The sequence below is a fragment of the Erinaceus europaeus genome, chromosome 18 (genome assembly GCF_950295315.1).
Source record: "Erinaceus europaeus chromosome 18, mEriEur2.1, whole genome shotgun sequence".
Taxonomy (NCBI): domain Eukaryota; kingdom Metazoa; phylum Chordata; class Mammalia; order Eulipotyphla; family Erinaceidae; genus Erinaceus; species Erinaceus europaeus.
This window is the reverse complement of record NC_080179.1, coordinates 17,363,061-17,507,239: the sequence shown is the minus strand read 5'-3', so window position 1 is coordinate 17,507,239 and position 144,179 is coordinate 17,363,061. Positions and strand designations below refer to the sequence as shown.

General features: G+C 41.9%; 2 protein-coding genes, 2 long non-coding RNA genes and 2 other non-coding genes across 12 annotated transcripts; 3 read left to right on the top strand and 3 right to left on the bottom strand.

Annotated features, from left to right (window-relative positions):
- The first annotated feature begins 45,939 nt into the window (after window positions 1-45,939).
- Window positions 45,940-59,282, top strand: LOC132534315 (uncharacterized). The gene is made up of 3 exons (XR_009546038.1): window positions 45,940-46,459; window positions 56,402-56,449; window positions 59,048-59,282. It is a non-coding gene; the product is annotated as an uncharacterized LOC132534315 (long non-coding RNA).
- Window positions 59,283-70,048: 10,766 nt separating this feature from the next.
- Window positions 70,049-71,183, bottom strand: LOC132534314 (uncharacterized). The gene is made up of 2 exons (XR_009546037.1): window positions 70,933-71,183; window positions 70,049-70,678 (listed from the first exon to the last, which is right to left on the bottom strand). It is a non-coding gene; the product is annotated as an uncharacterized LOC132534314 (long non-coding RNA).
- Window positions 71,184-78,003: 6,820 nt separating this feature from the next.
- On the top strand, window positions 78,004-84,136 carry LOC103117208 (large ribosomal subunit protein uL16-like). Its single transcript, XM_060178286.1, has 2 exons — window positions 78,004-78,015; window positions 83,735-84,136. The coding sequence occupies exons 1-2, from the start codon at window positions 78,004-78,006 to the stop codon at window positions 84,134-84,136; spliced, it is 414 nt and encodes a 137-aa protein (XP_060034269.1).
- On the top strand, window positions 83,628-83,762 carry LOC132534526 (small nucleolar RNA SNORA70). Its single transcript, XR_009546229.1, has one exon. It is a non-coding gene; the product is annotated as a small nucleolar RNA SNORA70 (small nucleolar RNA).
- Window positions 84,137-91,109: 6,973 nt separating the features above from the next.
- On the bottom strand, window positions 91,110-135,848 carry SP3 (Sp3 transcription factor). Of its 7 annotated transcripts, none has more exons than XM_060177695.1 (7): window positions 135,710-135,848; window positions 135,001-135,152; window positions 134,369-134,515; window positions 123,586-124,939; window positions 100,219-100,411; window positions 94,145-94,341; window positions 91,110-92,848 (listed from the first exon to the last, which is right to left on the bottom strand). In XM_060177695.1, the coding sequence occupies exons 1-7, from the start codon at window positions 135,714-135,716 to the stop codon at window positions 92,532-92,534; spliced, it is 2,367 nt and encodes a 788-aa protein (XP_060033678.1). In that variant the 5' UTR covers window positions 135,717-135,848; the 3' UTR covers window positions 91,110-92,531. The 7 variants fall into 7 exon arrangements, with proteins under 7 accessions (XP_060033678.1, XP_060033680.1, XP_060033682.1 ...); XM_060177697.1 differs by having other exon boundaries at window positions 134,375-134,515; XM_060177699.1 differs by lacking the exon at window positions 135,710-135,848 and adding an exon at window positions 135,464-135,597.
- Window positions 128,891-129,005, bottom strand: LOC132534482 (U5 spliceosomal RNA). The gene has a single exon (XR_009546192.1). It is a non-coding gene; the product is annotated as a U5 spliceosomal RNA (small nuclear RNA).
- Window positions 135,849-144,179: the final 8,331 nt, after the last annotated feature.

The following is a 144,179-nucleotide window of genomic DNA, read 5'->3' as shown; positions in this document are numbered from 1 at the left end:
ATAGCTTGAAGGAATCCAGCCTGTGATTCTAATAAGAATCAGTAATAACCTTATCAGAAAAATGATATGCTAACTAATATTTCTTCTGCTTTCACTTGTAACCTTAAGGGACATTTCTGTGTTTACACTCACTGAAGGAAAAGCAATACCTAAGAGTTTTCTTCTTAGTGAATATAAAAAGCATGCAAAATTGTTACATATGTTTACAGAGATGTTGCAGTATTATGGGTATGTGTGGAAAGGAGAAATGCAAGTTGAGCAAGTCAGATAATCACTGAGCATGCCCAACTTTTAGCAGAATGGAGGCATTGTTCAAGAACGTGGTGGGCCCTGATTGACTGATCTGTGTGTAACCTCCTTTGACTGTGTAAACAGGATCAAATAAGTGATTTCATTATTCGTAAATAAGTGATTAGAGGTTGTTGTACAGCCTGCACTTATATTGAATCAACTCATTTGAAAGAAAAAACTCTTCAGCTTAGCTTTCTCTGGCCCTTAGAAAGTTTCTTTGACCCCAATTCTGTAATATGGCAAATGAAGAAATTCAGAGGACTGGCAGGTGAACCTGCCTTAAAATGCTCAAAGCATTTGACCTTGTTAAAAAAAAAAAAAAAAAAAGATAGGGAGTCGTGTGTTAGCGCAGCGGGTTAAGTGCACGTGGCACAAAGCATGAGGACCAACATAAGAATCCTGGTTCAAGCCCCGGCTCCCCACCTGCAGGGAGTCACTTCACAAGCAGTGAAGCAAGTCTGCAGGTGTCTATCTTTCTCTCCCCCCTCTGCCTTCTCCTCCTCTCTCCACTTCTCTGTGTCCTATCCAACAACAATAACATGAATAACTACAACAATAAAACAACAAGAGCAACAAAAGGGAATAAATAAAAACATTTTAAAAAACGAAAAACAACAATAAAAAACAGAAATGGTTTTGTGAACAATAAGCCTGGAATATTGTTTTCTATCACATATCTACTCCAAAGTAGAAAATAATTCCTTACAATAATAACAATATTTTAGACACATTAAAATCTTGACCAGAACTGTCAGTTATGGTGGGTATCAGAAAGGAATGGGGGTAGGTGGTAGATGGGGCAAGTTGTACACACACACACATACATATAGCTGTGAAACTATACTCCTGACATCTTACAAGTTTGTAACTTGATGCTGAATCAACACTAATGTTAAAATTTGATGATAGGTATGCCTATTGGGCATCCGTGGGCTCGTCTTTGCCCCCACATTTAGCAAAGAAGAGAGTAAACCCAAAGTCGATAAAAGAGGAGAGGGCCTTTGCTAAGGTCAAGGCTACTACCAATCATCATTGACAGATGTGTGCAACCAAACTGGTCTCTATGAGAGGCAGTAGGATGCATTTTTTAAAATACTTTTTATTTATTTATGAGAAACATAGGAGGAGAGAGAAAGAGCCAGACATCACTCTGGTACGTGTTCTGCCGGGGATTGAACTCAGGACCTCATGCTTGAGAGTCCAATACTTTATCCACTGCGCCAGCTCCTGGACCACAGTGGGATGCATTTTAACTATCCAGCTGGTGTACAGGCTAAACGGGTCCCTCAAATACAACAGGTCTAATTTATCAACATACTTTAATTAGAACTTGAAATAAAGTCAAATTGGTTCAGACTGCTCTCCTATGATTTTTTTTCCTTCTTGCCAACATCAGTCAGAGAAAATGGTCCAGATTTACCTCAGGGAGAATTTCTCTTTTAGGATTGTGTGTCAAAATTCCAGAAATGTCAGGATCTTTCAAACACTGCAGATATTGCACTTCCTGGGGAATAGCTGGAAGTTCCAAACATTCACAACCTGCCTGATTTTAACCCTTCACATTGAGATGCTGATGTTTTGCTATGAATCTAGAGAGATTTCCACCCACACCCACCGTCTCACACTCCATGAGCAATATTTACCACCCCTATGGTAAATAGCAGCCGTTAGCCTTTGAGCTGCTCTGTGAAAAGTGTGAGGGGTCTGTGGAGGTGGGGGGAGGTGGGGAGTAAGGAGAACTGAAATTCAACTGCCAACTGCTATAGCAGAAAAGATTTATCCCTTGGAAAATGCAGGCTATCACTGTAGAGATCCACCCCTAATGGCTTTCAGCTCTGCAGGAATTGTCAGGGAGACTGAAGCAGGTGCTTGTCATGCAGAGACCATCTCCTCGGCATGCTCACAGGGGCTGGGAGGACTCACTCTAAAAGTTATTGGTTTCCACATTCCGTTTCTCCAGGAGCCATCATAACGAATATGCAGCCAAACATCCAAAAAACTTGGTCTTGCCCACTAATGAGCGATTCACAAAGTGGGCCAGATGAGCCTCACAGTCAACTTGCAAGGAAAACGCACACATCGCTCCTCGGAAGAGAGGTGGTCAGCACAAAATGCTGCGGATTGTTCCCTAGTCTCACACTGGCGTTCTCTAAATCCCTCCCTCTCTTACTCGTTATCGGCACCACACAATTTAGCACGTGACTAGGTACTGTCTTGTATTGTTCTTTAATTATTTCTCCACCCAGATAAGAGATGGAGTTTCACTAAGATGAGTCCCACCCCACCCCCGCCTTTAACAGCATTTCTATAATTGTCACCAATTCCCCTAAACCACTGTCTAGTAATTTTTCTCTTATCATAGCATGTACTTCAAATCTACCTGTACTGAGGGAAACAAAAATATTGACCCACCCCCTCCCCTGCCACCAAGAAAAAAATCCAACAGGAAAATGAGGATTGAGGAGATAGCATAATGGTCATGCAAAAAGCTTTCATTCCTAAAGCTTCCAGGTCCCAGGTTTAGTCCCTCACACCACCATAACCCAGAGCTGAGCAGTTCACTGGCCTCTTTGTTTCTCTGTATGTATCTTTCTCTTTGTATTTCTCTCATTGAAGTAAAATTAATTTCAAAATTTTTTTTATTATCTTTATTTATTGGATAGAGACAGCCAGAAATTGAGAGGGAAGGAGATGATAGAGAGGAAGAAAAACAGAGACACCAGCAACACTGCTTCACCACTAGCAAAGCTTTCTTCCTGCATATTGTTAACATGTGCACTCAACCAGGTGTGCCACCACCCAGCCCCTTAAAAATTGTTAAGGAAAACAAGATGTACTTGCATACATAATGCACACCAAACAATGTTCTTTTTTATTTTTTTATTGTTGTAATTATTGTTGTTGTTATTGATGTCGTCGTTGTTGGATAGGACAGAGTGAAATGGAGAGAGGAGGGGAAGACAGAGAGGAGGAGAGAAAGATAAATACCTGCAGACCTGCTTCACCGCCTGTGAAGAGACTCCTCTGCAGGTGGGGAGCCAGGGGCTCAAACCGGGATCCTTACACAGGTCCTTGTGCTTTGTGCCATATGCTGCACAAAGCTGCATCACTGCCCGATTCCCCACCACACAATGTTCTATGTGAGTGAATATGCCACTAAATGGAAGAAATGCAACAAAAATTTATTTCAAGGACTAGGTGGTAGTGTATTTGGTTGAGCAAACACACTATAATGCACGAAGATCCAAACATTCAAGCTCCTCGTTCCCACCTGCAGGGTAAAAGCTTCATAAGTGGTGAGAACAGTGCTGAGGTAGGTCTCTCTCTCTCTCTCTCTCTCTCTCTGTCTTTCTCCCTCTCTCTCATTTTTACGGGGGTGAGGTTTAACAGTTTGCATTGTAGTGTGTGCGGTTTACACTGTAGTCATTGGCACATGGATACAACTTCTCACCTCCCTGTGAAAGTTCTCTGCAGAACATTCTCACCCAGAGCCTAGGCTGTTTTTCATCATTATGCACCAGGATCCCAGTGGAAAGATGAAACTTTCTAAACTAAGGTGAATGGAAATGTACATCAAAGCGCTGATCCAAGTTACCTTGGAATCAAAGACAGAATCATCTTGTCCGCACGCCTTACTCCCGAAACAAGTTGCTTGAACTGTAATCTATAGAAACTGGGACTTGTCTTTTAGAAGGACTATTATACAAGTTTTTTCTTTCTTTCTTTCTTTTTGTTTTTTCATCATGTCAAGCAAACAGCCATCTCAAATATTTTTGGAAAGCCAGATTATCTTTCTAGACAGTTCTGGAAGGGAAGAAACGCTCTTGCTGTGAATTCTTTTTGAATACACAGTGTGGACCTGACTTCAGGAATTCTCTCATTCTTCCCCAGACAAGAGTTTTCACAGGGCAGCTATAGTGAGCGAGCAGGTGCCCTGAACCTCCAGGCAAGGTTTGCTAGGGGGAGGAGACCCCAGAGCATCTCTTGGGGCCATTTCAGACTCTGACTGATGAGCTTTTGTGAAGTTCAATGCAAGTTTAAAAAGGGAGAAACGGTTTCCTCAAAACTTTTATGAAATGACTAGAAAAGATAAGCCCCAGTGCTACATGGCTACTCTGACCCTCCTTGGTGCTTTCTGTAGTCACAAAGGATTTAAAGACAAGCAGGCAGGCCTCCAGAATAATGCCCATGTCCCCTACCATTGAGCAGAATGTAACGTTTCCACATCACAGACGAGCTTTATACCATTTTTAAAACTCTTCAAAGAAAGGGAATTCTTCAGCCCCCTCTGCTTCACGGGTTCTCCCTGGATGCACTGGGAAATGATTCTGCATGCTGGCTGGTTCACACTTCCACAGACATGCCCGTGTTCCTCTGTCCCACTGACCCTACCCAGTCCCTTACCCTGGCAGAGTGGGGACAGTGCAGAATGGGAATGCAAGATCCTTTGTTTAAAAAATTAAATTCAAATAAAAACAAAAAGAATCTTAACAGCCAAAGACATTTGAAAGTGCATTTCAGGGTGGGGGAGATAGCATAATGGTTATGCAAACAGACTGTCATGCCTGAGGCTCCAAGGTCATACCAGGTTCAATCCCCCCCCCCCCCCCCCCCCCCGCACCACCATTAGCCAGAGCTGAGAAGTGCTCTGGTTAAAAAAAAAAAAGAAGAAGAAAGAGAAGAAAAGAAAAAAGAAAGTCCATTTCAGGGCCAGGCAGTGGTGCACTGGGTTAAGCCCTCACATTACAGGCAATACCCCTAGTCCCCACCTGGAGGGGAAAAGCTTCACAAATGGGGAAGCAGCGCTGCAGGTGTCTCTCTGTCTCTCTTTCTCTCTATCTCCCCCTCTCCTCTCAATTTCTCTCTTTTTATAAAGGGGCACTAACTCCATGATTTAATGTCCTCCCAAATGATCCATCTGCAAACACCTCACATTAGTATTTGGGGGAGACAAAAACAGGCAACCCACAGAAGAAATGCATGTTGTTATTCTCACTATATTTATGTACATGTCTGAAATTCTCACAGTGAAAAGTTTTTAAAAGTGAAAAAAAATACTATATTAGTTGTTTTTTTGGTTTTTTTTTTTTGGTTTTTTTTTTTACTTTTCTAAAAGCTTTCTCCTAATATCTATTTAGGACATATGATAAAACAGTGTGACAGTGTGTAAAGTTTCTTAAAAACAAGTAATATAGGGAGTCAGGAGGCAGCGCAGTGGGTTAAGTGCACATGGCACGAAGCACAAGGACCGCAGTAAGGATCCTGTTTCGAGCCCCCGGCTCCCCACCTGCAGGGGAGTTGCTTCACAAGCGGTGAAGCAGGTCTGCAGGTGTCTATCTTTCTCTCCCTCTCTCTGTCTTCCCCTCATCTCTCCATTTCTCTCTGTCTTATCTAACAACAATGACAATGACAGCAATAATAACTATAACAATAAAACAACGGCAACAAAAAGGAATACATAAATAAATAAATATTTTAAAAAGTAATATATTTTATTCCTCTAGTTTCTTTTTTTTTGTGATATGTGTTCCCATTTAAAATACTGAAGTTACAATTAAACTCTTTCAACAGATTCAGTCAATGAAAAGTATGTGTCAGGGATAGATAGACATGCCAGAAATAATTCACATGGTTTGCATGCAAGATCTCCCAAGTTTAATATCTGGCACTACCATATGCCAGAGCTGAGAAGTGTTCTAGAGGCTCCCTCTCTCTCTCTCTCTCTCTTTCTCTCATACACACACACACACACACACACACACACAGACACACACACAACTCCTTTTTCCTTTCCCTCTTTCTCCCCCTCAGATAAACAAATAAATCTGGAAGAAAGAAAGAGAGGCCAGGCAGAGGCGCACCTGGTGAAGCACACACATCACAGCGTACAAGGACTCGGTTTCAAGTCCCTTGGTTCCCACCTGCAGGGGGAAGGCTTCACATGTGTTGAAGCACGGTTGCAGCTGTCTCTCTGTCTCTTTCCCACTTATCTCCCCCTCACTTCACAATTTATCTCTGCCGAGGAAATGAACAAAACACTCACCACAGAGGAGATCCAAAAGGCTAACAAACATATGAAAAACTGCTCTAGGTCACTGATTGTCAGAGAAATGCAAATTAAGACAACACTAAGATACCACCTCACTCCTGTAAGAATGGCATACATCAAAAAGGACAGCAGCAACAAATGCTGGAGAGGATGTGGGGACAGAGGAACCCTTTTACATTGCTGGTGGGAATGTAAATTGGTACAGCCTCTGTGGAGAGCAGTCTGGAAAACCCTCAGAAGGCTAGACATGGACCTTCCATATGACCCAATAATTCCTCTCCTGGGGTTATACCCCAAGGACTCCATAACACCCAACCAAAAAGAGGTGTGTACTCCTATGTTCATAGCAGCACAATTCATAATAGCTAAAACCTGGAAGCAACCCAGGTGCCCAACACCAGATGAGTGGCTGAGAAAGCTGTGGTATATATACACAATGGAATACTATGCAGCTATCAAGAACAATGAACCCACCTTCTCTGACCCATCTTGGACAGAGCTAGAAGGAATTATGTTAAGTGAACTGAGTCAGAAAGTTAAAGATGAGTATGGGATGATCCCACTCATCAACAGAAGCTGACTTAGAAGATCTGAAAGGGAAACTAAAAGCAGGACCTGATCAAATTGTAAGTAGGGCACCAAAGAAAAAACCCAGTGGTGAGGGGTAGACATGTAGCTTTCTGGGCCAGTGGGGGGTGGGAATGGGCGGGAGGGATGGGTCACGGTCCTTTGGTGATGGGAATGGTGTTTATGTACACTCCTAGCAAAATGTAGACATATAAATCAGTAGTTAATTAATATGAGAGGGGGAAATCAATTGTATGTCTCAAAGGTTCTCAGGAGACAAACTGAATCTTTTTAATAGATAGGCTACGTATTTGATATGCGGACTCTCTCAAAAGCCTAGACCAAGTAGATTGGAGGCTTCCAATAGCACAGCTATGTACAAGATACTGGGTACTGTACAGCAAACCATAACAAAGGGACTTTTCAAAGTTAACCCAATTAACAAATAATGTGATGATAATATTAACTATTGATTGTCTTTTTGAACCCTAAGACAGCAGGAACCTCACATCTTCACTATAGAGCCCCTACTTCCCCCAGTCCTGGCACCCATGGATAGGGCTCACTTTCCCGTATGCTTCTCCCAATCCATACCAAATAATATTGCATCCGCCGATCACAACCTAACCAAAGCAACGATTGCCATCTCAACATGCTTCACCTCAGAGTGTATCCAGAGACTTCACGTGTGGAATGACAACCCTTCAGCTTCATTGCTCGGGTGAGACCTTTCCTTTTATAGTACACTCTAATTTCATCTCGGGTGGTTCACTTTCTAACAAAGTCCCATAGCCTAGACGTACACCAGTTTCTGTGAGAGAGAGCGTATGCGCACACGTGTCCATAAACTACTGCAGAATATATACCTGAAAGCAGGATTACACTGGAGTTTGCAGTGAGTACCTCCCCAACACTTCCTCTCCACTATTCCAATCTTGGGATCCATGTTTGCTCAACAAATTGTTTGGCTTTGTATGTTAACTCTCTTTTCAATCACCAGGTTCCAGATGCCACCAGGATGCTGGCTAGGCTTCCCTGGATTGAAGACCCCACCAATGTGTCCTGGAGCTCAGCTTCCCCAGAGACACACCTTACTAGGGAAAGAGAGAGGCAGACTGGGAGTATGGACCGACCAGTCAACGCCCATGTTCAGCGGGGAAGCAGTTACAGAAGCCAGACCCTCTACCTTCTGCAACCCTCAACGACCCTGGGTCCATGCTCCCAGAGGGCTAGAGAATGGGAAGGCTATCATGGGAGAGGGTGGGTTATGGGGATTGGGTGGTGGGAATTGTGTGGAGTTGTACCCCTCCTACCTTATGCTTTTGTTCACTAATCCTTTCTTAAATTAAAAATTTAAATAAAAAAAAAATAAATAAAAAACAATTTATCTCTGCCTCTATCCAATAATAAATAAACTGATTTTAAAAAGAAGGAAAAAAGAAAAGAAAGAAAATTGTGCCTTAATTGGAGACACCCATTTAAAATGCCGTCTCAATACAGAAGAATCCACAAGAACTTCCACAGTACTAAGTTGTACCTGACCTTCTGGTCCCTGGCATGGGCGTCCCTACAAGATGATGATGAGGCTCCTGCTTTGAGTGGGGTGTTGTGCCTGTTTATTTACCACATGCCCTGACCACTGCCTCCATGAGCAGAGCCAGGCCTGGGAATTTCAGGGACTTGTTCAGACAAGAGGCAGGCTTTCTGCCTCCAGTGCCCCTGCTTCTTCTTGTTCCCACACTGCCTGTCTAACAACGCTGGAAATCTCAAACCAAAAAGAAAACAAATATTATATCAGACTCTTGAAATTCATCAAAATGGAGTTTCTCCTATATGCTCCCTACACAATAAAGCTAGACTCAGAGAAACACTCCCACATTCTGTTGTGCAGCCAAACCACCTCCAGCTTCACAATGGGGCCAGAAATATGACAGGGCCTGGCTGGGTTCCAAGATCATCAGTCCTTCTTGCTCCAATCAAAATTAAAAAAAAAAAAAAAAACTCCCCCACCTCTTCCTCTCCACACTCTCTTCCCCAACTCCTGCTTTCTTGTGGTCTTTCAAAACATTTCCTTATGAACCTGGATAAAACCCGAACAATCAAGGCTATGGAAAACTGAATCATTGTTTCCTGAACAATTTGAAACCTAAAAATAAATGAGTGCCTGTGTGTGCTCCACTGAGTGTTGGATGAGAGCCCAAAACAACTTACTTTTCGCACCTGGCCAGGTTTGCCCATACCTGTACAGGGGAGTCTCCCTTCCCCTGGTAGAAGTCTCACTGGCTCTTGTTCTGTGATTTCAACTTTCCAGTATTTTTAAGGAACTTCCCCCTGGTGCCAAGACACGTCCCTGAGCAATGTATCACAGAGGAGGAGAGAACTGAGTGACCAGCCAAAAAGGACTGAGCATTCAGGAAGCACCGGATGGCCTGTGGGCTTTGCCATTTAGATTGGGGGGGGGGGGGCAGTCTCCTCACAGAATGATCAGCATGCCCATAAAAAGAGCTAGATGACATACACAGCCTCTAGAAGGCCACACAGTGCCATCAGAGAGGACACATACAGGCCAGTCTTTGGGCAATTACAGAGCTCATCATCACTGCTTCTTCAGAGTCAGCCCAATGTGGGGCGGGGGTTGGACTAGGAACCTCCCCTTCCCAGCCAGGTAACCTCAGATAAGTAATTTGACTTCAGGTCTGTTTCCCTGCCTCTGCAGAGAAAGAACCAAACCTGACATGGACAAGTATCATCTACAGACAAGAGCCTCTTCTGAAAGCTTGTTATTTAACCTTCCTAGTGACTATCTATGCAACTATCTCACATTCTCCATTTTCTTTTCTTTCTAAGATTGTAAGTTAATAGGAGTGTATATTAACACCATTCTCACCACCAAAGGTCTGTGTCCCCACCCCAAGCCCCCTATAGTGAAGTTAAAAATCTAGCCTCTCCTCCCACCCAGAGTGTTTTACTTTGATGAGATACTCCAAACTCAGTCAAATTCTACTATGTTTATTATTCTCCATTTTAAGGGACTAAGTAAGTTTCAGAAATTCATGTGACTACTAAGTGGTAAAGCTTGGTCACAAGTCAAGCAGCCAAACTCCAGACCCCCTCATTTAAGATTCAACTCGACTAAGTCCCTTTCAGGGTCATTATACAATGATGATGGCTCCTAAATCCCTCTGAATCCTCCAAAAACATTATTTTCAGCAGGGGGTGTGGGACTGTAGCTGAAGGATCAGCCAGTGGTCATCCAAGATTGTAATGGCAGCAGTAACTTGCCCTGGCTAACCTAGACACAAGCCAAGCTGGGTTAAGAAAAGGAGAGTCACACCAATGTGTCCTGAATTCTCACTTCCCCAGATCCCTACCCCACTTGGGAAAAAGAGAAACAGGCTAGGGGTATGGATCAACCTGCTAATGTCCATGTCCAGTGGAGAAGCAATTACAGAAGCCAGACCTCCCACCTTCTATATCCCATAAACATAAAGACCTTTGGTCCATATTCCCAGAAAGATAAAGAATAGAGAAGGTTCCAATGGAGGGGATAGGACATGGAACTCTGGTGGTGGGAACTGTATGGAATTGAACCCCTGTTGTATTACTCTCTTGTCAATCATTATTAAGCCACTATTTAAAAAAAAAAAGTAAATAAATTGAAGTTAAAAAAAGGAGAGTCAGAAGAAATTCTGTCCACTGACTATGTTGCAAGAAGTCAGTCAGTCTCCTGTTCTTTTTGTGTGATGTGCCTTCATCTGGACCCTCTGAATGACTAGTTCGGTTTCACTGCCAGATCTCTAGCTAAAGACCAACCCTACTCATCATCAGCTAAACCAGGTCCTCCTCTAAAGAGTATGTGCAAATTCCCTATGCTACCTTGCAACTCTTCTATAAACCTGAACTTATTTCCAAAAAAAAAAAAATGTTTTTTAATAATTAAGACTTACTAGCACCATTCTTCTTCAACCCTTCACCCACATTCTTTTCCCCCGTAGCACTTGTGACTACACTATATGAAGTATGTGATTTCTTTGATGTCTATGAGAGCTCTGAGGAGTTCTGGTCAGTTATTTTGTAGAATGCTCTTTTATGTGGATTATGAGAGTTTGAGAGAAAGACCAGAGGTGAAGTACCATTACATCATGTGATGTTAAGGGTATCGACTATCTGTGACTTATTTCTGTTGACATTGACCTTGATCACCTGGCTGAGGTAGCATATCTCAGATTTCTCTATAGGAACTTACTCTTTATTTCCTTTTCACGTTGGTTTCTTTGGAAAGAAGTCACTATGCCCAACCCACCCATAAGGATTAGGGAAGTAAGACTTGCCTTCATGTAAATAATGTATCTACATAAATTATTAGGAATTCTCTGCATGGGACATTTGCTTCTTCTCCATTAACTTTTTTTAAATTTCTTTATTGGGGGATTAATGTTTTACATTCAACAGTAAATACAATAGTTTGTACATACATAACGTTTCCCAGTTTTCCATATAACAGTACAACCCCCACTAGGTCCTCTGTCATCCTTTGTTGGACCTGTATTCTCACCCCCACCCACCCCAGAGTCTTTTACTTTGGAGCAATACGCCAATTCCAGTTCAGGTTCTACTTGTGTTTTCACTCCTAATCTTGTTTTTCAACATCTGCCTGAGAGTGAGATCATCCCATATTCATCCTTCTGTTTCTGACTTATTTCACTCAACATGAATTTTTCAAGTTCCATCCAAGATCGGCTGAAAACAGTGAAGTCACCATTTTTTATAACTGAGTAGTATTCCATTGTATATATAGCACAATTTGCTCAGCTACTCATCTGTTGTTGGACACCTGGGTTGCTTCCAGGTTTTGGCTATTACAAATTGTGCTGCTAAGAACACATGTGTACACAGATCTTTTTGGATGGGTGTGTTGGGTTCCTTAAGATATATCCCCAGGAGAGGAATTGCAGGATCATAGGGCAGGTCCATTTCTAGCCTTCTGAGAGTTCTTCAGACTGCACTCCACAGAGGTTGCACCAGTTTACATTCCCACCAGCAGTGCAGGAGGGTTCCTTTGACCCCATAACCTCTCCAGCATTTGCTGCTGTTACCTTTTCTGATGTATGACATTCTCACAGGAGTGAAGTGGTATCTCACTGTTGTCTTTATTTGCATTTCTCTGACAATCAAAGACTTAGAGCATTTTTTCATATGTTTCTCAGCCTTTTGGATCTCTTCTGTGGTGAATCTTCTGTCCATGTCCCCTCCCCATTTTTGGATGGGGTTATTTGTTTTCTTGTGGTTGAATTTGGCAAGCTCTTTATTTATTTTGGTATTAGCCTCTTGTCTGATGTATGGTATATAAAGACCTTCTCCCATTCTGTGAGGGGTCTCTTGGTTTGGCTAGTGGTTTCTTTTGCTGTACAGAAGCTTTTTAATTTGATGTAGTCCCATAGGTTTATGCTTGCCTTAGTCTTCTTTGTAATTGGATTCTTTTCATTGAAGATGTCTTTAAAATTTATGTGGAAAAGAGTTCTGCCAATATTTTCCTCTAAGTATCTGATAGCTTCTGGTCTAATATCCAAGTCCTTTTTTTGTTTGTTTATTTGTTTTTTCTTTTCGTACAAGGGACCGAACCCAGGGCCTCATACATGCAAAGCATGTTCTACAACCACTGCAACCTATTTCTTTCTGGGTTTTTTTTGCAACCTATTTCTTAAACCATGCCCTTAGAGACCTTTATTTAAAATATGTCCAGAAACAAGTACTTAAAAGGATGAGCCTGTCATTTATTTAAGGAAAGGGATCTACACTCTTTGGCTCCCTGGTGTTCACTTCTATGAGGCCTTTGCTTTGTCTTCCAACTAGAGGTTGCTGTCAGATAGAAGAAGAAACGATAGTACATGGGAAGGGTTAGTAGGAGGGTGCCGACTCAGAAACAGCAACATTAGCTGTGGTCTTCATGCTGGCTGAGTTACTGAAGCAGACGCCTCTACATTTCTGTGCACTGGTTTCATCCATACTCCATGTGGTTCTTTGTAGGGAGAAAAGTTAACGGACATGAATATCTAACATAGTTCCAGACCTAGAGCTATCGCTTAAAAATGGTTAGTCCCCAGATCCCTCTCTCCACCACTGATGGTCATCTCCATCAGGAACAACATCATAAACCCTCTTGTGGGCCTCTTTCCCTCAAAGTAGAACAACCATGGTAGAAAATGCCCCACTCTCTGAAAGGAAGCTGGGTCAACATACTCTGCCAATTGAGGAAGACAGGTCTTGAAATGAATGCAGCCTAGAATGTTCCTAGTTATGACCATGGAATGTGAGCTCAGACCTACAGGAATGCAGAGATCACACAGGTTCCTGTGCTGAATGTGGGCCTCAGATCAGACCTATGGGGTGTACAGTTAACAGTATTTATATACATTTCCCATATTTGGGAGTTACTCTATGCCCAGCTTTCTAGTCCTATTTCCAACTCTGACACCATCTGCCCAGACAATACCTTTAGCCCACCTGCACGCTAGCTGTCAGGCTCAGGCAAAAATTAGTAAAGTCATAGGCTCATTGGTATATAACTAAAGTAGGCTTCCTAGCTTTTTCCAAAATGGAGACCTCAACTCTTATCTGCTATAGTCTAACATTTAGATCCCTGATTATTAAACAAATTTTTTCTGCTTTATATCTTAATGTTTTTCAGCCATCAAGTTGCAAATGCTATCATGACACCAGCCTGACTTCCCTAGGCAGACGACCTCTCCAATGTGTCCTAGAACCCCACCTCTCCAAAGCCCTGCCTCACGAGGGAAAAACAGAAACAGGCTGGGAGTATGGATCAACCTTCCAATGCCCATGTTCAGCAGAGGAGCAATCATAGAAGTAAGACCTTCCACCTTCTACACCCCATAATGAATGATCCCGGATCCATACTTCCAGAGGAATAAAGAATAGGAAATCTTCCAATGGAGAAGATGGGATGAGGAACTCTGGTAGTGGGAATTATGCGGAGTTGTACCCCTCTTATCCAATGAGTCTGTTGATCATTATTAAATCAATAAAATAAAAATAAAAATGGTTAACCCAATAACCAAAAGAATGAGAGCATGTTTATTCTACAGGGGAGCATTTGGAGGAAGAATAACCAGCTTGCTTCAGTCTCTCCAGCCAGCTGGGGCTCCATTAGTTCCAAAACAACAAATGGCTCATGAATTCTAATCCATTCTTGTAGTCTCAGCTTCTCTCCTTCACACTGGGAGGCCAAATTACAGTATTTTATTATTTTGCCTCTTTACTGTGTATTTTATTTATATCTGTTGTGCTGTCTGGTTTTTTTTTCCCCCTTCTTTTTTTTTTCTTTTATTTATTTGTTTGTGTTTTTTTTTTTCAAAAGTCCTATTTGTTCCTACCTGCTATTTGTATTCTTGATAAAACCACCAATAGCTATAGTGTACTTCTCCCAACCTCTGAGAAGTTTTGTGATATGTTCTGGATACACCAAAAGCATCATTAATCTGCATCTGAATGCTGAAATGCCACCTATGATTTCAACCTATATCACTCAGTATGTTTGCAATTTTCCAGAATCAGAGATGCTGCTCATGGTGGCCCCCAATGACTAGCCAACAACTCAATAACAGAACACGTCTGGACAGAATAAAGATGGCTTACATCAGACTTTTAGAGAGACCTGAAAGAAAGAATATCAATGCTCAGTTAATGTGATTTCTGTATAGAGTCTGTGGAAACTGGTACTGGTACTGGTTCTTTCTTTATGATCCAAGATGTTAGAACCGCCTATGTCTTGTTTACTATTAGATTCCCACAAAGTAGCAACAAGTTAGACACATGGCAGTAAGTATCTGTTCAACCAATAAGTGAGTAACTCATTACCTAGTAAAGACAGAATAACTATTCCCCTAATTCCACAAACTGACTCCATTTTCCATATCCCGCCATGTTGATTGTCTTCTAAATGGAGCTAGAGACTGGGGAGGCAGTGCTTCCAATCTGGGCCCTGGAAAGGAAGGGAAGGGAAGAAAACCAAGTTGAACTTGAAAAACAATTTGCTTTATAGAGACTGAAATTATATGTCCCCGCAAAACTCATGCGCTGCAAGCTAACCCCAGTGTTAAGTCAGAAAGCAGAGCCTACGAGAGGTGATTAGGTCACAAGGGTGGGAGTCTCAGGAGTGGGAATAGTGCTTGTGTGAGAGACCTCAGACAGTTACCTCCCTTCTTGCACCATGTGAGAACACAATGAGAAGACAATACCTATAAACCAGAAAGCTGGGTCTCTCCAGGCACCATGATCTTCAACCACCCTGCCTCCTAACACCATGAAAATATGCTTGTCTGTTGTTTAAAGTCCCCAGCCTAGTAGACTCCATTGTAGCAGCATTCATGGACTAAGGCAGATGGCCTTCTACCGCTTTTTCCATTACACTTCTCCAGACCTCTGTACGGTGTATATCCCTCCAGACCATCCCCTGTGCAACACTGACATGTACTGATAGCTCGTCCATGAGGCCTTCCCACACCCACTGATTCGTCTTCCTTTATTCCTCAATAGTAACCTCCCAGGAGGCTCTTCCACATGACAGACACATACTCTTTGAGGAAAACTGTTTTACTTATTTATTTATTTTTAGTTTGATCCCCCAGCTCCCCACCTGTGGGGAGGGGGTCACTTCATGAGAGGTGAAGCAGGTCTGTATGTGTCTGTCTTTCACTCCCCCTCTGTCTTCCCTTCCTCTCTCCTTTTCACTCTGTCCTATCCAACAACAGTGACATCAATAAAAACAACAATGATAACCACAACAACGATAAAACAACAAGGACAACAAAAGGGGAAAAAAATAGCCTCCAGGATCAGTGTATTCATGGTGCTGGCACCGAGCCCCAACAATAATTCTAGAGGCAAAAAATAAATAAATAAATAAATAAGAATAAAAATTAATAAAAATAAATGTCCTAGAAGCCAAGAGCTGTGACTTCTGTTTTATTGTAATTAAAAAAATAAAAAGATAGCGATCATGGGTTTGGTTCAAGCGTTTAAAACAAATGGGGAGTTTATTATATCACGATACAGCGGCATGATACCATATTATTTAGGTACAGCAAAATGGGCAATGGAGCAAATATCGGCTGGTTATTATGGCTGCAGAGGTGTGAGCCTTTTGAGCTAGTTTTAGCAGCACTGAGCTCCTCATGTAAAAGTCCTGGGAGAAGGGGCCATGGTGGCCCTTGGGGACAAGAGCAGGCACAGAGAGCACAGGAAAAAAGAGAGCTGCAGCTGGGCTTGCAGGAACAGAAAGGGACTTCCAGCAGGCTGATGCTTAAGTAAATCCCAATGCACCCACAATACCTTGTGGGTCTGTGTAAATTCTACTACGCTGGTAGGCTGACATCAGCCATATGCTAATTACATTCATCAGCCATATGCTAATTACGTTTGTGTAACTCAGGAAACGTGGGCAAGATGCTCAGAGTCTCTGTTCTGGCACCTCCTCAGGCACCTGAAAAGTTCTTTCTAGATTTGGAAAAGTGGGAAACATTCAAAGCCTAACCACATCATCAGTTCACTAAAAAATTGAAGATCTGGAGAGATAATCCACGGGGTAGGATACCTTCATTGCCATGCTTGTGACGTAGGTTCGAGCCCTGGCTCCATCTGGGAGGTATGATAGCAATGGAGGAAGATTTTTTAGTCTTGTGGTGTCTCCCCCATCTCTGTCTGTCTCTATGTGAATGGGAAAAAAGGGGCCCAGAGTGATGAAGTTGCACATATACAAGGTCTCAGTTTCAAAAAATTAAAATTACAGATGAATAAAGAGTATGATAAAGGAGAATGAGGAGAGAAGCTCAGAGAAAGAGATAAGATGCAACATGATGAAGAACATGAGACAATCAAAATAGAACTAGGTCAATATAAGCTTGGTTGGCAAGAAACTGGAATACTTTAATGATGACTCTCTAGTCACTATCAGGCCACCCCATCAGCTGGGGCCCTAATCGGGGAGATTCCCAAACAGACATGATGGACTGAGACCTCAAATTAATCCCTCTCTCCATTGTTACCGGTCATCTCTAACAGGAACAACAAAATAGACCCCTTTGTGGGCCCCCTTAGGACCTTACCCTCAACTTGGATCAACAATGGTAGAGAATGTTCCATCCTCTGAAGGGAGCATGGACAACATACTCTATGCTACACCTGAGGAAGATGGGTTGATAGGAATGTTCCTACTCATGACCACAGAATGTGAGCTCAGATCTACAGGGATGCAGAGGTCACATAGGCTCCTAAGCTGAATATGGGCCCCAGATCACATCAAATTGATGGGGTTCACAGTCAACAATATTTATACACCTTTCCCATATTAGTGAGCTACTCTCTTCCCTGATCCAGCTTTCTGTTCCTTTTCCAGCCATGACATCATCTCCCCAGACAATAACTTGGATCCACCTGCATATCAGATTTCAGGCTCAGGGGGAAAAAACAAACAAAAACCAAATATGAAAACAACTAGTATAGCCATAGACCCTTTGGAATATAACTACTGAATTGAAATATTGGCCCATTGAATTCAAGATTTAAAAAAATTGTACCTTTATTTATTTATTGGGTAGAGACAGCCAGAAATCGAGAGGGAAGGGGGAGATAGAGAGGAAGAGAGACAGAGAGACACCTGCAGCCCTGCTTCACCACTTGCAAAGCTTTCCCCCTGCAGGTGGGGACCGGGGGCTCGAACTTGGGTCCTTGCACATTGTAACATGTGCACTCAACCAGGTGTGCCACCACCTGGCCCCGAATTCAAGATTTTATCTGACAGGTATTGCCTGTATGTATTCTCATTACATCAGAAATATAATTTGCACATTGATTAATCTTTCTTTGATGGTACCTCTAGTAGGGTTCAAGTTTCACGAGAGTATCATGGCATACTCAGTAGAATGCAAAGGATGAGAATTGTTGTTGTATTTAGAATGTTCAAAGAATGTCAGATCTTGATTCACTGATTCTACTTTCTCTAGATCCTTTCTGGAGGATCATCATGAGCTCCTTGCAGAATCTGTTCTGCCCTGTTTCCTGAAGTAACCAGAAAACATAGCCAACGTCTAGAACTGCATTCTCCCTACTCCTTTTCATTCAGTAGAGTTTAGAATGAATTTGTTTCCTCCATGTTCCAAGATTTAGCAGCTCAGCTACAGTCATTTCAATTACTCTCTCATTTGTCCTTCAGACACATTCACTATCCATCAACCCAGTGGCCCAAGAAAGAACTCTGGGATTTGAGCAACATTTGACTATCCTCTGTTGCATTTGTTCTTAACCTGACTTAAATAAGTCCGGATGCACCCACAATACTTTGTGGGTCTGTGTAAATTCTTCCCTGATCCAGCTTTCTGTTCCTTTTCCAGCCATGACATCATCTCCCCAGGCAATAACTTGGATCCACTTGCATATCAGATTTCAAGCTCAGGCAAAAACAAGCAAAAAACAAACAAACAAACAAAACTAGTATAGCCATGGGCCCTTTGGAATAATTAAAATATGCCTACTAGCTATCTACAAAATGGAGAACCCCCCAACTCTTCATCTGTACTATTCCAGCCTTTAGGTTCATGATTGTTCAACAATTTGTTTGGCTTTGTATGTTAACTCTCATTTCAGCCAACAGGTTCCAGATGCTAGCATGATGCCGACCAGACTTCCCTGAACAGACAACCCCACCAATGTGTCCTGGAGCTCCACTTCCCCAGAGCCCCACCCTACTAGGGAAAGAGAGTAGCAGGCTGGGAGTATGGATTGACCTGTCAACACCCATGTTCAGCAGGGAAGCAATTACAGAAGCCAGACCTTCCACCTTCTGCATCCCACAATGGCCTCCCAGAGGGATAAAGAGTAGGAAAGCTATCAGGGGTGGGGATGGGATATGGAGTTCTGGTGGTGGGAATTATGTGGAGTTGTACCCCTCTTATCCTATGGTTCTGTCAATGTTTCCTTTTTATAAATAAAATAAATTTTTAAAAAATATAAGCTTGGTTAAATTTTGCTGGATAAAAAACCCTAGTGCTGTGAGAGGCTGGGAGGCGGCTCACCTGGTAGAGCTCAAGGACCCAGCTTTGAACTCACAGCCACTATATGGGGGCAACCACAGTGAGGACGCTTCACAGAGGTGGGGCAGTGCTACTTTGTCTCTCCTCTCTCTGTCCCTTTATCCCTTTCTATCACTCTTTCCACCTCTGCCTCTTACCCTCTACCTTGAGAAAAAAAAAAGAGAGAAAGAGTCCACTTTCTGGAATCACGGTGAAATCATACAGGCATGGAGTTTCAGCAATTGCTTTGGTGGCAAAATAAGTAAATAAGGGGCCAGTTGGTGGGGCACCTGGTAAAGCACAAACATTAAAGTGCACAAGGACCTGGGTTCAAGCCCCTGCCACTTACATGGGGGAAGCTTCACAAGTGTAGAGCAGTGCTACAAGTCTCTCTCTCTCTCTCTTCCACTCTTTCTCTCCCTCTCTCTTTCTCTCTCTCCCCATTCACTCTCAATTTTTCTCTATCTCTGTCCAAAAAAATAAATAGATAACCCTAGTGCTGTGATCAGGGAGATAGGAGCTCTCCACAGGTAGGATGCAGAACTTGCACACGAAAGGAACATGGTTCAATACTTGTCACTGCATATGTCTGAGTGGTGTTCTGATATATCTATCATTTTCTCTCCCCCCACCCTCACCCCTCATTACAGTAACAAAGGAATAAAAAAATCAGTGTTGCTGGGAGTCGGGCGGTAGCACAGCGGGTTAAGCGCACGTGGCGCAAAGCGCAAGGACCAGCATAAGGATCCCAGTTCAAGCCCCTGGCTCCCCACCTACAGAGGAGTCACTTCACAAGTGGTGAAGCAGGTCTGTAGGTGTCTATCTTTCTTTCACCCTCTCTGTCTTCCCCTCCTCTCTCCATTTCTCTCTGTCCTATCCAACAACAACAACATCGACAACAATAATAACTACAACAATAAAACAAGGGCAACAAAAGGGAATAAATAAATATTTTTTAAAAAATCGATGCTGCTAAATGATAAGAGGGAAAGTCCTGTGAACAGTCCTCTTCACTCCCTTTCTCATATCTGTCTGTCCACAAACTAAATCTAAAATTCTCTTTAGACAGATCACCTGCAGTCTACCTGGCAGTGACATTGTATTGAATTAAATATTACTGGAAACAATAAACACTCAGCCACCCGTACATTATAGAACCACTGGGTTTTCAAGCTGTGTGAGAATTAAGAGGCCAGCCTCTTCTAAATCTCAAGTCCTATGTCTCCTGTCAAGATATATATGACCCTCTGGACATGATATATATACTATAAACCCATGTAAACTTTTCTGGAAAAGAGATTCGTATATTTCTTAAAGATTCCTGTATTGACAAAAAGTTGCAAGTCACTATTCTGTGCTATGTCTTTGATGTTAAAGATCCAAAAAAAAAAAAAAAAAAAAGACTCCAAAAGCTTAGCATGTGTCCCCAAGGAAACAGAGCCAGGTGGTAAAAGAATCAGAATTATGACCCAATTCTCCTTTTTTTTTTTTTTTTTTTGTTATAAAGAGATCTTCTGTGTGACATTATTTGCAGTAAGGGGATTTGACCTGTGGCCTCTGGGTGCTTAGCTCTGTTACATTTTAAACATCTTCTGCTGCCTGCTTTCCTTCACCCTGATGATGCCCACAGAGATATAATCTTCTCCCTTTCCGTTTTCTATTATCACCTTATCTGGCCTTTGCCCACTCTCTTTTCTGCTGCACATGGCATGTCTCTCAGTGCCCTTTTGTCCTCCCATCCTGGATTTATGAGAAGTATTTATTTCCATGTTTTCTGTATTTGCCTGGATGTATTCTTACAGAGCTGACGGTAGAACTCTTTTCTCTCAGCAGGGAGCGATTGCTCACAGCAATTACGCCTGCTGTCTTCCTTTTCATTCTCCTTCAGCTCTTGATGAAATTGTGTTTCCAGAAACCCTATGAATTCTTTCTCAGGCACTTACATAACTCGGTGTATTCAGCCATTTCTTTTCCAATATATATATATATTTCCTCCTTCCAAATCAATGGTTCAAGAGCCATTCAGATTTGGTTGAGATTTGTCACAAGCTACAGAATGAGTCTCTGAACTCACTAGTTGCTATGTTGTTTGTGAATCTGTTTCATTAATTTGCTATTTCAGGGGCCTTTTTGTTTATTCACTCTTGGAGGGGGCAGGTGGAGCTCAGTCTTAGTAACAAAATTTGTTTGTTTGTTTTGCCACTATAGTTTGTCATTCATATTTCTCAAATAGTGGGTGTACTTTCATTGCACATTATCTCCTTATACCATTACAAAATTTGCCACTTGCCCAAAATCCAATGTGTGTGTTTCTTGAGAATATCTCATGGTGTGAGTGAGGGTAGAAAACATAATGGTTATGCAAATAGACTCTCATCCCTGAGGCTCTAAAGTCCCAGGTTCAATGCCCCACACCACCATAAGCCAGAACTGGTTAAAAAAAAAAAAAATTCTGGGGGCCAGGTGGTGGCACACCTGGTTGAGCACATGTATTACAATGCTCAAGGACCCAAGTTCGAGTACCCAGTCCCCACCTGCAGGGGGAAAGTTTTACAAGTGGTAAAAGCAGGGCTGCAGGTGTCTCTCTGTCTCTATCATTCCCTCTTGATTTCTGGCTGTCTCTATCTATTAAATAAAGATTAAAAAAGATTTAAAAAATTCTGGGAGCTAAAATAAGGGCTTTAATATCTTTCCTATGAATATACCACTTAAAGAGAAGTTCAAGTTTTTCCATCCACTGAAATTGTCCTATCTTCCTTTTAAAATTCCAGTCTTATAGAAGGACACCAGCAAAATAAGGCAGAAAGCATGTCCTTATTACTACCCTGGGTTCAGAGGAGAATAGAGTCATAGAAAGGCTTTGAAGTAAAGTTAAAAAACAAATGCAACAGAGGATAGTCAAATGTTGCTCAAATCCCAGAGTTCTTTCTTGGGCCACTGGGTTGATGGATAGTGAATGTGTCTGAAGGACAAATGAGAGAGTAATTGAAATGACTGTAGCTGAGCTGCTAAATCTTGGAACATGGAGGAAACAAATTCATTCTAAACTCTACTGAATGAAAAGGAGTAGGGAGAATGCAGTTCTAGACGTTGGCTATGTTTTCTGGTTACTTCAGGAAACAGGGCAGAACAGATTCTGCAAGGAGCTCATGATGATCCTCCAGAAAGGATCTAGAGAAAGTAGAATCAGTGAATCAAGATCTGACATTCTTTGAACATTCTAAATACAACAACAATTCTCATCCTTTGCATTCTACTGAGTATGCAATGATACCCTCGTGAAACTTGAACCCTACTAGAGGTACCATCAAAGAAAGATTAATCAATGTGCAAATTATATTTCTGATGTAATGAGAATACATACAGGCAATACCTGTCAGATAAAATCTTGAATTCGGGGCCAGGTGGTGGCACACCTGGTTGAGTGCACATGTTACAATGTGCAAGGACCCAAGTTCGAGCCCCCGGTCCCCACCTGCAGGGGGAAAGCTTTGCAAGTGGTGAAGCAGGGCTGCAGGTGTCTCTCTGTCTCTCTTCCTCTCTATCTCCCCCTTCCCTCTCGATTTCTGGCTGTCTCTACCCAATAAATAAATAAAGGTACAATTTTTTTAAATCTTGAATTCAATGGGCCAATATTTCAATTCAGTAGTTATATTCCAAAGGGTCTATGGCTATACTAGTTGTTTTCATATTTGGTTTTTGTTTGTTTTTTCCCCCTGAGCCTGAAATCTGATATGCAGGTGGATCCAAGTTATTGTCTGGGGAGATGATGTCATGGCTGGAAAAGGAACAGAAAGCTGGATCAGGGAAGAGAGTAGCTCACTAATATGGGAAAGGTGTATAAATATTGTTGACTGTGAACCCCATCAATTTGATGTGATCTGGGGCCCATATTCAGCTTAGGAGCCTATGTGACCTCTGCATCCCTGTAGATCTGAGCTCACATTCTGTGGTCATGAGTAGGAACATTCCTATCAACCCATCTTCCTCAGGTGTAGCATAGAGTATGTTGTCCATGCTCCCTTCAGAGGATGGAACATTCTCTACCATTGTTGATCCAAGTTGAGGGTAAGGTCCTAAGGGGGCCCACAAAGGGGTCTATTTTGTTGTTCCTGTTAGAGATGACCGGTAACAATGGAGAGAGGGATTAATTTGAGGTCTCAGTCCATCATGTCTGTTTGGGAATCTCAGGACTCCCCAAATAGGGCCCCAGATTCTTTTTTTTTTAATCAAGAGAGAAGAAAAGAGACAGAGAGGAAGAGAGACACCTGCAGCAGTGCTTCACAGCCCATGAAGCTCTCCTCCTACAGGCAGTAAGGACCGGGAGTTTGAACCTGGATCCAGTGCACTGTGACATATATGTTCTACTGGGTGTGCCATTGGCCAGGACCCTGATCTCAGATCTCTGCACATGGTAACAAATGTGTTAGGTGCACCACCACCCAGACCCTGAGTATACTACTATTTTTGATAAATTTATAAATATTTTGATCTTCTCAGTTCTAATCTCTAACACAGTAAATATAGCTAACTTATAATTAATATAAACATATCACTTTCAAGGTTCGGTTGTCAACCCAGGTTCAAATCTGGCTTCCACTGGACTGGAGGAGACTTCAGTGATGTGCTCTATCCTTCTCTCCTTATTTTTCTCAGTCTCTGTATCTCTCTTTTGATCTTAACACGTTCTCGTGGAGTGGTAAGACCCCAGCAGAAACAGAACAGAATAGAATGTAAAGGGATCCTGAGAGCAAAAGGTAAAGAAATGGCCATCATATAAAGAGAAATGGTTTATAGCAATTTTAAACTTCAATGCTCTTTTAGAAATCCTCCTCTCTCTCTCTCTCATCTCCAGGGTTATCACTGGGGATCGGTGCCCATACTCCTCCACTCCTGTGGCTTTTTTTTCTGATTTTTTTTTTTTTGGATAGGACAGAGAGAAATTGTGAGGAAAGGGGAAGATAGAGAGTGGGAGAGAGAGAGAGATAGATACCTGCAGACCTGCTTCACTACTTGTGAAGTGATCCACCCTGCAGGTGGGGAGCCAGGGCTTGAACCAGGATCTTTGCTTGCGTCCTTGAATTTTGTATTAAGCATGCTAACCTTGTGCACCACCACCCAGCCCCCACTTTTAGAAATCTCAAATTATATAAAACAAAAACTGGTGGTACAAGAGGTGGTGAAGTGGATAAAGCACTGGACTCTTAAACATGAGGTCTTGAGTTCAATCCTCTGCAGTACATGTACCAGAGTGATGTCTGGTTCTTTCTCATAAATAAAAAAGTAAATAAATAATAAAATCTTTTCTTAAAAAAACCTCCTTAAAGTATAGAGAATCTCACACCTATGGACATCTAATCCTTGATAAGGGGGCCCAAAGTATTAAATGGAGGAAGGATGCTCTCTTCAATATATGGTGCTGGGAAAAGTGGGTTGAAACATCCAGAAGAATGAAACTGAACCACCTTATCTCACCAGAAACAAAAATCAACTCCAAATGGATCAAGGACAGGGATGTTAGACCAGAAACTATCAAATACTTAGAGGAAAACATTGGTGGAACACTTACCCACCTAAACCTCAAGGACATTTTTTATGATACAAATCCAATTGCAAGAAAGACTAAAACAGAAAAAAATCAATGGGACTACATCAAATTGAAAAGCTTCCACACAGCTAAAGAAACCATCACACAAAAAAAGAGACCCTTCACAGAATGGGAGAAGATCTTCACATGTCATACATCAGACAAGAAACTAATAACCAAAATATACAAAGAGCTCAGCAAACTTACTAACAAAAAAGCAAATGACCCCATCCAAAAATGGGCAGAGGATATGAACTACAGAAGAGATCCAAAAGGCTAACAAACACATGAAAAACTGCTCCAGATCATTGATTGTCAGAGAAATGCAAATAAAGACAACACTGAGATACCACCTCACCCCTGTGAGAGTGGCATACATCAAAAAGGACAGCAGCAACAAATGCTGGAGAGGCTGTGGGTTCAAAGGAACCCTTCTGCACTGCAGAAGGGAATGTAAATTGGTCCAACCTCTGTGGAGAGCAGCCTGGAGAACTCTCACAAGGCTAGACATGGACTTTCCATATGACCCAGTAATTCCTCTACTAGGGATATACCCCAAGGATTCCATAATGCCCAACCAAAAAAGATATGTGTAAGCCTATGTTCATAGCAGCACAATTCGTAATAGCTAAAACCTGGAAGTAACCCAGGTGCCCAACAAAAGATGAGTGGCTGAGAAAGCTGTAGTATATATACACAATGGAATACTATACAGCTATTAAGAACAATGAACCCACCTTCTCTGACCCATCTTGGATGGAGCTAGAAAGAATTATGTTAAATGAGCTAAATCAGAAAGACAAAAGATGAGTATCGGATGATCCCACTCATAAACAGAAGTTGAGAAAGAAGAACAGAAAGGGAAACTCAAAGCAGGATTTGACTGAGTTTGGAGGAGGGCACCAAAGTAAAAAATCTCTGGGTGGAGGGTTAGGGTGGGTGTTTAGCATCACTGGGAGGAGGAAGATGGGATGGGACACAGTCTTTTGGTGGTGGGAATGGTGTTTATGTACACTCCTACTAAATTGCAGTAGAATAAATCACTATTTAATTAATATGAGAGGGGAAAAATTGATTAAATGTCTCAAAATTTTTAATGCACACACCACAGACTATCTTTGAAATGTTGACTCTCTTAAAAGCTTAGACCAGGGAGAACAGAAGCCACTGATGGCATTACTCTATCAGACACAGCTATATATAAATAATGTCAAAGCACATAAATTATGGTGAAGTTGTATATGATACAGCAAATCCTAACAATGAGATTTTCAAAGTCAACCCAATTACCAAATAAGTTGATTATAGCACTAAGTAATGCCACCCTCAGTTGCAATGAAGAGAAAGACTATAAGGAAATATTGGGGGCGTAGGCAGTGACACATCCCATTAAATGCACATTACCATGCACAAGGACCCAGTTGGAGACCCTGCTCCCCATCTGCAAGGGCCAGACTTCACCAGTTGTGAAAAAGGTCTGCAGGTGTCTCTTTCTCTCTTGTTCTCTATCCTCCCCACACCCCTTCCCCTCTATTTTGTTTCTCTATCTTAGTAAATAAGTAAAACTTAAGAAACAAAAAGGAAAGGAAAGATTCACAAGTACGGAAAGCCTAAGGGACCCCAGCCAGGACAGATGGTCTGTTCATGCCAGTTAAGTGCCAGAAGCAGATTACCACTCTGGGGTCTACAGGGCCCAGAATAAGTCTTGGTCACAGCACCATTGAGAGCCACAACTAAAGGGCAGGGACCCTGACAAATTTGTAACCTTTGACAAAGAGCTGCTGTCTTTCCTCAAATGAGTTAGCATTCTGACCTTTCTCTCTACCTCTTTCCAACCTCTTATCCATTTCCCCCATTGGCTGAGCCACCAAAAACCAGAGGAAGGGAGTCCTTGATAGAGTTCATGGAGGTCAGCAGTATCGAACAGGCCACGGCCGGTGCGCTGCTATGTTCCATCGCTGGGGAGCCAGAGACGACCCGAACTGCCCCTGCGGCTCCAGACAGACTATGACCCACATAGTCAACGACTGCCACCTCTCCAGATTCAAAGGAGGTCTCGAAACTTTACATCAGGCTTGACCTGACGCTGTTGACTGGCTACGGAAGAAGGGCAAACGCTAGAAGAAGCAGTAAGTAAGTAAACACAAAGCAGGGTAAGGAAACTTAGAGAGTAAATTTGGAGGGGGCAGGGAAGAAGACCCAGCACATAGAAGGTTTATTGTCCTGGTTGGACATAGAACTCTAGATCCAAGAGCTACAGAATATCTTTCTTCCCAAATACACACATGTAGAATGTTAACACAAGAATGACTGGAAGTCTAGGTCAACAAGCAAAATAGGGATTATGGGTAGAGCAACACTTTTGGAGAGTTAAAGGAAAGTGAGCCCCACCCTAGGGGTTCCAGGACTGGGGGAAATATAGGCTCTACAGAGGAAGCGGGAGGTTCCTGCTGTCTTGGGGTTTAAGAAGGCAATAGATAGTTTCCCTCTCTATCTCCCACTCCCCTCTCAATTTCTCTCTGTTTCTAACCAATAATGTGGTTTTTTTATTAAGATTTATTTATGAGAGAGGGTGAACCAAAGCACTACTTTGGCATACACCCTGCTCGGGCTCAGACTCGGAACTTCATGCTAGCAAGTCAGGCGTCCCACCTGCTGAGCTACATCTCCAGGACTGTAAGAGTAAAGATAAAATGTTCATCTCTGCCTCTGTCCTCACAGTTTCAGTCTCCTCTCCAATCTCCAGCCATCATTTTCTTTTGCTTTATGTGAACTAAAGCAAAAGGGTGGATGTGAAATTATAATGCCCAAGGACTCCTGCAAGGATCCCAGTTCGAGCCCCCAACTCCCCACCTGCGGAGAGGGGTGCTTTGCAAGTGGTGAAGCGGGTCTGCAGGTGTCTCTCTCTATCTATCTATCTATCTATCTATCTATCTATCTATCTATCTATTTCCCTCCCTCAATTTCTCTTTGTCCTAGCCAATAAAAATGGAAAAATTAACCACTAGGAGCAGCAGATTCTTAGTGCAGTCACTGAGCTCCAGTAATAACCCTGGAGGGAAAGAAAGAAAGAAAGAAAGAAAGAGAAAAAAGAAAGAAAAGAAAAGAAAAGAAAAGAAAAGAAAAAGGAAAAAAGAAAAAGAAATTATAATACATACAGTGCACAGCTGCAGAGCAGACACTGCACTTCCTGGCTAAGCACCTTGCTCCTTCGGGGGGGGGGGGGGAAATGAGGCCAAGCTAGGGACAAATCTGAGAGCAGCTTCATTCATTCATCCGGAGCCAGCTCTGCACTCACTATTCAGTGGGGGTGTGTGAACCCCCTCGCGAGCCGTCAGCTGTCTTTCTGAAATGGAAGTCCATTTACCAGCACTATCTCAAGATGGATAGAGCAGAAATAAAACATTCTCCCAAATTATCCAGACTCCAGGGTTTTTACATTCATGAAAGGGAATAAAATAAAATGGGTCATTTCCAAGTTCATAATTGCTGGAAAGGAACAGCCTTTCTGAGCCAGAGGTGGAGGATTGAAACATGCCCAAGTAGACAGGTCTACCACAAGACCAAATAATTGCAAAGCCATTACAAGTCAGCAGTAACACTCACCTTGAAATCTGTTGTGAATGCTTTATAGAAGAAGCTCTTAAAAGGGAAATACTGTAACTCACTTGCTCACATCGGAAGCTGAGTCAAATCCTCTTACCTCTTGAAATAATGGTGAAGCTGCCAACACAATCCACATAGTTGGAGAGAAATTTCTACATTACAGTATATTAAAAACTCAACTCAGAATTCAGTGACAGGGATCAGAGAGGTGGCTCAGTGGTGTGAGGTTCTAGGCTTCCTCAGGCATCAAGGAGAGCAGCAAGGATTGAGCGCTAGGTGGTAGCACAGCAGGTTAAGTGCACATGGTGTGAAGCGCAAGGACAAGCATAAGGATCCAGGTTCAAGACCCCGGCTCCCCACCTGCAGGGGGATCACTTCACAAGCTGTGAAGCAGGTCTGCAGGTGTCTATCTTTCTCTCCCGCTCTCTGTCTTCCCCTCCTCTCTCCATTTCTCTCTGTCCTGTTCAACAATAATAACAACAAGGCCAACAAAAATTAGACAAATGGCCTCCAGAAGCAGCAGATTCATAGTGCAGGCACCAAACCTCAGCAATAACCCTGGAGGCAAAAAGAGAGAGAGAGAGACAGAGAGAGAAAGTAGCAAAGAGAACCCCAGGGATGGCAGAGAAGCGCTTTGGTCTTTCACTAGCTTACTCACTGTCTTTCTGTTTCTATCTCATTCTCTCATAAATAAATAAATTAAGGGGGCCAGGTGGTGGCACACCTGGTTGAGCATACATATTATGGTGCTCAAGGACTCAGGTTCAAGTCCCCAGTCCCCACCTACAGGGGAAAAGCTTCATGAGTGATGAAGTAGTACTGCGGGTGTCTCTCTGCCTCTCTCCCTCTATATCACCCCCTTCCCTTTCAATTTCTGGCTATGTCTATCCAATAAATAAGTAACTACTTTTTTAAAAATCATAAAAAGAAGAAAAATAAATTAAATTAAACTGGCCCAAAAGGGTCTCAGCAGAAAGAACATTCATGAAATTTTGCTCTCCAGAACCAAATAAAATGAGTGAATGAATGGATGGATGGATGGATGGATGGATGGATGAATGAATGAATGAATGAATGAATGAATGAATGAGTAAATGAATAGCCAGAGAGGTGGCATAGGAGCCAAGGAGACAATGCAACCTCTTAGAACACAGAACATTGTTGCTGAGGAGTTATTCTGATGCAGTCTCCGCCCCCAGGTTTTTCTATGCCCCGCTAAATCCTAGAGTGCCCCCTTTCAACCAGTCCTGGCCCTACACGTCACCCCTGGTTGTCGCCCAATAAAAAGCCCCCTCACCCCTCCCCTCTCTCTTACTCTGGAACTCTCGAACCCAGGAACTCTGCCCTCTGGAACTCTCGTACTCAGGAACCCTCTGAAACTCTTCCACTGTGGAACTCTCCCTTACTCTGTAACTCTCAAACTCTCGAACTCCGGAACTCAGGAACTCTCGGACTCAGGAACCCTCTCTCGGGGTTCCTTGGGGCGGGGCCAAGCAGGCCCACGAAATTAACAGGACTGATCCCATTCTCTTGGCGGGGGAGGGCTAGAACAAACCAATGTAAAGCATACGACAATTCCCCCTTTTCTTTTTAACTAAATGACTATAGTATCAAGGGTGTGGGGTGAACAGAAACATATATAACAAAAACCAGCATGTTGCCAAGGGAAGGCCTGAGGGGGCCATATCTGAAAAAAAAAACATTTCTTGCCTCTGGGGGGCTACTTGCCTCGACAGGCATTTGCATGGGGGCGGGGAACGGCCTAGAGTCCCACAGGCAGCTGGCTGCAACTTACTTACTATGAAACAAAACTTGTTATTAGCATATCTACTGCAGGATCCAACGTTTTTAATAGAGAAGGAATTTGAGACTTTTACATATCAACAACGTCTTTTAACCTTTTGTTACACCCATTCAAGATGGAGACACACCCTAGGTGTGGGCCTGAGAGGAAACCTGAGGCATGAGAATAATTAGCATAGCCATTGTGCGATCTACCATTTCTAATAGAGAAGGTAATGGAGAGTTTTACATATCAACAAGTCTATTTAACCTTTTGTTTAGACTAACTTAGTTAAAATATATTGATTGTTAACTAATTTTTACCTTAGACTTTAAATGTAAGTTAATTTTATCATTTATGAGAATTATATTGAAAAACTTTTTCATTTAACTTTGACTAGTAAGAATTTAGCCTTAAAGCTACTGTTTACCAAACTTTAAACATACACATAAACATGGTCATTAATACACAAGGAGAGAAACCTTTGTTACGAAGACATGTCATTTTAAACACGAATTTAAATCTGTACTGTCTTAGTTGTTGGGGGGGGGGGGTTCACCATCTGGAGGTGGCTTCCCGCGCAGCTTCACTTCTAGGAATTGCAGGTTGCAATCTCTGCACAAATCTCTGCGTACTCCAGCTTGTCTGCCTTCAGACCGGACCGGCGGCTGGAGATCTCATGTGCCCAGTTTCGGCAGGGAGCCCGGGGTTCCGGGAGGCCCGGGATGGTTCCAGAATTCATAGAAAGAGGTCAGGCAGGCCAGTTTTGTAGAAGGCGTGAGCCTAGGTGCCCAGGGGTGGCGGCCATGATAGGCCGCCGCGGCCCTGCCCCATGGCCCTGCCATGTCTGCTGCCCTGCTCGCAGTGGCCGAGCAGCGTGGAGGGATCACGCATCCAGTGCCCTGCGCCATGCGGTGGAGAGCCGGCTCCTGTGGGCTGGCCTCGGGCTCTTGCGTGTTGGCCTCGGGCTCCAGGGGCTCTTGTGTGCTGGCGTCGGCCTCCTGCGGGCTGCGGGGCTGCGGGGCTGTGGGCGCGGTGCGCGGGGTTGTCTGGGCGCAGCCGGCTGGCTGGCTATTTAACCAGGTGGAAACAGCAGCTCCGCACCTCGCCTCCTGCCCACTGGCTCTTCTCGCTGGCTGTTCTGAGTTCGCCTGAGCAAGTGGAAACCACAGAGTGGTCCAGAGATAAATGTTCCAGAAACAGCAAAACAGTCTCGTGAAGAAAGAGCAGAGGCCTTTGGAGATCTCTTCACAAGCAGAAGAGCAGGCCATCATGCATAGGTAGCCAAATTGTCTTTACTTATCTGAGAGATGCGCAGGTCAGGTCCACGTGGGCGCCATTTGTTGTTAAATTTCGGAGGCTCTTGCTGGCCGGGCTGGTCTAGCTTCACAGGCGGGTAACAGAGACGCAGAGACAACAGCTGGGCAGGGAAGCTGTATTTCTTTATTCAGGAACAACGATTCATAAACTAAGACAAACTAATCACCAAACAGAACTCTGCTGTCTCTTTGCGGTGGCGCAAACACTCTCTCGAACTCAAGAACCCTCTCCCTTACTCTCGAACTCAGGAACTCTGGAACTCTCTCTTACTCTGTAACCCTGAAACTCTCCAACTCAGGAACCCTCTCCAACTCTGGAACTCTCGAACTCAGGAACTCAGGAACTCTCGGACTCAGGAACCCTCTCTCGGGGTTCCTTGGGGCGGGGCCAAGCAGGCCCACGAAATTAACAGGACTGATCCAATTCTCTTGGCGGGGGAGGGCTAGAACAAACCAATGTAAAGCATATGACAGAACATGCCTGCCTGGAGCCCCACAGGCCACAGGTTCAATGTCTAGCTCCACCTTATGCCAGAGATGAGGAATGATCTGGTACCCCTCCATTACAGCAAATAAATATCTCTCTCTTTCTCTCTCTCTCTCCCTCTCTCTCCCTCTCTCTCTCTCTTTTAAACACCAGAGCACTGCTCAGCTCTGGCTTATGGTGAATGGGGAATTGAACCTGGGACTTCGGGATCTCAGATGTGAGAGTCTCTTCATAGAACCATTATGCTATCTACCCCCACCCAATAATAAATCTTTAAGAGAGGGGAGTGGCTCCACAACAGAGAACATAACTCCTGAACAGGCCTTAGGTTCAATCCTTGGGAAAGAAAGAAAGAAAGAAAGAAAGAAAGAAAGAAAGAGAGAGAGAAAGAAAGAAAGACACAGAGCCGAGCCAGAGAGATAGCTAACCCTGTAGCAGGGCAAGTGCCTTGCCATACATGCAGACCAGGTCTGAGTACCCAGGACCATACGGCAAGTATCATGGCTCTAATGCTGTGGTATCTCTCTTCTCTCTGCCTATTTCGGTGGGGGAAAAAGTGACTCAGAAGCACTGACATTGTAAATGCTCGAGGTCCTGGCTCTGCAAAAAAGGAAGAAAGAAAGAAAGAAAGAAAGAAAGAAAGAAAGAAAGAAAGAAAGAAAGAGGAAGGAAGGAAGGAAGGAAGAAAGAAATAAAGAAAGAAAGAAAGAGAAAGAAAGGGAGAAAGAGAGAAAGAAAGTTTTTAAAGAAAATAGAGTTCAATTAATACTAAGGGGAAAATAAGGTGAAACGAACAGGAAATGCACACTGCAGAAAGCAAAGGACTCTAGGGAAGGAAGGGAAGAGACATTGGGATAGTTGTGTGTCTTAGACACCGATCAGGGGAGATGAGAAGTTGTGCTTATGTGTTAAAGATCATACCGCAACGCAACGATTGCCACCTCAACATGCTTCACCTCAGACTGTGTCCAGAGACTTCACGTGTGGAATGACAACCCTTCAGCTTCATTACTCGGGTGAGACCTTTCCTTTTATAGTATACTCTAATTTCATCTCAGGTGGTTCACTTTCTAACAAAGTCCCATAACCTAGATATACACCAGTTTCTGTGAGAGAGAGCTTATGTGCACACGTATCCATAAACTACTGCAAAATATATACCTGAAAGCAGAAGTACACTAGAGTTTGCAGTGAATACCTCCCTAACACTTCCTCTCCACTATTCCAAGCTTGGGATCCATGATTGCTCAACAAATTGTTTGGCTTCGTATGTTAACTCTCTTTTCAATCACCAGGTTCCAGATGCCACCAGGATGCTGGCCAGGCTTCCTGGATTGAAGACCCCACCAATGTGTCCTGGAGCTCAGCTTCCCCAGAGACACACCTTACTAGGGAAAGAGAGAGGCAGACTGGGAGTATGGACCGACCAGTCAACGCCCATGTTCAGCGGGGAAGCAATTACAGAAGCCAGACCTTCTACCTTCTGCAACCCTCAACGACCCTGGGTCCATACTCCCAGAGGGCTAGAGAATGGGAAAGCTATCATGGGAGGGGGTGGGTTATGGAGATTGGGTGGTGTGAATTGTGTGGAGTTGTACCCCTCCTACCTTATGTTTTTGTTCATTAATCCTTTCTTAAATAAAAAATTTTTTAAAAAAAAGATCATACCATAGGGTGGGGGTATAGCATAATGGTTATGCAAAGAGACTTTCATGCCTGAGGCTCTCAAGTCCCAGGTTCAATCCCCCACACCACCATAAGCCAGAGCTGAGCAGTGCTCTGGTAAAAAAAAAAAAAAAAAAATCATACCGTAAACCATTAACTCTCAATCAAATAGAGTTTGATTAAAAATAATAATATTCTGCTAGGGAGGTGACTCAGTCTAATAGTGTTTTACTGAGGCCAGGACAGGGTAATACCCAGCTTCTGTCCCTGACATTGCAAATGCCAGAGAGAAGCTCCAGTCTGCCTGTAAATAAGTAAACAGCCCTTCTTAAATCACACTCTTCTTTCAGAAAGTCATCCCCCATCTAGCTCTATCATTTCCTATTTGAATTAGAGAAGTGTAATAGCAGTATGTTCTGTATGCTTTACACACCCATTAAAAAGCAGAAGCAGGGGAGGGGGAGATAGAATAATGGTTACACAGAAAGATTTTCTTGCCTGAGGCACAAAGTCTCAGGTTTATCCCCCAGCATCAGCATAAGCGAGAATTGAGCAAAGTTCTGATGAAAAAAATAAAAGAAGATAAATAAAAAGAAAAAGCAGGGAAGCTAGTGTGTGCCCAGTGGTATCGTGCAAGCATTGCTTGCAGGAGTCCTGGGTGCAATCTCTGATGGCCCAAGAAGAAAAACAGAAATAGAAATGGAGTCGAAGTGGTTGGTATCATCTTTGTGATAGTAACTTTAAAATTCTTGCCCTGGGGAGTTGGGCGGTAGCGCAGTGGGTTAAGCGCAGGTGGCACAAAGCGCCAAGGACCACAGTAAGGATCCTGGTTTGAGCCCCTGTCTCCCCACCTGCAGGGGAGTCACTTCACAGGTAGTGAAGCAGGTCTGCAGGTGTCTATCTTTCTCTCCCCCTCTCTGTTCCCCTCCTCTCTCCATTTCTCTCTGTCCTATCCAACAAAGATGACAATAGTAATAACTACAGCAATAAAACAACAAGGGTAACAAAAGGGAATTAATTAATTCTTGCCCTGATCATTTTTAATCATCGTAAATAAATAAAGCATGTATCTTAATTTACTTAACTACTAGTGAAAGAGATCTCATCTTTTCTCCAAGTCAGTTCTTTATTGTAAGGGATTCTGACTTGAAAAGAATTTTCTTCTGGGGAGCTGGGCAATGGTGCACCCGGTTAAGTGTACATAGTACTAAGCAGAAGGATCCACGAAAGGATCTGGGTTCAAGCCCCTAATGCCCACCTGCAGGGAGAAGCTTCACAAGTGGTGAAGCAAGACTGCAGGTGTCTGTCTTTCTCTCTCCCTCTCTATCTCCCCTTCCTAGCTCAATTTCTCTCTGTCCTATCCAATAAAAATGGAAAAGATGGTTACCAGTAGTGTTGGATTCATAGTGCCAGCACTGAGCCTCAGAGATAACCCTGGAAACAAAATATATTTTTTCTTCTATATCAATATCTAGATATAATGACATCTCCATGCACTATTACTACTCTTTTCCATATTTTTCAATCATCAATTTGGCAAATTCCTGAATATGCTTAAAGCTAACTTCTCTATTCCTTCATTCTATAATACAGAAACCAGAGACAATATTGATAAATAATCTCTAAAAATGTCTAGTAAATATAGTATATATGAGCTGACTATTCAAAGATTTGTTTTATATTGCCATCTGTATTTCTACTATCTCTCAAACCTAGGACATAGGTTAGATAATAAACCCCTAGGTTTACAACCTCTACAGCTTACTACACAGATGGGAATTCTTCTGAATTTTTCACAAGAATGACTGTAAGTCAAACATGAATGTTTTGTTTCAACTATTCTTCCTCTGAAGCCTGCGTCTTATTTTCACTAGAAATTGTGATGTGATTCCATGATTAGTCTTACTGAAAAGAGTTCAGAAACCAGTGTGAAGTTCTGCAGTTAAGTACAGGGGACTTAGATTATTTAAATAACAGCATGATTCCCATAAAAGAGTAGTACTGGATTTCCACCCAAAATTGTGTCCGTCTGGCATGTAAATGAAGTGCTCCCTGAATAGGCATTAAATGAGCATTAAGAGAGGAGACCATAACAGTTCATCATTTCAAATGGTCCCAGCCCAAAGGTGCTCAAGTCGCATTGGCACAACAGCAGGTGACAGCTTCATAGGCACTGTCTCAGGCTGCTGAGTACAAACTCAGTGGAAAAAAGGGGATTAAAATAGGCCCCGTGAGTCACTCACTGATGATCCAGTCAGCATAGGGGGTCACTTTTTCAGATCAGCCGAACCAACCTGATCCATGGGACAGAGGGTTTTATATAGTTTTTCTTGAAATAAAGGTGAACAGTTCTCCACTCTCAATTTCTCTCTGTCCTATCCAAAAACTAAAATAAATAAAAATGGCCAAAGAATCAGTCGATTCATACTGGCGGCACCACTGAGCCCCAGCAATAACTCTGTAGGCAAAAAAAAATAAATAATTTAAAAATGGAGGAGGAGGTGAGAGACAGACAGAAAGAGCGACATTTGCCTCACTGCTCCACCACTAGTGCTTCCTACACATAGGGACCAGGGGCTGAACGCTCATGTACTCAGATGCACCACCACCCAGCTGTTAAATGTTGTTTTGAAAGCACCACCTTGGCTTCAGTGTGGAGGGTGCTTAGGACATAGATGCAGTCGGTGAGTGTGACAGTAGGTCCAGTGACATGGACTAACGCAGGAGTCCTCAAGCTGGCCTCCAAGATAATCTGTGATCTTTACTCTCACCAGCTCCCAGTTGAAACTTGCTATTTCCTTCCATCATGAATGTCGACAACAGACTACAGTAGTATCAGCAGCACCTGTGGATTTGCAACAAGGAGAATCACAGATGTTTTCAGATCACATTACAGTTGCTACAGAGATAGCAAGGTGATAGTCTCCACGCATCACTACTTTAAAATCGCTGGGCTTCGTAGACCTGCCACTGTACCCTATATATCACATAAGACATCACTAAAAAAACCATGTATGCTGTCCTGACTCAGTTTTTTTAACATTTTGATAACTATCTTTTAACAATTTGTTTTCATTTTTTATTTTGTTCACTTGTTATTGGATAGAGACAGAAATTGAGTGGGGGGATGAGAGAGAGAGAGAAACCTGCAGCCCTGCTTCACCACTCATGAGGCTTTCCCCCTGCAGGTGGGGACCAGGGGCTTAAACTCTGGTCCTTGAGCGCTGTAGCATCTGTATTTAACCAGGTGAACCACTGCCTGGCCCCAACTATTTGTTTTCTTTTATAATTCTATAGACTTTATCTACCTAAACTGTATATATACAGCAGTGTTCTGGTTAATACACACACACACACACACACACACACACACACACACACACACAGGAACTGAGCATTGCTATACAAATCAAAACTTACACCTTTCTCGATAACAGTTTCTTTTTCTAAGTATTTATTTAATTGGATAGGACATAAAGAAACTGAGAGTGGAGAGAGAGATAGAAGAGAGAAAAAGAGAGACACCTGCAGCTCTGCTTCACCACTTGTGAAGCTTCCCCACTGCAGATGGGACCAAAGGCTTGAACCTGGGTCCTTAATTTTGGTATCATGTGCACTCAACCTGGTGCACCACCCCTGAAAACATTTCTATTTCTGCCTGTCTGCTCAAGCTAACATCCAATTTAGCAATAAGCTTCAATCACTTGGAACATTAATGGGGACAGGTGGTGGTGCTCCTGGTTGAGTGCACACATTACAGTGTATGAGGACCTGGGTTCAAGCCTCTGGTCGTTACTTGCAGGGGGGAAAGCTTCACAAGTGGTGAAGCAATGCTGGCAGGTGTCTCTCTGTCTCTCACCCTCTTAACCTCCCCTCTCAACTTCTCTCTGTCTCTATCCAAAATAATAATAAATATATATTTTTAAAGGGAAATTTTTTAAAGATTTTATTTATTTTTGAGAAAGATAGGAGGAGAGAGAAAGAACCAGATATCACTCTGGCACATGTGCTGCCGGGGATCGAACTCAGGACCTCATGCTTGAGAGTCCAAAGCTTTATCACTGCGCCACCTCCCGAACCACTAAAAGGAAATATTATTGAGATCCAAAATGTGGGGGGGAAATGGCTAAATTATATTTCCCAAAATCCATTAACTAAAGCCCTGTGCTTAATCTATAGATGGTTTGTGATCTTCAAGTGTTTTCTCTCTGGAGAAAAACATCAGACATTCACTGTCCATCCACTCTTATTTACCAGGTCCTTCATAACAATCCTGGGTACCTTCTTCCTTCATGCTGGCATAGCCTGCAGGTCATACCACACTGACCCTGCAAACAGTACTCAAACTGTCTACTCTCCACCCATTCAGAATCCTGTACTTTGGATAGCTGAAACTTCCTGCAGTCTGGGGAAGTCTATGGACCCATTTTTCAGAACAAAACTTAGGTGATACACACACACACACACACACATATATATACACATATATATTCTACCCCTGCAGTAACAAAGTATTTTTAAAATTCACAGAAGAAACAGTTATCAAAATGTGTGGTGTTTCCTCTAGAAAATGACTTTCCAGGGGGCTGGGTGCACTTTCTTAGATGACTCTGGTTTCCATTAAAGCTGTTAGTTAAAGCAGCGCGTAATGAATATTGTCACCCAGCGTCTTCCTTCCCTGGGTCCCATTCTCTATTCTATTTATTTAAGACAAAAGTTTCTCTGCAGCTCCTTCAAAATATCAAACAGCATCAACTCAAATATCCTCACTTTCTATATTTCAACACATGTGCAACATATTGACTTTGCCAAAAACAATTAAACAAACTTAAAGCATGAGCCATTCGCCAAACAGTTCCTTTGGTGACTTCATCCAAACTTCCTGCCAGCTATCCCATCAGGCATCTGTTGAAGTCTGGGCCAGGCAGAGAAGACTTGCAAACAGGAGAATTTAAATTTCGTGTATTTCTCCATTCCTGTTTACATTCAAAATTGTAGAAATCTTCTACAAACTAATGCATTCAGAAGAACATTTTGAACATTGGAGGTGGGGGATTTAAGTTCTGAGCTGTGCTTGGCTGTACAGAACTTGATAGAAATTTTCTCATTTTCTACTGCTTTTCCTTTTGTCTGTGTGTATGTGTCAGGGGTGGGGGACACTTCAGACAGGAATAAATTAAAAATTGATAGACAATGCTTGAGAAAAAGTGATTTTCCTTGCCCCTGTCACTCTCTAGTTTTCACACACTGTGCCAGCATTATAATGATTGCTGTGACTTTTTTTTAAATCTACCCACTCACTAGACTATGACTCTCTCCTGCAGAGAAAAAACCAAGGAAACTGAGACCAGGGAAATTTTAAGTTCTCCCCCCATCAAAAATGCTATGATTTAAGATATATTGAATGAAATGCATTTCAATTGCCCTCTCTTCAAACTCCCAGAATTTAATCCAAAAGATAATTTCACTGTGTACCTATTCAGTGTTGTATTATTATACCTGATACCATGTTGAAGACAGAAAAATATTTCCTAAAGACATTAACTGCTGTTAGAAGCTACTTCATGAGAGACAGTTCTTCTCTATCCTATAAAGCATTTCAACAATATATATTTATATATTTACATCTGACCAGTGAGTTAGAAAATTTCCAGATTAAAGACTATTTAGCAGATTGCACTGCCTAGCAGTCAGATGAGCTTAGCAGGTGGCTAGACACATTTCTTAAACTTTCTTTTCCTAATTTCCTCTTACATAAATGAAGCACAGCAAATGTTAAACTAGGAGAGAATTGAGGAAAAGCATAATTTAGCAAGCTTGTGACTATCTGCCTCACACAGTGTGATCTGCATTCTGGGACAGAGAAGACATGTTTGCTTAATTTGTTTATCTTGCAAAGCAAAACAGAATCTGCATGCATTAGAGCTTTGGGGATGGTCAGCTACAAAACTTCAAAACACAAACCAGCAAAAGAGAAACATACATGTGTCATTGTCTGATACCTGTACCTCCCAGACAACTGAATCAGGCCCTCTCTCATTAGCAAGCAATACTTTCTCCAACCCTCCCTTCCTTGCACCTCCCTTCTCTGCTGGCTTTCTTCACTGCCACGTCCCAGCTCAAACCAGAGCCACCTACAGCTGATCTATTTGCAGCTTCCTAGCTCCAAGGCAAGAGAGCAGATCATCTTTTCTTCCCTCCTGCTAGCTTCTCTTTCTCTTAAGTGCCAGCAGAAGCCTGTGCTTAGTCTAGTTTAAAGATGTAAACCCGTTGGCAGACCAGTTATTGCTACCCTGGAGTGTGGTGCTGTGATTGGCCCAACCGCTACCAACTGCCTGCCTGCTAACAAGCACAATGCCAAGAAGTTGGGGTCAAACTTTCAAAGTGAAACTCCTTTTGTTAGACCACAAGTTTTCCACCATGCAGTCTCAGAAGGAAAGAGGAGTGCCAAGCACACAAAATAATGAGTATTGACTCAATTTATGTAGCAATCGTGACTCTACACAGTGTTTGGTTTTGTTTTTTTAACCAGGTGACATTTTATCCATGTTTGACATTTATGATGTCAAGGATCTTAAGATCAAATTGGTGGTTTACCAGAAGGAAAAGAAAAGGAGGTGGGGAAGTCTCATAAAGGAGGTAAGTTGTATGGTGAAGGATCGAATTAGACTTTAGTGAAGAGGGTCATGTATATGTCGATTTATAATGAATCCTCTATAATATTATAAGCTCAGGGGCCAGGTGGTGGCACAACTAGTTAAGCACACACATTACAGTGTATAAGGACCCAGGTTCAAGTCCCTGGTCCCCACCTGCAGAAGGAAAGCTTCACAAGTGGTGAAGCAGGACTGCAGGTGTCTCTCTGGTTCTCTGGCTCTCCTCCTCTCTATCTCCCACTCCCCTCTCAATTTCTCTCTGTCTCTATGCAGTAGTAAACAAATATGATCAAATTTTTAAAATAATAACATTATTATAAACTCATGTTATTTCATTAAAAATGTTTAAGTGATGCCAGAGATCAACATAAATTATTTTATACCAAAGGCCTTATTTCCATAAATAAAACTGTACTTGTGTGACTCATTAGTAATTATTCAACGTGGGACAGAATTATTCTAGGAGGTGGGAGAACTGTTGGTCTGGGGGTACTCAATCTCAACTATGGTGAGTTCTGGAGATCAAACATACAACAAAATGACTACCTAATAATACTGTAATATATATTTGAAATTTGCACATAGCAGATCATAAATTTCCTTACTGAAATAAAAAGGAGATAGATATATTAATCAGCCTGATTGTGACTATCACTTAACATGTGTATCAAAACATCATGTTGTATGCCTTAAATATATGATTTGTCAATTATACCTCAACGGATCTAGGGAGAAATAAGTTGACATAATTCATTTTTCTTTTCTCCAAAGAGAGAAATAATTCTACAGCAGCATGAGATAAATTTTCCTTTTCCATTTCTAGTATTCCCTTTAATTCAAGTAAATCTGGGAGGGCCGGGCAGTGGCACACTGGGCTAAGTGCACAGAGTACAAAGTGCAAGGACCAACACAAAGATCCCGGTTCAAGCCCCTCTCCCCACCTGTGTGGGGAGGGGGGCGGGGGTCACTTCACAAGCAGTGAAGCAGCTCTGCAGGTGTCTGTCTTTCTCTACCTTTCTCTATATTCCCCCCGCCTTTCAATTTCTGTCCTATCAAATGAAAAGGAGTTGGGAAGAGACACCAGAAGCAGTGGATGCATAGTGCTAGCACCAAACCCCAGCGACTGGAGGCAAAAAAAGAAAAGTAAGTTCAAGTAAGTCTGTCTAGAAGCAACACAAGACATTAAAGGGTGATAATATAGTGATTTACATAATAGGCTGCATTCATTTAGAGTGCTATTAATGACACTTCCACATAAAAACAAATTCTTTAGAATTGTTCTGACTCAGCAATGTAACAGGTGAAAGCACCCTGGAACTGTATATTAGTGTAAAGGGCTGTTACCTCACCGCACACACTGAACTGGGCAATGCTAGGAGGTGGCATATGGGTCCATTCCTCTCAGTGCTGGGCATCACGGTCAGCTGACCTCCCAGATTCAAGCAGGGGGGCAAGAGGTTGGCTACCATTGCCGGTAGAGGCCTCACTCTGAAAATGATAGGCTTGAGGTAAAGAGACTTCAAGATTCTTTCCAGTCCTGAAATTCTGACAGAAACTATGTAGCATAGTTGGAACATGAAAGAGACATTCTTTTTTTTTCTTTTTTTTTGCCTTCAAGGTTATTGCTGGGGCTCAGTGCCTGCACCATGAATCCACTGCTCCTGGAGGCCATTTTTCCCCCTTTTGTGCCCTTGTTGTTGTAGCCTTGTTGTGTTTATTATTGTTGTTTTATGTCGTTCGTTGTTGGATAGGACAAAGAGAAATCAAGAGAGGAGGGGAAGACAGAGAGGGAAAGAAAGACACCTGCAGACCTGCTTCACCACCTATGAAGCGACTCCTCTTCAGGTAGAGAACCGAGGGCTTGAACTAGGATCATTCCGCCGGTCCTTGCGCTTGGTGCCCAGTGCACTTAACCCGCTGCTCTACCACCCGACTCCCTGTTGTAGTTATTATTGTTGTTGTTATTGATGTCATCGTTGTTAGATACGACAGAGAGAAATGGAGAGAGGGTGGGGAAGACAGAGATGGGGAGAGAAAGACAGACACCTGCAGACCTGCTTCACCGCCTGTGAAGCGACTCCCCTGTAGGTGGGGGGCCTGGGGCTCAAACCGGGATCCTTACTCAGTCCTTGCGCTTTGCGCCACGTGAGCTTAGCCCGCTGCGCTACCGCCCGACCCGGAGACATTCATTTTATCACTAAGAGCACAGCCATTGTTAGTTTCTGTTTCTCCAGTCCCTGGCTAAGCTAGACACCAGGGGCGCCTGTGAATGCGTTCTAGTCCTTGTCCTCACAGAGCACATTGGCTGGGGCCATGGAAGGGAAACAGACATGTAAGCAGGTCATTAAAATGCCCGGTGGAACATACCTAAAATAGACTTCTTAGCTAGCTTTTTCCCACACAAAGACCCCTAATTTCTTCTGCTCTATTCCTACCTTTGGGAACCTTTGTTGTTGGTGGTGGTGGTTTACTTGTTTGTTTGTTTGTTTGTTTTTAGTTCCTTCTGGATTTATTTTGTAATGAAACATATCATCTTACTTCTAATGGATTTGTTCTTCAAATGGATTCCTGTTTATTTTGTCCTTCTTTAATTATACCGACTTCCAACCACCAACTTTCAGATAAGATTCTATCCTGATTTCCCCAGGCAGATGACTTCATCAGTGTGTCCTGGAACCCCTCCTCTCCAGAGCCCTACCCCACTAGGGAAAGACAGAAACAGGCTGGGGGGGTGGGGAATGGATCAACCTGTCAACTTCCACATCTAGCAAAGAAGCAATTACACAAGCCAGGCCTTCCACCTTCTGCACCCCTTAAAGAATTTCAGTTCATACTTCTAGAAGGATAAAGAATAGGGAAGCTTCCAATGGAGGGGAAGAGACATAGAACTCTGGTGGTGGGAACTGTGTGGAGTTATAATCCTGTTATCTTACAATCTTCTTAATCATTATAAAATCACTTAAAGAAAGAAACAAAAAAACACCAAAAATTAAATGCAGTGTCTCAAGGGATCTGAGAGACCAGGAGCAAAGAGCAGAAAGTGACTAACTCATCTGGGTCTAACAGAGGAGATGCCATTCAAGACCAGCCTGCAAAGGTGAGTTCAACAGCTCACCTGTGCTGCTGGGTGGGACGCAGGGAAGAAAACCTGGGCAAGTGAGGAAGAACTTGCCTCAGAAGCCAGAGTGACCCATAAAATGAAGTCTGCTAAGAGGACAACTGTAGGGACTCTGCTGTTGAAGGGGAAAGCTGCTGAAGAATCCACGTAGGATACAGGCACTCTCAGACCTGCCTTAGGGAATGTTCTCCTGCAAGGGGGGCAGGTGGTGGTGCACCTGGTTAAGTACTCACAGTGCACAGGGCACAGGGTCAAGCCCCTGGCCTCTACTACAGGGGGAAACCTTCACAAGTGGTGAAGCAGGGCTGCAGGTATCTCTCTCTCTCTCTCTAGCTCCCCTCCCCTCTCAATTTCTCTGTCTGTAGCCAATAACAAATAAACAAAAATACTAAAAGAAAGAATGTTCCCTAGTAGCTGTGTAGTAGCTGCATTAATCAAAGGCTGGGAGGTGGGGGGCATTGAGCCATTGTATTAATAGTTGGAAGAATAGAGTCCGGCAGTAGTGCAGCAGGTTAAGCGCACATGGCGCAAAGCACAAGGACCAGCTTAAAGATCCCGGTTCGAACCCCCGGCTCCCCACCTGCAGGGAAGTCATGTCACAGGCAGTGAAGCAGGTCTGCAGGTGCCTATCTTTCTCTCCCCACCTCTGTCTTCCTTTCCTCTCTCCATTTCTCTCTGTCCTAACAACGACGACATCAATAGCAACAATAATAACTATAACAACAATAAAAAAAACAAGGGCAACAAAAGGGAAAATAAATTTAAAAATTAAAAAATTAATTAACATTAAAAAAGAGAGTTTGTAGAAAATGAATGAGGATTAAAGGGGCCAGGCGGTTGCGCACCCGGCTAAGTGCACAGATTACAGTATGCAAGGACCTCAATTCAAGCCCCATGTGCTCTTCAGGGTGTACATTTAGATAATGGAGCCTCCCTGAGAAGTTAGCATTTAGTCAAAACTAGAGGAGGTGAGAGAGACTTCACTATGTTATCGGTGAATAGAGGATTTTCAGCAGAGGGCAAGGGCCCTGGGCGGGCCATTGTCTGATTTGCTGGAGGAACAAGGAGTCTTGCATGACTGGAGCAGGAAGAGCAAGAGCAGAAGCAGGAGCAGCCTAGAGCCAGCGTCTGGGGGCCCTACTGAGCGCAATCAGAACGACTGCTTTTTACTGTGAATGAGGTGGCAAGCCAACTGTCCACCCTACAAAGTAGCAATGGTAGGGACTGCCCCACTCTTTGAAGAGAGGCTGGGTCAGCCCTCTCTGCCGCTCAAGGAAGACTGGTTCTGAAATGAGCGCAGCCTGGAATGTTCCCGGCTGTGACTATGGATGGCGAGCTCAGACTGACAGAGACACAGGCTCCTACGCCAAATATAAATATATATGGGCCCTGGGTCAGGTTGGTGGGGTGAAAATTAATTTGATTCATAGATTTTCTCCAAGTTTGGTATCTACTCTCTGCCTTAATCCAACTTTATAACCCTATTCTCAATTCTGACACCATCTTCCCAGACAATATTTTTAGACCACCTCCATTTTAAGTATCAAACTCAAGCAAAAATTATGAAAGTCATGGGCTTCTAGGAACCTATCTAAATAGAAATCTATCTAAAATAGATTTCCTAGCTTCTTTCCACCCTAAGGCCCCTATTTTCATCTGCTCTATTCCTACTTTTTGGTTCCTAATCATTAATAATTTTGTCCCGCTTTATATCTTACTGCCTTTCAGTTATCAAGTTGCAGATGCTATCATGAAACTATCCGGACTTCCTTAGGCGGATGACCTCTCTCACGTGTCCCAGAACCTCACCTCTCCAGAACCCTACCCCACTAAGAAAAGACAGAAACAGGCTGGGGGACCTCCCCAGGTCCTACCTGTCTAGGGATAAATACAGGCATGCTGGGGGTATGGATTGACATGTTAACACCCATGTCCAGAGGAGAAAGAATTATAGAAGCCAGAACTCCCATTTTCTGCACCCCAAAAAAGAATCTTGGTCCATACTCCAAGAGGGGTAGAAATGATGGGGCAAGATGGCCAGAGGGCTCTAAACTCCAACTCCATCAGGAAAGAGAAGAAAAGAGAAAGGACATTTGGAAGTAGTAATAGGTATGAGTGGGACTTAGAATGGAAGAGAGGACAGGACCATAGGAGGAAAAAGAGGAGTGTACATAAATATATGTATATAAATATATATAGTCTATATAAATATAGACTATGGGGAGTCAGGCAGTAGTGCAGCAGGTTAAGCACATGTGGTGCCAAGTGCAAGGACCAACATAAGGATCCCAGTTCAAGCCCCTGGTTCCCCACCTGAAGGGGAGCTTCACTAGCGGTGAAGCAGGTCTGCAGGTGTCTATCTTTCTCTCCCCGTCTCTGTCTTCCCCTCCTCTCTCCATTTCTCTCTGTCCTCTCCAACAGTGATGACATCAATAATAACTACAACAATAAAACAAGGACAACAAAAGGGAATAAATAAATAAATGTTTTAAAGAGAGAGAGAAAGAGAGAAAGAAAGAAAGAAAGAAAGAGAGAAAGAGAGAAAGAGAGAAAGAAAGAAAGAGAGAAAGAAAGAAAGAAAGAAAGAAAGAAAGAAAGAAAGAAAGAAGGAAAGAAAGAGAAAGAGAAAGAGAAGTGGAGCAGAGTGACGTGGCCTGGCTTAGGCTGTAACATGCTCACTTTGGCCACTGGGGACAAAGAAGCTGCTGAAAAGTCCAGCCAAATGCTTATGAGGACTTGGAGCCAGGCATTGGCAGCAGCAGCAGCAGCATCTAGAAGAGGCTAGATTCTGAATGGTGCACGAGGGGAGAGCCAAGAGGATTTCCTGGCCAGTTCCTTGTTGGATGGCTCCAGGGCTTTTGCCCTGAGTGACTGGAAAGATAGAGTTACCATCCTTGGAGGCTGGGAAGACCGCAGGCAGAGCAGGCCAAACAAAAGAATCTGGAGCAGCTGAGGATGGAGCAAAGCGCTCAAGGAAAAACACATGTCATGCTTTCGTTTTGTACATTCTGTGTTGATGTTGTTGTTTTGTTTTGTTTTGTTTTAACTTGGAAAAGGTAGTTAAGAAGTCCTCCCTCCCCCACTTAAAAGCATAAACTGAGAGACTGGATTACTGAGCTTTTGCCAGATGGCAACAGTGAACTGGCACTGAAAGCATCTGAGCTCTTACTTCACCCCAGGCACAAGCAGGGAGGACCCAGCTCACGGTGGTAAATGCTGAAGGCCGCCTCTAACCAGGAAATCGGGTCAGTGCTGTAGGTCACAGCTGCTGGCAACACCACCTCCCCCGCTACACACACACACACACACACACACACTTGATTCTCTCAGAATGAACCTTTAATTAATGTCCTTCAGTTCTAGCTGAGAAGAGCCTTTTCTGTTGACAAAGCCAGCAGAATGACAACTCTCGGCAATTATGTATACAGTATACACTATAGTATTGTCAGCCATGGTCACCAGGCCATCCATTATGCCCTGGAACTTACCTATCTTGCAACTGAATATTTTTTACCCATTAATCAGCCACTCCTTACTTTTCACAACTGCCCAGTTTTGGGTAACCTCAAGTCTACTCTGTAGTCAATGTTTCTAAATTCCAGATAGCAGTGAGATAATCTGCAACCTGTCTTTCTCTGACTTCACTCAGCGTAACACCTTCCTTGTTGTTGGAAATGGCAGGACGTCTGTCTTTTCTGTGGCATTGTTGGGGTGTGTGTGTGTCATTTAATTTATCCACTCATCCTTTGATGGATGCTTAGAGTACACTGTAAATAATACTGCAGTGAACACAGCAAGTGTAGTTATCGCTGACAAATCATGATTTCCTCACCTTCAAAAACAAATGAACAAAAGGAGCTGGTCAGTGGTGCATCCAGTTGAGCACGTTACTAAATGCAAGGACCCAGGTTCAAGGCCCTGACCCCGCCAACAGGAAGAACTTTCATTAACAGTGAAGCAGAAGAAGTCGGGTGGTAGCGCAGCGGGTTAAGTGCAGGTGATGCAAAACGCAAGGACCAGCATAAGGACCCCAGTTCAAGCCCCCGGCTCCCCACCTTCAGGGGAGTTGCTTCACAGGCGGTGAAGCAGGTCTGCAGGTGTCTTTCTTTCTCTTCCCCTCTCTGTCTTCCCCTCCTCTCTCTTATCCAACAACAACAACAACAATAACTACAACAATAAAACAACAACGGCAGCAAAAGGGAATAAATAAATATTTTTTAAAAAAACAGTGAAGCAGAGCTGCAGATGTCTCTCTTTCTCTCTCCCTAAAACCCCTCCCCCTCTCAATGTCTCTCTGACCTAACAAATAAAAAATAATTAATGAGAAATTTAGGATAAATGTCCAGAACTGGGATTGCTAAGTCAGTAATAGATCTAATTTTTTCAGGATCCATTATATGGTTTCCTATAGTGTATGCACTGAATTACATCCCACCAACAGTATGGCAGAGGTTTGGTTTTGTTGGAGGGGAGCTCTAGCAATGCTCCAGCCTCAGCCTCTCGTGTAACTGAGACAACAGGTGCATGCCACCATGCCCAGCCCAAGGAATTTTTCCTTAACTTACTTCTGGGAATTTTATACTTTCAGGCCTGGTGTTTAGATCCTAAATCTATTCTGAGTTATTTTTGTGAGTGATAACGATAGGAATCCACATCTTTTCAGTGTGGATATTCAGTTTTCCCAGCACCATCTACCGATGGGATTGCTTTTCCCCCTGAGTGTTTTTGACAGTCGAAGGCCTCTTTGTTTTGTTGTTGTTGTTGTTGTTGTTGTTGTTGTTTCTCTATTATATTGGATAGGGACAGATAGAAATGGAAAGGAAAGAGGGTATATAGAAAGGGAGAGAGACAGAGAGGCACCTGCAGCCCTGCTTCACCACCTGTGAAGCTTCCCCCTTGCAAGTGGGGACCAGGGGCTTGAACCGGGTCCTTGCATATTGTAATGTGCTCAACAAGGTGTACCACCACCCGGCCCCCTACATTATTTTTTAATTTTTAATTTTCTTTAGTATATTGGGTAGGGACATCCAGAAATTGAGAGGAAGAGGTATATAGAGAGGGAGAGAGAAAGAGAGGCTAAGGCTTGTTTATTGAAACTTCATGAAAATCTACAAGAAATATTCTGTGACCACTTGACATGTCAAAGCTGACTGTCCTCTTCAAAAATAATAACATTTCACTGAATTTTGATCATCTTCTGAAGAATATTTGGTTTGTACCTCCATTTAACTTCATCACTAGATTCTTTAAAATCATTTAATAATTTTACAGTGATACAAAAAGAGTGTAGATTAGCTGAAATTACACAACCAGTTTGAAGCAGAACTAGAACAAGGATCCCTCCCCATCCCATCAGAGCAGAATCATGTGGTGCAGCTTACCAGGACCACAGGGGCAGGAAAGGTGACCTGGACACAGGGGAACTCCATGGATGACAGAACAGTGCTGTGGTGACTCTGCCATCTTGCTCCCTCTCCTAATAAACAATTTTTTTAAATGAAAAAAAAAATGGCTCTGTGAAACAACTCAGTAGTTTTCTGTGTTCCGGAGGCCTTGAGTTCATTCCTGAACTCTTTTTTTCTCTTCTTCCTTCTTCCTTTTCTTTCCTTTATCTTTTCTTTCTTTTCTTTTTTTTTTTTTTTTTTTTTTTCCAGAGCGGTGTTAAGTTCTGGTCTCACCATCCTTTAGGATGGTGCCTCAGATTGAACCTATAGACTCCGGAACCTCAGGCATAGAAGTCTTTTGCGGGAGTCAGGCGGTAGCGCAGCGGATTAAGCGCAGGTGGCGCAAAGCGCAAGGACCAGCGTAAGGATCCCGGTTTGAGCCCCCGGCTCCCCACCTGCAGGGGAGTCGCTTCACAAGCGGTGAAGCAGGTCTGCAGGTGTCTTTCTCTCCCCGTCTGTCTTCCCCTCCTCTGTCCACTTCTCTCTGTCCTATCCAACAGCGACAGCAATAACAACAACCATAATAACTACAACAATAAAACAACAAGGGCAACAAAAGGAAATAACTATCTTTTTAAAGTCTTTTGCATAATGGTTATGCTACTCCCATTGCCTGGCTCTGCATTTTTAAATAAATGTAGAGGAGAGGGCAGAGGTAAAGTCAAGGAATTTTATGCTCAGGAACTCTCATTGCTGTAGTTTATATCTGTTACCAAAAAATCTGAATTTCTTGGGGACTGGGCAGTGGCACAACTGCTTAAGTGCTTACTCTACAGTGTATTAGGACCTGGGTTCAAGCCCCTGGACCCCACCTGCAGGGGGCAAACTTTACAAGTGTTGAATCAGGGCTGCAGGTGTCTCTCTGTCTTTCTTCCTCTCTGTCACCCCTTTCCCTCTCAATTTCTGGCTGTCTCTATCCAATATATTGTGTGGAAAACTGAGAAATGTTATGCCTGTACAAACTATTGTATTTCACTGTTGACTGTAAAACATTAATCCCCCAATAAAGAAATTTTTAAAAAGAAAAGAAAAAACATAGGCTTTGCATTATTAAAGTTTAAGAGAGAAAAATTCGAATTTAGGAATAAGTATTTTGATATTATTATCCACATTAGAAAATAATTATTTGTCTGGAACATGATGGCAGAGGAGGACCCAGTGGGAGTAGAATCGTTATGTCGAAAACTGGGAGGGAGTCAGGCAGTAGCGCAGCGGTTCAAGCGTATGTGGCGCAAAGCGCAAGGACCTGCATTAGGATCCCAGTTCGAGCCCCGGCTCCCCACTTGCAGGGGAGTCGCTTCACAAGCAGTGAAGCAATCTGCAGGTGTCTATCTTTCTCTCCCCCTCTCTGTCTTCCCCTCCTCTCTCCATTTCTCTCTGTCCTAGCCAACAACGAACAACATCAACAATGGCAATAATAATAACCACAACGAGGCTACAACAACAAGGGCAACAAAAGGGGGAAAAAATTAAAAAAGAAAACTGGGAAATGTTATGCATGTACAAACTATTGTGTTTTGCTGTCAGATGTAAATCATTAATCCTCCCAATAAAGAAATGTTTAAAAAATATTTTTTTAAAAAACTGAATTTCTCTGAAAGACACCACTGAATTATTTTGCTCACATGTGCAATATAAAGAACAGGAACACGTGAACTTGTTAAAGACAAAAAGAAAAGTAGCCAGATTGTTTCTAAGGCTTTGTGAAAACTATGATGGTAGTTCTCACTGGGCAAGGGGGTGGGGGACAAAAAATTGTGGTGAGGGGTGCAGTCTGGAACTATACCCTTATCATTGTTATAATCTGGTAAACCATAATTATATCAGCAACAAAAATAAAGGTGACCTGGGGGGGGGGGCACTGGTTCTTGCATAGAGAGATTTTTTTAATTTTTATTTATCAAATGGAAATATTGAGAAGACTATAGGATAAAAGGGGCACATTTCCACACAGTGCCCACCCCCAGAACTCCATATCCCATCCCCTCCCCTGATAGCTTCCCTATTCTTTATCCCTCTGGGAGCATGGATCCAGGCAGAAGGTGGAAGGTCTGGCTTCTGGAATTGGTTCCCCACTGAACATGGGTGTTGGCAGGTTGATCCACACTCCCAGACTGTAGAGAGAGAATTTTTTACTTAATCTGCATACATAAGTGAACTTGTGTTTTTAACTGGATTCCTTTCTGTCTCTTCTGGAAACATTCTAACTTCATAATGATTACATTTAACTACTTATTTTATAAATTTTTGACCTATTTATATTTTATAATCTGGGCTTATCCTTTATTTTGACCTATGACACTTCAGTGTGGCATCTGTATGTATGTAGAACTTGGCCTAAAGTAAGGCACACTTAGTAAGAGTTCCTCAGTTACGCAGTGGTTGTTGTCGATGCCATGATGTCAGAAGGGTTAAAAAAAGTCAAACAAAAAAACTCCCCATGATTTTTTTTTTTATGTGACCAAAACTTTAAAGCTCTGGGCTGAATTTTTTCAGACAGGATGAGAGAGTGAAAGACACCAAAGCACATAAGCTTCCTACACTGAGGCGAGGGCCAAGCTTGAACCCAGGCCAGGTACATGGTAAAGCAAGTTCACTACATAGGTGAGCTATTTTGCTGTTCCTGTATTTTTTTTTTCATTTTTTATATTTATTTATTCCCTTTGTTGTGCTTGTTGTTTTATTGTTGTAGTTATTATTGATGTTGTTGTTGGCTAGGACAGAGAGAAATGGAGAGAGGAGAAGACAGAGAGGGGGAGAGAAAGATAGACACCTGCAGACGTGCTTCACCGCCTGTGAAGCGACTCCCCTGCAGGAGGGGAGCAGGGAGCTGGGTCCTTGCGCTTTGTGCCACGTGCGCTTAACCCGCTGCACTACCACCCGACTCCCCTGTATTTTTTTTAAATGTTTTCTCTTTTTATAAAAACCTTAAACCATGTCAATAATAGTGACTTTTCTTACTAGCTCGCCCACCCCTTGAGAGTGTTATGTGCTTCTTAGCAAGCTTGGTTGAGAGTCACCTTAGAACCAGACAGCCTCCACTCCTGTCAAAGGGAAGTTGCTCAGTGAGAAAGAGCTCAGGACATATTCACTGAGGGAAGAAAAAGAACACCCTTCATGGGCGTCAGTCTTACTGTGAAGTAACTGAATCAGGAATACTCTGTCTTTGTAAGAAAGATAAAGGTTTGACACTCATCAGTACGATGGATCTTCTCGCAGTAAATACTTAGCGTTGTGCTAAAGTTCTGAAATACTTGTGTTTCTGCAAGTCTTTCTTTCTTTGCTTTTAGATCCTTTTTAAACCTTCTAGATCCGGCTTTATAAATCTTTGGGGGAAAGACATGTACAAGTCTGGAATGAAGAATGTGTTTAATAAATGTATGTTGAAAAAAGTATTGCAGTTAAGGTTTACAAATTCATGTGGCAAAATAAGTGCTCAGACTGAGAAAAATGGTAAACTTGTTCATTCAGCAAAACAAATTAACACATACTTGTTAACTGGTTAACTGTCTAAAAAATAAATTCACTGAAACTAAATTCAATAGGTACTATTAATACATAATCATCAAAAAGGTGTGATTAGGGAGTCGGGCAATAGCGCAGCAAGTTAAGCGCACATGGCACAAAGCACAAGGACCGGCATAAGGATCCTGGTTTGAGCCCCCGGCTCCCCACATGCAAGGGAGTCACTTCACAGGTGGTGAGGCAGGTCTGCAGGTGTCTGTCTTTCTCCCCCACTCTCTGTTTTTCCCTCCTCTCTCCATGTCTCTCTGTCCTATCCAACAATGATGACATCAATAACAACAACAATAATAATTACAACAATAAAACAACAAGGGCAACAAAAGGGAATAAATAAATAAATAAAAAAGAAAAGTGTGGTTTGATATGCAGACTACTTGTTTAATAATTCACTGGGCAACTCAAACCAAATATATATGGGAATGCTTCAATCATTGCTTTATTTTTCTATCCAAGGATGGTCTCAACTACATTGGAATTACTAAGCTATTTGGAAATTGGCAAAAACCTTCTAGCTAGAAATATGTAATGGTAAATTGGGTGAAATTACATAGTTTATACCACTAAAAACACACATGGGATTTTAACTGTACACAGAGCACTTGATTTCTTTGAAAAGTTATTTGGCTGAAAGCCTAAATAACATGTCTGCTCTTCAAGTTCCTCTTCAAGCTCACATGTTATAATGTGCAAGGACCCAAGTTCAAGACCCTGGTTCCCACCTGCAGAGGGAGAACTTCAGGAGTGCCGAAGCAGAGATGCAAGTGTCCCTTTCACTCGCAATCTCCCCTTTCTCTATTAGTTTCTCACTGTCTGTCTCTACCAAATAGATAAAATATTTTTTAATTTTTACACATATTTATTTATTTCCCCTTTTGTTGCCCTTGTAGTTCTTATTGTTGTTGTAGTTATTGTTGTTGTTATTGATGTTGTTATTGTTTGATAAGACAGAGAGAAGTGGACAGAGGAGAGGAGACAGAGAGGGGGAGAGAAAGACACCTGCAGACCTGCTTCACCGCCTGTGAAGCAACTCCCTGCAGATGGGGAGGCGGGAGCACGAACCAGGATCCTTACGCCGGTCCTTGCACTTCATGCCAGATGTGTTTCCTGACCCCCATAAATAAAATATTTTTAAAAGTTTCCTCCTTTACTTTTTTCTTCTAGAAGGAGGGGAAATGAGTGGTCTACAGAGTTTCATGTCATGTGGATTTATAGTTAATATAACTTCAACAGTATAGTATTCATAAAAACAGTTCTTTGTTACTCTCCATATTCTTAGTAATCAAGCACATACACACAAAAAAGTAAAATAAAATAAACACTATAATACCCTAGAAATCAGCTACGTAAGCCTACAGAAGTATTCACCAAAACAGTGCCACAGAAACATGCAATGAATTTACCCCATATGTCAAGTGGCCAGTTTGATGCCTGTCAATGAATCTATAGAATATGGTGCTGTATTTATCAGTGCATATTTCTGTTCCCACCAGATCTTCTGTACTGCCAGAGATTATGCCAAATTGCCTTTTGATAAGCCATTCCTCTAAGACCTCCAGTGACCACAGCTACATGCCAAGCAAAACTTCACTGTTCCTGGATTGGTGCACCCAGAATACTGCTTGAGTCTTAGCATCCCTGCAGTGGTGCATGGCAGTGTCACTTGTCCTGACATAAGGCTTTGTGGAGAAGGAGTGGCCACACATGATCCCCCAGGACAATGAGAAGGCTGCATTCTCCAGATGACACAGCCACAAGATGGCAGTGCCTCTGTATCATGAGTTCTGAGTGATGGTGTGGAGCAGAGCCACCTACCCACTTGACTGGGACATGTAACAGAAGCTATAAAGGAAAGTTGCTGGGACCAGAAGGTGACGCACTTGGTTAAGCGCACGCATTACAGTGTGCAAAGACTCAGGTTCAAGCCCCTGTTTCCCACCTGCAGGGGAAAAGCTTCACAAGTGTTGAGGCAGGACTGTCGGTGTCTCTCTGTCTCTTCCCCCTCTATCTATCTATCCCTCCCCTCTCAATTTCTCTCTGTCTCTATCCAATAATAAATAAATAAATTTTTTTTTTAAACTTGCTGTATTAAACTACGAGGCTTTGCTTCTACTGTATCCTGAAGGATTCAATTACTTCAACTTCCACTGCTTCAGAGTCACCTGGTATTTGCCTTCAGTGCCTATCCAGACTCCAGAAAGTCCTATTCTCTGACCCTATATAAAAAAAAAAACAAAAATATAAATTCAGCAGAAAAGTTCAGAACTCCCCGCGGAGGTGCCTTCGACCTGAGAAGCACCACATTCTCCCTAGCTGCCTCAGCACACCTCTCTGCCTCTTCCCAAACATTTTCTAGAACATGCTGGGAAGACAGTTGCTGGCAAGTCCTGTGCAGCCAGGACTCGCTTCTGAACCTTCCTCTCAGGGAGCTTATGACCAAACACCAGTTCCCTCCAGAAACAGTCCTGGTTGGCCTCCTGGGTTCCTCCTCAGCCCACTCTCTGAATTCAGTTCACAGCCCATTTTCCTATAGAGCAAACTAGACCTTTCCTGAGTACCTCTTTTTCAGTAGGTCAGAGAGAAATGGGGGGGGGGGAGAGATAGAGAGAGAGAGAGAGAAAGAGCTTCACCACTTGTGAAGTGTCCCTGCTGCAGGTGGGGAGCAGGGGTTCAAACCCGGATCCTGGTGCAGGTCCTTGCGCATAGTACTGTGTGCACTTAACCAGGTGTGCCACTGCCCACCCACCTTATACCTTTTCGAGATGCTACTTTCTCCCTCCATTCATAAGCAAGCACATTTCCACATTTTCTCTCTCTCCTGTCATGGGGGGGACGGGCTGAGGGGGAGTGACTTTCCAACAAGAGCCAGCCACTGAAATCTGAAATGCAGTCCTGAGGTCACAAGGATGACCTCATTACTGTGCCATCTGCTCCACCTCAGGCAAGTCCAGTATCCCAGCTAAAACTCTCCCATGCTCCATTTCTGATTTTCCATCGGTTCCTTCCCTGTCAGTTTAAGCCAGCCCCCTTCCTGTTATTTTTAGATTTGATTTTACTCCTTATAAAAGGCCAGGGGTGGTATAGAGAGATTTTTTTTTTTCCCTAATTAAAAGCAGATGACAAAGACAACTCAGTCAGGGAAAATAATAGGAGTCACACTGTCTCCCTGGCTCCTATTTGAGCACTTCCTCCATCAGTGGACTGAACAGAGCAACAACACCACTAATTGAGTCTCCTCTGCCTTTTCTGGAATATGCGCATTATCTGAGCAGATGTCTGTTAGCATTCCACTAGAAAGCAACGCATGCTATTTCCCCTTTTCTATCCCTACTCACAGAACGATTGTATTCCAGATCTAGAAGAGAGGTTCTGTTACCTTCTCCATGTTACCAGCAAGGGTCCCAGGGCCATGAGAGGTCAAGGGAGGTAGCCAAGAAGGTCCAGAAGACTGATCCCCACCTTCTTATCACTGACCGTTAAACCCATATTTCTCAGCATCCTTGTAGACAAAACAGGTCAAGCTCCTTCAAGTGAGGCCCCCTACCTTGTTTGTTCTGTCCCTCAAGTTCTTAAGAACTTGCACAGGCAAATAAATATTCATGGCCAAACATTAGGCTTTTGTGCATTTCCCAATATGATCTTGGCTTCTAGCTCCTTCCCAACACTTGCTGTTTATTTTTCTATCTCTTGACCAAATTTAGCTTTATGCATAACTTTTGAGTGTGGACATTTGTTTGCGTGCCTGTTTGTTAACTTCAAGACAGGTTAATTCCAGATTTTCTTACATAACTTCATTTATATTCAGTCTTCAAAGTCACATTATTCAATGTGTTTACAGTTGAGATGTTCTATTATCATATATAATAATTCAAAAGTGCTAGTCTCTGTGCCAGGTAATTCACAGGGATTAGAACACAGCATTGAGGACCAGGCGGTGGCACACCTGGTTAAGCGCACACATTACAGTGTGCAAGGTCCTGAGTTCAAGCCCCTGGATCCCCACCTACAGGGGGAAAGCTTCACGAGTGGTGAAGCAGGGCTGCAGGTGTCTCTCTATCTCTCTTCCTTTCTGTCTCCCCCTCTCCTCTCAATTTCTCTGTCTCTAGCAAATAAATAAATGAAAATAATGTTTTAAAAAAGAACACAGCATTGTTGTGGTCATGGCGTGGAATATAGTTCCGTATCATCAGATCACTGCCTTTCTTCTTTGTCTCCCAAAAGGCAAGAAGACCATGGAGGAATGACCAAATGAAATCAATCAACATGCAAGTGGGCCGAAAGTATTGTCTAGGAAGATGGTGCCAGAATTGGAAATAGGACTAGGAAGCTGGATCATGGCAGAGAGAAGCTCCGAAATATGGGGAAAGTATATAAATACCATTAACTGTAAACCCCATCCATCTGACCTAGGGCCTATGTCTACTCATATTTAGCACAGGAGCCTGTGTAACCTCTGCATCCATGTTGGTCTGAGCTCACATTTCATAGTCATAGCTGGGAACATTCTAGGCTGCACCCATTTCAGAACCAGTCTTCCTCAAGTGTATGTTGACCCAGCCTCCCTTCAGAGAGTGGGGCAGTCTCTCCCACTGTTGGTTTACATTGAGGGCAATGTCCTGTAGAGGCCCACAAGAGGATTTATGATGTTGTTCCTGATGGGGATGACCAGCGATGGTGGAGAGAGGGATCTAGACCCATCATATCTATGTGGGAATCCAAAACTCAGGCAAAATTAGTGAAGTCATGAGCCTCTTGGAATATAACTAAAACAGACATCCCAGATTTCTCCAACATGAAGACCCCAAATTTCATCTGCTCTATTCTTACCTTTAGGTTCCTGATTATTAAACAAATTGTTCTATTTATATCTTAATGCTTTTCAACCACCAAGTTGCAGGTGCTACTGTAATACCAACCTCACTTCCCTGGGCAGACAACCTCACCAATGAATCCTAGAACCCCACCTCCCCAGAGCCCTACACCACCAGGGAAAGATAGAAACAGGCAGGGGGTATGGATTGACCTGACAACATTCATGTTCAGCAGAGGAACAATTACAGAAGCCAGCCCTCCCACCTTCTGCACCCAATAAAGATCTTTGGTCCATACTCCCAGAAGGATAAAGAATAGGGAACCTTCCAGTAGAAGGAATGGGATACAAAACTCTGGTGGTGGGAATTGTATGGAAATGTACTCCTCTTATCCCACAATTTCATCAATCATTATTAAATCACTAAAAGAAGGAGGAGGAAGAGGAGGAGGAGGAGGAGGAGGAGAAGGAGAAAGAAGAAGAATCAATTAAAGGCTATGAGAAAGAGTAAGGCAGAGAATGTCAGATGAAGACAACATCCAATCACGTCATATGGCAGACAGAAAAGACACATTCTAGAACTCCATCCCGCTCATGAAGAAAATCGGAATGCTGGGAGTCGGGCTGTAGCGCAGCGGGTTAAGCGCAGGTGGTGCAAAGCACAAGGACCGGCATAAGGATCCCGGTTCGAACCCTGGCTCCCTACCTGCAGAGGAGTCGCTTCACAGGCGGTGAAGCAGGTCTGCAGGTGTCTATCTTTCTCTCCCCCTCTCTGTCTTCCCCTCCTCTCTCCATTTCTCTCTGTCCTATCCAACAATGACGACAACAACAATATTAACTACAACAATAAAACAAGGGCAACAAAAGGGAATAAATAAATAAAATAAAAAATATTTTAAAAAATTTTTAATAAAAAAAAAAGAAAATGGGAATGCTTTGTTTCAAAACATGAAAAGCCAAACTAGCTTGAACAACAAAGGAGGAATCATTAAAAGGCTTGCATCACATCTGACAAGAGCAGGGGTGCCATGGGGCATCAGAACCATCTCTGGGCAGGATGGACAAGCTCCCAGCTTTCTGCTTCTCTATATCACCCTCTAGCTCTAGTGAGCATTACCAAAGACCCTGGAATAGCATCACTTTTTCCTAACTCATATAACATAATGTTGATGAGAAGGGGGGAAATGATGGTCCCTGAGACCACTGCATGGCATTGCACACTCCACTCTCCCTTTGTCTGTACTGCTTTTCTCTAGCTGCTCATTCTGATTCCTACATCCTAAAGATATGGAGCTTGGGATCACGGACATGTCTAATTGTCCCAATGTGTGTGTGTGTGTGTGTGTGTGTGTGTGTGTGTGTGTGTGTGTCTTTTTTAGGCTAAAGGCCACACCTGAGCTGCCAGGAGAGGGTCTGGCCACCCAAGACCTTAAAATGGCATAAGCAGCATAGAAATTCAATCAGTAGATGAATAAAAATGATTACTTGACATGAGAAGTGTTTGAGGTGTTTAATTCGAAGTCTGGTGATGCTTTGAGCTGCAAATATGCTGCATAGAACTTACCTCTTAATGTGCCACTCTCCGAAGGGAGGTTGGACAACATACTCTACCTACTACCCAAGGAAGATGGATCCTGAAATTAGTGCAGCCTGTAATGTTCCTAGACGTGACCACAGAATGCGAGCCCAGACCTACAGGGATGCAGAGGTTACATTGGCTCCTGTTCTGAATATGGGCCCCAGATCAAACCGGTGGTGTTTACAGTTAACAATATTTATATACTTTCCCAAATTTTGGGAGCTACTCTCTTCCCAGCTTTCTAGTCCTTTTTCCAACTATGACACCATCTCCCCAGACAATAACCTGGGTCCACCTGCATATTGGATGTCAGGCGAAGGCAAAGACTAGTAAAGTCATGGGCTCTCTGGAATATACCTAAAATAGACCTACTGGCTTTTACCAAAGCAGAGACCCCAAATTCATCTGCAATATTCTTGCCTTTAGGTTCATGATTAGTCAACAGTTTGTTCTACATTATACCTTACTTCTTTTTCAGCCACCAGGTTCCAGATGATACCATGATGCCAATCTGACTTCCTTGGGCAGAAGACTCCACCATGTCTCTTGGACCCCTGCCTCCCCAGATCCCTGCCCCACTAGGGAAAGAAAGAGGCAGGCTGGGAGTATGGACTGACCTGTCAATGCCCATGTTCATCGGGGAAGCAATTACAGAAGCCAGACCTTCCACCTTCTGCACCCCATAATGATCTTGGGTCCATACTCCCAGAGGGATAAAGAATAGGGAATCTATCAATGGAAGGGATTGACTATGGAGCTCTGGGGGTGGGCAGTGTGTGGAAATGTACCACTCTTACCCTATGGTTTTGTCAATGTTTCCATTTTATAAATAAAAAGATAAATAAAATTTTTAAAAAGAACTTATCCCTTGATTATATAAATTGTCTATAGTACAATGTTTCTGGAGCATTTTTTTTTTTTTATCACCAAGAGCCTATCAATGACAGTGAGGACTTACTGACTGTCACGGACTGATTTCGTCCATGTAGTAAAACTGTGAACTCCTCTTCCTCCCCAGCTCAATCATCAGGAACTGAATAGCTCCTTTCCACAACTCCAGTTGCAAAAGCATCATAAAACGAATTCTGTCGGCAATCAGGTGATATAGCACAGTGGGTTAAACGCATGGCATGAAGTGCAACGACCGACACAAGGATCCCGGTTCGATCCCCCGGCTCCCCAGCTGCAGGGGAGTCGCTTCACAGGTGGTGAAGCAGGTCTGCAGGTGTCTATCTTTCTCTCCCCCTCTGTCTTCCCCTCCTCTCTCCATTTCTAACAATGACGACATCAATAACAACAATAATAACTACAACAACAGTAAAAAACAAGGGCAACAAAAGGGAAAATAAATATAATTAAAAAAAGAAAAACCAGGGGTTCCTTGAGTAAAAAAAAAAAAAAAAAAAAAAATGAGTCCTGTTGGTTTAATACTCCTACCCTTATGGAACAGAGGAAACTATCAAGTCGGGTCCCAAAGTCACCCTAATTCACATCTACCGCCTCATGTGGCACTAGGTAAGCTCCCTAGTTTCTCTGGGGCTTGATTCCTTCAGTGTAAAACAAGGAAGTTAGTGGGGATGGCGCAGCTGGTGCAGCCACTGGTATACACAAAGCATCAATAAATGTTCATTTTTCTTCCAAGGTGAACCTTAAAGTCAAAGGAAAAATCAGCACTTAATGATGGAGAGGGAAATAATTTGGAGCACAGGGAACCGAACAAGAAGTGTTATACAAATCAGAGTAAGAGGCACTGCAGGAGTTGTTAAAAGAAGGGTAATTGGACCTTAAATCACCCCTACCCATACATCATCTGAAGATGGTGTATTCTAAAAAAAAAAAAAAGAGGGGGACAGCATTAGTGATTGGGAGCCTTGGATGTCAAGCTGATCAATGAATCAGTAGCCATTCTGCTACTGAGGGGAAGATTATTTCACTCAAGTAACATTTTAGGGCCAACATAAAAAGAATTGTAAAAGATTTGGGTTTTGATGAACTCTAAGGAGCAAAAGTCACATTTGCTCACATTTTCTTTATAACTTTGTGGAGTCAGGCCAATGAGCAGACCCAGCTGTGAAGTCGGATAATGTGAACTTACTGCTCATTCTACAAAAATATTCCCTAAATTGTCTTCCCCCATACATTTCATACTTAAGTTTTATGAGAGGAAAAGTAGACTTCATATTAGCCATTTCTTTGGTATTATCACTACTCCAATAGAGCAGTAAAAATCAGGAGATCATAAAATATCCTAATTTTTCCAAAGCTTAAAATTGAGCACATCCAATATGTGATGGGGGCTTGTCATCATTGTTGTTGTGGTGGTTGATGTTGTTGTTGTTGTTGGGGGTTTTGTTTGCTTTGTTTTTGCACTTGAATCAAGTTCACTCATGCTAATATCTGTTCTTGATAAAATAATGATATGACATGGGCTGTCTTCTTGGTGGCACCGAATCAAACTCTATCCCCTGCATCACTCCCCCAGTGTTTCCAGGCATTCATCTGCCTCTGATTCCCATTTCCTAGACACAGGCGAGCTGGGAATGGCAACACTCTTCACCTGTCAGATATTGTGTCTGGTGCCTCTGAAGTTCAGCACCTGTCAGGTTCATCCCACACCACTGAGTTTTGACTCCACTCAGACACTGGCTCTGAGGCCCATGCCCTTGCTGAAGCCTTTTCTTTCCTTTTAATATTTTTATTGACTTATTATTGGATAGAGTCAGAGACAAATTAATAGGGAGAGAGGGAAGAGAAAGAAGGAGAAAGAGAGAGACCTGCAACACTGCTTCACCACTTAAGCTTTACCCCCTTGCAGGCGAGGATCAGGAACTTGAACCCAAGTCCTTGCACACTATAATGTATGCACACTATAATGTATGCACACTATAATGTATGCACACTATAATGTATGCACACTATAATGTATGCACTTAACCAGGTGCACCATCACCTGGCCCCTTGAAGTCATTTCTTACTATTCTAGCGCACAGTCACATTCTCCTTACGCTACTATTTAGAATCAGTACTCAGATGATAATCCAAGGTTTCCTGGTATTCCAGTCTAATTTGTGCAGCCTATGCCTGAGAGCCTGCTGTATGCTTGTTCTCCAGTGGGCAGCTCAGTGCTGACACACAGCCGACTCCATGAGTGCATGCACGCTTGAGTGAGTAAATACAAGGCGTTTCTGCAAAGGTTGGTGTTTCTAGCCTTTAAGACTTGAACTATACTGCAGGCTTCAGTCTGAAAATAAATTTTGACTCAATCCAGTCAGTTACTCTTCTATTTTCATGTCTAAATTTACACAGTAAATCCATTTTGCAGCAGGCTAGCTGAGGTCGGGGTCTGTTAGTAACTTGCCCAGGGTCACATTTGAGTGGTAGAAGTACTTATCAACCCACCCTACTAGGGAAAGAGAGAGGCAGGCTGGGAGTATGGACCGACCAGTCAACGCCCATGTTCAGTGGGGAAGCAATTACAGAAGCCAGACCTTCTACCTTCTGCACCCCATAGTGACCCTGGGTCCATACTCCCAGAGGGATAGAGAATGGGAAGGCTATCAGGGGAGGGGAGGGGATACAGAGATGAGGTGGTGGGAATTGTGTGGAGTTGTACCCCTCCTATCCTATGGTTTTGTTAATGTCTCCTTTCTTAAATAAAAAATAAAAATAAAAGATTGTGCAGGAAAAAAAAAAAAGGAGGAGGAGGAGGAGGAGAAGAAGAAGGAGAAGGAGAAGGAGAAGGAGAAGGAGAAGGAGAAGGAGAAGGAGAAGGAGAAGGAGGAGGAGGAGGAGAAGGAGAAGGAGAAGGAGAAGGAGAAGGAGAAGGAGAAGGAGAAGGAGAAGGAGAAGGAGAAGGAGAAGGAGAAGGAGAAGGAGAAGGAGAAGGAGAAGGAGGAGAAGAACTCACCAGACAAGATAAGAAGGCTCCCAAGAGATCAAGGGTGCCAGGAGCAGGAGACCTTCAGGGGCAGGAAAGAGCACTTGAGACGAGACTCTCAGGGGCCAGACCTCTAGCTCTTCCAGACTCACCATATGGCTTCATCCTCTATTCCACCAGAGCACTGCACAGCTCTGACTATGGTGGTGCAAGGGGTAGAACTTGGGACTTCAGAGCCTCAGGCATAAAAGTCTTGTGCATAACCACCAGGCTATACTACCTCCCTCACCCATGGCTTAATCCAGATGTCATATATCGCATCACGGAGAAAGGATGGAGGTCTCTGGGATTTAGAGCAGCAGGGTAGTAAGGTGTACGGCACTGGGGTTAAGGCATAGTTGAGCCGCCAAAGGACACAGATGTATTTCTTTTTTGATGTTTTATTTTTATTAGTGATATAATATTGATTTACAAAATTGTAAGTGATATAATTGTAATAAAGGTGTTATTCCATACAGTTCCCAACAAAATTCTTTTGGGTGTGCAGAAGGAGGGAGTTTGACACATTCAAACAGTCAGCAGACATATAAGTGACTACCAGCAAAATAAGAGTCACAGAGGGGATGGGATACAGAGTTCTGGTGGTGGGAATTGTGTGGAGTTGTACCCCTCTTATCCTATGGTTTTTTTCAGTGTTTCCTTTTTATAAATAAAAATTTTTTTAAATAAAAAAATATGAGTCTTGGTTTAACCAGGTAAAAATATAGAATCTAAGATCTTGTATGGTTTAGGAGACTGAAATTTCTGAAAGCCCTTCGGCACCCACATGACCTCGCCTTTAATGAGGTCCCAGGTGTCTCAGTGAGGCCACAAGCACAGGTGCGCCTACTGCATCCCTGAGGACAAGGCCCCCCTCTTTCCCCCACAAAGCCGCCAAAGGGACTCTGTTTCGAAACTGAGGCACATAATTGTTGTGCATGAAGAACCTGGTGGGATAGGGCCAAGTGTTGGCACACCTGGTTACGCACACATATTACAGTGCTCAAGGACCCAGGTTCAAACCCCTGGTCCCCACCTGCATGAAAGCTTCATGGGGAAAGCTTCATGAGTGGTGAAGCAGGACTGCAGGTATCTCTCTGTCTGTTTCCCTTTCTCCTCCCCTCCCCTCTCAACTTCTGTCCCTATGCAATAATAAGTAAGTAAATAAAATAAAAATAAATTTATGAACCAGGTGGTGGTGCACCTGGTTAAGCGTACACATTACAGAAGCCAGACCTTCCACTTTCTGCACCCCATAAAGAATTTTGGTCTATACTCCCAGAGAGGGATAAAGAATAGGGAAGCCTGGGCAAACAACCCCACCAATGTGTCCTGGAGCCCCATTTCCCCAGAGCCCCACCCCACTAGGGAAAGAGAGGGGCAGGCTGGGAGTATGGATTGACCTGTCAATGCCCATGTTCAGCGGGGAAGCAATTACAGAAGCCAGACCTTCCACCTTCTGCACCCCATAGTGACCCTTGGTCCATACTCCCAGAGGGATAAAGAATAAGAAAGCTGTCAGGGGGGAGCCAGGCAGTAGTGCAGCGGGTTAAGCGCATGTGGTACAAAACACAAGGCCCAGTGTAAGGATCCTGGTTTGAGCCCCCGGCTCCCCACCTGTAGGGGAGTCACTTCACAGGTGGTGAAGCAGGTCTGCAGGTGTCTGTCTTTCTCTCCCCCTCTCTGTCTTCCCCTCCTCTCTCCATTTCACTCTGTCATATCCAATAACAACAACAATAATAACTACAACAATAAAAAACAATAAGGGCAACAAAAGGGAATAAATACATAATTTTTTTAAAAGAATGCTTAAAAAAAAAGAAGAAAGCTATCAGGGGAGGAAATGGGATACGGAGTTCTGGTGGTGTGTGGAGTTGTACACCTCTTATCCTATGGTTTTTGTCAGTGTTTCCTTTTTATAAATAAAAAATTTTTTAAAGAAGAAGAATAGGGAAGCTTCCGATAGAGGGGATGGGACACTGAACTCTGGTGGTGGGAACTGTATGGAGTTGTACCCCTATTACCTTAAAATCTTGTTAATCATTATTAAATCACAAATAAAAAATTACAAATTAAAAAAATATTTGCACATTATTTTTTTTCTTGAAGAGAGAGACCACTACTTCACCATGCATGGTGCTGGGGATCAAAACCAGGGCCTCACACCGGCAATGTGTGGGTTCTAGCACTGAGTCAAGTCCCTGGGTCTCTAGCTCTTTGTATATATATGCCCTTAGACTTTTAATTCCTGGTTACTATGATTCAGGTATCATCCTAAGCAGTTAACAAGTATTAAGTCATTTAATCATTTTAACCATTCATTCATTAGGGGATAATATTCTTTCCATTTTCTTCCTCTACAAATAGGGAAACTGAGGCACAGAGAAGAGAGGTAAATTTTTATAGATCTTAGAATGAGTTTGTGGTAAATCCAGGCCGCCCCCCACCACCACCACCCCACAACACACACACACACCGAACTGAAAGAATTCCTTGCGATCTATAAACAAGAAAGATTTCTGCTGCCTGAAACCTGATTCATGTCAGGAGAGGGGAAATTTTCACCTGACTACCAGGACAAAGGAAGTGTGGGAACAATTGCCATCTGCACTCCTTGGTGAGTGCATTTACTGCCATGTGAACTGAAGCCTACTTATCATTTGTCTTGATGCCACCTTATCAGCACAAGGGAGATGGTTCTCCATCCAGATCTGGATGCCTCTGAGCATCTTGCTTTCTCAAAAAGACAGCGTCCCTGAGCCATTTGCCAAGCCCCTGGGACAGAAGAGATCAGAAGCTTAGAACAACTGGCAGTGCTCCAACCCAAACTCCACCAGAGAAAGAGTTGTGACGGTTATGGAAAGATGCTCTTGCTTGGGCAGGGGTAGATACCATAATGGTTATGCAAAGAGACATTCATGGCTGAGACTCCAAAGTTCCAGGTTCAATCCCCCACACCACCATAAATCAGAGCTGCTCAGTGCTCTTGCTCTACGGACCACCAAATTCTTCATTGCATTGTATCTGGACATTTTGTCACCATTTATCAGAATTCCTTTGCTCAGTCAGAATAAACCCTCGAGACATCTGCCATGAGAAGCAAAGGCACAGAGTTGACTACTGTCCACTGTATCACCAATCTCCACAGGAAAGACTTCATAAAAGCAAACCAACAAAAATATTTCTTCTTTTTAAGCTGAGAAAAGCCTAGAACCACCAGAAGTCAGAGTTGAGCAGAGCTCTGATTTTTAAAATAAAGATAATAATTTTTAAAATATGTATAATAGGGGGAGTCGGGCATTAGCACAGCAGGTTAAGCGTACATAGCGCAAAGCGCAAAGACCGGAATAAGGGTCCCAGTTTGAGCCTCTGGCTCCCCACCTGCAGGGGAGTCGCTTCACAGGCGGTGAAGCCGGTCTGCAGGTGTCTGTCTTTCTCTTCCCCTCTCTGTCTTCCCCTCCTCTCTCCATTTCTCTGTGTCCTATCCAACAATGACAACAATAATAACTACAACAATAAAACAAGGGCAACAAAAGGGAATAAATAAATTTAAAAATATATATGTATAATACCTGATAATATGTTACCTGGTATTTTTTTTTACATTTTTTTTTAATTTAAGAAAGGATTAATTAACAAAACCATAAGGTAGGAGGGGTACAACTCCACACAACTCCCACCACCCAATCTCCATAACCCACCCCCTCCCCTGATAGCTTTCCCATTCTCTAGCCCTCTGGGAGCATGGACCCAGGGTCATTGAGGGTTGCAGAAGGTAGAAGGTCTGGCTTCTGTAATTGCTTCCCCGCTGAACATGGGTGTTGACTGGTCAGTCCATACTCCCAGTCTGCCTCTCTCTTTCCCTAGTAGGGTGTGTATCTGGGGAAGCTGAGCTCCAGGACACATTGGTGGGGTCTTCAATCCAGGGAAGCCTGGCCAGCATCCTGGTGGCATCTGGAACCTGGTGATTGAAAAGAGAGTTAACATACGAGGCCAATCAAATTGTTGAGCAATCATGGGCCCAAAGCTTGGAATAGTGGAGAGGAAGTGTTAGGGAGGTACTCACTGCAAATTCTAGTGTACTTCTGCTTTCAGGTATATATTTTGCAGTAGTTTATGGATACGTGTGAACATAAGCTCTCTCTCACAGAAACTGGTATATATCTAGGTTATGGGACTTTGTTAGAAAGTGAACCACCTGAGATGAAATTAGAGTGTACTATAAAAGGAAAGGTCTCACCCGAGTAATGAAGCTGAAGGGTTGTCATTCCACATGTGAAGTCTCTGGACACAGTCTGAGGTGAAGCATGTTGAGGTGGCAATCGTTGCGTTGGTTAGGTTGTGATCGGCGGATGCAATATTATTTGGTTTGGATTGGGAGAGGCATACGGGAAAGTGGGCCCTATCCAAGGGTTCCAGGACTGGGAGAAGTAGGGGCTCTATAGTGGAGATGTGAGGTTCCTGCTGTCTTAGGGTTCAAAAAGACAATCGATAGTTAATGTTATCATCACATTATTTGGTAATTGGGTTAACTTTGAAAAATCCTTTTGTTAGGGTTTGCTGTACAGTATCCAGTATCTTGTATATAGCTGTGCTATTGGATGCTTCTAATCTACTTGGTCTAGGCTTTTGAGAGAGTCCGCATATCAAATACACAGCCTATATATTAAAAAGATTCAGTTTGTGTTTTGAGAAACTTTGAGACATACAATTGATTTCCCCCCTCTCATATTAATTAACTACTGATTTATATGTCTACATTTTGCTAGGAGTGTACATAAACACCATTCCCACCTCCCAAAGACTGTGACCCATCCCTCCCGCCCACTCCCACCCCCCACTGGCCCAGGAAGCTGTATGTCTACCCCTCACCACAGGGCTTTTACTTTGGTGCCCTACTTACAATTTGGTCAGGTCCTGCTTTTAGTTTCCCTTTCAGATCTTCTTCCTCAACTTCTGTTGATGAGTGGGATCATCCCATACTCATCTTTATCTTTCTGACTTAGTTCACTTAACATAATTCCTTCTAGCTCTGTCCAAGATGGGTCGGAGAAGGTGGGTTCATTATTCTTGATAGCTGTATAGTTACCTGGTATTTTAAAGCGTAATATACACAGAGACTGAAGTTTATCATCAATAACTGAAACTATAAATCCTTATTTCGGGGCCAGGCAGTGGTGCACCTGGTTAAGCATGCACATTATAGTGTGCAAGGATCTGGGTTCAAGCCCCTGCTCTCCACCTGCAGGGGGAAAGCTTCATGAGTGTTGAAGCAGGTCTGCAGGTGTCTCTCTCTCTCTCTCTCCCGCACTATTTCCCCTCCTCTCACGATTTCTCTCTGTCTCTATTCTAAGTAAATAAATAAAGATTAAAAAAAATTAATCCTTATTTCATAGAGTCTTCTTCTAATTTCAAAATTGTTTTAGCTTCTTCTTCCCATCCATACTAGATTGGGCTGTCCTTCTACCTACTTTCATTGAGGCTGATGGATGAACAACTTGTCCAAGTAGAACTTTGCTATTTTCTTTTCATGTGAAGCTATTAGTATGACAATCAAAACCGGCACTTACTTTGCAGAAATGTTTTGAAATTACTATCCTTTATGACAGAGGACCTAGTGGGGGTTGTATTGTTCTATGGAAAACTGGGGAATGTTATGCATGTACAAACCATTGTACTTATTCTCCATGTAAAACATTAATTCCCCAATAAAGAAATTAAAAAATAAAATAAAATAAAAAAGAAATTACTATCCTCCTTTTGTTAGGATACACTTGAAAATGAAGAATATATATCAGGGGACCAGGTGGTGACATCCCTGGTTGAGTGCACACATTACAGTGCACAAGGTTCAAGCCCCTGGTCCCCACATTCAGAGGGAAAGCTTCACAAATGGTGAAGCAGTGCTGCTGGTGTCTCTCTGACTCTGTCTCCCTCTCACCTCTCAATTTCTCTGTCCTATCAAAATAAATGAATATTTAAAAATTAAATGGTTAAAAATATTATTATATATCAAAAACCTGTGTAACAGGACAGTCCTGTAGTGTTTCATGCCATTGTTTGCCCAAAGCAATTACTCAGATGAGCAGTTTCTGAAGCTTCTCTATGGGGCAAGACCCTCTTTTCAGAAGTGTCATGTGACAGCTGAGGGAATCACATGATGTATGTTAACTATTAATAAATCTTTTTTAATTTTTGTTATCTTTATTTATTCAATAGGAATAGCAAGAAATCAAGAGGGGAGAGGGAGATAGGGAGGGAGAGAGACAGAGAGACACCTGTAACACTACTTTCCCTCTGCAGGTAGGGCCTGGGGACTCGAACCTGGGTCCTTGCACATTGTAACATGTGTGCTCAACCAGGTGTGCCACCACCTGGTCCCATAAATATTACTAAATCTTAATCCCTCTTGTTTTAGAATTAAAACAATTCAAACTAAATATTGTAACACACTTTTCCACACCACCAGTGACCTCATATATGCCCCCATGCGAGCCCAGATAGCTGTACCTCTGCCTGCTTTTGCCTTTCCCCTCTTCTGACCTCCTGCTTTATTTTTATTTATGTTGACCATTACTTCTGGCCTATATTCTCATTAAACTTCTTATAGAATTAGAGTGTGTTTCCCTGCAAGTGAAGAGCAAATGAATCCTCTTTCTCTCAACGGAGATAGTACTATTATTTTAGCTCATCAGATTTAAGGAACGTGTTTCCTGTGAGTGAGTTTTTCCCACACACCTATGTCTTCAATACTGTGTTCAGAGGAATAAATGTGATGTAGCACTGATTACCAACTAAAACTGAAATATCTAATTTTAAACAAGATGCTAAGTGTCTACCACGTCAGAACTTGGTTTTGTACCAGAAGCCCTCAGAAACAGCAAGTTGAACACACTAGGTTTTATTCCTTCATGGCCAAGAAACATAACAGCAGTTTCTCTAGGTTAATCTAACAGCTCCGTGTAATTTTCTAGAAGTCAGCCATCTTTGGCCACACCTAGGATGTGGTTTCTGCTCCTGTGACCTAAGATGGCAGCTCGGTCTCCAAGCTCCCTGCCCATTTTCCAGGTTGAGTGAGCCAGAGGGAAGAAGGAGCAGAGGGAGGCACTGTGGGAGGATGCCACACCACTTCCCCTTATTGGCCTTGGTGTGTAGGCGACACGTGTAGTGAGGCAACAGGGTCAATGGCACTGAAAACCAGGTGGATGTTGGGTGACCAACCACCATTCTCCGCTCTACCTGCTTTCAACTAGAGATTCCCATTAATAACATACAAGAGTCCAGTACTGGAACTGCATTCAGCAGAATGCCAATTCAAGACCATCAACTCGTAACTGATTCTGATCCTTTTTTTTTTTTCTATTCAAAGACTTATCATCAAAAACCACCTAGGGCTATTTAAAGTAAGAATTATCCCGTGAGGGGAAGGAGAAATACCTCAGGAATTATACCTGTGGTGGTCCTGACAAATGTTTCTATGAATGCATATAGAATTCATATGTTTCTATGAATTAATATAGACATACCAAAAAATTAACTTCTTCCATGCAACAGAAGCCACAATTGGCATCACAAATATGCATTTTTATTTATTTATTTTTTTTACAAAGCTGATCCTCCTTCAAGTGCATTAAGGTAGCTGGTGATTTCATGAAAACAGCCGTGGTTGAAGGCAGGAGGAGTTCCATCTTGTGGTATGAATAATCAATCACATTCTCACGCATCTGGAGCAGAATTTTAAATATTTGCCCACTGGATTTATATAAATGCAATCTCACTGGTGAACTCAGCATTCTAAAAGAAATCCTCTGAATCAAGCCCCAAATGTTGATCTCATAGTGGGTCAGCATTTCCCTTTTTGAAGCTTCATTCTGGCCACTGCTGTGTTCTCCAGTACAGTTATCATTAGGGAGACGGTCCGTGTTGCTACTTCCCCACCTCACTTCCACAGCTATAGACGTGGGCAGATGCTGACAGAGAGCCTTGCTTCTGTGGCTGAACACCAGAAGGGGGAGGACTTTCTGTGTAACACACACTTCTCATCTCCCCAAGTGTTGTATGCTCAAAGTATGAAAAGAGCTCAACCAGAATAAGAGAGGTCACTCACCAGAATAAGAGAGGCAGTGTCCCATTCTTGAGCTCACACACTTCAACGAGGTGGGTCAGTGCAGCTTACTGAATCAACCAGAGCACCTAAAAATAGGCAGGTTCTCATTCCCTGGGCCTCATCTCCCTCACAAAACCCAGAGAGGTTGTTCAATCAAAGTTCTAAAAAAAAGAAGTTCCAGGAATCTAGGTAGTTCCCTTAAACTAAAGACTAAAACACGTTGCAGGGCAGGAGATAAATTTAATCATGTAACGAACGAGTAACGAAATTGCCAAGCAAGAGGCGTGGCTTCTAGAAAGCTGACTTTTACTTGAGCACGTTCACCCACCCACGACATTACCTCCAATCCATAAGTAGGCGAGGAAGTTTCCTGTTTTCTTTTATTTTTTTTTTTCACTCTGAGTGTTAAGGGGAAAAGGTAAACTATAGAATCCGGACTCTGTGTTTTCCCCGAGATATTTAAATGTAAGCTGGACGCCGCACTACGCGCACATAGCACAGGCAACAATTCCACCCTGGCAGGGAAGTAGACTAAGTGACTTAATGGGTATTTTCCATCTCTAATTTCCATGATTAAAGAAAAAGGTTGAGAGGGGTACATGTGGAGCCTATTGTGAGTTTGCCAATGAATCCTAATTTAGATCAAAGAGAGTCTATGTGACACTGAACCATAAACACCCTAGTGTGCGTTACTTCAAGGAAGTTGTTAGTATGTCCCCGGTGGCTATTATGTGGTATAGTTGTGCTCTATAGCCTGTGCCCTTTAATTACTAATATAGAAGCAAATCCCATAGAAGAGGGAGGAATGTAAATGAGACCTCTGCTCTTTTGAACATTTTATGCATTTGCCAAATTAAAATTCGCTGTGGACTTTGGTTTCTTTCTCCTGATCGCTGTTGGTAGTGATCATTTAGCTCTTGGAATTAAACCTGACTTTGCAAAACTATTTCCGATCGGTGTGCAGATTGCGGATCGGATTGGTCTGTGTGTTTTGCACTGAGAAGTGGCTCATCAGAACCAGATTGGCAAAAAGAGTCTTTGAAGTTTTCAAAGGTAGGAAAGATATCGTAGTTCAGCCTCTTCTTTCTTCAGGCCAGCCTTTGTTGAGTGCAGACCGAGGCCCAGAGAGTCCCAGGCACACTGTCACACCACATTTAGCTGTGGGGTGTTTGTTTTTACCAGAGCATTGCTCATCTCTGATTTATGGTGGTGCAGGGGATTGAGGCTGGGACCATAGAGTCTCAGGCATGAAAGTCTCTTTGCATAACCTTTATGCTGTCTCTGCCCACTCCCCCCACACAGGCACACATTTACACACTCCCCCTACTGTGTGTGCAGCTTGCTTCTGCTTCTGCGAAGGGCAGTGGGTACTCAAGGAGCGTGACCACACTCACTAATGTGGGCCTGCTTGCACTGAGTTTTAAAACTCAGCCTCAAGATGAGAGCAACTACAAATACCAACATGAGCTATGCGGTCTTAATAATCTGTCCCTCTTCAGCCTTCTGTCCTCCACCTCTGTGCAGTCAAGGAAGACTGATAGCAACTTTGGGCTTAATTTAAGAGCGGACTGCAGGACCAAGTGCTGTCTAAACGCAAGGATGACTGTCAGAATGATTAGTGAGCATACTAACCATTCAGGGAGACCTGCCAGTCCCAGTACTGCACCTAGTTCAGCAAAGTAAACCTCTTCTTTGCCATCTGTCTCGTGGTCCAACGACATAATAATACTAATAATAAAATCATGGCTTAATGAGTAAACTAAGTCGAGACTAATTCCCTGGTAGATCATATTGGTGTTCTTCTCCAAAGGATGCCATATTCTCAATGAGGCAGAGAACACAGGGGAGTGCGTGTGATCATGCACAGAGATGCCTAAAATCAAAAGCCAATGTAGCATATGTCCGTATTTAAAGCCCCATCAAAGAAACATCCAACTTTTCAGCTGTAACCCAAATATAAATTTTCCTTACCCTGTCAATTAGCAGATTACAAAACTTCTGTAGCAGGGAGATCATTCTGCCGGCAAAGCCGTAGTGTTTGGAATGGGTCCAGGTCAGACAGATGGCATGGAGAAGGGGTGCAATGAGACGTTCCCTATTGGCAGAGGCCACCGTGCCTCCAGGCAGCAAATGTAGCCTTTGAAGGGCTGAGCCCCAAGGTGAAGCATGACTCCACACAGCCAGAGAAGCATATAGATGTCGGCAATCACTCAGGTAGACTGCGAGACGCACAACGTGCCGGCTTGATGGAGGCACAAGAGGAAAACGTGCAAAATGTTAAATAATTGGAAACCTCCTTCTTAGCACCTGAGAACCCCCAGCGCTTAGCCAGTGGGCAGTCACGATTTCTCCAAATGAAGGGGAACAGTTCTCTTTGGGAAGCTCTATAAACAGCAATGATGTAACCATGACAGGAAGACAAAAGATATTTGTTATGTTATTGTCACATGCCACCTGTACAAGTGACAGTCTGCTGGCGAAACTGGCTCACTTACAAATCGCACCTACCCGGCTGCACAGAAAAGCTTGACTCAGAAGTTGATGCCATAATGAAATTAAGTGTGCAGAGAAATAATAATTATAACCCACTTTTTTTTTCTTTTCTCTCATCACAGGAAGCACATTGATGAGCTCTTGAGTCTGCGCAGTCCAGCAATAACCCACCTTGGGAATTTTCTGGAACTCCTAGGAAAGAGAAAGAAGTCTTACTCTCTTTCTCTCAGTAGAGGCAGAAAAGGAGGGATCGAGGGAGGGAGGAAGGGAAGGAAGGAGAAAGAGATTACAGTAGAGAAAGGGAGAGAGAGAGAGAGAGAATAAACACCACAGCATCAAAGCTGCCTTCTATGCAGTGGGAACCAGGCTTGTGCCTCAGTCACACACACACACACACACACACACAGCAAAGAGAAGCCTTATTTCAAAGGATATAAGGAGAGGAGAATACAATGTCCAAGATACAGGTAGCACCACATGAAGGCAGCCTGAGAGAGGCTTGCACAAAGCAAAGTTTGGGTGTACAGATAATGTGTGTGCTTAACCAGGTGTGCCGCCACCCGTCTCTTATATAGGAAGGTGATCTCTTGCAGGGGTGTGCAGGAGAGATTAGAGCACCACTGTAGCATCTGTGATGCTGGGGCTTGAGCTTGGGGCCTCACACACCCAAATCCAGTTCTCTACCTGAGAGAAAAGGAGACACCTGTAGCATTGCCTCACCACTTGTGAAGCTTCCCCCCTGCAGGTGGGGACCAGGGGCTTGAACCTGGGTCCTTGTGCACTGTAATGAGTGCACTCAACCAGGTGTGCCATCACCTGCTGGACCCCTCCCCAATTTAAATATTTTTAAGTCAGTGAGCATGTTTTTGTTGCTATCTCTTTAAATCAATCATGACTAGTCTTTTGTAAGCATGGTTAGTACACTGAGAACTTCACATGTGGCAGATCACTAATTCTTTAGACAGCTCTGCTACATGATATTGTTCTCATTATTTTGGAGGTAAGGAATCCGAGACTTGGTGGTCAGGGAAGTGACTCTGTGGTAGACAGCAGAATCTGTGGTCTTGAATTAATCCCTCAGCACTGCATATGCCAAAGTGATGCTCCAGTTCTCTCTGTCTCTCTCACCAAAACAAATGAAGAAATCTAAAAGAGAAAGAGAGAGAGGGAGAAATTAAAGAGGAGACTGCCCCATCCTGGCAATAACTTAGGGCACCACTATTCTAATCCCCTGGGATTTGCTGGAAGGTCTGTTTTCTCTCAACTTCCATTGCAACATCCCGAAGAAGGAAGTTAAGTCCCAAGTCAAACTCTTGTTTTCAAATGGACAAGTGCCACCTGATGGTATTCAGATGAATTGGTCCAATGCAACAAAAGCCAGCTGCATCCATGTACTGACCCCTAATTTAGCCACCCCCGGTCTTACTTAGCTAGTGGAGCGTAGCTTTGCACTGTGATGTGATTTGCACCCAAACACAAGTTAGACAGTTCAGGCAGTTCTTCCTACAGGTATTCCTAGCCTGACTAGGACCCTGGTTACAGTCTGTCTTCTGCCTCGTGGGAGATAAAAATGAAATAAAATAAAATAACAACGGGGGGGTGGGTACTATGTTCAGTGGTGCACCTGGTTGAGCACACACGTCACCATGCACAAGGGCCCAGGTTCCATCACCTGCTCCCCACCTACAGGGAGAACACAGCAGTGAAGCAGGTCCGCAACAGTCTCTCTCTCTTTCCCTCTCTATCTCTCCCTCCCCTCTCAATTTCCTTCTGTCCTATCAAATAACAGACAAAGAGAGGAAGAAGGGAAGGAAGGAAGGAAGGAAAGAAGGGAAGAAGGAAGGAAGGAAGGAAGGAAGGAAGGAAAAAAGGAAGGAAGGAAGGAAGGAAGGAAGGAAGGAAAGAAAGAAAGAAAGAAAGAAGGAAGAAAGGAAGGAAGGAAGGAAGGAAGGAAGGAAGGAAGGAAGGGAAAAAGAAAGGAAGGAAGGAAGAGAAGAAGAAAGGAAGGGAGGAAAATGGTTCTGGGAATGGTGGATTCCTAGTGCTGGCACCGAGCTCCAGTGATAACCATAGCAATTTCAATCTTTACAGTACTGTGTCCACCAAACTCGAATTCTTTCCTTTCTGCTATTTTTTGCACTCACTCATAGAGTCTAGAAATAACAGCAGGGGTGAGATGGGGCTGGGGCTGGTGGAGGTGGGGAAGGGTTCTATGTTTAAATAGCAAAGAGGGGATTCGGGCGGTAGTGGCATGAAGCACAAAGACCCGATTAAGGATTCCAGTTCAAACCCCCGGCTTCCCACCTGCAGGGGAGTCGCTTCACAGGTGGTGAAGCAGGTCTGCAGGTGTCTATCTTTCTCTCTCCCCTCTGTCTTCCCCTCCTCTCTCCATTTCTCTCTGTCCTGTCCAACAATGACATCATCAATAACTACAACAACAATAAAAAAGGGCAACAAAAGGGAAAATAAATAAATATAAAAAAAGTTTTAAAAAAATTAAACAGCAAAAAGAAGTTGCTTAGGTCATTATCCTGGTGATGCTGGGCTCCATTCCTTCCAGGTGCTTTAGCAAAGGTGGACCTGTCTTGAGATGAAGTTTCCTCTGAGATGAACTTAAATCAAAACAGAAGAGAACTCACATGTCACACTCTGTCTATCACAGCCCCTGGTTGGAGAACAAAGCCCTGGTGACCTGTGAGACCCACAGACACTGTATGACCAAGGTAAGAATTAACGCCAAGCTGTGGGTGAGATTTCACAACTAGCACTGTTTTCTTTTCAGAACGACCTGTAAAAAGGACAAACCAATGATTAAAACAATTAACTTGGCCAACCCAGTAAACTTTTCAACCCTGGGCCTTGCCTTATGCCCACGCCCAATGAAGAGAAGAAGAAGAAAGCAAGAGGGAAAGAAGCACAATAGCCTCACAGAACTAACAATTGCCTGTTTTAATGTTGGCAATGTATAAGTGACAATTATGTTGTTAATTGATAGTTATTGCAATGAGTTGTCATCCATGTAGATTGTTCCGATTAGCGATGTTGCTTCTGCATTGTGATTAAACTACTGAGTAGCTGCATTAAAGCTGTTGTATTCTGTGATAGACACAGTCTAACTTTTGAGAAAAGCAAAGGGTCAGGGCCCTTTAAACAGATGATAGTTTTAAAGAGACCGGGAGTAACAAAGCCTTGTTAAAGTGTGATTTAGCAGGGTACTAGGATTTTGAAATGCAGTGTTTAATTAAAGAAGCTTCTCTCTATGTAAATAAAGTCTTAATTAGACTGAAGGCAGTAAATGAGGGTAAGGTTAGCAGTCTGGTTGGCGGACAGACTAAGGAGAATACTGTTCCTCTGTAGACTGAGGCCAAAGACCCCACATGGTTCCTGGAACTCTTCAACTTGGGACAGAAATTAACTGAAAAATGCAGTTGAATTCATTTGGGGCCTGGAGAACAGAGCAAGTAAAGTCCCAGGAAGAGGGGCCAGGTGGTGACACACCTGGTTGAGCGCACATGTTACAGTGCACAAGGACCTGGGTTTGAGCCCCCAGTCCCCACCTGCGGAGGGAAAGCTTCACAAGTTGTGAAGCAGGGCTGCAGGTGTCTCTGTCTCTCTCCCTCTCTATCCCGCCATTCCTCTTGATTTCTAGCTGTTTCTATCCAATAAATAAAGATTTATAAAAATAATAAAATAAAATCCCAGGAAGGAAGGGAAGGAAAGGAAGAAAGGAGGAAGGAACTACATTGTGTTAAAATGTTTCCTGTGGCTTTCAAATCGTCATCGAATTTTGAAATTATTCTATTGCACAGATGTTTTAAGCTCTAGCCATTTTATTAGCATAGAAAAGTGACTCAGAAATTCCCAATGGCAATTCACAAAGACTCAGCTGGCCTCACCCATCTCATGAATAGTTCTGGCTGACTACAAGATGGCAGTTGCCCAAATCTTAGTGGGGTGTGACATGTAACTACAATGTAGAGGACATGTCATAGAAAATATACAGGTGGGCATCGGCGGTAGCGCATCAGGTTAAGCGCACATGGCGCCAAGCACAAGAACTGGAGTAAGGATCCCGGTTCGAGCCCCCAGCTCCACACCTGCAGGGGAGTCGCTTCACAGGCAGTGAAGCAGGTCTGCAGGTGTCTATCTTTCTCTCCCCATCTCTGTCTTCCCCTCCTCTCTCCATTTCTCTCTGTCCTAGCCAACAACGATAGCAATAACAACAACAATAACAACAATGATGATAAACAACAAGGTCAACAAAAGGGAAAAAAAGAAAACTGTATGGAGAGTCCTTAACTAAAAATGGAAGCGCCTTATAGTCCAGCAGTACCGCTCTTAGACACACTTACCTGAGTGGCATGACAACTTTAATCTGAAGTCATGCACATACCCCTGTGTTCATAGCTGCATGATTCCTAATAGCCATTGAGAGGAAGCAGCCTGAATGCCTATCTACAGATGACTCATTTAAAAAGTAATAGGAGGAGGCCGAGCAGTAGTGCACCGGGTTAAGCATACATAACACGAAGCACAGGGTCTAGTACAATGATCCCAGTTTGAGCCCCCAGCTCCCCACCTGCAGGGGGGTCACTTTGCAAGTGGTGAAGCAGGTCTGCAGGTGTCTGTCTCTCTCTTCCCCTTTCTGTCTTCCTCTCCTGTCTCAATTTCTTTCTGTCCTATCCAACAACAACAATAGCATCAATGAAAACAATAACAACAGTGGGGAAAAAGATGGCTTCAAGGAGCAGTGGATTTGTAGTACAGGCATTGAAGCCCAGCAATAACCCTGAAGGAAAAGAAAAAATAATAATAATGGGATACATAGTCCACAGAACACTACCCTGTAATGAAAAAATATGATACTCTGTCTTTTACTATAAATTTGATGGAACTGGAGGTGACTGGACTTAGCAAAATGAGTAAAGAGGTAAAAGACAGATGGCTTCATTCACATCTAGAGGGGAATATAGAGAACTAATACACATGAGCTTGGGGCGGAGAGCAGAAGTAAACAGTGTCTCAAAGGCTCTGTGAAAAGTATGGTGACTGTTGGCGGGTAGGGGAACAGAACTTGGGCGGTACCTGCAGTGCGGAACTATACCCGGTTGTCTTACAACCTCATAAACCAGTATTAGTCACAAATTTAAAAAATGGCTTGCCAGAAAAAGAAAAAAGAAAAAGAAAAAGAGGAAGAGGAGGAGGAGGAGGGGAAGGGAGGTGGGAAGGGGAAGAAGGATAAGAGGAGGAAGGGGGAGGAGGAGGGGAGGGGAAGAAGGAGAAGGGAAAGGAGAGGAGGAGGAGCTGTGTGCTGGTGCAGCTGGCTGAGTGCACATGTTACAATGTGCAGGGACCTGGGTTTGACACCCAGATCCCACCTGCAGGGGGAAAGTTTCACGAGTGGTAAAGCAGGACTGCAAATCTCTCTCTCTCTCTATCTATCTACCTCCCCTCCCTTCTCAATTTCTGACTGTCTCTATCCAATAAATAAAGATAATTTTTAAAAAATTTAAGAAGAGGAGCAGAAAGAAGAGGACAAAGAAAGAATGTGAAGATCATCTTCCGGGTCTTTTATGTTGGTATTAGTCCATGGCACAATGCAGGCGCTTACTATTAGACACAGCAACTTTCTAAGAACTTTCAGTTTGAGATACCATCTGCCCTTAAGTTGTTCTCCTCAATAGCTCATCCTTGTCCAAAATATTCTCATAGCATTAAAGCATCTGTCAGTGCAGGCGTTTTGGGAAGCACATTAGCAGCCTTCTCCCCAACCACACATAAATATTCACTAACTGCCTCCTATACTCCAGTAGGTCTTCTGCTAAGCCCTAAGAGAAAAGCAGTAGCCAAATGGACAATTAGTTGTCTGAGTAATTTGCCATTCCCGTTCCTATTTAAAAAACTCTTTTTTTTTTTTTTTTGTCTTCAGCCTGAGTTATCTTCCAGGAAAAATACCATGACCTTTGGTTCTAGTGAAAGTAGACCCTCATCTATTCCCCCACAATTCTGTGTATATCCTACTAAAGCATTGAGCTCTGAAAGTCACCAGGATTTCATACGGGGAAACCTGAGTTGTAAAGGATCACATAACATTTACGTGTGTGTGTGTGTGTGTGTGTGTGTGTGTGTGTGTGTGTGTGTGTGTGTGTGTGTGTGTGTATGTGTGTTAACCAGAGCTCTGACTTATGGTGGTGCCAGGGATTAAACCCTGGGCCTCAGGTGCCTCAGGCATGAAAATCTGTTACAGTACCAATAATATTGTCAGCCTAGCCCTAAAGATTTCACTCAAGCACTAATCCAACGCAGGGAAAATTAAGAAATATTCATTGCACAAAATCTGGAAAAACTAAAGTTCATTGTCAGGCCTGATGGTCAGGCCCAAGTGCTAATGGGCAATGGTCCAGAAGAAGCGAGGTCCTTAGTATCTAAAAGAAAAGCACACAAAGCCAGAATGAGGGGGGGAGAGAGAGAGAGAGAAAGAGAGAGAGAGAGAGAGAGGAAGAGAGAGAGGCAGAGACCATGGGAATACCAGCTCCACTTTGGCTTACTAGCTTCCAATTTCTAGCTCTCCGCATCATTGCTGCTCCACACAGCCTTTAGACATTACCTCATCAGACACACACGTTACATTAGAGTCAGGTGCAAAGGGTTAACATCCCATCAGTCAGCGTAGCTAGCCAGACGTGAGCTCTAAGTCAAAGCTGTCACGTCAAGTCACGTCATTATCCTGTCCTGACTTCCATATTGCTCACAACAGCAAATGTGGCTTTGGGTCTTAAGTGTTCTGAGTAACTAAAATTCATAAAAATGACTATAATTTGTTTATAAAACCTGTTGCAAGATTTCCCACTGAGAAATTTGGGAAGGGAATAAAACATCAGATAAAAGGTGGTGCTAATTAACTCTGGCAAAGTCTCCAAGGGTTTGCTTTCCTTGTTTAATTCAGTGCATGAGGAGCATGCCAAACCTTCTTCCCCTGTACCCAAGTGTTGATGAGCAAAGAACTGGGTTCTTTCTGATCCTAGAACTCCATAACCCAGATTGTATTTTTGAGTTTCACAATGTGTCTTACAGTCTTCTATAAAGTCCTCTGTCACCAGACAGAATTGGCTTTGTTTTAAAATTTATTAGTCATTTAATAATAATTGGCATTATTATAAGGTTATAGGGATACAGCTTCACACCTCACCCATGACCAAAGTTCTGTGCACGACCTCCCCATGATAAGCACAATAGTTCAAATAAAGTCTTAAAGACTTTGGCTACTTTGTTTTTGTTTTTTTGCCTCCAGGGTTATCGCTGAGGCTCAGTGTCTGCATAGGAAGCCCCTCCTCCTTTGACCATTTTTATTTTATTCGATTTTATTTTTTTAGGATAGGACAGAGATAAATTGGGGGAGGAGATAGGCAGAAAGTAAGAGACACCTGCAGACCTGCTTCACTGCTTGTGAAGCGACTCCCCTGCAGGTGGAGAGCTGGGCACTCGAACCAGGATCTTTGCTCCTGTCCTTACGTTTTGTACTGTGTGCGCTTAACCTGGTGAGCCACCCACTGGCCCCCGCTACTTGGTTTTTGTTGCTATTGTTTTTGCAAGTTAGTGTGTGTCAACTCTCTATATCTCGCATATGAGTAAAACCATTCAGTGGTTCAGAATAATTTTGGTAAAAAGATAATATAACTGAGAAATTAAGACTGCAAAGGAACTGGGGGCCAGGTATGGAATACCTGGTTTGTGTATACACATTACCATGAGCGATGACGTGGGTTCAAGCCCCCAGCCCCATTTGCAAGGAGGAAACTTCACAAGCAGTGAAACAGTGCTGCAGATGTCTCTTTCTCTCCCTCCCTTTCCCCTCTCGATTCTCTCCTGACCTATAAGTAAAAATAAATAAATAAATAAATAAATAAATAAATAAATGTAAAGAAACCAAGTCCATGTTCATTTTTTTTTAAGATTTATCTAATGAGGGGCCTAGTGGTGGTGCACCTGGTTGAGTACACATGTTACAATACACAAGAACCCAAGTTCGAGTCCCCACCTGCAGGGGAAAAACTTTGCAAGTGGTGAAGCAGGTCTGCAGGTGGCTCTCTGTCTCTCTTCCTCTCTGTCTCCCCCTTCTCCCCATTTCTGACTGTCTCTATTCAATAAGTAAATAAATAAAGATAATAAAAAGTTTTTTTTTAGGGACTCAGGCGGTAGAGCAACGGATTAAGAGCCTGCAGCGCGAAGTGCAAGGACCGGCCTAAGGATCCTGGTTCAAGCCCCTGGCTCCCCACCTGCAGGCTCCCCACCTGCACTCAAAATAATGGGGAATCTACCTTAGGACATCATACTTATAAGTCAGTGCTCTAGTCACTGTGCAACCTCTCACTAGAAATTAGGTTTAGCAAAACAACTCATTTGTGCAATGCTTTACTTTACCATGTGTGTGTGACCCAGGTTCAAGTTCTGCCCTCAACACACTGGAGGAAGTTTCAGTGCTATGGTCACTCTCTCTCTCTTTCTCTCTCTCTTTCTCTCTCTCTCTATCTGGAGTTTGGGGGAGGAGGTTCATAGTATTTTTGATTCAGAAAAACTTTTCCTGTCAGTGTGGCACCAGGGCCAACACTCGCATTGTTTTGGTTTAGAGAGGAGAGAGGAAAAGAAAAACAGCGCAGTGAAATTCCACCTTACGTGAAGTTCCCCCTATGCCATGTTCCCATGTAGTGTCAAGGCTCACACCCAGGACCTACTACATGGTAAAGCATGTCTCTTGCTTGGATTTGTTTAAAAAGTCACAAGAACATCAGCTTATATTCTGTTTTCCCAGACCCCTTAGTTCCCTTATCACCCTGAACTCTCAACACAGTGTACATTTGCACATCCCCAAATGGAGTTAATTTTGACAGGATGAAAAAATATTGAGTGGTGTAGGAAGTGGTACAGTGGTAAAGTACTGGACTCTCAAGCATGAGGTGCCGAGTTCAATCCCTGGCAGCACATGTACCAGAATGATGTCTGGTTCTCTCTCTTCTTATCTTTCTCATTAATAAGTAAATAAAGGGGGCTGGGCGGTAGCTCAGCGGGTTAAGCGCACATGGCGCAAAGCACAAGGACCAGCGTAAGGATCCTGGTTGGAGCCCCTGGCTCTCCACATGCAGGGGAGTTGCCTCACAGGCGGTGAAGCAGGTCTGCAGGTGTCTGTCTTTCTCTCCCCCTCTCTGTCTTCCCCTCCTCTCTCCATTTCTCTCTGTCCTGTCCAACAACAACAACAGCTATAACGACAATAAAAACCACAACAAGGGCAACAAGGGCAACAAAATGGGAAAAATAGCCTCCAGGAGCAGTGGATTCGTAGTGTTGGCACTGAGCCCCAGTGGTAATCCCGAAGCAAATTAATAAATAAAATCTTATATATATTATTGAAAATCTAGGTTTTATAATGACCTACTGATTTAATAAAATAATGCAAAGAGAACTCCACCAATTACTAATTGCCAAAGACATATTAAAAGACATCACAAGTAGAAAATCATTATGTTCATCTGTGCTGTGGAAACTTTATTTTCTTTGAATTTTCTCTCCAATCTTCTGTTCAATACTTACTCTGTTAGCAAGTGTCCTTTACTGCCTAAGCCTTGCTTTAATAATCTTGAAATAGGGGAAAAAATAATTAGCATATACTTGCAACTAAAGGTATATAGGCATTAATGCTATAATTACATATCATAATACAGGATATAATTTGATTTCCTAAAAGACAGCTTGCCTGAAACACATAGGAAATTATTTGGGGAAATGTTCATGGACGTAGCAATTTGGTAGTTGCAAAGTAATTTAGGCAACAGTGTGGTCTGCTTACCCAAACCACAGAGCAAATGTAATTAAAAGGTAGAATGGAAAATATTGTGGGTTTAGCGAAAAGCTAAGGTGGGGGGAGACTATTCTGACTATAATACTCTCTTGTTAGAAATGTCAGCATAGGAAATACTGACACAAAGAACATAAAAAGATGACAAATCTGAACCATTGTTCTTCTCAAGCACTTAGTATGCAACTAAATAGTGAAAATGAGCTATACTACAAGGCCAGGCAGTGCCACACCTGGTTGAGCGCACATGTTACCAGCCCTAGGTTCAAGCCCCCGATCCTCACCTGCAGGAGGAAAGCTTCACAAGTGGTGAAGCAGTGCTGCAGATGTCTCTCTCTACCTCTCCTTCAATTTCTGTCTCTGTCCAATAAATATATTTTTTTAAATGAGTTATACTCAGTCTCCTTTATAATCTATTAGTTGAATTAACATGCAAGATAAAGAAGCAAATTTATTTTTAAAAACTTGGTTGATGGTGGTGTGAGGGGAGAATAGGTTAAAAAAAAAAACTGATTATGCTTTCCCTTGTCTGCGGCCTGAGAAAACAACATACTGGTCATGCAAAATATTTCCACGCGTGAGGCTTAAAGTTCCCAGGCTCAGTCCCCAGCACCACCATAATCAACAACTGTGCAGTAGTCTGGTGTTTCTCTCTGTATCTCTCTCCTTAACATAAAACAATTAAAAATATTCTGCAGCCAATTAAAGCCGACCGTGTTGCCCTCCCCCTGGCGCCCGGTGTGCACTGGCTGCAAAAAGCAGCCTCCTGGGGAGTGTGTGCAGCCTGTTGCTGGTACAGACTGCCTTAAGGGACCCTGGAGACAGCCCTTCCTGCTCTGTGTTCATTTTATGCCTGACCCCTGCTGTCCCTAACCTTAGGCTCCAGACAGGGATGCGAGGTGCTTTTGGGAAGCCCCAGGGCACTGTGGCCAGAGGCCACATTGGCCAGGTCATCATGTCCATCTGCACCAAGCTGCAAAGCAAAGAGCATGTGATCGAGGCCCTGCACAGGGCCAAGTTCAAGTTCCCTGGACGCCAGAAGATCCTCATCTCCAAGAAGTGGGGCTTCACCAAGTTTAACGCGGATGAATTTGAAGACATGGTGGCTGAAAAGCGCCTCATCCCAGACAGCTGTGGAGTCAAATACATCCCCAACCGCGGTCCCCTGGACAAGTGGCGGTGGCGGGCCCTGCACTCCTGAGAGCCTTAATCAATGACAATAAATCAAGATCCTGCTTTAAAAAAAATTTTTTTTAATATTTTAAAGCATCAGGAGCAATATATGATAAAAGCTCTAGGATAAAGCATCATACTATTAAGAGTTTACCCTACTTGATATTTCTTCACAAAATGCAAATTTTACTGGGAAGTCTGCACCTAACACAAGACCTTAAAATAATCTCCAGGGGTTGAGAAGTGGCACAAGTTACCATGCAAGGACCCGAGTTAAAGCCCCTGGTCCCACCTGCAAGAGCGAAGCTTTAGAAGCAGTGAAGCGTGGCTAAGGGTGTCTCTCCTCCCTCCCGCTTTTGCCCTCTTCTCTGTCTTTACCAAATTAACAAAAATAGTAATGTCAGCTTTGCTGTTTTACTATCACTTGTGCCATACTCAAGACACAAGGAATGGGTTCTTTTCTTTCCTTCATTTTTTCATTGCCACCAGGGTTATCACTGGGGCTCGTTGCCAGCACTACAAATTCACCACTATTAGAAGCCACTCTTTCAGTTTTTGTTTGTTCTCCTTTCTTGTTTTGACAGGACAAAGAAATTGAGAGGGGAGGAGAGGTAGAAAGGGAGAAAGACAGACACCTGCAGACCTGCTTTGCCGTCTGTGTGTGAAGTGTTCCTCGTACAGGTGGGGATCGGGACTCGAACCTGGGTCTTTGCTCATGGTTACATGTGTACATAAATGGCTTCCCTACTGCCTGCCCCCAGTTCTTTTGCCTTTAAAAGCAGGTTTCCCCAAGGAGACTTCTGAGACATGGTCAAAACTTGAGAATCATGAGGACCCTGGTATCAGGAGGTGGGGACATGGGAAAAGGCTGTGGTGGGAGGCTGGTGGTAGTACAGTGGGTTAAGCACACATGGTGCAAAGTGCAAGGACCGGCCTAAGGATCCCGGTTCGAGCCCTCGGCTCCCCACCTGCAGGGGGTCGCTTCACAGGCGGTGAAGCAGGTCTGCAGGTGTCTTTCTGTCTTCCCTCCCTCTCTCGGTTTCTCAGTCCTATCCTACAATAACAATAACCACAAATATAAAACAAGGGTAACAAAATGGGGGGAAAATGACCTCCAGGAGCAGCGGGTTCGTGGTGCAGGTAGCCAACGCTAGCAATAACCTTGGAGGCAAAAAAAAAAAAAAACTCTAAGGAAGTCACACAGCCAGTTAGTTACCCTTTCAATGTGCAGAGCAAGACTTTGCTTTGACTTCAGATTGACCACCATCAGTAGGGTAGAACAGAGATTTGAGAGCAGTCCGCTCTCTGTTCAACACTGTGGCTTCCATCTGCATTACGCGACACAGTTGGTCTCTCCAGTGGATGTCTGTTAGCTATCTGTCCCCCTTCTGAGGCAACAGAGGCATCTCAGATAGAACACAGGACCCACTTAATCACTGGGCATAGTTTGGGAGAGGGGGAAGTAAAAGAAAAACTATAAATGTCAAAGTGAAAGCAGCCTTTCTAAAGTTTTTAGAATATACTATAGAACCAAGGAGGAAGCACAGTTAGGAACAAAACGCTGAGACAAAAACTGCAGTTATCCTGAATCAAGACAGCTGTTCTCGTCTTTTGTCTTGTGTTGTATGATCTCTTCGCTTTCTTTCACATGCATGTTTCAAGGACATGTGTAAAGACATCAGCTTTCCAGTAGCAAATTCTCAAGAGAAACCTAATTGCCTCATTTGGTGATCAGATATCCACACGCCTTGTCAGATCATGTACAAGTTCATCCCTGAAAGGGGCAGGAATATTCAGAAAGCCCAAGTTATCTAACACTTCTTATATGCTTCCCTATTAGTTAAAAGGACAGTCATCTGCCAGAGAAACGAGCTGTCTTTATGGTCTTTTCCAATTAAAGGTAGAACCACTAAATGCTAAATTCAATCTTCCAAAGGAAATTCTTTAGCTCGTTTCCAAAAACGTTAAAATAGAATCCTACAGCACAGTGTTTTTTAAAAAGACTTTGCTGTTTCATTCTTCTTACTATTCATCCTTTCTGATGAGGAGAGTCACACTTCAGAGGCATTGTTCACTAGAAGTCTAAAGCTAATAGTTCTCTTCACATATTTGCACTTTTTTTAAAAAAAGCAGCCTCATTCTGAGAAACAATCATAGCAAACATTTGTTCCTTCCTTTTAAAAAAAGTAATTTATTAAAAAAACTTTTTTGAGACCCCAAATTTCATCTGCTATATTCTTACCTTTAGGTTCCTGGTTATAACAATTTGTTCTGCTTTTTATCTTAATGCTTTTCAGCCTCCAAGTTGCAGATGCTACCATTACACCAGCCTGACTTCCCTGGACAGATGACTTCACGAATGGGTCCTGGAGCCTCACTGATCCAGACCCCTGCCCCACTAGGTAAAGATAGAGACAGGCTGGGAGTATGGATTGACCTGCCAGCGCCCATGTTCAGCAGAGAAACAATTACAGAAGCCAGACTTTCTACCTTCTGTACCCCATGATGATCCTGGTCCATACTCCCAGAGGGATAAAGAATAGGAAAGCTTCCAGTGGAGGGGATGGGATACGGAACTCTGGTGGTGGGAATTGTATGGAACTGCAACCTTCTTATCCAACAAGTTTGTCAATCATTATTAAATCAATTTAAAAAATCAAATAGACAGCAGGGTGTTAATTATTGAGTCATTACTACAAGAACATTTATAGTCTTTTTTTTAAAAAAAAATTTATTTATTTATGAGAAAGACAGAAGAGAGAAAGAACCAGACATCATTCTGGCACGTGCTGATGGGGATCGAACTCGGGACCTCATGCTTGAGAGTCCAAAGCTTTACCACCGTGCCATCTCCCAGACCTCTATTTTATAGTCTTATTTTGCTAATATCCATCAACGTAAAAGTATGTCACTTTTATAGTCAGCGAAATGTGTCCAATACGCCCCTTCAAATGATTCAGTCATACATCTACGTATCTTCTCTTCACAAAAGAACATTATAAGCCCTCTGTGGGCCTCTCCAAGACCTTGGCTTCACTATAAAGCAGCAATGGTAGGGCAGACTGGCTGGTACAGCAACACCCATCCTGAACTGAGTTGCAGCGTAGTGTTTGCAGTTGTAACCACCAACTGCGAGCTCAGGCTGAGGGACCTGGAAGTCACACAGGCTCCTGTGCTGAATAGGAACAGATATGGGTGGGCCCTGGATAAACAGGCCACTGTATTTTAAGTTTGGGAGCTACTCACTGCCCTACTTCAGCTTTCTAGTTCTGTTCTCAACTTTGACTACATCTTCCCAGGTAATATTTTTAGCCCATCACTGTTAACTAATCAAACTCAGGCAAAAAAAAAAAAAAAAAAAAAAATCACTAAAGTCATGGGCTCCTAGGATCATACCTAAAATAGACTTGCTAGCTTACCACTCTAAAATTCCCATTCTCACCTTACTTGTTCCTACTTTCTGGCTGCTATTTATTAAACATTTTGCCCTGCTTCATAATTTACTCTTTCAGACACCAAGTTGCAAATGTTATGATTCCATCCATAAGTCCATGGGGAGACCTCAACAATGTGCCCCACAACCTCACCTCTCCAGAACCCTCCCCCACTAGGGAAAGAATAGAAACAGGCTGGGGGTACTGATCAACCTGCCAACACCCACGTCCAGCCAAGAAGCAATTACAGAAGCCATACCTCCTACATTCTGCACCCCAAAAATAATTTTGGTCCATACTCCCAGAGGTAGGGAAATGTTAGGGAAAGATTACTTACTAGATGGCTCCGTCAGGACTCAGAGGGAAGAGGAAAAAAGCAAAGATCCTCAGAAGTAGGTGTAGCTGTGACTTAAAATGGAAGAGGCTTGTAAACCATTAATCCCCCAATAAAGAAATTTAATAAAAAAATGGAAGAGGCTAAACCATAAAAATATATATACATATATAGAAATACTACTCAAGCAGCACCTGTGACCCTGGGAGAACTAGTGCCACTTCCAGTGGAGGGAATGGGGACACAGAACTCTGGTGGTGGGAATGCTGTGGGATTGAACCTGTTCTTTTGTAATTTTGTAAATCATTAATAAAAACTAAAAGAATTGGGTCAAGAGGCAGCACTGTGCATCTATGAGGCCCTGGGATCACTGGTAGTTAAGGGGGAAAAAAGAATCCTGAGTGGGAGTCAGGCAGTAGTGCAGCGGGTTAAGTGCAGGTGGCGCAAAGCGCAAGGACAGGCGTAAGGATCCCCGTTCGAGCCTCCGGCTCCCCACCTGCTGGGGAGTCTCTTCGCAGGTAATGAAGCAGGTCTGCAAGTGACTTTCTTTCCCCCTGCCCCCAGTCTTCCCTTCCTCTCTCCATTTCTCTGTCCTATCCAACAACGACGACATCAACAACAATAACTACAGCAATAAAACAAGGGCAACAAAAATGGAATATATAAAAAAATAAAAAAGAATTCTGAGTGGTATCAGTATCTGAAACACAACTAACATACTATACAGGCTGCTAAGTCTATTTTATTCTAACCCAAGAGAACTCACCAGAGCCACTTGTGGAGCCGTCACAGAATTACATATAGGATTCTACCATCCATGGACGTGTAGATTTAGTCAGTAAAGAATGGAGCAAATCTGGACAGTTTTTTATGCTCCAAGTATTTTCTAAAGCGCCAGAACAATTTCCTATGTGTATTTATGCCATTTGTGTGTATTATTGATTAATTAGTGGATAGAGAAATTGAGGGGGGATAGAAAGTGAGACACACCTGCAGTGCTGCTTCACCACTCATGAAGCTTCCCCCCTGCAGGTAGGGAGCAGAGGCTTGAACCTTGGTCCTTGTAATGTGTGCACTTAACCAGGTGCATCACTGTCTGGCTCCCTACGTATTGTCCCTATGACAAGTATTTTCATTATTTTGCAATATTTTAGTAACTTCCAGTTTTGTCAATCAGAGCACCTGATTTTTGGCAATGAGCATACTCTTTTAAAAAGCAAACTGCAAGGGGCCAAGGGATCGCCTGGTAGGGTGTGTGCCCCACTAGGCATGCAGAACGGACTCGAGTCATCACGTGGGAGTATGAAGGCACTAGAGGAAGTTATGGTGTCTCTCTTACCATCTGTTTGTCTTGTTACACCCTATCCGATGTAAAAAAAAAAAAAAAAAATGCAAGTCACCCGGGAGCAATGAATACAGTCACACATGAGAACCCAGAGTCACAAAAAAAGAAGTGCTTTCTGGTTAACTGAGTAAGTCTTCAAAAGTCACTAAGTCACTAAGTTGCAACCTATAGGAAGTGAAATTTTCTTAAGTGGTATTTTCTTTAAACTGAGATATACAGAATATAGAGCACTAGAGGAATGTTTTCTGAATTACATAGATGTAGATATACTAAACATGCTAACACTAGTCTTCACAAAAATACAGCAACCGATGAAAAGCACTAATTCAGAGAACACGCTTACACAGGATATATCGCACTCATGCGCAAAACGGCAGCTTCCATACACAGGAAATGAGCTTCAGGGTAATTTTATGAATATTAAGTTCTCAGAGTGCATCCCACAGGTTTTTAAATATAAAAATAGAAATATTTAAAACTGGGAGTCGGACAGTAGCGCAGCGGGTAAAGCGCACGTGGTGCAAAGCGCAAGGACCAAAGTAAGGATCCCGGTTCAAGCCCCGGCTCCCCACCTGCAGGGGAGTCGCTTCACAGGCGGTGAAGCAGGTCTGCAGGTGTCTTATCTTTCTCTCCCTCTCTCTGTCTTCCCCTCCTCTCTCCATTTCTCTCTGTCCTACCCAACAACGACAACAATAATAACTACAACAATAAAACAACTAGGGCAACAAAAGGGAATAAATATTTAAAAAAAGAAATATTTAAAAATCACTAAGTCTTGCGAGAAATAGTCTAAGAATTCACTTGTACTTTCTTAGTGGACACCAAAAGAAAAACCTGCATGAGCTCTACTGGCGAGTCACTGCCCTGAACCCTAAGCTGTTTTGAAGTCCCGACTTAATAATTATCTTACCCAACCAAACAGCCTCCTCATATTCACTCTTCCTAAACAATAAAACAATTTCTTAGATTCTGAGGACTCGCATTCAAATCCCTGTAATATCAAAATATTGTAGATTCCACGAGTTCATTTCTACCACTCCAAATATTTCCTATTTCACATTACAAAGTTAAGCTGAGCATTTAGGAAAACTTTTATTCGTGCTTGTGCGTGTTCCTACAGCTGTCCCATGCATCCAAAGATATTACTGACATGTCAGTTTGGGCTTGGAAAACAAACAGCAGGTAGTCCGGGAGGTGGTGCAGTGGATAAAGCACGGGACTCTCAAGCATGAGGCCTTAAGTTCCATCCCCGGCAGCACGTGTACCAGAGGGGTGTATGGTCCTTTCTCTCTCCTCCTATCCCTCTCATTAATAAATAAACTATAATAATATTAAAATAGAAACAGGAGCCTTTACCATCATCACCCCCACGGTACACATATGGAAAGTTAACATCCCACCTTAAAATAGTTCAAATAGCCACATTCAGTTAATTTTTGCTTTTCTCTTACCCTGCTGCCTTTAACATGATTACACATACACAATTTCAATACAACTCTACTGCCATGATTACAGAAGCTTGACCTTAATACAGTCACTTCCAAAGATCTTCCTGTAAATTCGTTAAGTCAAAATCCTGCTTTAACAATGGAAACAAACAAGCAATATTTACAAAATGGCACTGTAACAAAACTGGTATGAATCAATGTGGGTTAAAGGATTTTTTCAAAAGTTTATTTAATAAGTTCATAAGTAAAAAATAATAAGAATAATCTGGTATTGCCTCTATAATCTTTCCTGTTTAAGTAAAAATATCTGTTTGTAATAACTTCCAACCTTTAGGACCAAGAATCTACAAATAAATGGCTAAGACAAAAAAATAAACCAATTTCTTTTGTCCCATACCACTGCACTAGTTTAAATGCATAGGAACACAGCAAACTCAAAAGAAAAAAAAAATAGTGTTTTATTAACTACCACACTGTTATAATACACTTTAAACGTACAATAAGGTAGCCTTTAAATTTTAGGTGGTCTTAAAAATAACAAATGAACAGAATTCCAAATTTTTAAAGTTGGTGAACTGCTGCAGTTATAGGTATACATTTAGGAAAATTGTATAGCTTTTACAAGACCAGCAATGAAATTTTATTTTGTACACTTTTAATAATTGAAAGTATAAACAATAATTAAAAAATAAAAAGAATACAGCATAATAAAAAAACATACGTTTCTCAATTAAATGTACTGGATACATATAAATTTTAAGGGAAGAAGCAAAGAAGGAAAATGGTTGATATTTAAGTGCGGACTGACTACCTAAACAAACAAAAAAAGACTTAAAAAAATATCATAAAACCTCTAGTTTCTAAGACTAATATCCATATGGTTGGAGTATTGTCACTATGGAAGTGATTTTGTTATGTTTGCATATGTTATACTTTACTGGTAATTTACATGATGGCTTTTAAGGCCCTGGCAGACATATGGTTTTTGGAAACAAGATTGAATTAAAAAAAATTAAAAAAAAAAAAAAAATCACTGCTAAGACGCAATACACCTTATTTTTTTGGTCCTCCAATGTTCAAGAAAGGGATAATTCACCATAGCATTTTCTCACCACCCAAATGCCTCAATCTATACATTTTAAACTTTTGTAGACATTGGTTATATTGCCCAACTTTGTTATTGAAGGATATTAACAAGACATTATTTTGGCAAATTAAATCTTAAACATGGCTTTTCAATAGGATTTAAAAGGTGACTATCCCTAGAGTTCCATGTTAAAATGTAGTCAAAATCTTACAAGAGTAATGCTTAAAATATTGTACATAGTTAACCTAATTAAAATAATTAGCTTCAAAATGACAAATTGATAAGCTAAGTAAAGCCTACACTATGTAACATTTGCTTGGAAACTTGATTTGTCAGTTATGCATAATAAAAATTCCAGTCATCAAGAAAATTACAAAATTTTTTTATCATAACATGATTTCTTTCACCCACCAACTTTTATCTTACAATAGATAAATACCAACATGTTCTCATTTGTACACTAAACCACACAGGATTGATGCATTTGGTTAGACTACCATTCGCATTGTTAAATTCAATCTTCTCTTTATATAACTTGGTAAAATTTCATTTCTTCTAAATTCCAAAAGTACCTACAAAACCCATGCAATTTTACCATTTTTAATATACTATGGAATATCATACAAAGTAAGGCATTTCAGTGTCATGTATAACCAAGTTACTGTCAATCCAAAAATTTTTGCACATCAATAAAAAGATATCTAAGAACTTAGGAACAATATTCTTCTCACTACTGTATAAAAATAACCACAATGAATAAGTATCTGTGTAATATTTACTCCATTGTCTCATTTCCAGAAACTGTGACAAGCTGTAAAGGTATTTCAGTGTTGGTAAGAATATCTTGATTGCTGGTGGTGGAAGTATTAACAGTACCTATCCCTGAAACAGAACCTTGTTGAATATTTGCAAGGATAAGTGTTGTTCCTCCTGCAGTGATCAAAGTATCATCTCGTGTAGCTTCCACAGACGCCAGCACTGTACTGCTAGAATGAATACCTTTTTTATTCTGATGTGTTTTAATATGTTTGGCAAGATGATCACTTCTCATAAAGCGTTTTGAACATTCTGGACAAACAAACTTCTTCTCACCTGTTAGGGAACATATTAAGTTAGTTTATAAAAACTGACAGGGAACGGAGTTCAATAAAACTGTATTTGCTTCATGAATTATTAATGTGAGGTTTTGCCTACAGAATGTTTCTTGAGATAAATCTGGCACCTTTTTTGATAGGAAGAAAACAATCTTTAAACCTATTAAACCATAGATTGAACTGATAACTAAGCAAGACTTAACTAAAAGTTTGTTTTGAAACAGACTAACTTCTAAAAATTATCAATGGAGCTGGCACGATAGCTGGGGAAAGTGGCTGGTCTGATAAATCCATAAGTCAGGTTCAAGCCCTGATCCCACTGCACTGGAGGAGGGTTTATTTCGCTCTTTCTCTCTCCCCATCTAAAAAACTTAAAACCCAAGCAATGAAGCCTGGACATGGGCAGACAAGAGAAGAGGCAGACAGGTGGAGTGTAGTAGTATACAGATGAAATATGTTACTTGTAATCTGTTTCAGTCACCACATGTGTAGATGAGTTTAACCTGTTTGAAAATACAATAAGCAAAGGGCCAGGTGGTGGCTCACCCGGTTAAGTGCACACATTACAGTGTGCAAGGACTCGGGTTCAAGCCCCTGGTCCCCACCTGCAGGGAGAAAGTTTCATGAGCAGAGCTGCAGGTGTCTCTCTACCTCTCTATATCCCCCCACCCCTCTCATATTCTGTCTCTATCCAGTAATAAAAATAAACAAATATATTTTTAAAAAGAAAAACTATCTAGAGTAACGGTGCTCTAATCCCCAAGGACTGTAATACATCATATATTTTTCAGTTCCTCAGAGTAGGGTATAAACAGATAAATATCTTGGGCATTCACATAGTAATAAAAGGAAACTGTCTTTAAGTTATATTTTTAGACCAGTCTGGATTAATTCCTAGTTCCATTTCACAAAATACCCACAGCCCCATGTAAAAGCAATTAAGTAAAGATGTCTTTGAAGTAGAAGGTGATAACAACTTGGTAGTGGATGGGACGTGCTAACACTGTCTTGTAGAGATGTGAAAATGTACTCTGTGACAAGACCTGTAAATCTACATCCCTCAATAAAATGCTTTTTAAAAAAGGCAGCCGGGGGCTGAGTGTGGGGGTGGGTCCTTGACATCAATGACACTTTGGTTATTATTAATAATAAACTTTCTTTCACTTATCTCAAAGATAAGAAAAAAGATTAGTAGTACCAAAGATAAAAATGAGCACTTGGCTATACTTTTAAAATTTTAGTTCAACAGTTAAGCTAAAAAAAAAACCTGTCCATTAAAAGTATTAGTAATAACCTGTGTGTGTTCTTCTGTGCCTCTGCAATTCATCACTCCGAGTAAATCTTTTGCCACAGAACATCCAGTTACAAATAAAAGGGCGCTCCCCAGAATGCCAACGCAGATGAGCTCTCAGGTGTGAGGTCTTCCCGTAGACCTTGCCACATCCTGGTATATGGCAAATGTGCTGCTTCTTTTTCCCAAGGCTGGTACCTCTAAAAACACACAGAATGGGATACTTTATATGAAAATATTCAAATGAATGTTATCACTTATAGCAGGTATCCCCAGCTTGAATTTCAAACAGAGGTCATTATCAGAACCAAGACTACTTAAATTCAATTTTAAAGAAAAAATCTATTATCAAGCATGTTTTACATATTAATTTGCCCCAGAATTAATAAGTGCTGTCCAAACTGAATATGCTCAAGAATGAAATAAAGAACGTCTAATAATAATCTGTCAGAACCACTCAAATTCTACACAATCCAATTACATTAGTAGTACGAGAAACTAAATGGTCTTTATTCAAAGCCTTCATGTCAGCTAATTTAAAAAATAAATATACCAAGAATTAATGCATAGCTAATCATAGGTACATTAAAAGGTAGACAGGCACCTTAGGCAAACTTAAAATCAACATGATCTAAGCATATTTATCCACATATTTTTATGATCACATTTTGATTATGTGTTGATTTGGAGAAAATCAAAGAAAAAAACTAAGTATGGCTATTATCCTAACTCCCCCGGCACTATATGAAATCAGTATAGATCACAGTCACCTTTACAGCTAGAGTACCCTTCATATTTAACCGTGTAACAATACCTACAGTCAGGGTCAGGGGTGGCGCACCCTGTTCTGCACACATTTTACTAAGTGCAAGGATCCAGGTGTGAGGCCCTGCTCCCCACCTGCAGGGGGTCCACTTCATGAGTGGTGAGGCAAGTTCACGGGTTTCTTTCTCTCTCTCTCTCTCTCTCTCTCTCTCTCCATTCTCTCTCAATTCTCTCTGTCCTATCTAATAAAAAAAAATTTTAAAAGGCCTCCAGGAGCGGTGGTGGATCATAATGCTGGCAATGAGCCCCAGCAATAACCCTGGTGGCCATAATAAAATAAAATATAATCATACCTATAATTATATATTATAAATATAATAAAGTATTTCTACACCACAAAAACTGGCATTTGTACACATCAATATTAATACCAAACAGATTTGGAGATACACACTTGGGTAGTAAGTAAACAGGTATCTTAGCCTAAGCAGAATGGAAATTCATTTTTATTACAGAATCAGTAGTCAAATGGTATTTAAACACCACGGAATGTGTTATTGCTAAAGCTTAAAATACTAAGCTAGCGCTGGACAGACAGCCCACCCAGTAGGGTGCATACTGTGCTGTGTATGCAGCCCAGGTCTGAGGCCCAGTGTCACATGGGAGAGTCACCACAGCACTGGGACTGATGTGGTATCTCTCCCTCTCTGAATGAAAAAACAGCAGCCCAGGAAAAGCAGAATCACCTCTGTGTGAGGCCCTGCTTCCATAAAAAACTAATAAATAATAAAAATAATAAGTTAGTTGCTGGACACAAATAGTTTAAGATTACTAAATGACATTTTAACACACTGATCATCAAAATACTGTGTAAACGTTGAAATGTTCCTGACATTAAAAAAAAATATATACATTTAAGACCACCCCAACTTCCCTCCTCCCCCAATCTCAGTCTAGGTACAGCCTATAAACCTTCCATGAGCCTGCAAATCTTCCTATACAATACACCTACTGGTTTTCAAAATTTACAGGAAAAACGTATTTTTCCCCACAATTATTTTAATGTACTCACACTCAGTAGCATGTGAAATTGCCATAGGACAAACAGTGCTAACGGTGCAGTGCTGGCTGTTAGATGCCATAGGTGTTCTGAACAGGGAGACATCAATGTGGGCTCCAGTAGTGAGAGAAGGCTTCATGGAGGAGGTGGGTAGGATTTAGATAGAAAGGAGGGAAGGCATTCCAGGCAGAGGAATAGCATAAGTAAAGACAAGGAGGAGTCATGCTGTTGTCTCAAGGGCAAGGCCGTCATAATCTAACACAATTCTAGTTTCTGCTCCAATCCACCCCCAATTTCTACAACTCTTCAAAGAGCTGAGTGAAACAGGTTTTTCTGGCTCACCTGCAATGCCATTCTTAAGCAAATTCAAGACTGTTTCCATTTAATTGAAATTTATTTTATTCTCAAATAGTCCTAAGAATAAGAGCGATGTTTGTGGCTACTGGTGTCAAAGTACTTTGGTACATTGTGTTCACCACAGCAATTTCACAGAGACCCCAATCCAGTCTCTCCTGTACTTTCTTGACTGCTTGCTGCTCCTCTAGTCTACCCGCAGGTGAAGCAATATGCTTTTATAAACTAAAGTGCTATTTTACTAGCTTAGCAAAATTTAGCTGAGAGCACTAGCAAAGCACAAGATTGTAACAAATTACAGCAAAGAACCAAGAGGTGAGTGGCAAATCTTTTCAATTGAGTTTTAAGAACAAAAAAATAGTCATTGTTTGCAAATGGGAAAGCAACTAAGAAAGGGGAGAAAAAAAACCAAAAAACCAAAAAACTAAGTGGAGGGCTATAGACAAGTGTCCAGCTTAAAGGAAAAGCCCATTGCCCAGGTCCAACTGCCATTTTAAAAGGGAAATTTTATTCCAGGTGATTTCAGGATGCACTAGATATGGATTCATGTATGGCATGTGATGTGAAGGAAAGAAAAGAACTAAAGTGAATTTTCTCAACAAAGTCTACGTATTAAAAGATTTAGTCGTAATTTTTCTTCTTGTTGAACATATCACAACACTAATAATTTACTATATAAAGCACCTTTACATCATTTCTATTAACTGCCTAATTTTTCTTAATAATTAAATGATAGGGGGACATAAATTGAAATGCTTAACAGTAAAGGAAATAGATTTTTGAAAGAAACTTAATTTAAAAAATAGGGATTGTTGTTTAATTCATACAAAACCTATATAATATTAATGCCTTTAGAAATTACTATTAAAATTATTTGCCTCTTGCACAAGATTTAAGTTTCTAAAGGCTGACTCCACTTAGTATTTAGTTAAATGTACTAATGTATATAACTTTAATATATAAAATATATTTTATGCTTTTCTCAAAAAGGTAAGCAAACAGAATTTAGGTCTCTAAAGATCCAACCTTACATATATTTTTCTCCCTTTTTTAAAAAAATATGGCTGGGAGACAGGGAGACCAGTATTTTTTTTTTTACAGTTTAATGTATCACTTTGTAAAACACTCTGGAATATTTTTAATTTACTATGAGTTGTGCTTCTATTAGTTAGATGACGCAATTGTCAATAATATGGTTTTGTCTATTATGTATATACTAGTTGAATTTTGTTCAAATGAATGCTACAAAAATGCAGGTTTTCCTTAAGAACTTCAATTTAACTACTTAGAATAAAATTATTTAAAAATAAACTCACAAAAGTTCTAGAAAACTGTGATTTTTATATAATTAGCAGACTAGGAAAGACGTAACAGCATGATAATGAGGCAGAGACTGAACAGCTAAAACTTTTGTACTTAAAAAAAGAAATTTGCAAAAGTGATAGAACTTTTTCCTCACTTATGAAGCAGTACATTTTACAAACCAGGTTGAAAGTGCAATGTAACGGGGAAATACATGCCTTATCAGAGCTAAACACATAAATTCACGAATGACGTAAGAAAACAATTCACAAAAGAAATACTGAAATGGCAATCAATATAACATACCAACAAAAATGTTAAGCTTCACAAACTAGGTGAAACAGCACAGAGGTTTTCTTTCATTGATCAGACTTTAAAGGGCTTTTTAAAAAATGCTAAGAATATGTTGTTAGCACAGTGTTGGGAAGCAGGTAACTCTCGTGCACCAGTGGTGGGAGTATAAACTGACAGTCTTTCTAGAAGACAGTTCTCTTTAATTCAATAATTCAACAATTCCACCTCTGCCAACTTATACTGATGAGAGAATCAAGATATGTGTGTAAAGATTATTACCAGTACACGGATTACAGTAACAAGAACTCCCAACAAAAGATGTTAAATTCTTTATATCCATACTATATCACCACACCCAAAAAATATATATATATTCATGCTCAAATATACAGACTTCCAAATATGGTCACGAAACGTTTCAAAATAAGACAACAAAACATATAAAAGGATGAGAACAAGATACTTCTGCTTCAAAATGTATAGATTCTGGATGCATATACATGCAAAAAGCATTAAAAGTATTAGTGTTTATCTTGAAGGATGCTAAGATTTTTTGGTATTCTTTTACTAAATACTCTTCTATTTTTTTGATATTCATGAACAGGTTAGCTTAGTAAACATAACCTTAATTTTTTGTTCTTATTAGAGAACAAGTAAAGGTGAGGGACATAGCATAATAGTTATGCAAAGGACTCTCATGCCCGAAGCTTCAGGGTTCCAAATTCAATCCCCTGCACTATCATAAACATAAACCAGAGCTGGGCAGTGCTCTGGTAAAAAATAATAAAATTTTAAAAAAAGATAAATAAGTAAAGCATAAGCCCCTCAAATACATATTACTTTCATGAATTTATCTTTATAGAGTTCCTCTATACAGGAGAATAAATTTCAGAATTGCCTAATCAGACTACCACACTTGCTTATTTAAACTATTACCATTGTAAAATAAAAAATTTTTAAGTTTTCACATTTATTTTTAAAAATTAAAATCTCTAATAATCACTTATAAATATGAATAACTAAGGATCAAATCCACTTGAGAGGCGGTACAATATAGTAGTTATGGTTCTGGGTCCAAATCTCAGTTATACGACATAAAATTCATCCACATCACTTATAAGACTGTCTAGAACATAGTAAGCTCTTAACACTAGCAGCTACTAGCTATTACAATTATTACAAACAGACTGGCAAATCAGTTAAGACCAACATGAAGGGAGATAAAAGGCTTATTAACTCTATTAGTATATTTTGTCTATTAAAAGAGTTCATTTCTCAGAAAGGCTGTATACAGGAGATTTGGTGAGTGTGTCTTCAGAGTTCTATTGGGTTGTGCTCTATTTCAATGAGAAAAGATGTAGTGACTACTCGATAATCTTGGGGAAGACATTGTAAGTCTAAGATTAAACATATTCTTCTCCTTCAATAACGTTCACTTACTCTACTCCTAGACATGTTGTCTGATGTTATTAGCATACTATCAAATTTTTCTTTTCAACATTTGCCTAATAAACTTTTGCCACCCTTTATCTTCAGCATTCCTGCAACAATTTATCTGATGTATTTATTCCTTATTCAGCCTAAGGCTGGATTTGTTTTTAAAATATAATCTGAGTCTCAACTTCTCAAGTACTAAATCCATGTAGATTTAATGTAACTACTTATCTGCTTTGAGTTTATTCCTATGTTACTTTGTCTTAGTATTTTTTTTAATATACTGAATTAAAATAGTTCTTTCCTTTTTTTTTTTTTAAACCAGAGCACTACTTAGCTCTGGCTTACGGTGTGGGACACCTGAGACCTTGGAGCTTCAGATATAAGAGTCTCTGTACTGTCTCCCTCGACCCCAATATTTCATTTTTTAAAAGCTTACATCATTAAAGCTCATGTTTCTTCTAAAAATGAAAATTCTTGTGTTTATCTGCCATTTCTGAATTTGTTTTTGTAAAACTGATATTCTCAAATTAAGAATCAACTTTTTAACTGTATTTAGGCAAATCCCACTGCTGGTTTACAAGCAGACTAATTTCTGATATGGTCTACTAAATTACATCTGTTAAGCTGGGTTTTGTTGTTGTTTGTTTTTAAGCAAACTAAATAACTTGAGTATAAAATAAGGTTTTTAGATTTGAAATTATGACTTCATACACTTTATCCTCTTTTTCTGTCATACTCATACAGACAGACAAATGACCATGAGAATTCCCCACAGCTAGTGATATTGCTTGCATGCAGCATTTCAAAACTTAGGCTGATGATATCAGCACTCCTTAAAACCTTGGTTTGCTTCATGTGCGCATACCTCCCGCCACCTTCTTTACAGTTGGGACAGGTGCATGCTACCCTCCGAAGTCTTTTTCCTTCTTGATGTTGCTGGTCCCCTTCTTCATCTACCACCTGGACTCTTAGATGTGTGAGATCATTGGTATTCAATGTAGAATCACCACTCAGCTGCCACTCTTCAGGATCAGGTTCTTCTTCTTTGATCCGAATATCTAAAGAAAAAAAAACAAAAACAAATACAGATAAGAAGCAGCCCACTGGCCCAAGGAAGTAACCCCACAGCTGAATCTCTCTATGGTAAAGTAAAAACTACAGAGTCAAAAGTTGGTTTTTTTGTGGAGCAGGCATTGTTCCTTGTTGTGGTTTAGTCTTTCAAAACAATTTTATTCTAGAAATCAGAAGTTAAGCCACAATGGGAAGTTAGCATGAGAGCTTGCAAAGGGCCTGGGAGCCAGCGTATAACCATTATGCAAAAGTCTTTCATGCCTGAGGCTCCAAAGTCCCGGGGTTCAATCCCCAGAGCCAAGATAAACCACAGCAGAGCAGTGTTCTGTTTGCTCTCTGGGTCATCTTTCTCTGTCATTAAAAATAAATTAATTTTTAAAAGACTAAGCAAAATAGGCAATTTTTTTTTGATGTGCTGAATCATAAACTGAATTTCAATCTGAAAATTCAATTATAGTTTCAACTAGTCAATAAATCCGATGGCCATTTCAGATTGGAACAAATTCTAATGCTGTAAACAGCTTTTTCATAACCTGCATCAATTATGCCTATCTGTAATACGTAAATACAAGATTGCACCACTCAATTAAAACTCCTTACTAAAGCCTAAGATTTAAAGCCAATTACCAATAAAATATGTACAATAACCACATCATTGTGGTAGAAGTTAAGTATGAGAGAAAGTTTCTATTTTCTCATATATATATATATATATATATACGTGTGTGTGTGTGTGTGTCTGTGTGTGTGTAATTTATTTATTTGGATAGAGACAGAGAGAAATTGAGAAGAGTGGGGAAATAAAGAGGGAGTAAGATAGAGAGACATCTGCAGTAAAGCTTCACCACTGAAGCTTTCCCACTGCAAGTGGGTATCAGAGGCTTGAACTGAACTCAGGACCTTGTACACTATAACATGTGCAACCAACCAGGTATGCCACCACATAGTTTCATTTTCAAAAACATTTTTTATAAACCTTATTAGCAAACAAATTGAACATGCAATGGTGGAAAGTGACTCTAATAAGAAGCTAAATAATTTTCTCAGCACAGTAAAAACACCTTTATTTACACAGGGAGAAATGCAGCATCGTTTTTTTTATTATTATTTTTATTGGGTAGAGACAGAGAAACTGAAAGATGGAAGGATGAAGAGGGAGGGAGGGAGACCTACATCTCGGCTTCACCATTTGTGAAGCTTCCCCCCGCAGGTGGCAACCAGGGGCTTGGGCTCAGGTCTCTGTGCCTGGTGACACGTGTGCTCAATCAGGAAAGTCACCATCTGGCTTGTCCAGCATCATTTATCAGCAAATGAAAACACACTACACAATGAATATAATAATATGACCATCTTTGGTAAAACATAAATTGCAGCAATGTTTAATTTTGATTTATATAAACTAAAAATCTTAATAAAAATTATTGTTTTAGACCAGTAATAATCACTAAAACTTGGGACACAGATTAGTTTTTTTTTTTTTTTTTAAATCAAACTGTCTGGGTTAGGGAGATAGCATAAAGGTTGCAAAAAACCTTGCATGCCTGAGGTACCAAAGGTCCCTACTTCAATCTTCAGAACCATCTTAAGATGGGCAGTGCTCTGGTAAAATAAAGAAATAAAAGAAACTCCCTCAGTTTAAAACTGATCTTAAAATAAAAATGAAGTTAATTTTTTTTAAAAAAATAAGATCAAGAGAGAGACCCAAGGTCTCGTCCTGGTACATACAATGCCAGCTACTAAACTTGGGGCCTCATGTTTGAGAGTTCAATGCCTTTAATCCACAGTGCCTCCTCCCTAGCTTTTATTAGACTAGCTTTTATTAGAATAACCACAACTAAAACTGGAGATAAAATCAGGATGAGAGGGGACTCTGGTCTGGGCTATAGGATAGAGATACTAGTCACAGAAGATGAAAATACTAAAGAGAGAGGAAATACTAGAGAAGAGCAAGGATAGTTAATAAGTAAAGGACAGTTAATGAGTTCAAGGCTCAGAGCCTTGAAATCTGAAAGAAAACATAACTAGATCTACATGTCTGAACTGCAGAAAAAAAGACATTTGTGCTAGAAACTTAAAAGGCAGTGGTATAGGAGTGAGGAGATAGCTCACTTGGGAGGGAGCCTGCTTTGCCACTCACATGACCATGTGGAGGGGGAGTCTTGATGCTGTGGTGTCTTTCCCTCTTTCTCTATGGGGAGAAGTGAACCCAGAGAGGAGACCCCAGTGACAACAACAAAAACAAGCAAACAAACCAAACAGAACTGCAGCAGATGCAGTGACAGAGTACATGCAAAGAAAGAAGTCAGATCACTTAAGGGCTGTTGAGTAGAATAAGATAAAGTGACTTAAGAAAAATGCAAACATTTATGAGTAGGCAGAAGAGGAAAAACCTACAAAGGAACAGAAAGAACAGTAAGAACAAGGGCTACATTAAAGAAAGGAAAGAACGTGTATCCAGAAAGAGAGAATGAGGTAGAAATCGAATACTGCAGCAAAGCCAAGAAAGTGAGCAAGGAGTCGGAAAGTGTTTAAAAGCAAATATAGGTAAGACACAAGTTCAAATCCTAACACTATGCATGCCCAAGTGATGCTCTGGTGTCCTCTCTCCCTCTCTCTAAATAGCTATTTTAAAAGATAAAAAGTAAAACAAATATAAAAACTTATTTCCAGAAAGCTGACTTGAAAGAGCCAGAATAAGGCAGTAGAAGCTAAAGGGGACCAAAGAATTGAAGAAGGGTGCATTTGATTGTTTCTAAACACAGAAAATACTCGGACAGTTTTAAAGGCTTGGGGAAATGGGCCGTAAGAGAGGTAAATATTGAGAACACACAGAAGAGAAGTCACTTAGAAGGCAGGAGGAGATGGCAATGCAGAAGACTTACAAACCGACCTAAGGAAGAACAATCGCCTCTTCGGTAACACATGAGGCATACTCACCTTTTCCACTCAGCTACTATGCGCCATGAACAGCACTAGACCTCAGATACAAAGCACGTGGCTGGCTGAAAATAAGGGGGAATTGGTCCCTATTTTCTCAGTAAGTACATGAAAGCTATTATACATTCCTTCCAGGTACACAATATAAATGAGTATTCACCTCCTTTCGAGTCAGGTATAGTCAATCACCTACATCTTTATGAGAAAACATCTAGGCTTCTGTACAAATATGACAGAGAATTAGTTTTTACAAGGTAATATTGACCCAAGAGTGATGGAATCATGCGTGTGCAAGGCCAAGCGCCAAAAGAGAAAAAATGGATTGAGGTCAGGGAGGTGGCTCAGTAGGTGGAGTAACGAACTTGCGAGCGTGAGGTCCCGGGTTCACTCCTTGCACTGGCGTAAGTCAAAGTGCTGTTCTGGTATGTTTCTGTTTCTGTTTCTCTCTCTCTCTCTCTCTCTCTCTCTCTCTCTCTCTCTCTCACACACACACACACACACACACACACACACACATCTTTAAAAGGAGGCAGAAGTCTAAGGGATGCTGCAGCAGATAGGACACTGGACTCTTAAGCATGAGGTCTCAAGACTGATGCTCTGGTTTTTAAATAATAAATAAATGAATAAGAAAGCAAACAAACTGTACAGCCTTATTTAAAAAAAAATAATGGGTGATGGCATCTAGACTGAAACATGGGGCTGGGTGGCAGTGCACCTGGTTGAGCTCACGTGTTACAATGCACAAGGACCCAGCAGGTTCAAGCCGCTGGGCCCCACCTGCAGGGAGAAAGCTCTGCAAGTGTTAAAGCAGTGCTGCAGGTGTCTCTGTCTCTCTCTCCCTATCACTCTCCCCCTTTCCTCTGGATTTCTGGCTCTGTCTATCCAATAAATAAAGATAATTTTTAAAAAGACATTTTAAAAGCTAAAAGATTAATAACAGAGAACAAAACACTAATTGCTGAGAGGGGACAAAATACAGCTTGACTGAGATTGTGGTGTTATATATAGAACATCCCTGCTCCTACTGCTGATAGTCTTATTCGAAACTACAAAATAGGTTTAACAGATGTATCATGAACAGCGCTAACTACTTACAACCTACTTTTCTTATTCAACCGGAATACACTATGTGCATAAAGACTGTGGCGCATACTAACTGAATACACTTTGTCTGGCCACCACGTTTTCTCCTTGCACCCACCTTCCCTCAGGATTAGAGGCCACTGAGTTGCTCACTCACCAACTTCAACAAGGCCTGTCAGTCCATCCCCAGCCTCTCTCATCTTTCCTTAATCTAATTTCCAGTTTCCAGAAATTTTCTTCCTACATAAAAATCTAACAGCATCACTTTCCCAGTTTAATACTTGTACTAATTAAATCTCTATTTCTTAATCACAGACCTAGTCTAGTAAATCCTAGCACAGTGTCTTTTTGCCAAACTGCATGGCATCTTAAACATCTTAAAAATAAGTCATCAGGGAGCCAGGTGGTGGCACAGTGAGTTAAGTGCAGGTGGCGCAAAGCACAAGGGTGGGCTTAAGGATCCCAGTTTGAGGCCCCAGCTCCCCACCTGCAGAGGGGTTGCATCACAGGCAGTGAAGTGGGTCTGCAGGTGTCTATCTTTCTCTCTCCCTCTCTGTCTTCCCCTCCTCTCCTGATTTCTCTCCGTCCTATCCAACAACAACGACAGCAATAGCAGTAACAACAGCAATAAACAAGGGCAACAAAAAGGAAAAAAAAATTAAAAAGTTTAAAAAAAAAAAAGAGAGAGAGAGGGCGGGGGTAGATAACATAATGGTTATGCAAAGAGACTCTCATGCCTGAGGCTCCAAAGTCCCAGGTTCAATCCCCCACACCACCATAAACAAAGGTGAGCACTGCTCTGGTAAGAAAAAATAATAAGGGGCCGGGTGGTGGTGCACCTGGTTGAGTGCACATGTTGCAGTGCACAAGGACCCAGGTTAGAGCACCCAGTCCCCACCTGCAGGGGCAAAGCTTCAAGAGTGGTGAAGCAGGGCCGCAGGTGTCTCTGCATCTCTCTCCCTCTCTATCTCCCCTTCTTCATTTCTGGCTGTTTCTATCCAAAAAATAAAGATTAAAATAAATTTTTAAAAAATAATGATAAATAAGTCACTGCAAGGTGGTTGAGTCTACTTTACATCTTCCTCAACATCTTAGTGTAAATGACAGAAAAGTAATTTCTTTACTCTCTCCTCATTTTTCCCTCCTCTCTCCATTTCTCTCTGTCCTATCCACAACAACGACAGCAATGATAAACAAGGGCAACAAAAGGGAAAAAATAGCCTCCAGGAGTAGTAGATTTGTAGTGCAGGCACCGAGCCCCAGCAATAACCTTGGAGGGAAAAAAAATAATAATAATGAAACCTGACAATTTATACTTAATAGGAAATTAATGTCACAAGCATAACCTTAGAAGAGATACACATACTCTGTGTACAGACAGGCCCTCCGTGCCCTCCTCCCCATCCTGCTACTACTCTACTGATTTTAACTCAAAATAATGAGAGGACTAGAAGATAGCTCACGGGGGTGGGGTGGTAGTGTGCGTCAAGCCTTGGCACCACAAAGAGTGCCACAGTGCTAGGAGAAAGAAGCTCTAGTCCTATGGTTGTCCTTTCCTCCCTCTCTATCGAAAAGTACAAGGAATGAAAAGGTCAGCCTGGAAATGATCCAAATTACATGTTTGAGGTCCCGGGGCTGCCAAAAAACAAACGAAAACTACTGTATGATGACTACCTACATTTAAAAGGATTGCTGGATATACAAGAAATGGTGCATGCTGCTGATATTAAATTCTGCCATCTGGGTGACAGTTTTCCCTATGTATTTTGTAAAAACTCAACAAATTATTCACATATAATTTACAAATTTTATGTATGTACAAATTTCTATCATTATAGAGATTCTAAATAAAAATGTAAGTAATCTCTGAGATTACTTAGAAACTTTGTTAAAAAAAAATCAACCAACTACTTTACTACATTTTCATCTCATTCAACAAACCCCCTTCTCTACTTCCTAGTAAAAATTTAAAAGCAAAAATAGACACAGTCTCTTGAGTGTGCTCTAAAAATTAAGTCCATACTTTATGAAACCCGAGGTGGTTATGGAGGGGGAGACTGCTGGAAGGTGAGATAACTAACAATGATCATGTACGGTTGTGAAGTTACACCCCTGGAAAGTTACAATACTTTAAAACTTGTTAAACCACAAGAAAAAAAAATGGTTCTATGGTTCTAAGAGTTTAGTTCATGCCCTTATCAAGTCTACTTTTTTGTTGAGAGAAAACAACAAACAGGCAAGCAAGTAAACACGCAGTGTTTCAAGTGGTGATTAAGTGTTGTGGGAGAAAGACAGGTAAAGAGGAACAGGAAACAGGATGACCCCTCAGTTCCTGACTTCTTTACATGAACAAGAAAGCCACTTGCCATTTTAAAGATTATTCAGTTAAAACCAGAAGATACAAATTCATGTAAGCCAAGCACACACAACCAGCACCATGCACTAGCTTGTTAAAAGCATGCAAAAAGGAGGAGCAAGAGGGCATGCGCATCCTATGTAACACAAGGCACAAATGGCACTTGTAAGTGCAGTGGGAGTTAAGCATTAATAACTCGGGGTGTGTCTAGACTTCTAGTAAAAAAAAAATTAACAGTAGAAATTGCTAAGTCCTCCTGGTAATTGTTTAGCAATAGAGTTAATAGAACACTTAAGATAAAATGTCAACTGGTTTATCATTCTGGAGCACGCATACTTTATTTAAATAACTAATAGGTAAATACGATTTACAGTACTGTTGATCAAATGAGACATTCTCCTTTATCAATAGCATATCATTAGGATTGTGTTGTTCTTATCAAAGGCTTTCACATTTTCTGTACTCAACTTTTCAAGCACTGATGAAATTACTTCATTTGATTCTAAAAGTTTATTTTATTTACATTTTCCCTTTAATCAGCTTCACCTGCCGTAAAAATCATTTAAGGAAGGATAAATCTGCAAGATGGCATATATTATTTTAATTAGATTTTTACATTCATAACTACTTAGATTCCTATGGATAATTTCAGAGCTACCAAGGACTTTTACCCCAGTTTTTCTCTCAAGAGGATATTTCTAAACTGTAGGCAAAGATTTCTAAAAAAATTCAGTTCACTATATCAATCAAGCATTAACACCCATATGGATAGTTATAAAGCGCAATTTTCTTCCTTTACCAAATATAACTTCATATATGCTTGTCCGTATATCCCACCTACACAGTAGTTTCACATGAGGCAGAGAGAAGAAGAGATAGACAAGTCAATGCATCACTCTGGAACACGCAAAGCAAGCCAACTGGAAACATAGGTGCGCAAGTTCAATGCTCAACCAGCTGAGCTATTCGGATCACACCTATGGCAAAGCAGGTGCACTAAAAATGCATTAGTATATTCTTAACACACTTTTATCTACTGGACAGAAATAGAAATTGAGAGGGGGAGGTGAAGAGGGAGAGAAACAGGCACACCTGCAGCAACTGCTTGTGAAGCTACCCCACTGTAGGTGGGGGGGGCTGGAGGTTTGAACCTGGATCCATGGACATTGTAGCACGTGGCTCAAACAGATGTGCCACTTCCTGAGGGGTCAATACATTTTCAAATGACACACAAATGGCTGGCAAAATGGCTCAACTTAACAGAGTGCTGAACTCGCATGCCTGAGGAAGCCAGTTTGACCCCTGGGTTATTAAGACAGAGACAAAGCACGTTTTATCCCAGTGACAGATTTTTAAAAGGTAAGATGTTGACATGTACTTTATGCTCTGGTCATATTTTGATTTGCATCAAGAACAATGTTCTATGTCCCACTTTAAATGCTTTAAGTATTTAATAGCTTTAAATTACCCAGTTTAGATAGAAATATGTGGCTCCAGATCAACTGGGTCTAAAAATCCATTCTATTCTAGGATGTTTGGTTCCAGTAAGGATTTGAATAACTTTAGTAATCTGTTCAAAAGGCTTCTCAGGTTTATGTCTTACTAATCAAAGCTGAAAGTCAGCTGCTTCTTCCAAATGTACAAATCCGCCGTATTTCCTGACTCTACTGCTCCTCATGCCTACTTGCAAACCAGTAAATAAATCGTTTTCTAGAGCATTTCTTTCTAATATCATGTCAAATGAAGCTAATAGCAACTAAAATAGTCTTCTTTCAATCTCATTCTCTTCCCCCCAATATATGCCTGATTCAAAAAGCAAATTAAATAATAAAGTGATAAAATACTACAGCTCACTGGATAAAATATTACTCTAGGGAGTCGGGCGGTAGCACAGCAGGGTAAGTGCACTTGGCGAGAACATGAGGATCCCTGTTTGAGCCCTGGCTCCCCACCTGCAGGGGAGTCGCTTCACAGGCGATGAATTAGGTCTGCAGGTGTCTGTCTTTCTCTCCCCCTGTCTTCCCCTCCTCTCTCCATTTCTCTCTGTCTTATCAATAACAACAATAACTACAACAATAATAAAAAAAAAGGCAACAAAAGGAAAAATAAATATTAAAAAATTTAGGACAGGGGTAGATAGCACAATGGTTATGCAAACAGACTCTTATGCCTGAGGCTTTGTCAGGTCCCAGGTTCAATCCCCCGCACCACCATAAGCCAGAGCTGAGCAGTGCTCTGGTAAAAAAATAAATAAAAATAAAAAATATATTAACTCGAGAGTAGAGCAGTGGCGCAGCAGGTTAAGCGCACGTGGCGCAAAGCACAAGGAACAGCATAAGGATCCCGGTTCAAACCTCCAGCTCCCCACCTGCTGGGGAGTTGCTTCACAAGCGGTGAAGTAGGTCTGCAGGTATCTGTCTTTCTCTCCCCCTCTCTGTCTTCCCCTCCTCTCTCCATTTCTCTCTGTTCTATCCAACAACAACATCAATAACCACAACAATGTTACACAACAAGGGCAACAAAAGGGAAAATAAATAAATATTTTTTAAAATCTTTAAAAAAATATATTAACTCATCAGCAGATCACAACCTAATCAACGCAACAATTGCCACCTCAACATGCTTCAGCTCAGACTGTGTCCAGAGATTTCAGGTGTGGAATGACAACGCTTCAGCTTCATTACTTGGGTGAGACCTTTCCTTTCATAGCATTCTCTAATTCCATCTCAGGTGGATCACTTTCTAACAAAGTCCCAAAACCTAGATATACACCAGCTTCTGTGAGAGAGAGCGTATGTTCACACGTATCCACAAACTACTGCAAAATATATAACTGAAAGCAGAAGTACAATAGAGTTTGCAGTGAGTACCCCCCTAACACTTCCTCTCCACTATTCCAACCTTTGGGTCCATGATTGCTCAACAATTTGTTTGGCTTCGTATGTTAACTCTCTTTTCAGCCACCAGGTTCCAGATGCCATCAGGATGCCGGCCAGGCTTCCCTGGACTGAAGACCCCACCAATGTGTCCTGGAGCTCCGCTTCCCCAGAGACCCACCCTACTAGGGAAAGAGAGAGGCAGACTGGGAGTATGGACTGACCAGTCAACGCCCATGTTCAGTGGGGAAGCAATTACAGAAGCCAGACCTTCCACCTTCTGCAACCCACAATGACCCTGGGTCCATGCTCCCAGAGGGATAGAGAATGGGAAAGCTATCATGGGAGGGGGTGGGATATGGAAATTGGGTGGTGGGAATTGTGTGGAATTATACCCCTCCTACCCTATGGTTTTGTTAATTTATCCTTTCTTAAATTAAAAAAATATATATATATTAACTCTAGGGTAGTGTTTCTTTATTATGGAACACAAATTTTCTCCAACTAAGTTTTGTCAAGATTTGATAAGAGCACTGGAAAGATATAAGATATAAATAGAATGAAGTTCAAATATATGGCAAACAATACTTCAAAACCCCTAACCTCCTCTTTCCAAACTGTTCCCAAGTGATTACTGCTACTTAATCAAGTACAGCCTAAAGGAAATTCTGAATAGAAGAGGGAAAAAAGCCTTATTACTCCTCAGAAATGAGTTTGAGAAGGAAATCAAGTTAACCAAAACTAAAGATTTACCTTTTTTCAATGACTGTCTTAGTAGCTTTATAAATTAACTTTGTCATCTAGATACTATAGCAAAAATAAATCAACTGTTAATTTATCCAAATATAAAGTATTACTTTAAATCTAAAGTTTTCCTTTCACAGATCTAAGCCTGAAACCTCTTATGTTCTAGATATAAATGCTTTTACTATACTCCATTTTCACAAAAAAATTTTAGCATATTAAAGGCTCATGATGAAGGCGGGTACACAGAGGTTTTCGGATTTAGAGAGTATCCCAAGTGAAATATAAGTAAGCGGTAGGCAATCAAAAAGCATCATAAGGAGGGCTCATAGCATAACTATGTTTACAGAATAAACTTACTGATACATAACGTGGATTGTTGCTTTCATATTGGCATTTAATTCCGCCTACAAAATAGGTGTCTTAAAGTTGGATTTCTCATGTAAGGATAAAGTCTTCTTGAGGATATAGTGTATTTCTTTAAATAAAGGAGAAGTAATTAGTCAAATCATCAGAGGCTGCTTTCCTGAGGGGATATAAAATTTAAAGCAAAAACAAATCCCAACTAATAAAATCACAAAAACCAAACCTTATCTACTACTTCCAGACTAAACACTGCCAGACATGAACACAGAAATACCTGTTTTCCTGCTATCCAACGAGCTATATATTACTCACTAAAACTTCATAATCCTAAAAGGCTATCTCTGAAATCAAAAATAAACAATTTTTCTACATATTTTTGATGCTAAAAGGGTGGCTTATTTGTATCCCAACCCAACAAAATTTCCCAAAACATTTTTACTAACTCTCTTATGTAGCTTATCTATCCCAGTCATCGTTAATCTACTGAATTGCAGAGTCTACTGTCCTTTGTCAATCCATTAAAAATGGTACACCCCCGCTGCCTTCCCTTAAACAAAGACTGATCTTTTATTTCTTCTAGCGAATTACCAAATTCTGGACACTTTTTTCAATTATTAGCGTTCTTACCTCCTTACTTCATCCTTGTACAAATGAAACAGTCTAGCTTCTCTTAGTGCTACTTTCTAACCTAAACTATCCCTCAACTGTGTTTTCCAAGCATTGATTTATTCATATTATCCATCTGTTCAAAAACTTTCATGAGCTCCCTAAGTTCGCACGCGGCACAAAGCATGAGGATTAAGGATCCCAGTTCAAGCCCAGAATCCCCACCTACAGGGGGGTCGCTTCACAAGCGGTGAAGCAGGTCTGCAGGTATCTTTCTCTTCCCTTCTCTGTCTTCCCCTCCTCTCTCCATTTCTGTCCTATCGAACAACAGTGACAACAATAACAATAATAACCACAACAATGATAAAACAAGGGCAACGAAACGGAAAAAAAATAGCCTCCAGAAGCAGTGGATTCGTAGTGCAGGCCCTGAGCCCCAGCAATAACACTGGAGGCAAAAAAAAAAAAAACAATTAAAGTCTTCACCAATAATAATCAACGGTCTTCACTGTTTTACTCAAATGGTCACTAGTCCCCAAACAGCAACTAGGTTATCATGACAGCATCTCCCAAACATTCCTCATAACTGCAGAAAGATATATAATAGTATTAAAGGGGGGTGGGGTGCCACTTCCTTCCCACTCTACCCAGTAAGGCATTTCTCTGGCCCCTTTTTTAGAACTTCTAACACAGCTAGCTACCTTGCAGTTCTTAACATCACACTGGTTAATATCCAATTACACACCTGGTTTACAGTGTTGGTTAACGTGCCTGCTTTAAATGCACCCAATATATCTGTGGGTGTTTTGAGATTTTAAGCATGCACTCAATTCTCTTACATCTGACCACACAGTGCCAAGTGTTAATACTCTATGGCAGTTGTCAGTTGGCTTTCTCTTTGCTGACATGCCTCTCTGTCTCACCTTTAAGGCAGATGGTTCCTTTTTACTATTTGCCCTTCTCTTCGAAGCATTAGTGACTATTTCTTGTTTATTCCAATAAATTTTCTATAACCTTAAAAAAAAAAAAAGCTTCTAAATACAGTTCTATTCTAAGAAATTCCTCTCCTAAATTTTTGAGCTCTTACTCTCTTTGCACTTTAGCTGTCAAAACATGCACCAAAGCCATTCATTAGTGTATCGAGATCAGGAAGACAGCTCAGCATTAGAACACAGAACTTACATAGCTAACACCTCAGAGTACCCCAGGTCCTATCCTTGGCACCAGCATATGCCAGAGTTGAATGGTGCTCTAATCTCTTTCACTATCTCTCACCAAATAAAACAATACCTCATATGAAATAAATAAATCTATAAAAACGTATCTCACAACCAAGAATATTTCATTGTAGTTTAGTGTGACTGGTTAGTACCTGAAATGGTAACAACTATCTTATTCATATTACAAGCAATATAGTAGGAAAATGGTTTACAGTCCCAGTCCACCTTGAAAATACCCTCAAGGGAGTCGGGCAGTAGCACAGCAGGCTAAGTGCACGTGGTGCAAAGTGCAAGGACCGGCGCAAGGAACCAGGTTCAAACCCCACAGGCGGTGAAGCTGATCTGCAGGTTATCTTTCTCTTCCCCTCCTCTCTCCATTTCTCTCTGTCCTATCTAACGATGACATCAATAACAACAACAATAATAACTACAACAAGGGCAACAAAAGGGAAAATAAATAAACATAAAAAAAATTTTAAAACTTAAAAAAAAGAAAAGAAAATTCCCTCAGAACCAAGAACCTTCTTTAACATTTGAGGAAGAACTGAATATAATTCCCTGGCCAAGCTGCTAATAACTAAACCAAGTATCATGGTGGGTTTTGACAACGAAATTAATGTTTATCATACTTGTACATGAAACTTAGTTTTAAAAGTTTACCAATCCGTTCTATTAGTCAGAAACAGGAGGTGATTATAAAGTTGTATTTTCAAAAGTCTTTACTATAGCAAAGTTCAGATGTGTACAGTAGTAGTAGGAGACTGTAGCAAGTCTCAATGTATCCATTATCCAGCTTCAACAATAACCTCTGGAAAAAGTCTATTTGCTCTATAATCCATACTACCTCCTTTTTATTTTAAAGCATATTGTAAAATATACTTTTCATCTACAAATATTTCATTGTGTACTCATCAAAGATGAAAAACTTTTTTCCTATCATTTTATTCTTGGAACATGCTGCTTAAAAAAAAATTGCAAAAAGTCATTTAATTCTATTTCTTTAGATGTAGACAAAAATAAATATAAAATTGCTTTCTCTTTTCTTTTTTTTTAAATTTTTTCATTATCTTTATTTATTTGATAGAAACAGCCAGAAATCAAAAGGGAAGGAGACAGAGAGACCCCTGCAGCCCTGCTTCATGACTCACAAAGCTTTCCCCCTGCAGGTGGGGGCCAAGGACTCAAACTCCGGTCCTTTCGCACTGTAACATGTCACTCAACCAGGTGCGCCACCACCCGGCCCTGACTACTTTCTCTTTTCTTGGTGTTTCTCACCATCCTCACCAAGGGTTTACAGTTTGGTTTCTGAAACAAAATTCTAAATGTCAAGGTTCTCTAAGAAGCTACAAACTTGACACAATTATACAACTAGTAGTGAGCAAGAAACAGATACTGTACATCTCTACTATCTCAACGAAGATAATTATTTCAAAAGTAAACATAAAATTTTCGTTATAGGGGAATCGGGCAGTAGTACACCAGGTTAAGCACAGGTGGTGCAAAGTACAAGGACCAGTGTAAAGATCCCAGTTCAAGCCCCGGCTCCCCACATGCAGGGGAGTGGCTTCACAAGCAGTGAAGCAGGTCTGCAAGTGTCTTATCTTTCTCTCCCCATCTCTGTCTTCCCCTCCTCTCTCCATTTCTCTGTCCTATCCAACAACAACATAAATAATAACTACAACAATAAAACAACAAGGGTAATAAAAGGGAATAATTTTAAAAAGATATTTTAAAAAATTTTTTTGTTATACATTACCACAAAATTCTCTTTATTACTGATATTTGTTCACATATTCACCTCCCCACCAAAAAAAAAAAAAAAGAGAGAGAGAGAGAAATATGAATAAGAAATATGACTTTTGGGGCCAGGTGGTGGCACACCTGGTTGGGTGCACATGTTACAAGACACAAGGACCCAGGTTTGAGCCCCAGTCCCACCTGCAGGGGGAAAGCTTTGCAAGTGGTGAAACACTGCTATAGGTAGGTCGGTCGGTTGGTCGGTCTCTCTCTCACTCTCTTCCTTTCTATTTCTCCCTTCCCTCTCTATCTAAGTGTCTCCATCAAACAAAGATTAAAAAAAAAATTTTGGAAAAAGGAATAGGGAGTTTTAAATTCCAAAAGGAGACACCCCTATTAACAATAATACAAAACAAAGGAAAGAGACATTATTAAACAAGCACTAATTTAAAGGAGAAAGGCTGTATGAAATAAAGTTCTATCTGAGCTAAGACTTTTCTTTCTTTTCTTTGTCACAAGGGTTATCACTGAAGCTTGGTGCCTGCACAACAAATCCATAGCTCCCAGTATGGTGATAAAATTGGGGTGGGAAGAATATAGCATAATGGTTATTCAAACAGACACTTATGCCTGAGAAGGCTGAGATTCCAGGTTCAACCCATCCTCCCCCACCCCACCCCATCAGCAGAAGCCTATATTGAGCAGTGCCCTGGTACAACAGCAATAAAACAATAAAAACATACAACTAGAGTGGAAATAAAAAATAAAAAGAAACAGACCCCAGAAATAAGGCATATGGTGGAGATAAAATTAAGAAAGGAAAAAAAAAAAAACTTAGAACTTTCTACCAGGAAACAGTTAAGTTAACCCTGCGTCTGCATCCAAAAGTTGTTCATCAGAGAAAACACAATTGTGCTAATTTCTTAAATGAGCACAAGTAATCCTTGCAATTCTACCCTTCACTAGTAATTTCACTTTCCAGCCTTCCCCTCTGAACACGGCATACCTTCTTCTGAAATCTCAAACACCTGCCTTACTCACCCATCTTGGTTTAGTACAAAATGAAATGAGAAGCAATTTGGTAACTGCTGCCTTATCTTCCTACCAGTATATATGCATCTGTAAAGCTCTCAACTATGCCTTCCTATGCTATGATTATACCCACACTTTCTATGGCCAAACCCTTCAGATTTCACCCTGCGCACTTTGAAACTTCTCTCCTAGCATACTTTCTCTTGGGCATTATCAATTTCCAACTCCCCTAGATTGTATCTCCAGGTACCACCTTCACTTCTCCCTACACTCCACTTTTTTCTTTTTGATAGCTAACAATAAAAACATCAGAAATACTGACTGCCACGAATTAAAAACACAGTAAGAAATGAGTCCATAATGACTATTTGAAAGGGGCAGGGCCAGCAAGGAGATGGCTCAGGGCAGATGTCTGAGATCCTGCATCACTGGCACCACGTGAAAATACCAAGAAAAGCACCTGGAGGAACTCCATGAACCATACTGTGGTGTCTCTCCCCATCCTCCCCTCCCTCTCAAAATATAGGATAAAAAGTAGGTCAAGAGACAGCTCAGCAATAAGCAGTACCATGAATGTGAAGAGACCCTGGGTTCATTCTCCAGCACTGTAGGTAAGCAGGTAGGTAAGTAGAGATAGAAAGGAATTGGCAGCTAAGACACCAGCCCATTCTGAAAAATAAATAAATAAAAGGAATTCACAGTTTATGATACAATAAACTGTACTTTTGGGTAACCAACGAGTGCACTGTGGGAAAATAATGGTTATAAACACAAACATAATGAAAAGTTAAGCTTAATAAAATTTAAATACTATTTCCACTCTGCAAGTCATTTTTTAAATGTTATTTCATGAGAGAGCTGAGAAAGAGTGACAGAGCAGCACTTGACGATATGGGACATAATGCATTAAACAGAATCACTCCATTTGTGTTTTGGAATACAATTAGTTAACATCCTGGGTTTCCTTTACCTGAGCAAAAATAAACGTTTAAATGATGGAAACAGAGGAAACAGGAATGGCAGGTTGCTAATAACTTGAAGCTGGAAGATAGTCACACTGATTATGAATTTCTTTGCTTGTCTAACGTTGAATTGTTCTATAATGTTTAAAGTTACCAATATTATACTGTCAAATTACTTTTCCTCCATGTCTATTATCACTATTCTTTTTCTTCTTCTTTTTTTTTTTTTTGTGCCAGAGCACAAAAAAAAACTCAACTCTGGCATATGGTGGTATGGGGGATTGAAACTAGGACTTCAGAGCCTCAGGTATGAAAGTCTCTCTGCATAACCATTATGCTATCTACCCCGGCCCTACCATTATTATTTTCCACTCATTTCATTCTAGATCCATATTCCTACTTAATCTTTCACAGTGCTGGCACTGAGCCCCAGTGATGATCCTGGTGGCAAAAAAAAAAAAAAGGGGGGGGGTGGGGGGATGACAAGATTGCAGCCCTGGGGGTTGAACCTGGGTCCTGGAACATTATAACATGTATTCAACCAGGTGTGTATTCAGCCCTCCGAACTGTTAAGATTTGAAATGATCTCTACAATTTACGTGAATCAGGATGGACTTTTGCTTCTCTGAATACCTGAAGTAGCGTCTCCTATATCTGCACTCTATCCCAACACAGGGGTTCTCAGATGCCGCGTATTCCACCATTCACTGTTGTCCTTTTGAAGTTGCTCTTGGTGACTCTCAGCTCACCTGCAGATCTCTTTCCTGTTCACTGTCTTTGTGCTACATTCTACATAAATTCCTGACTATATTACCACTCATCCTCTCCCTATACCCATCCCAAAGGTTCTCTTGTTTTTTTACCCCCCACCCAAAAAAAAAAACAAAAAAACTTTTCTATTAGAACTAAGACAATGTTCCCAAGACACTGACAGGCCATGGACTGTTGAAATTTCGGAAATGTGTATATGTGTCTCTTAACACCAATGTTTCTCATTTCCACGACAGCTCCGGTTGTTTCTTTTGCACTATCTATTTTTACCACGTCTTTTCTGAAGATGCTTGTTTCCTTTATATAACTTAATGAAAATGTTAAGCATACTGATGCTAAAGTCTTCAGCAGGTTGCTCTGTTCGGATCCTTCATTCAGAGACGGAGAGGGAGAGCCACCACAGCACCAGATCTCTACTGGTGTCAGCAAGCCAAGTCATATCCCCTACCAAAAGCTATCTCTCCAGGACCCAGACTGTGTTGATACCCTTCTTTGTCTTCTTTTCACCTCTGCAAATGGACAGTCTCATTTAAGCCACACCTTAGGGTAACAGACAGTCTTACTTTAAATTCCTTTTTGAAGACTCAATGTCAGTTGTGAGTTTTGAGTATGAATCTGACTCAGCTTCTCTTCAAATGAGACAGTTCTAGTTACAGATAATAAAATGGGCTTTAACTCCTGAGCTAAATACTTAGAACTTCTTACCAAAGCAAAAGCAACTAAAAAAATTAAACAGGACTTTAAAATATTTTTTAAAAAACTGTATGTGCAGTTAAGACCCTGACAGTACCATAAAAATGTATCACCTATGTGTGTGTGTGTGTGTGTATATATATATATATATATATATATACCTATATGTAGCAGATATCCACTATACTTAAAATTTTACATTTTTAATCCACTTAAAAATAAATCCATTAGCACAAATTAGCCAAAATAAATTTTGAAAACCATCTTCCAAAAACATAAAAGTTTAATAAGACATGTTTATATTTTTTGTATAGTTAATCTAATTTAAAAGAAGACAACAGTGTCTCATCTACTTCTGCATTTACTCTGCTGCATTATGTGGCTTAGGCTGAAGCACATGAAAACTAGTCTCAGAGTCATGCTGCAGAACAAGGAAGACATAATTTCATAGCCTTTTGGCCAACTGTGGGCATTCTTTGTTGTTATACCAAACTTGACAAGTAGTAGTTTCTTCAAAGGTCAGCTGCAGTGCAGAATCTGAAACCACAGTGGTGAACTTCCCATACACTATTACTGGTCTAGCTCAAATATGGAGTGTACCCAGTATGAGTATATAGCATCATAAAGTTAAAACTACTGGCTCAGCGAGTCACGATTCCTATGTCCCAAAGTGCTGACACATTGCATTGTGATGTAGCATCAAAAAATAGTTGTTAATATCACTGCCTACCTCATCAGAAAAGTAATCATTAACAAGTTATCAAATTTAATTAGCAGGTGCAAGCTTTGCAAAACTTTAATTTCCACTGAGAAGTTCAAGTTTTAACATTGCTAGCAAATTCTATCAGGTTTGCCTTACCAACAGGCTCACTCAAACCATCTCTAATTAATTGTCACTTAAATGCACAGTGCTCTCAATAACCATAGTTGGTCAGTTAATCTTTCAAGTAAAGATGGTATTTATATATATATACCATCATCTACTGCCCCAGGAGAGAGCAGTGGGTAAAGCTCTAGGCTTAGTGCGCACGAGGTCCTGAGTTCTATCCCTGGCACTGCACATGCTAGTCATACCCTGGTTTCTTCTTTTTCTCTCTCTCATATTAATTTAAAAAAACAATTACTTATATTTTTCAAAGACAATCATCTTACTTTGGTATGCAGCATTTAAGTGCTTTACTAAAGCAGACCCATCTTGTAGTCATAAATAAGATTACTATAAAAGCATGCGACAGGGGCTGGGGAGACAGCATACTGGTTATGCAAAAGACTTTCATGCCTGAGGCTCCAAAGTCCCAGGTTCAATGCCCAACCCCACCAAAAACCAGAGCTGAGCAGTGCTCTAATAGCCCTCTGTGTGTATCTTTCTCTGTGTCTCTTTCATTAAAAATAAGTAAATAAAACTTAAAAAAAAATGCAGCCATACTTGCAAATCAAAAACACATCAAGATGCCATTTCACACACTAGAATGGTTATAATCCAAAGGACAGTGTTGATGTGGATAAAGAGAAATTGGAACCCTCATGCATTTTTGATAAGAATGTAACAAATGATGGCTTCGGGGGTTGTCTAGTTAGTGTCTAAGTGTTGGACTGACAAACATGAGGTCCCGAGTTCCATTCCCAACATCACATGTCAGAGTAACACTGTTAATCTTTCTGTCTCCCCATCATTAACAAATAAATACTGAAATAAGTAAATATTTTTAAAAGAATGTAAAATGATACCCTTCTTTGGGAAAAAAAACCTCCCACAAAGTATAAATAAATAGTTCCTTAAAGTGTTACTATAACCGAACAATCCAAATCCTAAATATATACCAAAAGAAATGAAAACATATCCACATACAAAAACAACAACTATGGGGTTGGGGGGTAGCGCGACGAGTTAAGTGCACATGGCACGAAGCGCATGGACCAGCAAAAGGATCCTGGTTCGAGCCCCAGGATCCCCACTTGAGGGGAGTCCCTTCACAGGCAGTGAAGCAAGTCTACAGGTGTTGAATATCTTTCTCTCCCCCTCTGTCTTCCATTCCTCTCTCCATGTCTCTCTGTCCTATCCAACAACGACATCAACAACAATAAAAAACAAGAGCAACACAAGGGAAAATACATAATAAAAAAATCAGGAAAAAAACAACTATGCAGATGTTCACAGCTACACTGTTTTAATAGTCTAAAGCTGCAAAAAAAAAATACGTTTGTCTACAGGTAAATGAAATATTATTATATTATCCAACAAAAAGGTACAGAATAAAATACTGAGAAGGGCAGGGGTAGACAGCATAATGGTTATGCACAGACTCTCATGCCTGAGGCTCCAAAGTCCCAGGTTCAATCCCCTGCACCAGCATAAGCCAGAGCTGAGCAGTGCTCTGGTAAAAAGAGAAAAAAAAAAAAAAAAAAAAAACATAAAATACTGAGAAAGGCTATACACAAAAAAGGTACAGAATAAAATACTGAGAAAGGCTATACTACAGATGAAGCATGAAAATAAATGGAAGAAAAAAGTAAAAGGAATCATAAATGTTATGACTTCACTGACATGAAGCAGTAAGTCAATTCAAAGAAAAACAAACAACAAAAAAAGATCAGTAGTGTTTTAATTGCTGCCCTGAAAAATAAAACAGAGAACACACACACACACACACACACACACACAGAGAGAGAGAGAGAGAAAGGGGGGGGGGAGATACACCTCAGCACAGCCGCATGATCCTCGGTGTGCTCCTCCTCCACCACCCACCCACCCAGCCAGCCAGCCATCGGTGGTGCTCTTATGTGACGCCCAGGACTGGAACCTGCAGCCTATCTCCCAGGCCCTAAAGTTGTTGTTGTTGTTGTTATTATTTTAAGATATACAACACTTAGGGTCAAGATTTAGTAAAAACTTGACTGGTTCATCAAGGCCATACTTGAGTGAAACTGACATTCTATTCTTCCTTTACCTGCAAGTATATGGTCATGAAAACTGCAATTACTAGTAGAATTTGGTACCAGTGCTTTGACTTGTGCTAAAAAAGAAGCAGAACCTACCATGAGTAAAAATATCAAGGGGAGCCAGTTGGTGGCGCACCTGGTTAAGTGCACACATTACAGTGCACAAGGACCCAGGTTCAAGTCCCTGGTTCCCACCTGCAGAGGGAACGCTTCACAAGTAGTGAAGCAGGACTGCAGGTGTCTCTCTGTCTCTCTCCTCTATCTCCCCCTTCTCAATTTCTGTTTCTAGTCAATAATAAATTAATAAATAAAATAAAATATCAACACAATGAAAAAGACCACTTAAGTTTATTTTGAAAAGTAATCTGACACCAAGGACATCTGAGAAGATCCTATGTGGATCCCTTAGGGGCCCACAAAACCACAGACCTGATAACTGATGCTCCTAAATCACACCTTCAGTAGTTCAAATGCAAAAAGACAAGTCAGATGTTCTAGGAATACATCACAATTTTTAAAATATATTTGTTTTAATAATGAGAGCCCCCCCCCCCGGCTCCCCACCTGCAGGGGAGTCGCTTCACAGGAAGTGAAGCAGGTCTGCAGGTGTCTTTCTCTCCTCCTCTGTCTTCCCCTCCTCTCTCCATTTCTCTCTGTCCTATCCAACAACGACAACAACAATAATAACTACAACAATAAAACAACAAGGGCAACAAAAGGGAATGAATAAATAAATAAAATAAATATATAAAAAAAATGAGAGCCCCATCAGCTCTAGCTAACGGTGCTGGACGAGCATTGGGACCTCACAGCCTCAGGCACAAAAGTATTTTGCATAAGAAAATATGTTGTCCGGGAGTCGGGCGGTAGCGCAGCGGGTTAAGCGCAGGTGGCCAGGTGGCGCAAAGCACAAGGGCAGGCGTAAGGATCCCGGTTCGAGCACCGGCTCCCCACCTGCAGGGGAGTCGCTTCACAGGCGGTGAAGCAGGTCTGCAGGTGTCTATCTTTCTCTCCCCCTCTGTCTTCCCCTCTTCTCTCCATTTCTCTCTGTCCTAGCCAACAATGACGACAACAACAATAATAACTACAACAATAAAACAAGGGCAACAAAAGGGAATAAATAAATAAAATAAAAAAGAAAAAATAAAAAAAAAAGAAAATATGTTGTCCTTGTGGGGAAAAGAACTATTTCAATAAATCAAATTCAAGTGACTCAACTTAAGAACTTCAAACCACTGATCAAGTACAAAGTTATATTATAATCTCTACAAAAATTGAAATAAGAATGAGAATAAAAATTTAGTGCACAATTGTCAAAATGTAAATAAATAGCAGTAGTAAGGCTAATGATAAGTGGTCTGGGAAGTGGCACAATGAATAAGGCACTGGACTCTCAGGCATGAGGTCCTGAGTTCAATCCCCAGCAGCACATGTACCAGAGTGATGTCTGGTTCTTTCTCTCTCCCTCCTCCTATCCCTCTCACTAATAAATAAGCAAAATATATTTTTTAAAAAAGGCAATGATGATATTCTCTTTTCAAAGCTATTATTTGTGCAACAGAGATGGCTGGGCAATAGAGTCTATGCCTTGCCTTGCAAGTCTGAGGTTCTAGATTCCCGGGCACCAGAAAAGCAAGAGAAACAAAAACAAGCAGAACACCATAAATGGAACTGTGATGCTCGTGTGTGTGTGTGTGTGTGTGTGTGTGTGTGTGTGTGTGTGTGTGTGTGTGTGTGTGTGTGTGTTGCTTACTTTTTCTGAAAGGGAGAAAGGGGAAGAGGGAAGGAGGGAGGAAGAGAGGAGGAAAGTCCTGAACAACACTCAGTCCTGAACAACACTCAAAGATTAACACCTGAAATGTCCATTCATATCATTAATAAAATATGTATATGTAAGGCAGGGGGTAGACAGCATAATGGTTATGCAAAGAGGCTATCATGCCTGAGGCTCTGAAGTCGCAGGTTCAATCCCTTGTACCACCATAGCCCAGGCTGAGTAGTATTCTGGTAATAAAATAAATAAAATATGTATATGTAAATACCATTAAATTAAAAATATACTATATCATATATATATATATATATAGATATAGATATAGATATATATATGAGATTCACAGAAGTTTTAGCCCACAAAGTACCCTAGATTCAGCTACCTACTTAGTACATTACCTCCATTTTACATAATGAGGAAAAGGCGCCACTTGCTACTAACTGGAGACAGCGTACATAGTACTCTTAGTGCTGTTTTCATTACTATGCCAACCCAACTCCCCAACCACATACAGTTCATAAACATTTAACCTCCATCACAGCAAAGACAACCAGGACACCTTACCTGCCAAACATAACTTTTCTTTTCTTTTTTTTTTTAATTTTTATTTATAAAAAGGAAACACTGACAAAAACCATAGGATAAGAGGGGTACAACTCCACACAATTCCCACCACCAGAACTCTGTATCCCATCCCCTCCCCTGATAGCTTTCCTATTCTTTATCCCTCTGGGAGTATGGACCCAGGGTCATTATGGGATGCAGAAGATGAGAGGTCTGGCTTTTGTAATGCTGGACAGTAACAGTAAGACATGAAAACAAATATAAAATTGAATTAAAAAAACTACGAAGTAATTCACATAATGAAGAAATAAATCATTTACTTCAAAAACTTTCAATGAAGAAAAAAACCTGGAAGGTGTTCAACATCTACTTTTCATACAAGCATAAGAGAAAGGTATCAACTCCTTTAAAGGTCACCAGATGCTGACAAATAACATAAAGCAATAAGATCCCTACAAATCACTGAGCTTAGCTACAGCACATGACTTAAGACTCACCTGCAGGACTGTCAGCATTCTCTCCTGGGTGTAGTTGTATACCAGCAGAATCTATAGAGTTTACTGTAACTGTCTGTAGATTTGGCAACTGACCAGTGCTTAGACTAACTGGAGTTGAAGTCAAGGCTCCACCTGCTGCAACTTGACCAAGTGTGAGTGTCTGAACAGGTGTCAAAGTTATTTGTTGGGCAGCAGTATTCTGTATTTGCAAATTCTGCAAGTTCTGGACCCCTTGTACTTGAAATGTTTGCCAAGTTATCTGTCCAGAAGGAGTCACCGTCTGTGCCTGAATTAAAAATGTTCCAGGATTCAGCTGCAACTGAAGATTTTGCAAAGCCTGTTGTGATATATTCTGACCACTTGCTTGCACACCGTGGATTGTCTGTGGTGTAATACCTTGCACAATTTGGGCTTGACTGGTTGGCTGCTGAGACTCTTGAAGCTGTAGATGTGTAGACTGTGCTGTAGAAACCTGAATATTCTGAGCCTGTGTCTCTTCAGAAACAGGCGACTGTATATAATTTCCCTGAAGATCTGAAGAATGAACTTGCCCACTAGATGTAGTCAAGCTGTTTGTGTTTTGCTGTAATATACCTGTACTATCTATAGTAACAGGCAGCTGTGATGAAGAGGACGTTGGCACAAATAAATCTGCATCAGTATTAGTTTCACTGATATCAGGAGAAACACGCTCACCAGTCCTTTCTGAATTGTCTGAACTATCCATAGCTTGTCCTGTGTTTATCAAATGTCCATCGGCATTAATGCCTGCAGTCATTGTCTGAGAACTGCCCGAGAGTCCCAAAGAATCTAGATCAACACTATTGATTGGAACAAAGGTAATATTTCCTGGCAGACCAAGAGGCACATTCGTAACTACTTGGGTTTGGCCAGGAAAAGATGAACCACCAATTGCAACTCCCTGAACCTGGACTTGGCCAGTCTGTGGTATAAGATTCTGGATATTAGCAGGAGGTGTTCCAGAAGCAAGCAAGGTTTGATTAGAGCCAGGAATGATCTGAATTTGACTGCTTTCTTGATTTATACCCCCATTATCTGAAGAGCCTGTAAAACCAATCTGAACCTGCTGACCATCTGTTGACTGAATCTGTGGTATTACTTGATACTGAACATTGGACACTGTACCATTTGATGAATCTGATCCTGGTGCAACAGAAAATATTTGTTGATTCTGTAAATTCTGAAGGGGAAGGACATACTGCCCACTTGAAGCAGCAGCACTTGGAATTTGTACTAGATTACCAGCTTCATCTTTTATAGTTGTAGGTGTGGCTGACAAAACTTCCCATCTGTTTGGTGCTCCTCCTAATTGTGCAGAAGTCAAGTCACCTGTCTGGATTAAAAAAACAAAAAACGTTGTAAAACTATCTGTGGCATTTAAACCAATCCTCTAAAAACCTATATAAATTCTACTGCCTGAAAATAAGTTCTCCTAGTAACACAATAGGATTCATAAATAATGAAGCAGTATTATATAAACAATAAACATTTGCAATTTTGTTACTGTAAGAACAACCCATACTTTTAGAGCAGGAAAAAAAATTTTTTTAATTTTATTTATGTATTATTAGCTAGAGACAGAGAAATTGAGAGGGCAGGGGGAGGTAGAAAGGGAGAGAGACCTGAGGCTCTACCTCACCACTTGTGAAGCTTTCCTCCCGCAGGTGAGGACCACAGGTTTGAACCCAGATCCTTGCACACTACAGTGTGTGCTTAAACAGGTGCACCACCACCACCTGGCCCTGAGAATTTTTTTCTCTATCATAATAATCTTCAAACTAATCTCTTTTCTTTTCTTTTTTTAATTGCCACCAGGACTTTTGCTGGGGTTGAATGTTTGCATGCGAATCCACTGCTCCTGGGGGCCACTTTTTTCTTTTTCTCTTTCACTGATAGAACAGACAGAAATTGAGAGGGAGCAGGAAGATAGGAAGAGACAGAGCAACACCTGCAGCGCCACTCATGAAGTTTCCCCCGTGCACATGGGGACCAAGTGCTTGAACCGGGTCTCTGTGCTATCACCTGGTCCCCAAACTAATTTTCTAACACCTCATGTGTAGCCTGCAACGCTACACAGTTAAAAATGAATAAAGGAAAGTAGGATGGCTATAAAAAAATTACAGAACAAACACTATATCTCTCAAACAATAGAGTTCAAAAAATGAACAACCCACTAGAAATATGACACTGAATCGATGCATTGTATCTATGTACAAAAAAAAGAAACAGTATTTCAGCAGTGTTTTTAGGTCCTCTGAACTGGAAGTAAAATATACATGTTGTCAAAAACCTAAAATCAAATCATTAAAGCTACTCTTTTATGTGTATCGATGTAATTCAAAGTGAATGCACAGATAGGCATATCCTATTAAGCATTCTATTAAGCATATTCCATTACATTCACCATGTACTACTTACTAATAAAAGAAGAAACTTTTAAAAAATGTAATGTGGGCCAGGGATGTTGTGCAATGGGAGAGTGGTAGGCTTTCAAGCATGAGTCCCACGCCTCACACTGATACAGGAACAGAGCTAAAGACTAAAAAAATTTAAGACGCTCTAAGAATTATTGGTGCACAGCCCAGGAGATGGCGCAATAAAGCACTGGACTCTCAAGCTTGAGGTCCCGAGTTCAATCTCTGGCATTGCTTGTGCCAGAGTAATGTTCTGGTTCTCCCCCACTCTACTCTCTCTTGTTAATAACAAATCCTTTTTTTTTATTTTTATTATCTTTATTTATTTGCTAGAGACAGCCAGAAACCAAGAGGGACAGGAGTGACAGAGAGACACTTGCAGCACTGCTTCAGCACTCGCGAAGCTTTCCTTCTCCCGGCAGGTGGGGACCAGGGGGCTCAGAAACCCGGGTTCCTGAGCACTGTAACATGCGCATTCAACCAGGTATGCCACCACCCATGGGCCCCATTTCCTTCTAGATCTACGATTTCCTCTAGCTCCATGTGACTAAGCAATGGCACTCTCAAGCTAGGATCCATTCCTAGGTTTCAAGGGGCTACTGAATCATCTAAAATAGCATACCAACTTTTTGAGAAATTCACTTGGGGAGGGGGCAGGATTTCTCATATTCTCAAGTGGGGCCCATTACCATAAGAAACAAACAAGGGTAAATGTCCCTTTCAGCATAAACCACTTCACAAAACTTAATACAAGATCTTAAATGTCTCTTAAAGAAATTATATCTAATTTTCATGTATGCACATACTGAAAAGCACATACTTCAACAAATGGATGATTGCAGTGACACAAATCAAACGATTTGAGCCTATCTGCCAGGATGAAACAATGAGTGAACCAATGACACACGTACAATCTCTAGCTTCAAATAGTTGACAATCTATGCAGAGACATACATACTTGCTCTTACTGTGTCAACAGTGGGGTACTACAGGTTCAATGATTGAGACACTATTTAAGAACGGAGAAGGCAGAAGAAGATCTCACATGGAGATATATATATATATATATATATACATATATATATATATATATATATATGCGCCACAGATAGCTAACTCAGAGGAGGGTGCATGCCTGGTTATACACAAGGTCAGGTTAAAAATCTCAGCGCCACCTCCAAGTGCCACAGCAGCAGGGTCACTCTAGTACTGTGGTGTCTTCTCTATGCCGGGTGGGGAACTGTTTTTCAGCCAAGGGCCATTTGGAAATCCATTATCATTCCAAACAAAATCATCGACTGAAAAATTAGCATTTAGTGTTATCATGAAAAAAGAACCCAGATTTATTGAATTTTAAGTCCCACCTACAGTTGCTTTGTCAGGGTTGGACATTTCCCAACCATCTCTACATATAATGAATAAAAAAGTGTCCTGGAGTGTGTGGGAGGAGGGGAAGGGTGAGTGTCACACAACCAAGAGGCCCTGGCTCCGTGAAGAAAAATATGCGGGGGAGGGGTAGAGAAGTAGCTGACTGGGCAGGGAGTCTGTCTTCCTACATGCAGTAGGAGAGTGGGGAAACTGCATTCGCACAAGGCCCTAGCATTGCAAAAGAAAAAAAATAAAGAAAAAAGAGTATTAATAAAATTTTGGATTTCACTCTGGACAGTTAGGATACAGAAAGCAAGAGGCATTAATAAAGACTACCCAAAGAAAACCCTCTGAAGAACAATGGAATTTGAAGGAGAGGCTCAGACTCACATGTAAAAGCAATGGAGGAAAAGTGTAGACATCTTTATTAGGGCCTGTAGTAAATGACTTCATAGGGCCTATGAACAGATCTGGACTTTACAGATAATGAATGAAAACTTTAAAAGGTTTTGAGTAAGTGAGAGGTGCAATCAGATCTGGGTTTTTTTTTTTTTAATATTTATTTATCTATTCCCTTTTGTTGCCCTTGTTTTATTGTTGTAGTTATTATTGTTGTTGTTATCAGATAGGACACAGAGAAATTGAGAGATGGGGAAAAGAGAGAAGGGAGAGATAGACACCTGCAGACCTGCTTCACCTGCTTCAGTGAAGTGACTCCCCTGCAGGTGGGAAGCCGGGAGCTCGAACCGGGATCCTAACGTCGGCCTTGTGCTTTGCGCCACCTTAGATCTGTTTTATAAAGATTAGCTAAGACCAAAAAAGAATGAAGAAAAGGCAGAAGAAACTAAGGGCAGAGAAACTTCAATCTAGTACAAACACCTAAGCCTGAAAATCAACAGTTATTTTATGAGCAAAATTTAAACCTATCAAACTTAAAATTACTCAAAGCATCAGGCATCAAAGTCATATTTTCTTCAATTTTTGTAAGAAAAGGCAATGTCATCTTTCCCAACAGTAACAACTCATGTTTCATTTCAACTTCCTGGCATTTTAAATAAGGCAATATTTCAAGCTATACTTTACAATAAAATCTGTGCTCAAGAACCATGTCTGAAATCTAAGCCTTAACTTCTTACAACCGTTGTTCATCTTCAGAGAACCCACTGCTGAGTCTTTTTATAACCATTAAACTTAACAATTATCCAACATAAGTCAAAGAACATGGTATCAGATAAAAGTTAATTATATAATATTGGTATTATGTCTCTTTTCCATACTAAAGAAAAAAGTCAAATGTATGTCATAAAGCATTTTAAAAACAAAACAGTAAAGGTGGTCTGGGAGGTAGCGCAGTGGATAAATTGTTAAGACTCAAGCACGAGGTCCTGTGTTCAATCCTTGGCAGCACATGTATCAGAGTGATGTCTGATTCTTTCTGTCTCCCCTACCTTTCTCATTAGTAAATAAATAAAAATCTTTTTTTTTTTTTTTTTTTTTTTAGTAGCCTTGTAAAGACAAGGCCTCAAAAAATTAGGTATGACTCAGAATTGTTCCTCTCCACGGAAATCTTTAGTAAAAGGCGAAAGATTTATGCGATCTGAAGAGAAACCAGAGTATTAAAAATCTTAAAAAAACAACAGTAATAAAGGCAGATATTCAGCCATCAGTGAGACACTTTCTAGTCAAATTCTTGAAAATGCAACTACTAGAGCCAGGCAATAGTGTACGCTACAATGTTCAAAGACCAGGTTTAAGCCCTGGCCCCTACCTGCAGGTGGGAAGCTTCACAAGTAGTGAAGCAAGGCTGCAGGTCTGTCTGTCTGTCTCTGTCTCTCTCTCTCTTTCTCTCCCTCCCTCTCAATTTCTATTTCCATCCCAAAACAAATATATTTGCTCAACAATACAACTACTCAAATGATAAATCTGCGTACTACCCAAGCACACCATCTCCACATGCTAAATAAAAAATAAACTATAATGCGGACTGCTAATCAGAGAACTCTAGGACAAATCTAGGACAAACACTGTGTTTCTTTTAAGAACCTAAGATGACAAACACATTAAAAAATAACTTATAGAATATCCTTGAGGGGAGTACACAAAAAATTCAAGTGAGCACTAGCCCTAGTTTGAACTGTGATTTGTTATTTAGAATAGAACCAAATTTCTTCATGCTAAAAGAAGGAAAATTAGCTCACAGGATGCTAAGAAAAAGTGTTGAGCTTTTAGGGGCCAGGAAGTGGTAACACCCAATTGAGCACACTTGTTACCATGCACAAGGACCTGGGTTCAAGCACCTGGTCCCCAATTGCAGGGGAGAAAACTCCACAAACGGTGAAGTAGTGCTGCGGGTGTCTCTCTCCCTCTCTCTGCATTAAAAGGGGGGGAAGGTGTTAAAGCTTTTAAACTATATAATCCCAGTGTTGCATATGCTAAAGTGATGCTCTGGCTCATGTGTTCTCATTAGTAAATAAATCTTTGGAGTCAGTAAGGTAGCTCACCTACCATTTATACAGTTCAGCTTCAAGGCCCTCGAGCATGCCACAAGAGCATACCACTTCAGTGCAGTGGTCTCTCTCCCTCTCTATGTCTATCTGGAAAAAAGATTCTAAAGGCAGGGCAGGGCAGGTGCAAAGAGCATAACAGTTATGCAAAAAGACTCACACCTGCCCCAACATTAGCAGTGCTCTGGGGGAAAATATTCTATAGGCAAATTGAAAAACATCCACTAGATGACTAATACAATTCCTGACACAAAAGTCAGTGTATATTTACTGATGGACAGTTAGCTTAGTTTTAAATGACTTGGGGGGAAAAAATGATAGAAGCAACAGGTCAATAAAACAAAGTTAAGAGTCTTCTAAGAAAAACTCTACACCACATTTACATATTCATTTACATAATTCCACAATGAATAAGACCCAAATACTTTAAAACTCCGAAGTCTACTACCCATTCATTTGTAAAAAGAAATTTTATCTGCAGCATACCACTAACAGAAAATTCGGTATCAAATGGAAAAGGGATAAATTTAAAAACTCATCTTAAACCAAACATTTTAAAAGATGTAAAAATGATGTTAGGCTTTGGAAATAACACAAAAACAAAGGTTGAGAAATCTAAAACAAAATAAAATTTTTAAAAAAACTAGTATTTAGTTTGGTTCAAAATAATCTTTTTCTTATTATTACTTTTTTTTTTTAACCAGAGCATTGCTCAGCTCTGGCTTACAGTGGTGGTGGGGGTCGCGAGGGAGAACAGGACTGAACCTGGGATTTTTGCAGCCTCAGGCATGAGACTCTCTTCCGCTTACTACCCCCACCCCAAAATAATCTCTACATAAACTCACACACTGAAGAGGAAACAATGGTATTTCTCTCAATAGCTTTAATTAACTTTTATTGAATGACTAACAAAACAACACTTTACATGGAAACTGGACTATAAGAAGTTCTGACAGAAGGTACTGTTTCTCTCTGTACATGTTAAGCACAAAAGCCTGACAGTGAAAAGTACCTAGGATGTTTACTACAAGGATACTTCTGCAAGGCAGCCAGGCATAACACCGCCCCCACCCCTCAGAGAAATACCTTTGCAAGGGGTGGGGAGAGGAACCATACCTATCATTGCACAGCATTTGATCAACTGATTTCTCAGCTTCCATAAAGTTTTATAAAAGTAAGGAACAGGTAAGAAAAAAGAACAATGTAAACAAATCAAGTGTATTGCTGATGTGAAAACAACCATCCTTAGGCAAGTACTCAAATTTCTTAAATCTTCAAGGAACACTTAAAATAACTTAGACCTTAATTTTAAAAAGTATCCAATTATTTTATTATAATGACAGTGTAGACCTGATGATCTTATTATAATGACAGTGTAGGACTGATTATCAAGTACTGGTAAAAAAAATATATATATATGACCTTTTTTGAACAGTCTTCATTTCTTAGCTCACAAACACTAGTGTACTGTTATGTTCACTACACAAAACTTATCATCTAAATTGAACATCATGCCATAATTTTCTTAGTATTTACTTGTGCAGCTTATTATACCTAAATACAAATGAAACAGGCAAATAATCCACAATATTACAAATACAAATTGAATGCTAACACTCAAATATAGGTGTTTCCTAATTTATTACTGAAATATTTGGCATAGTGTTTAATAATAAGGTGTAAAGGAGCCTTGCCATTAAACCAACTTTAGGAATCCATGTAGTGGGGACATTACAGGTGAGACTGCCTTATGACTACACTCACTATTATACTGAAGGTAGTCATCAGTCACTCTTGGCCAGGATCTAGGATGAAATTATAATAAATTCAAAGCTCAAAATATTTGAATCAAGTGGCTCTTCAATGTCCTTTTAATCTTAAAACATACTAAATTGGCACAAAGTTGAACTAAATGTGTACATGTGATTTTGAAATCAATGCAAGTGTATGTAATGTGGCATCCTAAGCTGAATCCTGGGAACAGTAAAAAGGACATTAGTATGGGAAAACTGGTGGTATCTGTAATTTGGCTACAGAACTATGTCATACTGGGCAGAGGGTAGATAGATAGCATAATCGTTATGCAAACAAACTCTCATGCCTGAGGCTCCAAAGTCCCAGGTTCAATCCCCCTACTGCCATAAGCCAAAGCTGAACAGTGCTCTGGTTAAAAAATAAAAAATTAAAATAAGTAAACTATGTCATATTGTTAGCTCCTTGTTTTGACATGTGTACCATGGTTAACGTTAACATTAGGGGGACTGGGTGAAGTGTAAATAAGGTAACTTTCAGTCCTATCTTTGCAAGTATTCTCTAAATATAAAGCCACCTATATAAACACACCTATTAAAAAACTCTCTGTAGACATCTCCTTATTCCCATTAATTTGAATAATCACAGTAAGATTATCAAGCACATTTAAGTGAAAAAGAATGGTTGTGAGGGGGCCAGGCGGTGGTGTACCTGGCTAAGTGCACACAGTACAGTGCTCAAGGGCCCAGGTTCAAGCCCCTGGTCCCAATCTGCAGTAGGGAAAGCTTCACAAGTGGTGAAGTAGAGCTGCAGGTGCCTCTCTGTTTCTCCCCCCTCTTCTTCCCTCTCCCCTCGCAATGTCTCTCTGTATCTATCCAATAATAATAATTTTTTAAAAGTCCATGAAATCACTCAAATACTCAACTGTGATGTTCATATTTAAAATTCATTTCTGAAATTGAAAACATTTTCCTATTTGCTAAAGGAACACATTCAAAACAGTCATTCTAATTTTATTCAGTTTAAAAAGTTAAGTACAGGTACCAACCAACCAAAGGATAAAAAATGCTCCAAGTGATTGTAGTACAGTCATTGAAATATGATGTCACTAAATATTTAGAAGTTCAGAGATGGGGCATGGAACCAACCTCCCCCAAGGTAGTGGACACTGAAGGCTAAGGGTGGACAAAGTATGTCTACTCCAAGCTGAGATTCCCATATACATGGCAAAACACACACGTTTTTCACCCAGGACTTCCTCCTTCACTCCTCTCCTCCCCCATCAGTAAGCTGATAATCTAAACCTGGCAAATTGCAGTTATGAAAAGTTTTTTGTTCTAGTTGAAAATAGTAAGAGATAAGTAGAACTCTGCAATTTTCTTTATGTTGTTTTTCCCCAAAGTTTAACAATTAACTTGAGACTGTGAAGCTAGGGGGATATAGTTCATTAAAAAAAAAAAAAAAAAAAAGTTCATCCAAAGTTATTTTAAAGGTAGCTATACCTTATATAAACATAAGTTCATGTTTTTATATCTTAATCTGTTTACAAAAGTTGCACAAGACCTAAAGCCACTGCACTCTCCACAATAATTTGAAGCACTAAAGTCACAAATGTATTTAGAATTAATTACCTTAGCTCTTAGCGTCTGGAGAATACTAAAAATTTCCTACAGATTGTATCAAATACAAAATTGTCTTGTCTATATTCACCACACAAACCCGATTCCAAAAAACCAATATGACTGAGAGGTCTCAATTATTTAAATAAGTGAACACATGTGCATGATAAACACGAGGACGACTGAAACAAATAAAAAATCCATAATTATCTCACTAATTTGTGTTAATCCCTCATAATAACACTGGTCAGCTCCTCCCCCTACCCCAGCCAGACACACTAAAAATACTACCAAAAAAAAAAAAAAAAATGTAAGACCACACAACCTATCGGAATAGTTAACTAATGGAAATAGTTAACTAATGGTAAGCATGATAAAACATTAGCATGCCCGTAAAACCCAGCTCCTTGCACTGACTTTTGTTTCCAGCACTAGTATTTACAGCCAATTCCAAAGCCAAAGCAACTTTACCGATCGCAACGGGCGCTCGTCAAATGTTTGACTTGGGGAAACTTACTGCAATCTGCAAAAACTAAACTCCAGCAACTTCAAGAGTCGCCCAACACAGACACTCTTCTTAAGTGTTCGCTGTGCATACAAAAGGGCAATTCATATAAGTAAATCTTCACTTCTTTATTTTTTTTCCGACGACTTCAAGGCAGTAAAGTCTGTCTAGTGGTAACTTCTAGCAGAAAGAGCACCAGTTTCATAACACACACACACACACACACACACACAATCCACCACCCTCAAAAGCCACATTGCCTCTGCAGTCGGTCCTCCCTATGGCCGACAGGCTGTGCTGGAAAGGCTGGCGGCGTTCGGCGGCGCAGGAGTTTCCAGCACTGATAGGAGCTGCTCAAACATCCATTTTGGAGTCCTCTCCCCCCCACCCGGCCAGACTTCATTTTGTAGCGACCGTGGCTCGGGGCGCCGCGGTGACAATTTAGGGAAGCCCGGGGCTGGCCGCGGCGCCAGCAGGCCCGCGCGAGCGGAGGGAGGAAAGGGCGCGGGCGGGCTCCGGGCGGGAGGGGCCTGCGGGGCGGGCGGGCGGCCCGGGATGGCGGGCGCGGGCCTCGGCGGGGGCGGGCCGCGCGCGGGCGACACTTACCGCTCCGGCGTGGGCGGCGGCGGCGGCGGCGGGGGCCCCGGCTGCTGCGGCGGCCGCCTCCTCGTCGTCGTCGCCCGGCGATGGCGGCCCTATCTTGCTGCAGGTAGCGGCCAGCAGAGCGAGCGGTGACGGCTGAGTGTCCTACCCCCGGTGGGCGGGTTCAGAGAGGGAGACAGGGGAGGGGGTGGCGGTTAGGGCCGGGCCGGGCCGGGCCGGGCCGCCTCTCTGGCTCGCACAGGAAGTGCGACTCGGTCCTCGCCAGCCCGCGCTCTCCGGCTCCTCCAGCTCCTCCGCGGCCCCACCGTCCGCGGGCGGCGCGCCGGGCCTCCACCTTCCGCCGGGACCCCACACCCGGAGGGCGCCCGCCCGCCCGCTCGCGCGCGCGCACACACGGACACACACACACACACACACGCGGACACACACACGGACACGCACAGAAAGGCGACGGGAGGGGCAGCGCGGGCGGGGTCGGAGCGTTGGCGCCTCGGGCGGGCAGCTCCCGGGGCGGGGGGAGGGGAGGAGAGAGGCGCCGAGGGAGGGAGGGAGGGAGAGAGGGAGGGGAGAGGCGAGGGGAGGAGAAAGCGGCGCAGGGGGAGCCGGGCCGGGGCTCCGCCGCTGCTCACCTGGGCCGCCGCCGCCGCCGCCGCGCCGTTTCCCGGCTGCTGCTGTTGCTGCTGCTGCTGCTGCTGCTGCTGCAGATACTCGCCGTGGCCGCCGCCGCCGCCGTCCACGTCCAAGGCAGCCATTTCCTCTTGTTTCACGGGCTTTTCGGGAGCTGCAGGCACAGCGCGGGGGGAGGGGAGGAGGGAGGGGGCCCGCGGGCCGCGGCCGAGTTACTCGGGCAGCCCGGCCGCGTCCCGGCCCCTCCCCCACCGGCCCCCGGCGGCGGCGGCGGCTCCCTCCGCCCCTCCTGCTGCTGCCCCCGCCCGCCGCTGCCTGTAACCCTCCTCCTCCTCCCCTCCTCCTCCTCCTCCTCCTCCTCCTCCCCGCGCTGCCCCTGCCCCCTCTCCTCTCCTCTCCTCCCCTTTCCCTTCGCGCCGCTCGCTCTCACTCGCGCTCGCTCCTCTCGCACCGTCAGTCACTCACACACGCCCGCACACAGGGGGATGCGCGCCCGGCGGGCCCAGCGGGGACACGGCGTTGCTGGGGCTGGCGGGGCGGACGGTGGCTGGCGGGGAGGGCAGGGAGGCGGCGGGGAGTGCGGCTTTCCGCCTCTCACAGACACTCGGTCGCACAGACGGGGCCGGGAGCCGGCGGCGGCGGCGGCCCCGGGCTGACTGTGGTCGGCGACGGCGGCGGCAGCAAGGGTTGCTCTCTCTCGGCTTTACGTACCGGTCATAGTGTGTTTAGGGCACCTCAGGCGGGGCTCCCCGCCGCCTTACACATGGTGAGGAGCGAAGGCGGCGGCGGCGGGAGAGGATGCGGGAAGCGGCGGCGGACACGGCCGGAGCGGTCCGGGGATTTTTTTTTTTCCTATTTTGATTGACTGTGCGGGAAACACAAAAGGTGGAGCCTCCAGTCCAAAAGGGGGGAAGAGGGTGACAGCCCGCCCGGAAGTCCCGCCCCTCTTCTCGGCTTCCATTCGCCGCCGCGCTCTCCGCCGGCAGTTCTCATTGGCTGGGACGCCCGTCCATCCTACAACCTGGCGCTGCGCTTCCTGTTTGCCCCCCGGGTGGAAGGGAAGAGACAATGAGCGCCCGTGGCGGCGTAGGTTCCCGAGAGCGGCTTCGGCTGGCCGGTTACCCCGCAGTGCCCTCTTCGCTCGCCGGCTGCCGCTGGCAGGCCCCTGACGCAGGCCCCGTCCACCTCGGAGGCGCTGGGCGCGGACCCCGCCGAGCTGTGGGGAAGCCGAGCGGGGAAGGAAATCCGTCCCCGCGGCGTGCGCTCGGCTTGGCGTGTCTTCCATCCCGGCGGTCGCCTCCGCCGGGTCTCCCCGGGGCCTCACGCTCGCCGAGCCGCCGCTTCCCCGCGCTGCCGGGAGGCCGCCGCCGCTCAGCCCCGGGGCCGCCGCAGCTACTGAGCGCAGCAGACCCGCCCCGCGAGCCCGGGGGGAGGGAGCTCGTGTAGGGGAAGACACCCCTCCGAGGCTGTAGGAGGATTCTTCTCGCCCGGTTTCAGCCCTTAGATTCACAGTCTGAGCCATTTCATCCCCATCCCCCTGAGCCCCATGGGTCTGCAACCCATCTCCCACTTTTAGGAACCCTGGAGGTTGGCATTTAGGAAAAAGCGACCTCTTGTTCAACTCACTGACAGGAGGAGCTTTCAGTCTGGTCAGTGACAATGCAAGACAAGCATTAAAAAGTGTTTAATTATAACCGTGGCAAGCGTGTGTGTGTGTATATATATAAATATATATATATTACATATATATATACATATATATATGTAATGTCAAGGGGGCAGAATCTTAGTTATTTGAGAGATTTAGTCACGATCATTTTCTTTTACAAAAGATGATTATTCCCTGCTTGTTAGTCAGTCGTCTCAATAATAAGTCAGATAACTACAAATGCCTGTCAACAACTGCCAGCGTTTTGAAATTGTGCATCTCAACGAAGCTTTTTTTTTTTTCTTGGAACATTTTTACGTACTTTAAACGTTGTTTTACTTACTGGGTTAACATTCTATCACTCACTGGTATCTTTGATATCTGCTGTCATCCTGGAAGAAAAATGTTCAAGTTTCAAGTGTGTTTTGCCAACTAAGAGACATCTCTGCCTATTACCTTTAGCGCTGCCAAAAAAGGTTAGATTCAAGAGGTGGAAACACTGACCACAACACCCTTTGTGTTTGAAGTCTGACTCAAGAATCAGTGCTCTGATTATTGTGATAATTATTCTGTGATGAATAGAATTATGTGGGGATTGGAAGTCCAAGTACTTGAACTAGGTTTTGTGTTCCATAACAACAAAAAGCATGTGTTTGTGAGACTGAAACATTTGTGCTTGTGACCTGTCTCCATAGGACAGCAGCATCAGATAGTTACTTGACAATTACACAAAAGATTTAATTTCCAAGGAAGTTACAAGCACACCCAACACTAGAAAAAAATGCAAAAAAAAAATACATTTTAAATATATTTCATATGAGAGAGCGGTCAGTGCAACTCCAGTACACGTGGCAACAGGGATGGAACTGGGAGACTCAAGCTTGCAAGTTACAAGTCCTAACAGCTGTGCTATTTCCCTGGTCAGATTAAGCTGATAGAGAGGAAGAAAAGAAAAGAAAAGAAAAGAAAAGAAAAACCGGGGGTCGGGCGGTGGTGCAGTGGGTTAAGCGCATGTGGCGCAAAGCGCGGGGACTGGCATAAGGATCCCGGTTCGAGCCCCCGGCTCCCCACCTGCAGGGTCTGCAGGTGTCTATCTTTCTCTCCCCCTCTCTGTCTTCCCCTCCTCTCTCCATTTCCCTCTGTCCTATCCAACAACGAATTGCGTCAACAAGGGCAATAATAATAACCACAACGAAGCTACAACAAGGGCAACAAAAGGGGGGGAAAAAAAAAGGCCTCCAGGAGCGGTGGATTCATGGTGCAGGCACCGAGCCCAGCAATAACCCTGGAGGAGGAAAAAAAAAAAAAAAGAAAAACCACAGGAAGACAGAAGTTAGTTCCTCATTTTATAGATGAAGTAAAGGACTTGGCGAGATAGAGAAGTGGCTCAGTATCATATTCAAATAAGTGGCAGTCAGAAGACAAACGTGTGTCACTCTCAGCAGCCAACATAGCAACTGTTATATGATCAGCTTAAGAAATTTGTGTCTTAACAGTAAACCTTTGGATTTCTTGAGTTTTGAGGGCCTAGGTTCAATCCCCACTGCTACATATGCCAGAGGTGATGCTCTGGCCTTTTCTTGACTCTTGCTCTCATAAAATAAACATTTGTGAAGAGATTCACTTACCTATTATGTGAAAAATCAAAAAAGAAAAAGTATAGCAAGATATTTTTTTTTAAAAAATAAGTACTATTTACAAGGAAGATCATATTTTCAGCAAGTCTTACAAAGTGAGCTTGAGTTAAGGATCCTGCATTTTGAATGCTCTAACCATATACCTAGTATGTTGTGAATGTTTAATGAGATTCAGGAAGACTGTCAAGACAATTATGAGTAAACAAATGGTAGATTTAAAATTACAATTAAATGCTAAATACTGAATGGTGAAGTTTCTTCAAGCCTGTATTAGTTCATCTCTTTGAAGATCACCTTTGTCATATGAATCAGACCCTCATTCCCATTCAAGCTCCACACTACAGACATTACTAGGGTACAAAGGACTGATGTTTTTATAATGCAAGGAATCCCATCCTCTTTCTCCAGACCACTGGCATCCCTGGGCATTTGAAATTTTCTAATTATCCTGTAACACTCCTGAACTCATCTTCATGCCAGTCTAGGCAACTTAGGCCACTAATAGCAGGTTCCTGAGTCATTTGTAATTTTATGAGGAAAGATGGTTTATGTATTTCTGCCTGTCAGTAATCTGCGTGCTAGAAATTATCTTGGTTGTCTGCTAAGCTTGCAAGGGAGCTTTAATAATGACCTGATAGCACTGAAGTGTGGCGTCCGTAACGGTGAGCAACAGCATTCGGCATCAGGTGCACTCATACCTCACGTCATGATTCTGTCTCTTATGGGATTTATTTTCACTTAGCCCTGTAAACCAGACAGATCATCGACTACTCCCCCAAAAGTCAGCCATACCCAAAAACTAATTAGAAGAGGGGGGGTGGGGATGGGAATCCTTATGCCTTCCTTGTGCTTTGCACCACCTGCACTTAACCCACTGCGCTACCGCCAGACTCCGGAAACAAGACTTTTTCAAATTAAGCCTAAAATGGCTGAAATGCTGGACCATGTCATCCATCCATTTCAGCCCAATAGCTAGAGTAAAATATGTAATTATACACATAATATATGTATGCATTATACATATATTATGTGTAATATACATACAGTACATTTATGTCATTTCTGGGCTTCACCACTTAGATGTCTTTTTCAGATAGAAACAGAAGGAGCAAGCGCATGTGGCGTAAAACACAAGGACCGGCCTGCAGATCCTGGTTCGAGACCCCAGCTCCCCACCTGCAGGGGAGTCGCTTCACAGGCAGTGAAGCAGGTCTGCAGGTGTCTATCTTTCTCTCCACCTCTGTCTTCCCCTCCTCTCTCCATTTCTTTCTGTCCTATCCAACAACGACATCAATAACAACAACAATAACTACAATAACAGTAAAAAATAAAGAAACAGAAGGAGTGAGAGAGGAAAAGATAACACAGGACTGAAGATTTTTTTTTTTAAGTATTTATTTATTAATGAGAAAAGCAGAGAGAAAGAAAAAAACAAGCATCACTCTTGTACATGTGCTGCCAAGGGTCGAACTCAGGACCTCATCCTTGAGAGTTCAATGCTTTATCCACTATACCACTTCCCAGAGCAGAGGAATTTATTTATTTATTTATTTATCTATTTATATATTCACGAGAAAGATAGGAGGAAAAAGAAAAACAATCTTCATTCTGGTATGCATACTGCCAGAGATTGAACTCAGGACCTCATGGTTGAAAATCCAATGCTTTATCCACTGTGCTACCTCCCGGACCACAGCACTGAAGATGAGGTGGAAATCAGGCTTCAGTGAGGTGGGAATCAGGCTTTACCCTGGGTTGTGTTTGTGGAACAGAAGGTACACTATCCAGGAGCACTGCCTTGCCTGCTCAATCAATCCATGGTAAGTAATAAATCATGGTATGTTTGCTAAATAATATGCAAAATAAATGAGAGATGATTTACCATGAATACATCTCAAAAATGGTTCCAGATGCTACCATGATGCCAACCAGACTTCCCTGGACATACAACCCCACCAATGTGTCCTGGAGCCCCGCTTCCTCAGAGCCCTACCCCCTAGGGAAAGAGAGAGACAGACTGGGAGTATGGATCAACCTGCCAATGCCCATGTTCAGTGGGGAAGACCTCAGACCTCCCACCTTCTGCATCCCATAATGACCCTGGGTCTGTACTCCCAGAGGGATAAAGAATAGGAAAGCTATCAGGGGAGGGGATGGGATACAGAGTTCTGGTGGTGGGAATTGTACCCCTCTTATCTTACGGTCTTGTCAGTGTTTCCATTTTATAAATTAAAATATATATAAAACATTAGAGCAGGATGGATATAAATCTTGTATAGCGCAAACTTGGAAGCAACCCAGATACTCAACAATAGCTGGATAGCTAAGGAAGTTATGATACATATGCACAATGGAGTACTACATAGCTGTTAAAAATGAATGAGGTCATCTCCTTTGCAATGTCGTGGTCAGAACTCGAAGGCATCATATTGAGTGAGACAAAACAGAAAGACCAATACCGGGGGCTGGGCAGTGGCACAGTGGGTTAAGGGCACATGGCGCAAAGTGCAATGACCAGCAGGGGGATCCCAGTTCAAACCCCCAGCTCCCCACCTGCAAGGGGGTCCCTTCACAGGTGGTGAAGCAGGTCTGCAGGTGTCTGTCTTTCTCTCCCCCTCTCTGTCTTCCCCTCCTTTCTCCATTTCTCTCTGTCCTATCCAACGGCAGCGACAGCAATGACAAGACTAATAACAACAAAAGGGAAAAAATAAATAGCCTCCAGAACCAGTGGATTCATATTGCCAGTATTAAATGATCTCATGAGTAGAAATTAAGACCAAAGAACAATAAGGGAAAACATAAAGTGAAACTTGGACTGGGTGTGGCATATTCCACCAAAGAACAGGACTCTGGGGAAGGTAAGAAAGGGGCAAGATGAAGGGACACTGGGGTCCTGATGGTCTCCTAGACAGTAATGAAACTGAGATGAAAGGTTGCGCCTGTGTGTTAAAGACTACACTGTAGACCATCAAACCCTCCCCAATAACACTTAAAAGTAAATAATAAAAAGTAAAGACATGGGGGGGTGGGCAGTAGCGCGCAAGGACCAGCATAAGGAACTGGTTTCGAGTCCCAGCTCCCCACCAGCAGGGGGGTTGCTTCACAAGTGGTGAAGCAGGTCTGCAGGTGTCTTTCTCTCCCTCTCTCTATTTTCCCCTCCTCTCACCATTTCTCTCTGTCCTATCCAACAACAACAATAAACACAACAATAATGACAAACAACAAGGGCAACAAAAGGAAAAAAATGGCCTCCAGGAGCAGTGGATTCATAGTGCAGGCACCAAGCCCCAGTAGTAACCCTGGAGGCAAAAAAAAAAAAAGTAAAGGCATGATGAACAGTGACTATGGGACTGAAATGTACAAGCTGGATTATGCAAACAGGAAAACAACATGAAAAAAAAAACAACTTGTAAAGACTTAAGTACTCTTGATCTGTTCAATTAAAGGCCATTTAATTTTTTTTTAAATCTTTCATGGGAATGTAAGTCCTAAATTTTAATTGGTGGTTACTCTTGGTATGGATGGAGACGATGGAATGGGACTTAGATGAGATTCCCAGTTTCTCCAAGTTTTACTTAAACTAGGGTAAGTAGATTATTATGAAGGTATTGCTTATCGGTGAGCTGCCTTAAATTCTCTTAGTAAAGATTTATTTCTCTACTAACATGGGAGAGGAAGATCCAGAGCATTACTCTGGTGTAAGCAATGCCAGGTATCAAATTCAGGACATCATGCTTTACAAGGCCAACACTCCAGGCTGCTTGCCAAAAAGTCTTCACAATCACTGAACAAATAAGAAACAAATAAAAAAAAAAAATGAATCTTTGGCAGAGGTAGTAAAATATGCATGCCCAGGCAATTGATTGGCTGAAGGCGTGGAGAGGAGGAAGAGATTCACATATGACTTAAGTTTCCTACTTTTAATAACTGGAAAGATGACTTGATAGAAGGAATATAAAAAATGAGGATTAGGGGGCTGGGAGGTAGTGTACTGGGTTAAGTGCACATAGCACAAAGCACAAAGACCCACTCAAGAATCCCTGTTGGAGGGAGTCGAGGCGGTAGTGCAGCAAGTTAAGCACAGGTGGTGCAAAGTGTAAGGATCCCGGTTCGAGCCCCCAGCTCCCCACCTGCAGGGGAGTCGCTTCACTGGCGGTGAAGCAGGTCTGCAGGTGTCTGTCTTTCTCTCCCCGTCTCTGTCTTCCCCTCCTCTCTCCATTTCTCTCTGTCCTATCTAGTAACGATGACATCAATAACAATAATAACTACAACAACAATAAAAAACAAGGGCATCAAAAGGGAAAATAAATAAATATAATAAATATAATAAATATAATAAAAAAGAATCCTGGTTCGAGCCCCGGCTCCTCACCTGGAGGGGGGTTGCTTCACAAGCTGTGAAGCATGTCTACATGTGTCTTGTCTTTCTTTTCCCCTGTTTCTCCCCCTCTCTGACTTTCCCACCCCTCTCAATTTCTCTCTGTCCTATCCAACAACAACAGCAGCAGCGACAATAACTGTGGAAAAGTAGCTACTAGGAGCAGTACAGGCTCCAAGCCCTAGGAAGAAAAAAAAAAAAAAAGAGGATGGTGTAGATAATCATGAGTTTGGTTTTAGATGTATTGAGCTGTAAGATAAAAAGCTATCCATGAGATAACAGCAGACGACTGTAAACCTTAATCTAGAGTTACAAAGAGAAGTAAGGAACAGGTATGGATTTGGGAGCCCATGAATAACAGGAAATATATATTGGTTTCTTCACCCATTTCCAGACACAGATCTCCTTAACCCTTAGAGTTTCCTAAATGATGAGAGCAGCGAGATCATCTTTTGTTCAATATCAGTCTTTGACCCTGGATCTTGGCAGAGAGCTCCCATATTCCTTGGAATTTGAGCACTAAGCATACTTTTTGTTCCCATGAGACGACCCATGGTGGGTTTCTCAGTAGGAGTGGTCACTACAAAGACAGAGTCTTGATGAGAAGTTTAAAACTTTTAGCCACATACTCCCATCCTCTTGAAAGGGGCTGAAATGATTTAATAGCCAATCAGACCTAATCCCGAAAGGGTAGAGTTGGGAGCGCTGGGCTGTTGACCACGTGAAGCTTCCATGAAGGGTGGCATGCCTGGAGAGGGCATGGCAGCTGCACAACCCTTCCCCATACTTCACCCTGGGTATCCTTTTATCTGGCTGTTCATCTATATCCTGTAGGATAAACTTCAAGTGTTTCCTTGATTTCTGAGAAGTAACCACTTGGAATTTATGGTTGGTGTCTGAAGTGGGGACAGTCTTATGGGACTAAACCCTTAGCCTCTGAATAATTCCAAGTAAACAGTGTCAGAGCTGAAGTGAACTGTAAGAATCCCCTCCGCCAGGGCCAGGTGGTAGAGCACCTGGTTGAGTGCACATGTTACAGTGCACAAGGACCCAGGTTCGAGCCACCAGTCCCCACCTGCAAGGGGAAAGCTTCACAAGTGGTGATGCAGTGCTGCAGGTGTCTCTCTGTCTCTCTTCCTCTCTATAACCCCCTTCCCTCTCAATTTCTCACTGTCTCTATCCAAAAAATAAATAAATAAAAAAGATTAAAAAAAAAGAAAAAAGAATCTCCTCCACCTTGGCCCTGAGCTCCAGCAATAATCCAGGTAATAATAAAGAAAGAAATTGGGAGTCAGGCAGTAGCACAGAGGGTTACACGCACCTGGTGCAAAGCTCAAGGACCAGCATAAGGAACCCAGTTTGAGCCCCCGGCTCCCCACCTGCAAGGGAGTCGCTTCCCAGGCGGTGAAGCAGGTCTGCAGGTATCTTTTTCTCCCCCTCTCAGTCTTCCCCTCCTCTCTCCATTTCTCTCTGTCCTATCCAACAACAACAACATCAACAACAATAACTACAAAAATA

What these genes read in the sequence shown, in the direction of transcription:
- SP3 (XM_060177695.1), bottom strand. An exon ending in TGTAAAGAAGGTGGCGGGAG is followed by an intron (nt 94,342 to 100,218) that starts GTATGCGCACAT and finishes GTGTGTTTTTAG; the next exon opens with AGGTACCAGCCTTGGGAAAA. An exon ending in GCACAGAAGAACACACACAG is followed by an intron (nt 92,849 to 94,144) that starts GTTATTACTAAT and finishes GTTCCCTAACAG; the next exon opens with GTGAGAAGAAGTTTGTTTGT.